Source organism: Ailuropoda melanoleuca, chromosome 12 (genome assembly GCF_002007445.2).
Source record: "Ailuropoda melanoleuca isolate Jingjing chromosome 12, ASM200744v2, whole genome shotgun sequence".
Lineage (NCBI taxonomy): Eukaryota > Metazoa > Chordata > Mammalia > Carnivora > Ursidae > Ailuropoda > Ailuropoda melanoleuca.
The window spans coordinates 67,708,094-67,852,272 of record NC_048229.1 but is presented as its reverse complement, the minus strand read 5'-3'; the positions used below and the strand labels follow the sequence as shown (position 1 = coordinate 67,852,272).

General features: G+C 41.0%; 3 protein-coding genes across 7 annotated transcripts; 1 reads left to right on the top strand and 2 right to left on the bottom strand.

The window, feature by feature from the left end:
• Positions 1-14,217: 14,217 nt before the first annotated feature.
• Positions 14,218-56,176, bottom strand: TAT (tyrosine aminotransferase). 3 transcript variants are annotated; one of them, XM_019801514.2, is made up of 17 exons: positions 56,025-56,176; positions 55,623-55,765; positions 43,026-43,131; positions 35,969-36,043; positions 26,694-26,771; positions 25,898-26,035; positions 25,064-25,310; positions 24,817-24,921; positions 22,320-22,387; positions 21,090-21,248; positions 20,751-20,889; positions 20,282-20,334; positions 19,151-19,303; positions 17,938-18,066; positions 17,530-17,613; positions 16,279-16,377; positions 14,218-15,387 (listed from the first exon to the last, which is right to left on the bottom strand). In XM_019801514.2, the coding sequence occupies exons 7-17, from the start codon at positions 25,296-25,298 to the stop codon at positions 15,247-15,249; spliced, it is 1,365 nt and encodes a 454-aa protein (XP_019657073.1). In that variant the 5' UTR covers positions 25,299-25,310; positions 25,898-26,035; positions 26,694-26,771; positions 35,969-36,043; positions 43,026-43,131; positions 55,623-55,765; positions 56,025-56,176; the 3' UTR covers positions 14,218-15,246. The 3 variants fall into 3 exon arrangements, with proteins under 3 accessions (XP_019657073.1, XP_019657074.1, XP_002920994.1); XM_019801515.2 differs by having other exon boundaries at positions 25,064-25,277; positions 25,917-26,035; positions 56,025-56,175; XM_002920948.4 differs by having other exon boundaries at positions 25,917-26,035; positions 56,025-56,173.
• Positions 56,177-59,614: 3,438 nt separating this feature from the next.
• MARVELD3 (MARVEL domain containing 3) lies at positions 59,615-72,375 on the top strand. 2 transcript variants are annotated; one of them, XM_002920949.3, is made up of 3 exons: positions 59,615-60,416; positions 63,103-63,230; positions 71,738-72,375. In XM_002920949.3, the coding sequence occupies exons 1-3, from the start codon at positions 60,031-60,033 to the stop codon at positions 72,373-72,375; spliced, it is 1,152 nt and encodes a 383-aa protein (XP_002920995.1). In that variant the 5' UTR covers positions 59,615-60,030. The 2 variants fall into 2 exon arrangements, with proteins under 2 accessions (XP_002920995.1, XP_002920996.1); XM_002920950.4 differs by lacking the exon at positions 71,738-72,375 and adding an exon at positions 67,017-67,627.
• Positions 72,376-75,459: 3,084 nt separating this feature from the next.
• On the bottom strand, positions 75,460-141,111 carry PHLPP2 (PH domain and leucine rich repeat protein phosphatase 2). Of its 2 annotated transcripts, none has more exons than XM_034672858.1 (18): positions 140,815-141,111; positions 128,534-128,613; positions 113,050-113,240; positions 108,375-108,500; positions 106,612-106,766; positions 104,247-104,393; positions 103,640-103,870; positions 102,162-102,364; positions 98,789-98,849; positions 95,648-95,743; positions 93,423-93,578; positions 90,946-91,146; positions 87,570-87,732; positions 87,220-87,350; positions 86,487-86,597; positions 85,491-85,685; positions 83,402-83,633; positions 75,460-80,568 (listed from the first exon to the last, which is right to left on the bottom strand). In XM_034672858.1, the coding sequence occupies exons 1-18, from the start codon at positions 141,075-141,077 to the stop codon at positions 79,414-79,416; spliced, it is 3,897 nt and encodes a 1,298-aa protein (XP_034528749.1). In that variant the 5' UTR covers positions 141,078-141,111; the 3' UTR covers positions 75,460-79,413. The 2 variants fall into 2 exon arrangements, with proteins under 2 accessions (XP_034528749.1, XP_002920997.1); XM_002920951.4 differs by having other exon boundaries at positions 75,461-80,568; positions 128,534-128,667.
• Positions 141,112-144,179: the final 3,068 nt, after the last annotated feature.

Sequence of the window (144,179 nt, the reverse complement as noted above, 5' to 3'; positions counted from 1 at the left end):
GCTAAAGCAGGATTGCAGTTTTTATATATAGGGCACAGAGGGGCCTGGGGGAAGAGAGGGCTGGTGGTTAGGATATTGTCCCAGTTGCAATTTTCTTTATCTGTAACTGCTGCAAAGCTTTGCAGCTGGACTGGATGGGTTATGTTGGGGTTTTCATGCCTCTTTCTCCTAATTGTTGGCGCAAACAGCTACTTTGGTAGCTGTTGAAACAGTTCTTTTGAGAGCTATCTTTGTAAGCCCTGTAAGTCATGCTGGTTAAGAACCAAGGGAAGGGGAGGTAGAAAGGGGAAAACAGGGGTGCCTGGGTGGCACAGGGGTTAAGCATCTGCCTTCAGCTCAGGGCGTGATCCCAGCGTTATGGGATCGAGCCCCACATCAGGCTCCTCCGCTATGGCTATGAGCCTGCTTCTTCCTCTCCCACTCCCCCTGCTTGTGTTCCCTCTCTCGCTGGCTGTCTTATCTCTGTCGAATAAATGAATAAAATCTTTAAAAAAAAAAAAAAAAGAAAGGGGAAAACAGGGGGAAGGAGAGGAGAGAGAGGGAAAGAAGAAGGAAAGGAGGTAAAGATTAAAACAAGGTAAACCAGGGTTTGTTTTAATTCTTTCATAATTCTTTATAATGCTTCTCAGCACATAAAGTCGTCTTAGTTACTTGCATGTTTATTTTCCATCGTCCACCCTCTGACAGGATGTTTCCACCTTGTTTGTCCACATAGCAGATGCTCAATACATATCTGATGGCTGACTGGACAAATTCCACATCAACATGATAAATCCAGGATGAAAGCACGAGCAAACTGCTTGAGACTTTCTAACCATGCCTCTCATTTCTCAGTACTATAACTTCTAAGGCAGCTATGGGCTGAGTCTCCATCACCTGAGTGCTTATCAAAGTTATGAATTTTGGGGCTGCACCGCCACAGACTGGTTCATCTGTGCTTTTAACGACACATCTGTCTTGCCTAGAGTAACAAATGTATGTTAAAAAGGTAAGATCAAAGTCTGTAACAGTCTGTGCAGTGCTTCTACTTGGGGACCTCTGTGTTAAGAAAAAGAGAGGCTCAAAAAATAAAACTCAAAAGTAATTCTAAAGCTCTGAATACAGTTTCATTTTTAGATAACATTAAGAGATTATTTTTAATTTTGTTAGATGTTACAACGTTATCGTGGTTGTGTCGTATGTATAAATATATGTATGTATAAATATAAATACATGCATACATACAGAGTCTCTGTTAAGAATGTACCATACTAAAGCATTTATGGATGAATTTATGTATCTTGGATTTGCATTAAAATGCACCTGAAAAGAAAAGGGGTAAACAAACTGGCAAAATGGTGACAATTCAGGGAACTGGTTGGTGGATATGAGATTCATTATACTACCCTCTCCACTTTTCTGTATGTTTGAAAGTTTCATAATAAAATATTCTTTTAAAAATAGTCTCAAATTAGTGATAACTACCAGTCCCCCTCAAAGGCACTTGTGATGAGAAAGTATAGTCAGGAATGTTGAGTATTTGCCCCAAAGTGAAAGTTGAAAGGGAATGGGCAAGAAGTAAGGTTTGTGGGCCAGACCCTTTGGGTACATTCTTTCATTTTAATCCCCCATCACAACTCTGTTAGATTAATGCCACCTTAACTGTGTGACTGAATTTAGCACCACTAATCACGGGACAAACTGGTATCGCATGCCTCCTGCTGGAGTGTATGGGGAAGTACAAATCATCATTGAAGTGGCCCTCTTTGCCAAAAAATGTTTACCCTGAATCTAATCATGAGGCAGAAGTCAAGTGATATTCTTACCAGACAATGGGCCCAGACACTTCAAAACTGTCAATATCACAAAAGACAAACATTTTTTTAAAGACAAGTGTATTAATTTAAATTAAAGAAGACTAAAGACACAAGACATCAAAATGCAATGGGTGAACTTTGATTGGATCTTAGATTCAACAAAGAAAGGCTGACAAAAGACATTATGGGGATAATAAAAAAAACTTTCAAAACGGGCAAAGTATTAGATAATATTTTTGAAAAAATGTTAAACATAGTGAGTGTGACCAGAAAAAAAATAACCTTTTGAAGTAGGTGGTAACCCTCTTTTAGAGACTGGGAAAATATGGTTCAGAGAAATAAAGGGGCTTGTCTAAGAATCCACAGCTGGCAAATGGCAGCACCCAAAGAGGCCCAGATCTCCCTGCTACAGAGCATACGCTTTTGGCTGGTGGATACTTTCTCCTCTGCAGCACCCCCAGGAAGTAAGAGATAGGACTGTGATCTACATTATCTCCCAGGGTACGGTAGTAGCTAAAGGTGGTAAAGAGACCCCTCACTCTTGTCATGGCACTGGCAGTAATTCATTTATTCAGAATTTAATTGCTGTGTAACAATGATAAGCGAAAACAGGCCAGTCCCTAGACTCAGGATGCTTACAGCCTAAGGAAGGAGACAAATGTTAATCAAATGCTGGAACCACTCAAGGAAATATAAAATAACAAAAGAAGGTAAGAACAATGAAGAAAAGAAAGCCGACCAAAACTGGGACTTTACGGAACACTTCTACGAGTTGTGCTTTGAAAAATGAATCAAAGTTAATGATACAGACAGAGGGAAGAATGAGCAAAAAATGATGGCAAGGACTTTGTAGTAGGAAAGCCCCAAAGCAGGTGCCTGGCACAAGGCAAAAATGGAGGAAAGCAGGCAGAGCCAGACAACGCAGGACCCCAAAAGACATACTAGGGACTCTGTTTGATTTTAAAAGCAGTGGAAAGTTATTATTTAAGTAGGTGACAAAATCAGATTTCAAGTTAAAAAACACCACTTCAGCTGCAATGTCGAGAGGATGGCAGAGCAGAATAGATGTTATTAGACCAGTTAAGAGATTGTAGTAGCCAGGGGTAATCTGGATTAGAGTAAACCGTCCATAGAGATGGAAGTGGCCAGATCTAAGGGATATTTGGGAGCATACAGGGAAATGCAAGTGAAGGAGGTGTTGAAGATGACTCTTAGGTTTCTAGCTTGTGCAGTTGGATGGAGATGCCATTTTTTGAGAGGGAACAGTGGAGGAAGGCCAGATTTGGGAAGACCTGAGTGGAAATGAGGAATTGGTGGTACTTTTTAGATGGGAGAAGGCAGTTGGATGTGCAAGTCTGAAGTTCAGAAGTCTAGACTAGAAATGTACATTTGGGAGTCACCAACTTATGGTCACTGAAATATGGATAAGATGGCCTCAGAAAGGGAGGAGTTAGTTGATGGGAACCCCCTGGGATTGGGTGGTTCTTAAAGAGAAGGCAGCTGAGGCAGAAATATTGGAAGGGAGCTGTGGAAGGGGGGAGGACTGAGTGAAGAGCCTGAGGGAGATGTGGTGGGCTGGGGAAGAGACTTAGTGTCATTCTCACAACTTCTAGAAGTGCTGCATTCTGCCAGCAATGGCATTATTTTCACTAGTGCTAGAGGATGGATGACGTTCTTCTCCACCTGGTGGGCTCTTCCATTCACCCTCCAGACAAGCCTCTGCTGGCAGCCTCCACATCTGCTGATGTTGCTTCATGGGGAAAGTTGCTCTATCCCTGGGCTCCTCTCCTGGTGTCCTCCAAATAAGCAATTAAATTATTTATTAACTAATCCTTTAGCAATGGGCAAAACTGATGGGCAACAATTATGTTATAACCATACTATGGAATACTATGTAGCAGGAGAGAGAGAGAGAGAAATTTCTCTGTGTGCATATATGGAAAGCTCCCCAATTCATATATACATATATGCACACATAATTATATATATTATACATACACACACATATACACACACACATACTCATATCTGTATATTTAAAGAAAAAAGACAAATTATAAGACCCTGATTCATGCTATCTTTTATATTAAGGGGAGAATATATAAATCTGTATTCAAATTTATTTATATATACCTATATTCCATAGAAGGATACAGGAGACACCAAAAACAATGACCCCATAGGGAATAAGGCAGGTTGGACTGGAGATGAGGAATAAGGATGAAAAGAGGACTTTTACTACATGACTCTTTACACTTAAATTTTTCTGAGCCTTATGACTATATCACCTATTCAAAAATTAAATTTAAAAGCCTGGAAAAAGGCCATTTCCCAATATAAGTTTCAGGAGTCCCATATTCCCTATTTTTTAATGAAATTGATTTTGGCTGGTGTGATATTTTTACAATTAATTTTTTTTAAAGATTTTATTTATTTATTTGACAGAGATAGAAACAGCCAGCGAGAGAGGGAACACAAGCAGGGGGAGTGGGAGAGGAAGAAGCAGGCTCATAGCGGAGGAGCCTGATGCGGGGCTTGATCCCATAACGCCGGGATCACGCCCTGAGCCGAAGGCAAACGCTTAACCGCTGTGCCACCCAGGAGCCCCTACAATTAATTTTTTAAGATAATTGTAGATTCACAGGCAGTTCGAGAAATAATACAGAAAGACCCAGTATACTTTTCACCTAGTGTCCCCCTACAATGGTAACATCTTGCAAAGCTGTAATATAATATCATAACCAGGATATTAACATTAATATAGTCAAGACACAATTTCCGCCCGTATAAAAATACTGAAGGTGCATGATTCATTAAATGAAATAACATATTTTACAAATCAATGTATCTAGTATAATTCCACAGTTTAAAAAAAGTCTAGAAGGAAATCCAGCACAGCCAAATAGGAATAGTGATCATCTCGAGGCATGAGGACTATAGGTGGTTTAACTTTTTATTTTTTCCTTTATAGTTTTATAGTTGTTTTCTTTTCTTTTCTTTCTCTCTTTTTTTTTTAGAGGTGAAATTCACATAGCATAAAACTAACCATTTAAAACTGTACGATTCACTGGCATTTTTTGTATTTACAATGTTGTGCAACCACCTCTCCTTAGTTTCAAACTGTTTCGTTGCCCCAGAAGAATACCCCATACCCATTAAGTAATCATTCCCTATCCCCCCCCAACCTCCAACAATCTCTAATCTGCCTTTTGTCTCTAGGGATTTGCCTATTCTGGATATTCCACACAGAAGGAATCATACAATATGTGACCTTTTGTGTCTGGCTTCTTTTATTTAGCATATTTTCAAGGCTCATCCAAGTTGTATCATGTATCAGTACTTCATTCCTTTTTATACCAAATAATATTCCATTATATGTATATACTACAATTTGTTTCTCTATTCATCTGTTGATGGACATTTTAGTTGTGTCAATCTTTTGGCTATTGTAAATAGTGCTGCCAAGAATACTTATGAACAAGGTTTTATTTACATTCCTTTTTGCAATTATTTTGGATATGTACAAACCTTGAAGTAGAATTGCTAGTTGTTGTATGTTTATCTTTTCAAGGAATTAACAAACTTTTCCACAGCAACTATACCATTTTACATTCCCACCAACATACAAGAGTTCCTATTTCTCCGTGGCCTTGCCAACACTTACTTTACTGTTTGTTCTGTTAGAGGTACCTCAGTGGATGAGAAGTGATACTACACAGTGGTTTTGATTTGTATTTCCTTAATGACCAATGATGATGTCAAACATCTTTTTATAAGCTTGTTATTCACCGCATTTTTTTTTGAGAAATGTCTATTCAAGGGTGTATGATTTTTTTTCAAGATTTTATTTTTAAGTAATCCCTACACCCAAAGTGGGGCTCAAACTCACAACCCTAAGATCAAGAGTCACATGCCAGAAGCCCCAAGGGTGTATGATTTTTAATTGTATCATTAATGATGTATTTTAAAACAAAGGGATTAAATTTTGTATTACTGTTTATGAATAGAATTTTCTCTTATTACTAATGAAAATTAAAATATCAAAATGGAGGGCACCTGGGTGACTCAGCTGGTTAAGCGTCAGACTCTTGATTTCAGCTCAGGTTGTGACCTTGGGGTAGGGAGATTGAGCCCCGTGTCAGGCTCCACATTGAGCATGGGGCCTGCTTGAGAGTCTCTCTCCCTCTGCCCTTCCCCCTACTCATGTGCTCGCTTGCTCTCTCTCAAGTAAATAAATAAAATCTTTAATAAAAAATTTCAAAATGGTATCTTATTTCACTAATTAAGGTTAACAGTAGCTGCTATAACAAATGAATCCCCAAATGTTTGATGGCTCAAACACATTTGAAGTTTCATAAAGTCCAAAATGTTCAGTAAATGGCTTTCTCAAGCAGCAAAGGAGACACTCAAGCTCCTTTTACATGTGCTCTGCCATCTTCAACTCAAGGCTTCTAAGGAGTCACTGGTCCAGTATTTGTAAAAGGGTTGCTGATGCAGTGCTGAGGGCCCAGTGAGGCCGGAGACCATGCACCAATGGCTCCAATTTACCTTATTTTTATTTTGAGTATAGAGATGGAGAAGGCTCACAGATTAATCCCAGGTACAGACTTTGCGTGGTAAGCACTATAGAAAGATAAGGAAGCGGAGAAGCTGAAGTGGCTGGCAAGAACGTGGGTGACCGCTGCACCACAAGTATGCAGGGAAAGAAACAGAAGAGTGACAGTGCAAGAGAGTGAAGGGACCAGGGGGAAGGTATGGAGAGAGTAGAGGGCTGAACAAAGTCAAGGTGTAAACTTGTGAGAGAGTTGGAGGGCAAGCAGGTTGAGAGGAGTATACAATGCATTAAGGTTTAAGATTCCTAAAATGGTCTAGTTCAGCATGATGAAAAGACAAAGGTGCGGCTATGGGAGTGGGTGGCCAAAAGTGAGTAGGATTTATAGCAGCTCGGTTTAAGACAGGCAGGAAGCCTTGGGGTTAGAGTGCTGGTTAGTTAGGTCATCCACAGAAATGTTGAAATGTCCCACATGTCAAGGTCCTAAGTAAACAAAGGAGAGTGCACAGAAAGGGTATAAACTAATGTAGCCTATAATTTAAAGAAGGATGGTGATCACAGGACTCTCTCAGAGAGAGAGTTCAAACTGGCTCTAGGCATGGCAGTGTCTCTGGGGGGGACCAGCCAAGTTACAGTTAAGGCAAAGAGGTAAAGGAACATTCTAAAGAATTTGGGAATGACAGGTAATTTTATCTGCATTGGAACAAGGATTCCTGGGGGAAAGAATGGAAGGAGGAAGCATCAGATTGGAGGGAGCTACAAGCATGGGAATTTCTATCGCCATATCAGAAATTAGATAACGTGAAAATGTTTGGCCTTCAAAACACCTAGATATGCTGGATCAAATCTAACAAACATTTTCAGATCAGAGTTAAACTTGCAAGACAATAAGGGAAACTTCCAAGGAATACAAGTAAAGAGGGACTGATAACTAGGACAATAAGAGTATGCTTATGCTCGTACTGGCTCAGCAATCCATGGCTTTGGATTTTAACACTAGGAGGGGAGGCCTTAGGCCCATGTAAGGCAGGGAGTTAAAATTCAGACTCTGCACAAAGTCAGGACCCTCCAAATGCTAAAAAGATGGATTAAAAGAAAAATCTTGCTTGGTCTGGCTTCTGGAAGGAAAAAAAAAAAACTAACTTTCTGCCTAATAATCTGTAACCATGGGTGTTCTTTCACATGGGTTTGGTGTTCAAATGTATTCTATCTGAATAGTCTGAGACCCCAAGTTAAGAAATTGACATGAAAAGGGGTTCCTGTCCAGGCACTTAATAGTGGAAAAGAGGGGGAGAATGGGTGTTAGAATACCTAGCAGTCTGCCACTTCAGTCTATATTTTTGTTGAAGGGGGGCACCTGGGTGGCACAGCGGTTAAGCGTCTACCTTCGGCTCAGGGCGTGATCCTGGCGTTATGGGATCGAGCCCCACATCAGGCTCCTCCGCTATGAGCCTGCTTCTTCCTCTCCCACTCCCCCTGCTTGTTGTTCCCTCTCTCGCTGGCTGTCTCTATCTCTGTCGAATAAATAAATACAAAATCTTAAAAAAAAAAAAAAAGAATTATAAAAACCTGAGATTCCTTTAAATGCCAAATACATATTTGAATTGATCTTCCTGAAATCTGACTCCTTTGCACCTTTAAAAAAGAAAAACAGCATACTGAAATATAATTCACGTACTATAAAATTCACCCACTTACATGTAAAATGTAATGGTTTTTAGTATATTCAAAGTTGTGCAACCATCAACACAATTAATTTGAAAATATTTTCATCACCTCCCCCAAAAAACCCTGTACCTGTAAGCAGTCCCCCTCACCTTCCACCCCCCAAATACACCCTCACCCTCAAAACCAGGCAATCATTAATTTATTTTCTGTCTCTATGAATTTGGCTATTCTGGACATTTGACATATATGGAATCACACAAAATATGTAGTCTTTTTGACTGGATTCTTTCACTTAGCACAATTATTTTCAAAGTTCATTGTAGCATGCATCAGTATTTCATTCATTTTTACTGCCAAATAATATTCCACAGTACGGATATATCACACTTTATTTGCCCATTCATCAGCTGATGGATATTTGTGTTATTGCTATCTTTTAGCTATTATGAATAATGCTGCTATGGACATTGCTATAAAAGTTTTATGTGGACATAATTTTCATTTCTCTTGTGTTCTTTGTTCTAGGAGTGGAAGTGATGGGTCATATGGTAACTACATGTTTAGCCTTTTGAGAAACTACCAAACTGCTTTCCAAAGTGGCTGAACATTTTATATTCCTACCAGCAGTGGATAAACATTCTGATTTCTCCACATCCTTACCAACACTTGTCTGTTTTCTTAATTATAGCCATCATCAGGGGCGCCCGGCTGGCTCAACTGGTTGAGCAAGCAACTCTTAATCCCACGGTCATGAGTTCAGCCCCACCTTGGGCATAGAAATTACTTAAAAGGAAAAAAAAGTTAAAAAAAAAAAAGTAAATAGCCATCATAGTGAGTGTGAAGAGATATCCCATGGTGATTTGGATTTGCATTTTCCTAATGGCTAATGATATTGAGCAACTTTTCAAGTGCTTATTGGCCATTTCCTTGCACCTCTTTGAAAGTAAACTTTCCACATATCTTTGTCTCTGGGTCTTCCTTTTACACTAGTAATATCCTCAGTTAAATTTAATATCTCCTTGCTGTAGCTCACTTAACAAGAAGATAAAAAGTAACGGCAATATATTAGTCTTCATATTTTCCCATTCATTCATTCATCCAATATCGTTTGAGAACCTACAACGTTTCAGAGGCTGTTCTGGACACTGAGCATATACAAGAAAATAAAACAGACAAAAGAGTCCTTGCCTTCGTGAAGCTTACATTTTTGTGGCTTTCAATTTTTTCCAGTTTTATTGAGATATAATTGACATATATCACTATATAAGTTTAAGGAGTACATCATAACGACTAACCTATATTGTGAAATGATCTGTACAATAAGTTAACATCCATCATCTTATATAGACACACCAAAAAAGAAAAAAAATTTTTTTCCTTGTGATGAGAACTCTTAAGATTTACTTTTTTTTTGTTATAAAGGACACATGGCATAAAATTTACCATCTTAACCATTTCTAAGTGTAAGTGTACAATTCGGTAATGTTCAGTATATTCACATTGTTGTAAAACAAATCTCCAGAACTTTTTCACTATGCAAATAGGAAACTCTATACCCACTAAACAAGAAATCTTTTCCCTCTCCCCCAACGCTTGGTAACCACTATTCTACTCTATTTCTATGAAATTGACTACTTTAGATACCTCATAGAAGTGGAATCATACATTATTTGTCATTTTGTGACCAGCTTATTTCATTTAACACAGTATTCTCAAGAATTATCCATGTTATAGCACTTCCTTCCTTTTTAAGGCTAAATAGTATTCTGCTGTATGTATATACCACATTTTGTTGATCCATTCAGTCATCAGTGAACATCTGGATGGCTTCCACCCCTCGACTCTTGTGAATAATGCTGCTATGAACATAGATTTATAAATATTTCTTTGACACCCTGCTTTCAATTCTTTTGGATATATCCCCACAAGTAGTATTGCTGGATCATATGGTAATACAATTTTTAATTTTTTGAGAAACTGCCATGTTTTTCATCGTGGATGCACCATTTTACGTTGTCAACAACAGTGAACAATGGTTCCAATTTCTTCACATCCTTTCCATCACTTCTTTTTTCTCCTTTTCCTTTCTTTCTCCTTTCCTTCCTTCCTTTCCATCCTCCCTCCCTTTCTCTTTTCTTTGTAATCATCCTAATGGGCATGACGTGGTATCTCATTGTGGTTTTGTTTTGCATTTCTCTGATTAGTAATCACCTTTCATCCTCTTGGTTAGGTTTATTCCCAGCTATTTTATTCTTTTTGATGCTATTGTAAATGAGTTTCTTAATGTCCTTTTCAGATTGTTATTAGTGTATAGAAACACAACTGATTTTTGTGCATTGATTTTATATCCTGCAACTTTGCTGAATTCAGTTGTTAGTTCTAACAGGTATTCTTTGATTTTTGCTTTTTTTAATTTTAATTTTTTATTGAAGTATAGTTGATATGTTCTAATAGTTTTCTTTTTTTTCTAGTAGTTTTCTTATGGAATATTTAGGTTTTCTACCTATAGATCATGTCATCTAATAATAGGGGTAGTATTACTGCTTCCTTTCTAATTTGGATGCCGTTCTTTCTTTTTCTTGCCTATTTGCTCTGGCTAGGACTTCCAACATAATGTTGAGTAGAACTGTAGAACTGGCAAGAGCAGTCATCCTTGGAAAAGCTTTTAGCCTTTCACTATTACGACGTTAGCTACGGGATTTCCATGGATGGTCTTTATTATGCTGATGTTATTTCCTTCTATTTCTGGCTTGAGTGTTTTTATCATGGCAGAGTGTAGAATCTTGTCAAATGCTTTGTCTGCAACGATAGAGATGACCATGTTTCACCCTTCATGATGTTGTGGTTGTGTATTACATTGATTGGTTTTCATATGTTGAATCATTCTTGGATTCCTGGAATAAAGCCCACCTGGATATGGGGTATAATCCTTTTAATGTGCTGTTCAATTTGGACTACTAGTACCATGCTCATCTTTTCTGTATTGTTCCAATTTTAGTATATGTGCTGCCAAAGTACGAACTCCCGGGGCTTTATTTTTTTTTTATTTTTAAAGATTTTATTTATTTATTCGACAGAGATAGAGACAGCCAGCGAGAGAGGGAACACAAGCAGGGAGTGGGAGAGAAAGAAGCAGGCTCATAGCGGAGGAGCCTGATGTGGGGCTCGAACCCATAACGCCGGGATCACGCCCTGAACCGAAGGCAGATGCTTAACCGCTGTGCCACCCAGGCGCCCCGGGGCTTTATTTTTTAAACGGGGCATAATGTACTTTGAATTCCATAATGCACTTTGCATTTCAATTACCAAATGAGTAAATGTCTTAAAGAGCAAGAATTCTTTTCCATGCTTGAAACACTGACAAAAATGAAAACACACTTGCTAGTTCATCTCATTGTTTCCTTGAAGAAATGGAATCGCCTGGGGCGCCTGGGTGGCACAGCGGTTAAGCGTCTGCCTTCGGTTCAGGGCGTGATCCCGGCGTTATGGGATCGAGACCCACATCAGGCTCCTCCGCTGTGAGCCTGCTTCTTCCTCTCCCACTCCCCCTGCTTGTGTTCCCTCTCTCTCTGGTTGTCTCTATCTCTGTCGAATAAATAAATAAAATCTTAAAAAAAAAAAAAAGAAGAAGAAATGGCATCGCCTCCTACATAATAATACCCCAATTGTAATGTCGCAAAGTGACTGCTTCTTTGGAAGGTGCTCTGTAACAACTTGACCCACAGAAATCATCCGGATTTACAGGTTCTAGGAAACCCGTATTAAACTTGCTTGTAAATATACTCAAACTGTTTAAAATAAATAATAGTATGAATAAGATGTACCGGGAATTCAGTTCTATGGATTCAGTAATTCAACCCCTAGGGTACTTAAAACACAGCCCCTCCTGGTAGTAAAGTGGAGCACAGCAGTGGATTCATTTTTTTTTTTTTTTCTTCTTGAGTAGAGATCCGAACATAAACGCTAGGTACTCGGGACCATGAAGGACACAATTCTTTGGAGAAAAGTCCCAGGGACCACACAATTGTTGTCAGCTAACAACAGCTACGGGGAATTTCTGCTTCTGTTTCACAACTCCTCGGACTGGCCCGGGGTGAGGAAAAGAAAAATGTACAGTTCACTTAAGTAACAGGTGTTTACAATACCTAGGGATGTGTCAACTTCCGGAAGCCTCCTGTCGGATGTGGCCCAGACAGGAGGCAAACGAGGTAGAGAATCTCTCCACAGGGCATGGGTCCGAAAGAGAAGCTGGAGGAGGAAACAAAATCGAAGCCCTCAACTGTGAAAAAGCCAGCAACGCCCGAGGCGACGGACCCTCCCCGGCTTCTCAGGTTCTGCGCCTGCGCCCCTAGCGGCGCTTCGGCGCCCGTGACGGCGCATGCTCCCTGAGCTGCACGGCGCCCCGCGCTCGCATCAGCGTCTGCGCAGTCGTGGTTTCTCCTCACCGACTCCACTCCCCAGTGTCAGGGCGTTGTTGGTTCTTAGGGACTCGGGTGGGATGTGTTGTGGCATTTAGCTGTGTGGTCCTTGCTAGTTATCCAATAGGCGGTGCTCTGGCCTAGAAAGAAAGGTGAATTCACAGATATTTTTAACGCATTGTTTTTTTCTGAGTCGCTCAGACACCACCCTCTCTCCTGCCTCCGCGGTCTGCGAAGCATCTGGAAGCTATCCCTGGGGGAATTTTAATCTTGTTTGGAAGCAGCCCCGCCCAGGGGTTCTTTTTATCTAGTAACACCCAGGAGGTGATGGACACCTCAGAAATATCCCTTATTTGTCTTCCGTAGGAAGCTGAATTATAAAGTTCAGTAATAGTTACTTTGAAGAAAAGAAAGGACAAAGGAAAAAGAACACACACACACACGTATACATATGCACAGAATAATCTCGAAGAATGGACCTGCAACTGCTAACTGATTACCTCAAGGGATAAGAGACTTGAGGGGCCTGAAGGATGGGCATGAGGAATGGTTTTGGTTTTTGTTCGTTTGCATCCCTTGAAATTTGCCCAGCGTGCATGTATTATTTTTTTAATGTTTATTTCTTTGACTCCTTTATCAAAATGTAGACACGAAATTCTGAAGTTTAAGAAGTCTGAGTAGAGGGGTGCCTGGGTGGCACAGGGGTTGGGCGTCTGCCTTCGGCTCAGGGCGTGATCCCAGCGTTATGGGATCGAGCCCCCCACATCAGGCTCCTCTGCTATGAGCCTGCTTCTTCCTCTCCCACTTCCCCTGCTTGTGTTCCCTCTCTCGAGGGCTGTCTCTATCTCTGTCGAATAAATAAATAAAATCTTAAAAAAAAAAAAAGTCGGAGTAGAATTCAGTAAGCTGGACAGAATTATATGCACATGTTAAGATAAAACGTCTTGTGTAAACCACGAAGTCTTCCTGTATAGTTCTGGACAGAGATCTTTTGGGGGTTGGGGCCAGGGGGGTACAGGAAAAGAGGCACCAGGCACTTTCGGAAAATTATTGGCATTGGTGGCATACAGGAAACAAATCTTTATCATTTCAATTGTTGTATGTTCCCTTTGGATTTGCCAAAGAAAATTAAAAGGTAAATTTTAGTGGGAACTCACTAAACATGGACATTTGATGTTTATTTTTGTAAAGGAAATTAACTGGGTGTGACTGGCAGGGTTGAGACCTGAAGTTCCTCTCCTAGAAAAGGAAAATTTCTCTTAGTGAGTACTCTCCAGACTGATGATAGTATACTCCTGCCCCCAACCTTACAAGATAACTTCATGCTTTCTCCTCTAAGGGGAAGTCTTTAGGGAAAACACTAGTCAACTGGGCCTAAGAGGATTTGCAGGCAAAAGGCCCATAACGAAAGATGTCTGATGCCTCTCATTCCATGGGTCAACTGGACCCCTTCGGTTTAATTCACCAGTGAGTGGTTAGTGGATCTAGAGCATAGGAATTTGGGACCAGAGATTGGGAGTCCCAAAAAGTGGAAAGGTGAAGTCAAAGACCAAAGGTTTATAATGTTGCTTCTTTCTTCGCCCTGTTTGTAAGTAGGAAGCCAGAAGTTGAACTCCCTAAAAGATGTTTTAGGAATAGTGTTTCTTAAGTAACTCCAAACGTCAATACATGGACAAAGAAATAAATGAAGCCTAGTGGCTTCAGTCAATCAGACTGAACAATGAACAGCACCTGGAAACAGGAATTCCCCACAGGGGAGAAAAACCACATCACAAAAGAGAGTATTTAGTAAAATTTATTTTTTTTAAAAAAGAAGAAAAACAATAATTTATGCCCTTGGCAAAATAAAGGAACTTGTCAATATAAATGTTTCTTAGAAAACATATGAAAAGATAATATAATATATATATCAATAAATCAATATCAACCTTACAGCAAAAGCAATGATTCCATAAAAATGATAAGTGAGGTCTGGCCCTTACACCACAGTATTTCTGGAAGGTCCTATGATTCCTCCTTTTTTTTTTTTTTAAAGTATAGATGTGCCCTCATTTTAAGAAACCCTGATGTACATATATCTAAATTTAAAAAGTCCATTGATTACCTTTACAATCAATAATTCTATTTATGCATGAATGTACGTAATCTCTGCACCCAATGTGGGGCTCAAACTCATGACCCCAAGATCAAGAGTCACGTGCTCTACCGACTGAACCAGGCAGTAGCCCCATACAATCAATAATTCTTTTTTAAAAAAATCAACAAGAAGGTTTCTGTAAGGGATCCTTCAAATTAGCAAATTTTCCTAATGTGTTTAAAATATAATTAACCAAATACATGTGTCCCCAACTTCTTTCGTTATAGTTCTATTGCATAAAGCGAGGTATACCTGAAGTGAAGCAGTAACAGACTTGGGCGTCTCACCTGACTGGAGAGAGTGTGCTCCTACTTATAGTATGAGGAAATGTTTGGGGGCACAAATTCTCTCAATCTTTTGTTTCTCTCATCATGAGCTTTTATTTTTCTTGTTTCTACCACTTTCTGGTAAGTTTCACTCACTCTCAGGAAAAAAAGAGGAAGTCATATCGGAGGGGGCAGTTTCATGAATTAGTGAGTCACTCCAGCAGAGCAGAGTGAGAGGAGAATCTGGGATTCAGATTGTGTATGTGGACATAGTTGGGGAAAAGTAGGAGCAATTCTGAACCCTTGACATGTTTTTGAGGCCCCTCTCCCAGTAGGAGCACCTGATTCCTCTTGAGGAACAGCAAGTCCTGTCCAGCGCTCACCGGACACATACTCAAGAGACTTGGGCCTATTTGTCACACTCTTCCTGGCTCCCTTCAGCACAATGGTAGTGCAGCTCACAGAACTCCTGGATCCGGCTACAAGCCTCCAGCATCATCACTTTGGGGACCGTGATTACCACCCGGAAGAAATTCGGGTACTCGAAGCACTGCAAAAAATAAAAGCCTGTTATTCTTGTAGCAATTGAATCTGGTACTAAACCACCCCTAAAATGACCAGGGTCCTGATCAGCAAGCAGCAGTGATGTCATTTACTCAGAGCTATCAGTTCGCTCAGTTCCACTGTGGAAGGTGAAATGAAATGGGGTCACTTATGTCAGGGGGTTTTAAAATGGACCCAGAAGGTCATTGAGGAGATGGACCTTATGCACCTCTTCACTGGTGCATCCATGAACTTTTGAACTGGGCCAAACCACAAATCTTACAAGGACTCAGCCAGAGTCCTTAGTTACACTTTACTGCAACTTGCTATAGTAAGAGTCTGCTCAGTGATAGCCTTAGTAACCAATTATATTCAGCCAAGATTAGTTTTCTGCCACCAATCAAAATTCTATAAAAAATATATACAAGCATCTCCTTTGGTCTTTAAAAACCCTTGACTTCTGTTCCAGGGGGATGGGAAGGGTGGGGAGTGGGAGGACACTATTTGGGCTGCAGCCTAAATCTGTGTTCTCCAAATTGCAATTCTGAGACACCAAATAAATGTTTTTGTTTTATTTTAGCTCTGCTTCTTTTCTTAGCCATCACTGGGGTGCTAAGTCTAGTAACAGTTAATTCATCTTAAAGGGGACTTGTGGGACAAGCTAATTTCCCTAAGCCTAAAATGTACGGCCACAACTTTTCTTCCCAGTACAGATGGGATAATGATGGGGGAGAAACAAATTTTAAATGAAGGCCATGAAACACATCAGTTTAAATTTTATCAAATGAGAACACACTTTGTTGGGGGAGGAAAAAATCAGGTTAAAGACCAGCTCAGGGAGAGCTCCTGAGGCTCTAGAAACAGTTGAGAATGTCCTGAGAGAGACGTAAGCACTCACCGTTGCTGGGAGGCAGTGGACTGACTGCTCAGCAACTAAGCGCTCCGTGAACTCCACGTCATTCTCAAATTCTGGGAAATGTTCCATCTCAATTCCAACCTATACCAATAACAGGGAGAAGCAAAATTATCAGAGGGAGGGAAAACAGGCCAACTCCCTATGCTAGAAATGAAGGTAGGAACTGCTCTACAAAATATCTTGGAACTCTACTACTGATAACTAAGAGACTAAGAGTTCTTTTTTTTTTTTTTAAGATTTTTTTTTATTTATTTGACAAAGAGAGACAGCCAGCGAGAGAGGGAACACAAGCAGGGGGAGTGGGAGAGGAAGAAGCAGGCTCCCAGCAGAGGAGCCTGGTGTGGGGCTCGATCCCAGAACGCTGGGATCACGCCCTGAGCCGAAGGCAGATGCTTAACAACTGTGCCACCCAGGCGCCCCTGATAAATAAGAATTCTAACACTTTGGGGCTCATGAAATTTTTCATAGGGAAGAGAGGATGTATTTATATTACTAATTTAGTTTTTTGGAGCATTCCTTCCTGGACAATGATAAATGAGAGCTGCAAACAGAATGCCAATGTGTCTCTAAAAAGGCGATATAAGCTTTATGGGCCTGGCAATTCTTGATTGCATGGAACAATCCCACCCACTGCAAGATATTTAGTATTTCCAGTCCATGAAATGCCAAGAGCACTCCCCCAACACCTGCCCGAAGTCATTCAGCAAACAAACAAAATTCCCATATATTCCCAAACGCCCCTAGGGAACCAGTATCATTCCTAGTTGAGAAGTACTATGGTATGGAAAGCCTCTTATTTGTGTCTTATATCTTCCCTGTTATGTACACATAAAACCATTTTCTGTATTGAGGAATTAATCATTTTAAAATATTTTTTTTAAAGATTTTATTTATTTGACAGAGATAGAGACAGCCAGCGAGAGAGGGAACACAAGCAGGGGGAGTGGGAGAGGAAGAAGCAGGCTCATAGTAGAGGAGCCCTGATGTGGGGCTCGATCCCATAACGCCGGGATCACGCCCTGAGCCGAAGGCAGACGCCTAACCGCGGTGCCACCCAGGCGCCCCTAAAAGATTTTTTTTTTTAACACTAAGGTTAAATCATATTAGTGGGGCAATTCAGAACAAGGAGATTCCTAAACTGACTGTCCCAGAAGCTTAGTTGGTTGTCTTTGTGGGTGCTGCAGACTGGCTTCTGCTTGCCCTACAGCAAATGCCTGCCACCCACATACTTACCATGAGGTACATGGCCCCGGAAGGACGGACTGGCTGGAGTCCAGGGATGGCAGCCAATGCCCCATAGCAAAGATCAGCATTGGACTATAAGAGGAGGCAGAAAGATGTCAAGGATCAAAATTTAAGCGAAAGAAAAGCAAGTCATTAAAAGTAGAGCCCACACCGAAGGCAGGGAACCTGCGTTTGCCCTGTAGGCATAAGGAATCAACAGGAAAAGGTCCTACCACTGGAAGCTTTTGGCCAGGAGCCGAGTGAATTGCCAGAAATGAGAGAAATGTTACACTGATGCCACCTCCTGATTTGGAAGCCCATAATGGAACATTGCTCCAGAAATGAGGACCCATTATTCCTAATTCCACTGGTGGCTTTCCCAGACTGCCAGCGTGGACAGCCACGGGCTGCCTGTACCTTCAGGAAGCTCAGAGTGTTGTGGTAGAACTCCTGAGGGGTGCGATGCAGGATGCTTTTCAGAGCTCCCTGGACGATGGTGCAGGGTCCCAGGATCCGCTGACTCAGCTTCACCAGCCCATCTCGGATCTAAAGTGCCCAGCAAACATATTATTTGGCCTTCCTTAAGCATTCCAGCTTTGGGGATTCTTATTCTTTTTTTTTTTTTTTAAAGATTTTATTTTTTATTTATTTGACAGAGAGATAGACAGCCAGCGAGAGAGGAAACACAAGCAGGCGTAGTGGGAGAGGAAGAAGCAGGCTCCCAGGGGGGGAACCGGATATGGGGCTTGATCCCATAACGCCGGGATCACACCCTGAGCCGAAGGCAGACGCTTAACCACTGAGCCACCCAGGAGCCCCTGGGGATTCTTATTCTGATCATTCTTTTCATCAGGCTTTTAAACTCTGCGGAAGTGACGGTGCCTAGTGGCATTCTTGGATCAGACCGCCTGGGTTTTAGCCTAGCTCTGTCACACACCTCCTGCGTGACTCTGGGCAAATTATACAACAACATCTTAGTGCCTAATTTTCCCAACTGTGAAATGTAGATAATATTCTTCCTGGCCTTCATAGGGTTGTTGGGAGTATTAAATGAAAATAATGTATTTTGAATGTTGGCACATCGTAAGCCTGCAAACAATATCAGGTATCATTAGAGCTTTTGTTTCCTTTTTTTGTGGTCCCAGAATTAAAAGCAGGTGGGGGGCGCCTGAGTGGCACAGCGGTTAAGTGTCTGCCTTCAGCTCAGGGCGTGATCCCGGCGTTATGGGATCGAGCCCCACATCAGGCTCTTCCGCTATGAGCCTGCTTCTTCCTCTCCCACTCCCCCTGCTTGTGTTCCCTCTCTCGCTGGCTGTCTCTCTGTCAAATAAATAAATAAAATCTTTCAAAAAAATAAAAAATAAAAAAAAATAAAAGCAGATGGAACTTCTTCACAGAGCCAGGTACAAGAAAACTGAGTTTTGGAGAGGAATAACTAGTACCATCTTTCCAGGCATCTTTCCAGGCACCCAGAACTACAGGGCAAAGAAGAAGGAAAAAATAACAGTATAACAAAAAATCACCTCCTAACCACTGCGCATGCAAAGTAAATACACACACACACACACACACACACACACACACACACACACACTAAATTGGACATACCATTTCACCACATCGTTCTTACCTCATTGCCAAAAATGTCTCTTCGGTCATGGATGAGGATCCAGCCCAACCTCCAGCCAGGAACCAGCCAGCGCTTGGCCAGCCCTCCACAGGACAGGATGGGGACGTTGCTGCTGAGGGTGGCCAAAGGCTCAAATTTGGAATCCGAAAACACCTGAGTAGAGGAGATGCTTGTTAGAGTTGTTTTCTGGCTTACCTTTCTCCAAATCCCATGCCTCCCACCGTTTCTTTACCTTGTATAACTAGGGACGGGGCCATGGATTTCTGAACTCATCCTACCCTGAAGCATGATTGAGAGTCCAAGAGGCTTCAAAGGAGACTATCCCAAGACACTTAACCTGGTGTCTGGTCTGGATTAAAGGAAGCCTACAATGAGGACACTGACCCTAGCCTGGGAATATGTATAACCCAATGAAGCTCACTCTAGGGAAGAAATGCCTGTTGGAATTAGAGATCTAAAAATAAAATAGGGGCCCACAGCCCTTCATCTGAAATTCCTGGGCCTATATTTGTTGCAGAACCCAGAATTGTTTGGATTTTGGAGGTTATGCAGCACATGTATCATATATAATGTAACACCCCCAAGGCAGTCTGGGACAGTACTCCTAATCAAGCATATTAACATTTCTGTCCCTTTCCTTACGTTTTTGACAAATATATAGATCTGTGAGATACATAAAAAATCTACAAATATCTTTATATCAGGTCAAGTCAGGTTTTTTTCACCAAATGAATTTCAAAAATCTTCAGATGTTCATAGCTTTTTGGGCTTTGGAAAACTGGCTATGGTGTCGTAGATCTGTATGTATATTTTTTTAAGGCAGGGGGAGGAGGAGGATAGGAAGAGAGAGAATCTCAAGCAGGCTCCACACCCAATGCAGAGCCTGACACAGGACTCGATCTCACAACCCTGAGATCATGACCTGAGCTAAGATCAAGAGTTTGGCGCTTAACCAACTGAGCCGCCCAGGCACCCCAACCTATTGACACTTTTAAGAGTGCAGGGATGCTGATTTGCTGCACTGAAATGATTAGGAATTACTTCTGGTTATTCTAGATGCCACCTCTAAAGGTCCCATGAAATAATTTGGAATTGAGATTATTGTAGTGATATATCCTCCCCAAGACTTACCATGTCTCCATAGATCTCATCAGCTAAGATGGGGACACACTGCTTTGCAGCCACTGAAAATAAGAGAAATAGGCTGAAATCATTTTTTAATGTAAATTGACCTAGAAATTAATATTTACCTGGACTTACTTTATTTTGCATTTCACATGTGTGTGTTTTGTTTTCCTCTTTAAGAACTATATATTCTTCTTATACTCTTCCAGGGTACAGAGCCTAAATTTGCCATTTAACCAACTGGATATTTCAAACCCTCTCTTCCACATATGGGAATGGAACAGAGGCAAGCATTGCCTTTTTCTTCTTGCAGGCAAGTCCTACCGTTCCAGTGGCACACTATTCACTGGAGACCCCCAGGGAGCTCCCCCATTTCCATCCTCAGCTTGGAACTGACTCCTTACTTATTCCAGGCAACAGAAAAAGGATTCCATCCCCATATCTGCTCCTGTCAAATGAAGTCTGATGGACTTACCAGCCAGAATTTTCTGGAGATGACTTTTACTGAACACTGACCCACAGGGGTTTGATGGATTATTAACAATGAGACAAGCTGTCTTTTCATCAATCAAAGATTCCAGTTGTTTCAAGTCAATTTCCCAAGACTTCTCTGGCTGGGGAGGAAGTAAGGGTGAGACTAAGATGATTCTGAAAAATTTAGGGGAAACACTCATCTAACAGTGTCTTCTAAATAATAAAATGTGTTTGTGGCCTCTGCCACCCACTTCCAGATCTTTCTGTGCTAAGATAATGGTCATCTATTATTTCAACATAATAATTGAGCACTTGAGTCTAAAATTAAAAAGTTGTTTACCAATAAATTGTAGAGTTTGACCTCAATTCCCATCGATTCAGCCAAAGTCCTGTAGAGAGAGAAACCGGGTCTCGGAACTAGGATGTTTTGTCCTGGGTTGGCCAACACAGCTAAACAAAGTTCAATAGCCTGACTGCAGCCACTAGTCAGAATGACATCCTGTAAAGACATAAAAGGTTCACTTTGTGAGGGGTTCCAATTGCAATAAGAGAAAAGAGACTATCAGATGGGTGAGTGGGAAGCAATAATCCACTTACTCTTACAAGTTCTAAGCAAAGTAGGAAGGGCTGTACTAAGCCAATATTGAAATAAATTAATGTTTATGTATATCCATAGCTAAATGTTGAAAACGTTGACCACATAAATGACATAAATCACTTGGGGCGCTTGGGTGGCTTAGTTGGTTAAGCATCTAGCTCTTGATTTCGGCTCGGGCCATGATCTCAGGGTCATGGGATCAAGCCCAGAGTCAGGCTCCACACTCAGCCCGGAGTCTGCTTGTGATTATCTCTCTCCCTGTTCCTCTGCTCCTCCCTGCTCTCACCCTCTCTCTCAAATAAATTAATCAATCAAAAAAAAAAAGGAGTAAATCACTTTAAAAAGGACACGGCAGCTGTGACTCAGCAGACTTCCACAAGAGATCATTATGACCTTGGACTTTTTCACTTGGTTATTTATTTATTTTTGACTAGAAATTTGAAGCCTGACTCTTCCCTGAAATACAGACTGAGGGCACCTCTTACGTTAAGAAGTATCGACCACACAGAGTAGACAATAGAGGGAGCATGGCATTTAAACTTGGCACTGCCATCAATTCGATATGCCACAGTACCTCGATCTTCCCAACTGAGTGAACTTAGGTGATGAGGGGAGCTGCAAATTTAAGAAAAGATCCTATTGGTAAAATAAAAAGTGTTACTTATTTGGTGTTTATGAATTTTTTTAATGATCTTTTGCCAAGAATCAAATATAGGGGGACCTCTGAGTCCTTTGAGACTCCTTAAGACAGGACACCACGTAAGTTGTGGGCAACATCATCATCATACTGTAATGACATTAGATATAATCATGGATAAGCAGCCTCTCTATATAAGTCCTCAAATTGCTAAAGGGAAATTCTCCACACCTTTTGTTCACCGGGCAACCCGTATTCCTTATGTGAAAGTAACAAGGAAAAAGGCACAAATTGTCCAATACTGCTCCAGAGCTGATATGTTGTCTAAAGCTTACCTTAGCTTCCAGGGGAGCCTCAGGCCGGTGGTAGTAAGAAGCAATCTCCTCCCTACTGGATAAATAGCCTGAAAGAGTAGAAGGAAGAACCTGGAAGTTTGCATCTGGCACCTGACCACTATGCCCTAGAGTCAAGAGGGCTTCCCGCTACTTTCTGCTCCTGCTTGGAGTGCATACTATTCAGGTTAGCTCTCAGCCGCCACAGAGAAAGGAGACTGACTTTATGTTTTACATTTTTATAATAAGCTCAAGTATATGAATAATAACAAGGAGAACTCTCCTAACTATAAAATACTCTGCACCATCTTGGTTCCTGTGATTATGTTTTATTTTTCATAAAAAAAAAAACCAAAACAGGATTTAGATTATTCCTAAATCACTTCCAGGGACTATATTTTTTGAAAAGTTATAATCAATGCATTCAATACATTGGGTCCCTCTAAGATTTTTAGATCATATGATATACCTATTAGTGGTTTTGCACAATTTTTTCTTTTAAATTCTATTTTTGGACAATATTTCCAAATGTTGGCTTACAAACTTGAAGTGGAGTCAGCATCATACAAATAATTTTTTCCAAAATTGTTTCCAAAAAGATTCCATTCAATCATAAAGTCCAGATGCAATATTTCATAATGTTCCACTTAATAAAGATAAATGTCTCAAAGTTCTATAAATCAACACTTCCTTAATTATTCATAAGGAAGAGCATTTTCCTAGATATATATTATGATCTGTATTTCTTTTGGCATGAAATGTTCATATCCTTTGAATATTTGTCACATGGAGAATTGGTTCTGGTTTTTCAGGTTGAATCAGTTCTCTAATACTTTGGGTATAAAAGTTATAAACTTGTTTTATAACCTCATTTTTTATCTTACTTTGTTTTTATTTATGTTGTATGAAACTTTATAAAGTATAAACAATCAACTTAAAAGTTATGTCCTCAGACCTCTCTGAAGTGTTTCTAAAAGTGGGGCACCTGGATGGCTCAATCGATTAAGCCTCTGCCTTTGGCTCAGGTCATGATCCCAGGGTCCTGGGACTGAGCTCTGCTTCAGGCTCCCTGCTCAGTGGGGAGCCCGTGTCTCCCTCTCCCTCTGTCTGCCGCTCCCCTGCTTGTGCTCTCTCTCTGTCAAATTAATAAAAATAAAATCTTTTAAAAAATTCTATTTTAGCATGAAACTGGATTTGTATTCTACATTAGAAATATGTTATTATGTCTTGCCTTTGCAATGACATGGATTGACCTAGAGGGTATTATGTTAAGTGAAATAAGTCAGACTGAGAAAGACAGATTCACTTACATGCGAAATCTAAAAAACATGAACGAACAAACAAAAAAAATCTAAATCAGACCAATAAATACAGAGAACAAAATGATGGCTGCCAGAGGGAGCTGGGTAGGAGGATGGGCAAATGGGTGAATGGGACAAGGAGATACAGTTATGGAATGAGTAAGTTACAAGAATAAAAGGCACAGCATAGGGAATATAGTCAATGATAGTGAAATAGCTTCATATGGTAACAGATGGTAGCTACACTTTCGGTGAGCAGAGCATAACACATAGAGATGTTGAATCACTATGTTGAATGCTTGAAACTAAAGTAACATTGTGTGTCAACTATATTCAAATAAAAAATAAAAATAATTTTAAAAAAGAAGAATATGTTGCTAGGTGCACATTATAGACAGATGTGCAACACTGAAATAAAGTCAAAGGATCACTTATTTTATTAAAATGTTTAATGTGGAAATGTTTAATCGATGGAGACAGTTAAACCTAAACAAGAATAGGGATGGGCAAAATGGGTGAAGGGGTCAACTGTATGGTGATGGATGGTAACCAGACTTGGGGTGGTGATCACTTTGTAGTGTATACAGTTGTCATGTTATACAGTTGTACATCTGGAACTTATATTTTAAAAACACCTAAATAAGAATAATTTCTTTCTGTCAGAAACAACCTTCTAATCTTCAGTACGACAGCCCCTTCCTTATATTCTAGTTTGTTTTTATCTCTTTCATCTGCCACAGTTAGAACTGCATTTGAATGTGGTCAGAACCCTAATTAAAATAACCGTGGAATGTATGGAGAAGGGAAAATAAAGCCAAGAAGCTACTTACATAGTGTGATATGCAAATTAATTTAGGACCTAGTAGGCTCAGTACAGAAGCCACTGCAATCAAACTCAAGGCCTTCCTATTAGAACCAGCAACAATAGGATAGGAGTGCTATTTGAGAAAGAAGTATGTGAAGGGGGCTTAGAGAGGTCGGGTCAGCGTGCCAAAGGAAGCCAGGAAAGAAGCTAGACCTTGCTGGCTGTGCTTAAGCATTCCGAGACCTCCTTACCCAAATCCAAACGACCACTTTATTTTAGCCTCTCCTTAGGAACCATGCATCAAGGAAGCAAGGAGAATCACTAGAAATGTATTCCTAACAGAAGAGCACTAAAAATTTGGAAGGCACCGGATAGAGTCTCAGGAGACGCTTACCAATGGAGGGGGCATAGCCGTTATACTTCCCAGAGTCCAGGGCATCTTTCATGGCTTGGGTAACTTCAGGGTCTGTAGGCAGGTTTCCAAACACAGTAGGGTCCCCTTTGCACAGGAGAAAAAAAGAGCCACCATGATACCACTCTTCCATGCCCAGTGCTCAAACTCCCCATCTTCTCCAACCATCTGTGAGGACTGGGGGTGAGAGCAACAATGATTGCCCCTCACCTGAGTGTCCCCAACTCACCAATTGACAGAGCGATCATGGTTTTGTTTGGATTTGGCTTCACCTTCATGCTGTCCACAATGGCTCGGATGGGATTGAAAGTTTTGTTGGACATATCTGAAGGCTTCACGGACCATCTGGCCTTCCTGCCTTTCATTTTTCCCGGCAAAGAGCTTCGCCCACCAATGTTGACATGCACATCCAGAACGGAGGGGAGGTTGCTGTTGCTGTTCATCTGAATGACATACGGGTCCATCACTAGCGGAGCCTATGGGGGAAAGGAGGTCCCTGTGACTCTAAGAACAGAGCACCATCGTTGGGGGCCATATTTGGACCTACACATCAGGGTGATTTCACTAGGCGTCTCTTTCCAAACTGCCTTGTTTTGCTACATTTCTCATGCTTTCTTGTGAATGAGGGGAGTTTTAAAACCTATTGCTGAGACAGAAAATAAAGCAAGAACCCACTGTATAACATTAGCAAAGTCCATTCCATTGAATACTTATCTACTGTGAGATTTGCTGTGTGCAACCCTAATGCCTGTAAAAGTTTAACTGCTCTCAGTGCAACCGAAGGGAAATGACATGAAAATCGTGAAACCGTCAAAGACTATGTGTTGCCTCCTTTCCATGCAAAGCCTCCCCAAGAGTCTCCCTACTGCTTCAACAGACTGTGTCTTGCCCTCTGCAAAGAAGCACCAGGAAAAGCCATTCCACATGGTTAGAAATTTAGTGTTAATCTTGTCATCGGTAAAAACAAAGCCTTATCCCATAAGCACCTTACTGGCCTGTGGAAAAAGAAGTCAATATATTATAGAGAAAAAAGCATACATCCCAGTTACCACCCCCAGATTACCTGAGGCTTGAGATTTTACCTTCCAACCAAAGGAGAAACAGCCTCTCAGCAGATGAACCTGGAAGCTCTCTTAGTGTTCTTCCTTCACGGGTCACAGTGACAATGGCCTCAGATGCAATTCTTGACTCCTGAAATAGTCTGCACGAATGGGCGTTAGGCCTGGAACTTTTGTGCTATTGGTTAGGGTGAGTACTGGGTGGCCAGCCCTCCCTCTCCTCCCCTCCTCACTTTCTGCTGCTTCTCACCTCTAACCCTTCCCCCAACCCCACCACCAAATCAGGAGTTTGTCCTCACTTCAAACATCTGGAATTCTCTGTGTTAACTCTTTCTGGACACTTTGTGAGATGGCTGAGAGGGCTGTCAGAGGGGGTAGTTATGATTACAGTTGCAAATTTTTATTAAATCTCTTTCGATACAAAACAACCCAGTAACATGTTAACAGTACAGAAACGTGTAAAGTAAAAAGTGAGAGTCCTTCCTTGCCCCTTGCTCTCCATACACTCTATTCTCGCTCCCAGGGGTAGGCAGTGGTAACGATTTGGTCATTTCTATCCATTAACCAAGATGGATTAATAGGTAGGTAGGTAGATGACAAATACATAGATAGATACAGGATAGATATATAGATAGATAATTTCATAGATTTTCAAAACACTGAAAGGATCAGGCTTACAATTTGTTCTGCAACCTGTCTATTTACTTCCTATATCTGCCCTTGTTTCCTGGTCCATGAGGTTCCACTTCAGTCACAACAAACCAGGCAGTTGAAGCAAATTAAGTTCCATTCAACAAATACCTTAAACGACAGTAGGGTCTTCAAGGCAAGTAACACCTGGGCAATGGCATCCTGTCCTGTGAATTCTCCTTCATTTACCTGATATGGAGTTATTGGGAGAATAAAATGTCAGTTGAGGTCTAAACGAAACAACTCCCCTAAGCACGCACAGTGGAAATCTCAGCATTCCGGTGAGCCTACGAAAAATACTGTCCATTCAGGGGTTAAGAGAAGGCTCGGGGACTCCATGGCTCAGATCCTATCTGTTTATTTATTGGAAGACAAAGAGTTGTTACATAAGTTCTTTCTTCCCCATTCACTTTTGGGCGATTCGAGTCTCCAATGGGGTTGAATAACCTTTTATTTTTCTGGACCTTTCATCTCTTAGTGCTTTGAAGAACTTATCTAACACATTCCCTTCCCCACTCCAAAGAAGCAGGCATTCACCACCTCATCTGACCAGTGGAACAGCAGAAGCACGAGGCAAAGACAGGAAGCCAGCCAGGTCAAAGAGAATTGAAGTTCTAAAGCTGGAAGCCAGGGACCCTGAGCTAGATACCCAGGGCTGCTCTGTTTCAAAATGCAAGCACACAGAGAAGGAAACATCCAAAGACAAAGAGAAGGAAAGGGCTGTCAGTTCTGCTATTTGGCACCCTCCAGCCAAAGGCAAATGGCTTCTTTGTTTTACTAAATGGTGGTTAAACGCTGCACGGACACGTGTATACTTCACAGTCTGGACAAGGGTTAGACTTTGTGTACTTGCCAACACAATGAGAACAATGGTATTGTTTCCAAAGCACACAGATTTTGTCAAGGGAGAAGACCTTTCTCTCCTAAATGCTTTTATGCCACCACCACCCCATTTGAAATACATGTGTACCAGAGAAAATTAGAAAAAATTAAAAGCATTTATAATCCCATCACCACTCTTAACACACCAGTCTGATTCCTTCCCCTCAAAGTTGGGATCTTGTTCTGTATCTGTATTTTTGAAATTGAGATAAAATGCACGTAGTAAAATAGTCACTGGTTTCTTCAGAGTGTGAGATTCAGTGATTTCTGGTACACTCATGGAGTTGTACAACATTTTCCAAAATTTCCGAATTCCAAACCAGTTTCTTTTACTCTTACTTTTTCAGTAATTAAAATCCTCGTATAGTAAATTCAAATAGAGATGTTTATAAACTAAGCCCTGAACACCTTTCCCCAGAACCCCACTCCATAGAGAGGGCTGCTTTAGTCACTTCTTGTATATCTTTAGTGTTTTCTGGGTTTTGTTGTTTTTTTTTTTCAGGTTTTATTTATTTATTTGAGAGAGTGTGTGAGCAAGCAAGAGAGAGAGAGCACAAGTGGGGGGAATGGCAGAGGCAGAGGGAGAAGCAGACTCCCCACTGAGCAGGGAGCCCGATGCGGGGCTCGATCCCATGACCCAGGGATTATGACCTGAGCTGAAGGCAGGCGTGCAACCAACTGAGCCACCCAGGGACCCCGTGTTTTCTGTTTCTATACAATACTTATATAACTGGTTTTACAGTTGTTTGAAACTGTGTATACTACACATTTGCTCCGTAGCTGTGCTGTCCCTTATTGTAGCCACTAGTCAAAAGCAGCTGCTGAGTACTTGAAATGTGGTTTGTCTAAATTGAGAGGCGGTGTTGATATAAAACACACATCAGGTTTTGACAAGTTCTATAAAAATAATGATGTAAAATATTTCATTGATAATTTTATATTGATTACATGCTTAAATATTTTGGATATATTGGGTTAAATAAAGTACACTATTAAAATTAATATCACCTACTTCTTTTTACATTTTAAAATATTTCTACTAGAAAATTTGAAATTACTATGTGGCTTGCATTCTGTTCCTATTGAATAATGCTGTTTTTAAAAATAAATCATTAGAATTTTTAAATTTTTATTTATCTTTTTATCTAAATTCAACTAGCAAGGTACAGTACATCATTAGTTTTTGGTATATTGTTCAATGATTCATTAGTTGAATAATGTTATTCTATAGCTTGCCTTTTTAAAAAAATCTTCACATGTTGTCTTGATATCCTTTCCATTTTCATACATGGAAATCAATTTCATTCCTTTTAATGGCTATATAGTATTCATTTAACCGTTGGATTTTTATTGGACATGCGGCAGCCTTTTTTATCTTACAAATAAAGCATATAGAACACACTCATTAATAATGATCGAGAGTTTTTTTTTTTTTAAAGATTTTTTATTTATTTATTTGACGGAGATAGACACAGCCCGCGAGAGGGGGAACACAAGCAGGGGGAGTGGGAAAGGAAGAAGCAGGCTCATAGCAGAGGAGGCCTGATGTGGGGCTCGATCCCATAACGCCGGGATCACGCCCTGAGCCGAAGGCAGATGCTTAACCGCTATGCCACCCAGGCGCCCCTGATTGAGAGTTTTTATAAGTATCCTATAATTTGTGAGATAGCTTCCTACAGGTAACTAGGAAACTATCAAATACTGATAGACCTGCCAAATTGATCAACTGATGGACTATAGAAAGAAGAAATAATACAAATACATCTTATTTTAACAACCTGCCACTCAAGGTTTAGACTTTCAAGGATCTCAGCTACACAAGAGGCTCAGGTTCAACTCCCCCTCCCCCATATCTACACAGCCTATGGGCTTGGTGTCCTGCCCTCCCCTGGAGGTTAATACAGGAGCTTTGGATTACTCAGGCATTCCACTCTAGGGTAGTGGCAGTGTCAGCCCACCTATGTCTCTGGTTTTCAGTTCCTTTTCATTGTTTGGCCCCTGGGGCATTCCCTTTTGCATGTTTGGAGCTCAGTCATTTTGTTTTATTTTATCCAACATTTCTAGATATATATTTCTAAATTGAACTGTAGTTGACATATAATGTGACTTTAGTTTCAGGTATACAACATGGTGATTGGACAACTCTACATGTTATGCTGTGCTCCCCACAAGCGTAGCTACCATCTGTCACCATAGGACACTATTACAATATCATTGATGGTATGTATCCTAGGCTGTACCTTTCATTCCCGTGCCTTATTCATTCCATAACTGGAAGTCTATACCTCCCATTCCTCTTCACTCATTTTGCCCATCTTCCCACTCTCCTCTCTCTGGCAACCATCAGTTTATTCTCCAAATTTATAGGCATGAATCTGCTTTTTTTGTTTGTTCATTCGTTTTTTAGATTCCACATATAAGTGAAATCATATGGTATTTTTCTTTCTCAGTGTGACTTATTTCACTAGCATAATACCCTCTAGGTCTATGCATGTTGTCCCAAATGTTAAGATCTCCTTTTTTAGGGCTAAGTAATATTCCACTGTGAATGTGCATTGTGTATGAAACCTTCTTTACCCATTTATCTATCAATGGATATGGGCGGCTACCATAACTTGGCTACTGTAAATAATGATGAAATAAACATAGGGGTGCATATATCTTTTTGAATTAGTGTTTTCATTTTCTTTGGGTAAATACCCAGTACTGGAATTACTGGATCATATTTCTATTTTTAATTTTTTGAGAAAACTCCATGCTGTTTTCCACAGTGGCTGCACCAATTTACATTCCCACCAACAGCACATGAGGGTTCCTTTTTCTCCACATCCTCACCAACACTTGTCATTTCTTGCTTTTTTTTTTTTTATGCTAGCCATTCTGACAAGTGTAAGGTAATATCTCATTGTAGTTCTTTGATTTGCATTTCCCTGATTAAAGATGTTGAGCATCTTTTCATGTGTCTGTTGGCCATCTGCATTTCTCTTTGGAAAAATGTCTATTCAGGTCATCTGCCCATTTTTTAATCAGATGATTTGGGAGTTCCTTTGGTATTGAATTGTATAAGTTCTTCATATATTGTGTATCAACCCCATATAGATATATTATTTGCAAATATCTTCTCCCTTTCCATAGGTTGCCTTTTCATTTTGTTGATGGTTTCCTTCACTGTGCAAAAGCTTTTTATTTCAGTGTAGACCCAATAGTTTATTTTTGCTTTTTTTCCTTTGCCTGAGGAGACATATCTAGAAAAATGTTTCTATGGCTGATGTCAAAGAGATTATTGCCTATGTTTTCTCCCAGGAGTTTTATGGCTTCAGGTCTCACATTTAGGTCTTTAATCCATTTTTAGTTTATTTTTGTGTACAATGTAAGAAGGTGGTCCAGTTTCATTCTTTTACATATAGCTGTCCAGTTTTCCCAGCACCATTTATTAAAGAGGCTGTCTTACCCCATTGTATATTCTTGCCTCCTTTGTCATAGATTAACCATGTAAGTGTGAGTTTATTTCTGGGCTCTTTACTCTGTTCTATTGATCTATATGTCTATTTCTGTGCCAGTACCATACTGTTCTGATTATTATAGCTTTGTGGTGTATCTTGAAATCCAGGATTGTGATACCTCCGGTTTTATTCTTCTCTCTCAAGATTGCTTTGGCTATTCGGGGTCTTCTGCGGTTCCATACAAGTTTTAGAATAATTTCTTCTAGTTCTGTGAAAAATACTATTGATGTTTTGATAGGGATTGCAATGAATCTGTAGATTGCTTTGGATAGTATGGACGTTTTAACAACATGAATTCTTCTTAACCATAAGCATGGTATGTCTTTCTATTTGTTTGTATCATCTCATTTTCTTTCATCAACGTTTTATAGTTTCCAGAGTACAGGTCTCTTGCATCCTTGGTTAAGTTTATCCTAAGCACTTTACTCTTTTGGAATTATTTTCTTAATTTCTCTGTTATTTCATTACTAGTATATAGAAATGCAAAAGATTCCTAAATATTTTGTATCTTGCAACTTTAATGAACTTATTACTTCAAATAGCTGTGTGTGTGTGTGCGTTTATGTAATCTTAAAAAGTTTTCTATGTATAGTACCATGTCATCTGCAAATAGTGACAGTTTAACTTCTTTCTTACCCATTTGGATGCCTTTCATTTATTTTTCTTGTCTGATTGCTCTGGCTAGGACTTCTAGTACTAAGCTGAATAAAAGTAGTAAGAGTGGACATCCTTGTCTTGTTCCTGAGCTTAGAGCAAAAGCTGTTTTTCACCATTGAGTATGATGTTAGCTGTGGGTTTTTCATATATTGCCTTTATTATGTTGAGGTATGTTCCCTCTATACTCACTTAGTTGAAAGTTTTTATCATGAATGAATGTTGAATTTTGTGAAATGCTTTTTCTGCATCTATTGAGATGATCATGGGATTTTTATCCCTCATTTTGTTCATGTGGTGTATCACATTGATTTGTGGCTGCTGAGCCATCCTTTCATCTCCAGAATAAATCATGTTGAATGATCCTTTTTAATGTATTATTTAATGTGGTTTACTAATATTTTGTTGAGGATTTTTGCATCTATGTTCATCAGGGATATTGCCCTATAATTTTTTTGGTTTTGGGTTTGGTTTTTTTTCCCCCAGTGTCTGTCTGGTTTTGGTATCAGGGTAATACTGGCCTCATAGAATATATTTGGGAGATTTCCTTCCTCTTCTATTTTTTGGAATAGTTTGAGAATAGTTTAAACATTTGGTAGAATTCTTTAAACATCTGGTAGAATTCAACTGTAAATCCATCTGGTCCTGGACTTTTGTTTATTGGGAGTTTTTTGATCACCAACTCCATTTCATTACTAGTAATTGGTCTGTTCAGATATTCTTTCTTTCTGATTCAGTTTTGGAAGATTGTATATTTCTCAGTATTTTTGCATTTCTTCTATGTAATCTATAATCCAATCTGTTGGCATACAGTTTTTCATAGTAGTCTCTTACAATCTTTTGCATTTCTGTGGTGTCAGCTGTTCTCCTCTTTCATTTCTGATTTTATTTGAGTCCTCTCTTTTTTTTTTCTTTGATGTATCTGGCTAAAGGTTTATCAATTAGTTTATCTTTTCAAAGAACCAGCTCTTGGTTTCAATGATCTTTTATACTTCTCATTTATTTCTACTCTGATCTTTATTATTTCCTTCCTTCTACTAACTTTTTTCTTCTTTTTCTAATTTCTTTAGGGATAAGGTTATATTGTTCATTTGAAATTTTTCTTGATTCTTGAGGTAGGCCTGTATCACTATAAACTTCCCTCCTAGAACTGCTTTCACTGCATCCCAAAGATTTTGGACCACCATGTTTTCATTTTCATTTGTCTCCATCTATTTTTTCTTTTCCTCTTTGATTTCTTTGTTGATCCACTGGTTGTTTAGGAGCATGTCATCTATCTTCCAAATATTTGTTTTTTCCAGTTTTATTCTTATAATTGATTTCTAGTATCATACCATGATAGACACTTGCTATGGTTTCAATCTCCTTCAATTTATTGAGACTCATTTTGTGGTCTGACATGTGATCTATTCTGAAGAATGTTCCATGTGCCCTGGAAAAGAATGTATATTCTGTTGGTTTTAGATGGAATGTTTTGTATATGTATGTTCAGTCTATCTGAGATAATGTGTCATTCAAAGACATTCTTGATTGATTTTCTGCTGGGTGATGTATCCACTGATGTGAATAGGGTTCTAGATTTGTTTTTGTTTTTGTTTTTTAAATTTATTTATTTATTTATTTTAGAGAGTGGAGGGGAGGGGCAGAGGGAGAGGGAGAGTAGAAACCTAAGTAGACTCTGCACTCAGCATGGACCCCGACGCGGGGCTCGATCCTACCACCCCGAGATCAGACCTGAGCCAAAACCAAGAGTCCAGTGCTCAACTGAATGTGCTACCCAGGTGCCCCTAGATTTGTCCTTAAGTTGAAGTACAGCTGGCACACAATGTTAGATTAGTTTCAGGTATCTAACATAGTGATTCCACAAGTCTTAGATATTTTTTGTAACTGAAGATTCTCTAGGTCATTCTGACCTCAATATTGCCAGAAATGGAATTTTCTCTCCTTGTTAATTTGAAATTGTCACTTTCATTTTGTATTAAATTCCTGTACCTTTCTGAACCTTTTATTGAATGTTCTATTCTAGAACAAACATTTTTACAGTTCCTGAAGGGCACTGCCAGCTTGCTTTCAGAAGGGCCAACTACCTCTCTAACAGGAATTGTTTGCAGGGGTGCCTGGGTGGTGGAGTCATTAAGCCTCTGCCTTCGGCTCAGGGAGTGATCCCGGCGATCTGGGATCGAGCCCCACATCAGGCTCCTCTGCTGGGAGCCTGCTTCTTCCTCTCCCACTCCCCCTGTTGTGTTCCCTCTCTCGCTGGCTGTCTCTCTGTCAAATAAATAAATAAAATCTTAAAAAAAAAAAAAGAAAGGAATTGTTTTCTAAAGAAATCTTTGCCAAATTGACTACCAGGTGGAAAAGAAAAATGGTTTTAAGGTTTTGCTGTTATTTCTGTTTTTATTTTGATGAGGGTGGTCACTTTTCATATATTTTTTTAGTTCTTGGTGTTTTGTGAGTTACCTGCTCATGTCCACTACCTGTCTTAGAGGGAGACTCCTTTTTTCTTGGGTGAGACCCGGACCTAGGAAGTGACTGCCGGGCACTAGCACAGCTGCTCTGAGATCACCTGCCCAGCCACCTCTGTCTCAACCCAGCTGGCTCAGACTCAGGTTTACAGGTCAAAGAACAGCCAGCAGCACAGGATTTTGTGGGTGGGCCTGCAAATAATGCAGCTGACGCAGAATCTGCAGGATTAGGGGGTGTGAGGGGGGCAGGGGCTGCTGTATCGGGTCATCTGCACAGACACGCCCTCAGATTCAGTAGCTGACAACTGAACCTAGATCAGAAAGAAAAACAGCCAAAGCAAACAAGTTTTGGTAATACCCCTCTTCTGTAGCTCATGTTTTCTCTCAATAGAAACCTGAGGGGGAAAACAAACCAGAGGACCCACATCTACTTAGGAAGCCTTACCCTCCTAGGCAGTCAGAATCCAATAAACTGTAGAAAAATTCACAAAAAGCTACACCAATCAGGCGTAGTTATGACTTTCATTTAAAACTCAACAACTTTTATTCATTTTTTTCCTTAAGTATAAAACTATTGTGTTTGTGGGATGCCTGAGGGGCTCAGTGGGTTAAGCGTCTGACTTCCACTTGGGTCATGATCCCAGGGTCGTGGGATCGAATTCCCCATCAGGCTCCTTGCTCAGTGGGGAGCCACTACCCCTGCTTGTGCTTTCTCTCTCTCTGACAAATAAATAAATAAAATCTTTAAAAAAAGCTACTGTGGGGGGTGCCTGGGTGGCTCAGTCGTTAAGAGTCTGCTTTGGCTCAGGGCATGATCCCGGTGTTCTGGGATTGAGCCCCACATCAGGCTCCTCCGCTGGGAGCCTGCTTCTTCCTCTCCCACTCCCCCTGCTTGTGTTCCCTCTCTCGCTGGCTGTCTCTATCTCTGTCAAATAAATAAATAAAATCTTTAAAAAAAAAAAACAAAACTACTGTGTTTGCCATAGAAAAGTTTTTTTTTAATTGTGGTAAAAAAACATAATATTAAATTTACCATCTTAGTTATTTTCAAGTATACAGCTTCGTAGTATGAACTACATTCACACTACATGCAACAGATGTCTAGAACTTTTTCATCCTGCAAAACTGAAACTCCGTACTGTTAAACACTAATTCTCTCACCCCCTCTCCCCAGCCCTCCGCAGCTACCTTTCTACTGTTGACCTTTCCACTTTCTTACAGAAAAGTATTTTTAAAATAGTTCCACCACCCAGAGATAACTTGTTACCCATTTTGTCCACATTTAACATTTTGAAATATTCATATTTTTTTCTAGGTGTACACCCAATAGGCCTTATGTAACAGAGTTTTGCATTCTGTGAGTCTCATTTTACATCATACTGTGAACATTTTCCTAAGACGATAAAAAGTTTTGTAAACTTGCTTTACAACAATCGCCTAAAATCCTGGGTCCATCATTTTTATATCCCTGTTTCCCACACCCTTCCTTTCTCTACCCATGCAGACTGGCATCACAGTTCACGCTGACTGGGCACCTGACCCATACCAAGCACCGTCTGACACACTCTACCTCAATCAACCCATTATCCTCACATCAATACTAGGTGTAGGGCCTATTTTATGCCCACTTTGCAGATAAAAATGAGGTCACACAGTAGCAAGCAGGTGATATGGAATTCCAGTGTGGCCATGTGCTTCCACACCTGACCACACAGGTCTTCCTCTCTTCAAGGACAAAGTGAGTTGAGAACTACAGTCCTTTCTTCCCTAAGTAGAAAACAATAAAAATAGAGGAAAAAATAGAAAATGAACAGAGGCCCAGGTAGAGACAATTTTAGGAAAATAATGAATTAGCTATGTGGATTAAGCATTGACTACTCACCTGCCTTTTATTGCTTATTGCTTTATTCGTTCCTTTGTATCTTTCCACCCCGAACCATGATCCATGATCACTCATCTGCTGGGTACAGAAGAAGGCTTATGTTTTAATTCCCCTAGTGGACAGAAAGCTCCCTGAAGAAGTACAAGACAGGGAGCATTACTTCTGCTTTTCCACATCCTCCTTCAAGTCTGGCACGGCGCTTTCTATGAGCTATGCTCAATACTTGCCTGCCAGTTGGCAATAAAGAGTACATAAACCCAGAGTACCTGGTAAAAGGAGTAGTAAATGAGGAGAAACCAGTCTTTGTGTCATTATGGAAGGCGGAGTGAGGAATTTAGGAGGGATGAGGTAGCTATGTTGGACTTGGATCATTTATAATGCCATTTATACATTTATAGAGAGAGCTTTGGGGTTTGTTCCCACATTCATTATCTCATGCAGTATTTACTATTTTACAATTATTTCCCTCCCCAAACCTGTAAGGGAGACAGAAAGAAGGCTGTCAGAAGAGAGGTGAGCCTGGAGGGAGCTTTTGACATTTTAATTAAACTTTTTTTTTTAGAATAGTTTTAGAGGTACAGAAAAGTTGTGAAGATAGTACAGAGAGTTTGGCATACCCTTCACCCAGCTTCCCCTGTTTTTAACATCCTATGTTACTGTGATACATTCGTCGTCATGAATAAGAAATAAACACTGGTCCATTAATATTAACTAAACTCCGTATTTCATTTGGATTTCACAGGTTTTCCCGCTAATGTCCTTCTTCTGTTCCAGGATCCCATCCAGAATCCCATATTACATTGAGTGGTCATGTCTCCTGATTCTAATCTAATCTGTGACAGTTTCTCAGACTTTCCTTATTTTTCATGACCTTGGCACATAGAACGTTCCCCAATTTGGGTCTGTCTGATGTTTCTCCTAGGGTTAGAAGGGAAGACCAGTTGAACTATTATTAATGTTAAGGGCTCTAAAAGTTAACAGGAAATTAAACTGTCCTCTGTTTGCTGACTGAAATGCCTGCTGGCCATTTTTTTTCTTTAATGGAGTGTAGCAAAAAATGCCATCCCATTTTGTTTTGTTCTTTGCATAACCATTAAGCCATGCCCCACTAACTTGGTCATTTTTCTTTTATGAGAACTTGGTGTTCTTTCATTTGTGGATGGCTAGAACCTCAATCCAACTCCAATTCTTAGCATTCCTAGGAAGAGTGTCATTTGTACTTCGAGAGCACCACTAAGTAAAGAAGCACAGATTCTTGGGAAATAATGTGTGTTCTTCACATTCTGATGTTCAGAATAATCTAGAGTTTAAACCATGCTCCAATCCCTCAGCCTTTCTCTAGACCACAATTACTAATTTTTTTGTAATAATATATTACTTGTTTTCAAAAATTGAAACATAATTCATATATCACAAAAGTCATCCAAGTGTACAATTCACTGGTTTTTAGTACCTTCACTAGGTTGTACAATCATCACCACTATTTAATTCCAGAACATTGCCATCACTCCAGAAAGAAGCCCCATACCTATTAGCAGTCCCTGCCCGCTTCTCATCCCCTCCCCACAACTGCTACCCCTGCCTGGCAACCAGTAATCTACTTTTTTATCCCTATTTTGGATATTTCCTACAAATGGAATCATACACTATGTGGGGTTCAAGAACCCTTTTTGGAAGTCAGAAGCTGACCACAGGTTCTTTCTCTGCTCTAACAGTCCTAGTCTCCCCTGTGAAATGGTCCCTCTGAGTGAATGGCAGAGAAAAGTCACAAACGAAGGAAAAGGAAAAGCACTCTAATGCCCCTGCAAAATAATATTTAATGATTCGTTATACTAAATTTATTTATTTTTGTGATACTAGTGGCCCCTTCTTGAGACGACCATAAAGATAACACCTTTGTCTGATGCTCTCTTTTGAAATGAGTCCTCTGGATTAGAAAACAATTTTCTTATAAAATTACACATATGCATAACATACAACCCTAAGAAAAGACATCCTGTGACCAGGAAAAGAAATACGAACTTATGTTCACATAAAAACCTGAATGTGAATGTTTATAGTGACTTTATTCATAATTGTCAAAAACTGGGAACAGCCTAAACATCCTTCAGTTCGTGAATGAATAAACAAATTGTGGTATGTTCACATAGGGGAAAGCTACTCAGCAAAAAAATGGGAATTTACTACCAATACACACACATCAACATCGGTCAATCTCAAATGCATTAGGCTAAGTGAAGGAAGCCAGACTCAAAAGTCTATATACAGTGTGAATTCATTTATAGGATATTCTGGAAAAGATAGGATTATAGAGATAGAAAACAGATCAGGGATTTCCCAGAGGCTGGCAATGGGGGACAGGACGGCTGCACGTGGGAATTTTGGAGGATAAAGGAACCGTTCTATGTGTTGATTGTGGTCCTGGCTGTGTGACTCTCAGCATTTGACAAAGACTGCAGAACTCTACATCAAAGAGAGTGCAACTTATTGTTTCTATATTGTGCCTCAATCTTTTAAGAAGGAAGAATAATAGGTTGCCTATAAACTAACAAACGAACGAACCAAACCAAAAATACCTGTGCTGAGAAGGGTGCCACTAAATCTTGGTCCCATAGCTTGTCTTCAAAGTAATTTTGCAGAAACAGGTATCACCTGGAGAGTGGTTTGTAGCTTCTTTCAGAAAGTGGAAGTGTCTTTTGTGAACAAAACGTATTTTTTTCACATTGTGGCTGGAGTACTGGTGGTCGAATATACTATAATAGGGATCATCTCAACTTCCGTGTTTATTTATTACTAGACTTCGACCACAGTCTTCTTTTTCTCCTCCCACTTCTTTGCCTGCAGGATGTGCTGTACAGAGTCATGCACTTTGTATTAATATATTAGAAATCTACAAATCTATTGTGTGCTTGTTACACGGTTGGGTATTTATAATCGAAACCTTTACTAGGGTATTGAATGTATTTAGTCTTACTAGAAAATAAACAAAAACAAAACCCTATCCTGATAATATCAGAAGGACATGGGCTTGGAATGGTTTTACCACGGAGAGTCTCCTAATCGGAATACATGTGCAGGCAGCACGGAACAGACGTGAGTTGGAGGATACAAAACCCCTGTCCTCACTGCCATGGCACTGTAACTCGCAAACCTCCGTGGAATTGCTAGCCCCTAGAGCCTATTCTCCACGTTCCACAGCTAGAGAGATCTCAGACTTTACACGCCTCCTCCAAACCTTTGGATGGCTTCTCATTGTACTTGGAAGAAATTCCAAACTTTTCATAAGTCCCCACATGACCTGGCCCCTACCAATCGCCTGGACATCACATCCTACCACACATCCCTCATACTCCACACTTGACCACACTGGACTTTTGGGTCCTTGAATGAGCCAAACTCATCTCTACTTGAAGACCATTGACCCAGACAGATTTGGATCACAGTTCTACCCCTTCCTAACTAACTACTTAAACTGAGCAAATTACTTAGTCCTGTGCCTCAGTTTCCTCATTGGTAAATATGAGAAGAATAATAATACCAATGTCATAGGGCGGTGGTGATATCTGGGAAATTAACATACACGAAGCAATTTATTTTATTTATTTATTTTTTTTAAAGATTTTATTTATTCATTCAACAGAGAGAGAGAGACAGACAGCGAGAGAGAGAAAACAAGCAGAGGGAGCGGGAGAGGAAGAAGCAGGCTCCCAGCAGAAGAGCCTGACGTGGGGCTCGATCCCACAACACCGGGATCACGCCCTGAGCCGAAGCCAGACGCTTAACGACTGAGCCACCCAGGTGCCCCATACATGAAGCAATTTAAACAAAGTTGGACACGTATATGTTCAATAAATATTAGCTATTATTATTTCTGGTTCAGGCAGCTCTTGTTTTTTGCACCCTTTGTTCCTATAATCCAGAACTGTTTGCATGCGTGAGCATGGCTACTGGGCAAAATATCTTACAGAGAAACTGTGTCCAAACAAGTCAGTTATTTCTTGGTAAACAGAGTGGTTTCAAGTGCACTAATAACAGTGTTCTGGTTAAACTTTTTCCTTGGGGATAATATTACATATACAGAAAAGGTGTAAAGGTAGTACAGAGATTTTCTGTATACTTTTCACCCAGATTCTACTAATGTTAATATAACCACAGTATAAGTACAGAAATTAAGATATTAATATTGGTTCAGCACCTACCTAGACTACGGTTTTCATTCATACTTCACCACTTTCTCCACTAATGTCTTATTTCTGTTCAAAGAGCCCATCTAGGATACCACATCGTCTCTACCACTAATAATATTTTAAATGATTTTGTTAAATAATCTGGCCTTTGACTACTAAAATATGTGAATGTAAAGATACAGGGGTATATTTAAATTGCAAACTTATACCATATGTAAGTTGTAAACGTTCCCAAGTTCTCTGTCATCCTCCCTGCCTCATTTTTTTCCTTATCGCTGATTACATCTAACATGCTCTCACATTACATCAGATCTGAGATTCCATCGATGAAAACGCGTATCATCGTTTTACATACAAAAGAAAAAATGCCAGCAATTACAATCACAAAATGCCATCAGTTGTAAGATGTGCCTCAATTTCTGAGATATTAACACATGAAAAAGTGTGTGTCTTAAATCTATAAAACATGGTATGCATTTTACAGGTTCTATTTATTGTTTATTTGCTTCATTAGAATGATGATTCCATGACAGCAGGATTTTTGTCTGTTTCCCACTCAACATAACCCTGGTGTCTAGCATACAGTGCTCAAAGAATATCTGTTAAATGAACAAATGAATACTAATAGAATACCAGCTAATATTTACTGAGCACTTGTGTCAGGCACCATTCCAAGCTCTTTACTCGTGTTAACTCCACTGACTGCATTGGATATGTTATCAGAAAAGGAATTTATCATAAATAAGTGATAACCCAGACAATAATACTTTTCAATAGCTAGCCTATCTAGAACATAAAATTAAGCAACTGAAAGAAAAAAAGAGATTATTTAAATATCTTCTTTAACAATGAACTGAAAATTAAAAAATAAAAATTTTATGCATTAACAAATATTTATCAAGCATCTCTCTATTTTTGGCACTTTTGCAAGTTCTAAATACTTTACAAATGTTAACTCCTTGAATTCTCACAACAACAGGAGGCAGGTACTGTTACAAGGCACAGAACCCAGGCACAGAAAGGTTAAGGAACTCGCCAAAGGTCACACAGCAACTGAATGGCAGAGTCAAAACTTAGGCCAAGGCAGCCTTCTCTAGCATTAGCATTCTTACCCACCAGGCTATCCTGCCTCATAGCCAATAAAACATCCTACCCTGTGTTCATGGTACTTAAGTGACAGTTAAAAAAAATCAATAAGACAATAAAAATCATTAACTTTTGTGACCAAAGTGACCTCCTTAGCCCCTGGTTAATTAGGCCATTCAGTTTTCTGGCCAATTATCAAATGATGAAAGGAAGGCAGAGCCAATCTGTTCTGGTTGGCTTTTGTTCTACTGACATATGTTGAGTGCCCTTGATGTGACAAGCACTATGATAGGCACTGGGGACAGATAAATAGAGAGACTTGTAGACAGATGATCGCCACCATGGAAGCCTGTAGAAGATTCAGGATGCCCCCAAGAGGAGCACAGAAGGTTTTGTTGACCTTGTGTTGAAACTTGCAGGAGGAGTCAGTTTGCCAAGCAGCCGAGCAAAGGAAGGCTGGACTCACTGCCCTGCAAACCTCCTGCCCCCAGACCCGAGGCCAGGTGGATTCCTTCCCCATTCTTTACAAACTGATTTTCAGTCCCCCAGAACACGAGAGCAGCTCTGGTTCCCTGTCTCTGCCAGAGCAAATATTGAGAAATGTCTGGCTCAATGACTTCAGTGTTGCACCTTATTGCGTGTGCCACAGAACAGATCCATTCCCCCACACCCGGCCGTCCAAGTGAGTATCATATGGCTGAGGCAGAGAAAAGCCTCAGTATATCAGAGTGGGGAACAAAGTAGGGCTGCCGAGGAATGCAGCTAGAGAGAAAAGAACAGAAAGAGAGTGGCCAGAGATTGATCCTGCTAAGTGTCCTGCACACCAGGGCACAGGGAGTGCAGAGATGGTGATGTAATATTGCCTGACGTCAGATCAATAATCCGTAACTACAAGGCATATGAATGCTAACTGTTCTGGGGTCTCCCAGGAACCCATCTCCTTTCTTAAAAAAATAAGTAAAATAATAGCTACAAGCACACACACGAACATACATCAGCATTTTCTCAAGAGGTTTTATATATGACCAATCTATCAAAGCGACCGATAAATTTGCTTATAAAAGTTACAGATTTTTACCGCCCTACAGATTTTTTTAACTACGATTAAGTTCCCACTTAGATGTCAGTGAGCCCTAACATGAAAATTACTAACTGCAATGCCTATGTGTCTTGTGAATATACGATCAGTGTGTTCTTGGCTTGTGCTTTTGCCAAAGTGTAGACTCTGGGTAAGTGTATATATCTCTAGTTCTTTTTATGTTTGTGCATTTCTGAGGGCAGGGCCCTATTTGTTTAACTTGTTTTATACAGTTCTAGCTCCATGCACAGGGAACATTTCATTCAATTTAACCAAGAGGCGATGCTTATTTCCAAGGGGTTAAAAATAAGAGCACATTCATTCACACATCTTAATTTTTGAAAACTCATCAAACAAATATAATTTACAAGTGCCAAATAAATCAGACCACAGCATGCATCCTAACTACTAAAAATGACAGGGCCGCTGGGGGGCTCCGTCGGTGAAGTGTCTGCCTTTGCCTCATGTCATGATCCCAGGGTCCTGGGATCAAGCTCCATGTCTGGCTCCCCGCTCAGCAAGGAGCCTGCCTCTCCCTCTCAGCAAGGAGCCTGCCTCTCCCTCTCTACCCTGTTCGTGTTCTCTCACTATCTCTGTTGTGCTGTCTCTCTCTCAAATAAATATTTTTTAAAATAATAATAATAATAATGGCAATTTGGGCAAACTCCTGTATTTCGGCTTGTTAGCACTGAATGACAGTTCTCACCTGGGAACAATGACAGGTCAGAAGAAGACTGCAGCACACCAGTAGAGCTTCCAATTATCCCACTCCATGCATCTTCAAGTCATGTCTATCAATGATTGTTCCCTCTCTTTACAAAAAAAAAAAAAAAAAAAAAAGATTATTTTTTCATGGTTGTGCTTTCCCTCCTGTGCAAAATATGGGAGGATTCAGGTGCAGAGGTATACAAGAGAAACAAAACTAACACTTACATAGAACATTTTTTTAAAGATTTATTTATTTATTTTAGAGAGAGAGAGAGTGGGGGGAGGGACAGAGGGAGAGAGGGAATCCCAAGCACGTTCTGCCCCAACATGGGGCTCCATCATACAACCCTTAGATCACGACCTGAGCCAAAATCAAGAGTCGGATGCTCAACCGACTGAGCCACCAGGGTGCCCCTACGTAGAACTTATGTGTCGGTCTGAATTCTAGGTGATTCATATGTATTAACTCATTTAATTCTTAAAACTACCCTATGAGTTCAGTTCTGTTCTTAGGCTCACTTACAATGGAGAAAAACTTTTCATGTCAGTGAAGGAAACTTAGGTCCAGAAAGATTAAATATCTTGCTCAAGTTTACAAATCTATCAGGTGGTTGATCTGGGATTCAAATCCAGGAGATTATTTAAAAATAAAAATCTTAAAAAAAACCTTACTTTATCAGATGTGTTAATGTAGATGTCATGTGCATTTTGGTAACATGACAGTTAATGGAGCCTCCCTCCTGAAAGCTTGGGGACCTCTAATGATACTCAAGCTATTTCTCCAACTTTGTTTGGGGTCATACTGAATCTACAGATAAACTTGGGAAGAAATGATAATCCGACACTATTGACTCTTCCTATCCATGAACATGAAATCTCTCTCAATTTCTTTGATATTTTTCATCTAAGTTTTGTAGTTTCCCTTATATATATCTTGTACCTATTTTGTAGATTAATGCCTATTTCATTTTTTTGCAGTACTAATATAAATGGTATTATGTTTTTTAATTTCAAATTTTACTTGCTCATTGCTGGTATATATACGAAAGTGGTTGATAACCATCTCTTAACCCTGTATCTTGAAACCTTCCCATAATTGCTTATTTGTTCCAGGAGCTTTTTGGGTTGATTTTTTTTTTCTACGTAAATGATCATGTCATGTTAACAAAGACAGTTTTCTTTCTTTCTTCCAAATCTGTATACCTTTTATTTCCTTTCCTTGTCTTATTGCATTAGCTAGAATTCCAAATATGACATTGAAAAGCAGGGATGAGAGGAAACATCCTTGCCTTGTTCCTACTTGTGTGGGAAAGCTTGAGTTTCTCACCATTAAGTATGATATGAGCTATACATTATTTTACAGATACTCTTCATCAAGTTGAGAAAGCTCCCCTCTATTCCAGGTTTACCGAGAGTTTTTATCATGAATGGGTGCAGGAGTTTATCAAATTGTTTTTCTGCACCTATGGATATGATCATGTGGCTTTTCTTCATTAACCTGTTGATGTGATAAGATTACATAAATTAGGGGCGCCTGGGTGGCACAGCGGTTAAGCATCTGCCTTCGGCTCAGGGCGTGATCCCGGCGTTATGGGATCGCCCCACGTCAGGCTCCTCTGCTGTGAGCCTGCTTCTTCCTCTCCCACTCCCCCTGCTTGTGTTCCCTCTCTCGCTGGCTGTTTCTATCTCTGTCAAATAAATAAATAAAATCTTTAAAAAAAAAAAAAAAAAGATTACATAAATTAATTTTCAAATGTTGAATCAGCCTTGCATACCTGAGATAAATCCCATTTGGTCATGGTGTATAATTCTTTTATACATTGTTGGATTCAATTGGCTAATATTTTGTTGAGAATTTCTACATCTGGGTTCATGAGAAATATTGGTCTGTGGTTTGGCAGGTTTTGGTATTAAAGTAATGCTGGACTCACAGAATGGGTTAGCAAGTAGGCCCTCTGGCTCTATGTTCTGAGAGAGATTGTAGAGAACTGATGTACTTTACTTCCTTAAATATTTGGTAGAATTCACCAGTGAACCAATCTGGGCTTGGAACTTTCTGTTTCGGAAGGTTATATACTGTTGAGTCAACGTCTTTAGGAGATATAGGCCCATTAAGATCATCTATCTCTTATTGTGTGAGTGTTGGCAGATTGTGTCTTTCAAGGAATTGGTCCATTTCACCTAGGTTATCAAATTTGTGAACAGAGATTTGCTCATAGTAGTCCTTTATTACCTTTTTAACATCCATGGAATCTGCAATGATATCCCGTCTTGAATTCCTGATAGTAGTAATTTGTGTCATCTTTTTTCTTAATTATCTTGGCTAGAGTTAGATCAATCTTTTCAAAGAACCAGCTTTCAGTTTTGTGGATTTTCTCTATTGCTCTCTTGTTTTATATTTCATTGAATTCTTTTTAAAAAATATTTATTTATTTATTTGAGAGAGAGTAAGTGAAAGAGAGTGAGCGTGAGCAGGGAGAGGGCAGAGGAAGAGAGACAGAGAGAGAAGGAGGCTTCCCACTGAGTAGGGAGCACAACGTGGGGTTCGATCCTGGGGCTCCAGGACCATGACCTGAGCCAATGGCAGATGCTTAACCAACTGAGCCACCCAGGCGCCCCTATTTCATTGATTTCTGCTCTAATTTTTATTATTTCTTTTCTTCTGCTTACTTTAGATTTGCTGTTCCATTTCTAGTTTATTCTAGAGTAGAAATTTAGATAAACGGTTTTAGATCGATCTCTCTTGGTGAATGTTCCATGTGAGCATGAGAGGAACATGAACCCTGCACATTGGTTGGATGAAGTAGTTTATAGATGTCTATTATATTCCTAATCTTCTTCTTTGTACATAAGCATAAATACAATCTGTGTGTATATATCCATATGCATACAAACAATAAATACAATTTGCATAAGGTCCCTTGAATATACAGGTATAATTTGCAGAGATATAATCTGATGGCATACTCTATGCATCAAATTTATCACATATTTTCGTATTTTACCTTAACCTGCATATTCGTGACTTTAATAATCCTAACTATTGACATACGCTTGGAAAACTTTACCTCTGCCTGAGTACTACCACGTATGGAAGTGAGGAAAAAGGAAGCCAGAATCACCAAAGAGACTCTAAGCCCTATGGAGAGCATTAATTTCCCCAGATTCTGTGACTTCTCGAGGTCATACTAGGGGGAGCGAACTAGTTTACTAGGGCCGTGGTACAAAGTACCCAAAACTGGGTAGCTTAAACAACAGAAATGTATTGTCTCAGAGTTCCAGAGGCCAGAAGTCTGAAATCAAGGTATCCACAGGGTTGGTTCCCTCTGAGGGTGAGGCAGGAGAATCTGTTTCATGTGTCTCCCCAGCTCAGGGTGGTTTACTGGCAATCTTCGGCACCCCTTGACTTACAGTGCATCCTCTTGCTTTCTGCCTTCATCTTAACATGTGACTCTCCCTGTGCACCTGCCCATGTCCAAAATTTCCCTTTTAATAAGAATGTGAGTCATATTGGATCAGAGGCCCAATTGACTTCAGCAACTAATTACAGCTGCAACGACTCTATTTCCAAATAAAGTCACATTCTGTGGTACTGGGGAGTTAGGACTTCAACATATAAAATTTGAGGGAACATAATTCAACCCAGAACAAGGAGCAGATAGGAGTGCCGGTGTGACAAAATGGAAAGATAGAACAGAATTTGGGTTCCAGTCTTAGGCTGTCGACAATCTGTTGACCTTGAGCAAACTGGGCAAATAAGGGAGATCTTATAGATGATACCAAAGCTTCTCTTCTGGTCCTGTTGTTCTCAAAATAGCATTGCCGTGGGAAGACTTAAAACATAGTTTCAAATTAGACGTTGGATTTGAAACAAGCCATCACCTCAAAAGAGAGACCTTTTGAGAGGAATGAAGAGGCCCAGTACACAAGGGGCAGGGTCCCTGGGACTGGTTTGCAAGAAGAGTTGCCCTCAACACACATGGTGTCACAGGACCATTGCCTTCAGGTGGTGACAATTTCCAGCCTTTTTGGAGTTGCAACACCCAACATGTTACAGTTGTTTATTTGATTTTGTGACACTGCCCGTTACTCTCCACCTCCCTGCAGCTTCCCTCTCCCCCAGCCCCAGCCCAAAGGAACTGCCAAACATGGACTTACTTTTAAAAATTAATTAGGTCTTGCAGCTTTTATCATACCCTAAGATAATTCTATCCCCTTTGTCAAGGATATAAACAAAAGCAGATGGCCACTGGGCATAGAAATGGATGGAGGAGAGAATACTTAGGACCACCCAAAGGACCATTTTTGGGAGATTATCAATTATTATTTTTTAATACCACCTTACACTATTTTAAAGCGCTTTCACAATAGCAAGTATATACATTTGGATGTCAAAGTTACTGGAAAAAAAAATAAAACATTAATGCTATTTGGAATAAGGGGTTATAATTTGTGGTGATTTTTTTTTATGGGTGATTTTAATTTCTTCTCTGCATTTTTCTCTATTCCAAACATATCTAGTATAGCAAGTGATGCTAATAATCCAAAATAATCATATTGACTTTATTTATTTTTAAAGATTTTATTTCTTTATTTGACAGAGAGAGAGAGAGCCCAAGCAGGCAGAGCAGCAGAGGCAGAGGGAGAAGCAGGTTCCCCACTGAGCAGGAAGCCCAACGTGGGGCTCAATCCCAGGACCCCAGAATCATGACCTGAGCCGAAGGCAGATGCTTAATCGACTGAGCCACCCGGGTGCTCCAATAATATTGACTTCAAAAAATGAAGTTTATTCCTCTAGTCAACAAATGTTTATTGAGCACTTACTATATGCCAGGCACGGTCACAGCAGTGAAAAAACAACACTCCTGTGGGGCTTCCACTTTGGGGAGGGGTGAATGATATTATTAGGCACAGATCACTCGTTCCTCTGTGTAAAAGTTTACTGTGAGCAGATTTTTGGGGGAAGGTGATATAAGGGGAGGGGGGTAACATGTGCCCCCAAAGAAGGAAATGATGCTGAACGGAGAAGTCAAAAGGTGATGAGCAACACCCTTTGTCTGTGTCCAGATTTTACTGGAAACTGGCTCTTGAAGTCAGAGCTCCACCCTCCCTGGTCCCAGGCTGCCTCTTGTACTCAACTGCCCTCCCAGGGACATTGTGAAACCCGAGCTGGGAATCACCCACACCTGGGTGCTACTGGTCAAGGTGGCGCTAAGAACAGGACAGGGCACTCTGCTGACGTCAGTGTGCAGAAAGCCAAAGGGCCCACACTTATCAGCTAAGGCAGGTGCCGTTCCTGGGCAGGCCAGTGGGTTCTCTCTGAGTCACCTCTGAAGGCAACATGCTGGAATTTAGTGAGATGAAAAGATTGAAGGCACCTGTTTTTGGTCATTGCACATGTATTACTGATGTCCTAAGATTCTGAGAACTGCTAGTGTTTGCTAGCTCCCCACAGACTTTTTCACTGAACACTATAATGGGAACAAGGATGCTCAGAGGGCACAGGACACTACCAAGTGCACGAAGCCCTATAGCGGCCCAGAACAGAGACAGATAATTACCCAGGACTTTGGTTTGCTAGGGCCATGTTTCAGTCATGGACCACGAGAGTGGCCCTTCGAGAAAACAAAGTGGTAAGACACATCAAGATACAAAAATATCCATATTCCCTGACCCCAGAAATCCCACTCCCGAGAATTTATTCTAAAAAAGTAAATTATTTCTGCACTAGCTATAATATTGTAACACTGAAAACATCCTAAGTGCCATGATTGGGGAACAGCTAAATAAACTGAGATAACATCAGTCATTTATTTATTTATTTATTTATTTTTTTAAAGATTTTATTTATTTATTTGACAGAGATAGAGACAGCCAGCGAGAGAGGGAACACAAGCAGGGGGGGTGGGAGAGGAAGAGGCAGGCTCCCAGCAGAGAAGCCTGATGTGGGGCTCGATCCCATAATGCCGGGATCACGCCCTGAGCCGAAGGCAGACGCTTAAACGCTGTGCCACCCAGGCACCCCGACATCAGTCATTTAATGAATACACAGTATAATAACTAGTAAATCACTGTAAGGTATATATCTGTAAAGGTATATATCCCATCATAGAAAAGTGTCTGTATTAGTTTGCTAGTGATGCTATAACAAAGTGCCCCAAACTGGGTTGTTTAAACAACAGAAATGTATTGTCTCACATTTCTGGAAGCTAGAAGTCCAAGATCATGGTGTTAGTAGGATTGGCTCCTTCTAAGGGCTGTGAGGGAAGAGTCTGCTACAGGCTCTCTCCTGGGCTTGCCAATGGCTGTCCTCTCCCTGTCTCTTCATGCTGTCTTCCCTCTATACATGTCTATCTCTGTCTTCAAATGTCGCTTTTTTTATAAGGACACCAGTCATATTGGATTAGGGGCCCACTCTAATGACATCATTTAACTTGATTACCTCTGTAAAGACTCCATCTCCAAATAAGGTCACAGTCTGAGGTACCAGAGGTTAGGACTTCCATATATCTTTTTTATTCCTTCCTGGAAAGATCTAACAGTGTTTTAGGACATAATGCTAAGAAAATGGTAAAAACAGCAACTCTCACTTGGCATTTTCTATGTCTCAGGCTGTGTTATAAACTCATTCAATCCTTACAACACCTTTATGAGGTATTAGTACCCTCATGCTGCAAATAAGGAAACTGAGGCTTAGCGACGTTATTTTCTCAGGGTCACATAGCTAGTAAGTGGTGGAATCAGGCTTTGAACCCAGGCAATTTGGCTCCACAGACCAAACACTTAATCTCCTCATCATACTGTGAAATGGTATGTGTTATGTTTACAACAGTATTAAAATATGTAAATATATATATATATAACAAAGTTTTAATAGAATATGCAAAAATGAAAGTAGTTTGTAATTATGAGAGAGGTTGTTTTTTAAGATGTTACATTACTTTTACAATTAATACATACACAAGCATTTACAGACTTTTCCTAAAAACAAAGAATGCTTTGAAAATGTTTCTGCAATCTGAGAAAATTCTTAAGGATACCATACATCAAAATATTAGTGATGGGGCACCTGGGTGGCTTGGTCAGTTGAGCATCTGCCCTCGGCTCAGGTTGTGATCCCAGAGTCCTGGGATCAAGCCCTGCATCGGGCTCCCTGTTCGGTGGGGAACCTGTTTCTCCCTCTGCCTGCCACTCCCCCTACTTGTGCTCCCTCTCTCTCTCAAATAAATAAATAAAATCTTTTAAAAAAAAAGATTAGTGATAACAACCACCGGGGATAGTCAGCCTTCACAATGGCCCTAGTGATCCTTGTCTTCTGGTGGTCACGCCCTCTCATGGTCCTTCCACATGCAATAAGGGCTGATCTGCATGACTGATGATTCCACTGACGAGGTAATAGCATGTGACTTCCAAGACAGAGGTTAAAAAAAAAAAAAAAACATTGTAGCTTCCACTTTGGTCTCTTGGATCTCCTGCTCTGGGAAAAGCCAGCTGCCATGTCTTGATACCCAAGCAGTCCTATGGACAGCCCCACTGAAGAGGAACTGAGGACTCTCCCAACAGCGGCAGCAGCATTAACCTCTCCATGATGTGAGTGGATAACCTTTAGAGCAGACCCCCGGCACCATTAAAGCCTAGATAACTGTAGCCCGAACCAAACTCTTGGGTGTAACCTCAAGGGAAACTCACAAACCACCCAGCCAAAGCACTCCCGAATCTCTATCCCACAGTGCCCCCTCCAAGATGTCCACATCCTACTCCCTGGAAACTGTGACTATGTCGCCTCATGTAGCAAAAACAACTTTGCAGATAGGATTAAGAATCTTAAAATAGGGAAATTATCCTGGGTTATCTGGGTGGGCCTAGTCCCTGGAGCCTGAACTCTATCCTGCCTGGGCTCTAAACTTTTTTTTTTTTTTTGGCAAAGGGCGGGGAGGGTGGAGCTCTAAACCTTTCGCAACCTTTTGAAATGGTGGCTACTGTAGGACAGGTGATTCTTAATTATGCAGGTGGACGGCTTACACCTGCATCCCCCAGTCTCTGAGGACTCAGCCTGCCCTTGATAATTTCCTTTCCTCTAGAGAAATGGGTGCTTGTGGATGACGTATGGAAACTATTTTTTGTTCTATATTGTAGTGTATTAAAAAAAATTATTCAACACTTGGAAATGAGGCAAGAGATAACTGTGTGTCTTCAATGTTCTAAGAAGAATTGTGGGGCAGGCCCACTCCAAAAGTACTGATTCTCTAAGGGTAGTGTCCTTTTGTTTGACTTATCACTGGCTCTTGATCTGCGCTCAGGTTCTGTAAACCTGGATGCTCTTTCGGATTGGTCAATTGCAAATGCCCTCTGGAAACGAAAGATTGAAGGGATTTCTTGTCTAGGAGAAAGAATAACTTCAAAGTTTATAGCTTATGGTCCGGTAGGTTAGTTGACCAACTGTTCCCATTTGCCCAGGGACAGAGGGACTTCCCAGGACAAAGAACTTTTAGTGCTAAAACCAGGACTGTCCTGGGCAAACTGGGGCTATTGCTCATCTGACCTGCAAGACAGCCAGTTTGGGAGCTGACGTGACCATCTTCTTTTGGTGTGTTGTCTATCATTGGCTGGAAATACTTTGGTCTCTCCCATAGGCCTCTGAACCAGTTTTCTCATATTGCTATTCTGTCATTAGTAATAAACAATCCAAATAAACAAAGAAAGCTAAATAAATAAAAAGGGCTAAATAAATCTTTGACACACACTTCATAATTTGTGTAAGAGTCATGCTTGTTAGGGGCGCCTGGCTGGCTCCATCAATGGAGCCTGCAACTCTTGATCTCAGGGATACAGGTTCAAGCCCCACCCGGGGTGTGGAGATTACTTAAAAATAAAACTTAAGGGTGATCTCTCTTGCTCTCTCTCAAATAAATAAATAAATAAATAATCTTTAAAAAATTAAATAAATAAAAACTTAAAAAAGTTATTTTTTTTAAAGATTTTATTTATTTATTTGACAGAGAGAGAGACAGCCAGCGAGAGAGAACACAAGCAGGGGGAGTGGGAAAGGAAGAAGCAGGGTCCTAGGGAGGAGCCCGATGTGGGGCAGGATCCCAGGACCCTGAGATCACGCCCTGAGCCGAAGGCAGATGCTTAACGACTGAGCCACCCAGGCGCCCCGAAGTTATAGTTTTTTGTTTTTGTTTTTTTTTTAAAGATTTATTTATTTATTCGACAGAGATAGAGACAGCCAGCTAGAGAGGGAACACAAGCAGGGGTAGAGGGAGAGGAAGAAGCAGGCTCATAGCAGAGGAGCCCGATGTGGGGCTCGATCCCATAACGCCGGGATCACGCCCTGAGCCGAAGGCAGACGCTCAACCGCTGTGCCACCCAGGCGCCCCCCGAAGTTATAGTTTTTAACCATTTTAAACGAGCACTTCGAGAAGAGAAGAGGTTTCTTTGGTGAGGGGACATGGAGTGATACTGCCAGAGGAGCAGGCTCTGGGGAGGCTGCTGGAGAAGCTGTTTCTATTTTTCAACCCTTTATGAATCCCCTCTCTCTGGAGCCTACAGATAGGCTTAAGTCTCTTCCTTCTAGAAAAATAGTCTCCCCTTCCTCCCTGCAATGGTCCTGCCTCCTACTCTTCTCACCCAAGGGTATGGTCTGGCTCCTTCCTAGCAAGAAGGAATCATCATCCTCTCATGTATCTAGTTAAGGTCACATTTACAGTCCAGACAACTGATAGTTTCCAATCTTGGATTTACTTACTTCTCTGTAATAAAAAGTGTAATAAAAAAAAATTTATAGCACCAATATCTGATAGTCATTGGGTACCTGATGTTCTTTGAGTGTTTGTTTTTCATTGAGCATTCAACATTCCCCATGCTCTTGGCCACCTGGCCATTTACAGATCACCTGCTCCTTCTTGGTCAATGGAACTAAATACCTCCTTACTATCCCTCAAGTCCACGCCTTGCCATCCCCAGTGCCAAGGCCTCAACTTGAGCCAGGTCTCCTTCCAAAACATTCTGCAATGTTATTTCTATCGTTTCCAGGATTAAAAGCCGTCTCTGGTGGCTCTGCATGACCTGTAGTCATAAACCTAGCACGCACCCCAATATACAAATACGGCTGACCCTTGAACATGGGTCTGAACTGTGCAGGTCCACTTACATGTGGATTTTTTCAATAAATACAGTACCTTACTGTAAATGTATTTTCTCTTCCTTATGACTTCCTTAATAACAGTTTCTTTTCTCTAGCTTACTTTACTGTAAGAATACAGGATGCAATATGCATAACAAACAAAACATGAGTTGACCCTTATGTTACTGTTAAGGATTCCAGTCAACAGTAGGCTGTTAGTAGTTAAGTGCTGAGGGAGTCAAATGTTATACGCAGATTTTCAACTGGGCAGGGGCTTGGTATTCCGAACCCCCACATCATTCAAGGGCCAACTGTATTTATTTGTAAATTTATTTATTTACCTATAAATTTATTTATTTTTAAGTCTATTAATTTATATTTTTATAAATTTATGTATAAACATATTTATAAATTATATCTGTATACCACTGTACTAACATGTTACTTATATTATAAATCAGCTAGAGAAAGAAATGCCCAAAAAGATAACACGTACACATTTAAGCACGAATGTGTTTTCCTACCCTGCAGCAGAGGGTGTATGTCCTTGCTTGGAGCCCACAGACCCGCAGCAGGAAGTCCAAGTCCACATGGCTGACTTTCAAGGCTGGTCATGATCTGCTCCCTGCCCATCTCTGTCTCTCTTCCCTTTACTTCCTCCCTTGTTCTTAGTGCTGGTCCAAGTGGAAGGACTGGAATCTGAAGCTCCCCAAACCTGCCTGCTTTCTATTTGCTGCCCCCACTTTGTTTGGCATGCTGTCCCCTGCCTTTCCTCCCCGAGCCCCAAATCCTTTTGTCTTTTTTATTCCTAAAAGCACTCCTTCCTCTGGGAAGCTGTTTTTTGGTTGCTTCTGCCTCCCTTCATACCCCATGTACACCCATGCACAGCTTTTCCTTTGCAATAGCATACAGTATTTCCCTCTGCCTCTTAGAGCTGTGCGCCTTCAAAGACAGTCCCAGGGCACCTGGGTGGCTCTGTCGGTTAAAGGACCAACTCTTGATTTCAGCTCAGGTCATGATCTCAGGGTCGTGAGATCAAGCCCTGGGCAGGGCTCCATGCTCAGTGGGCAGGTCTGCTTGGAATTCTTTCCCTCTGCCCTTCTCCCTGCTCGAGAGTGCTCTCTCTCTCTCTCGCTCTCTCAAATAAAAAAATAAATCTTAAAAAAGAAAAGGTCTCCCTTAGGAGTCCACGGTGCCTGATAAACAGTAACAGTGACAGTAATAACAGCTAATACTTTTGTAGTATTAATATAGCCAACCACTGCTTCAAGTGTTTTACACATATTTACTTGATTTAATCCTAGGAGATGCATACAATCATCCCTATTCTGCAAACAAGGACATTTGGGCATAGAGAAGTCGAGAAACTTCCTAAAGTCACTTACATAGTATGCAAAGTTCAGGGAATATTAAAGTGAGCCGAACTGTGTGCTTCACACAGTGATGAGAGAAACAGTCACCCAGGCCCAGGTGAGGGGTGGGGGGGGGGAACCGGTCAGGCTGAGAAAAGAGGAGATGGCACAGATGCCCCAGCCTGAGCCTGTGCTGCCCCCTGCTGGCCAGCTCTGCCCTTGCGGCAGACTTAACCTGGTCACAAGTGCCCTCTACCACCTGAGCTTGAGCCTGGAGCCTGGCGACCAGCACAGGATGTTCTCAGGGAGAGAGGGAGCCAGGAGATCATGCAGGGAATATGCAGGTATTGCCCTTTGATCTACACACCTGGAGGACTGTCTCCCTGACAGGGATGGCTGGATGAAACCACTCAGAGTTAAGAACAGAACTGGGAAAGTAAACACTCTGCCCCCAAATGCCATAGAATGTACCCAAAACCAATAGAAATGTTTATTTTTTAAGAAAAAAAAATTAGGTGAGTATTTGGATTAGTCTCACATTAGGCTCTCCTTTGGGATGGAAAATTGAATGCTAATTTATATTAATAGATTAGTTCTCAAACAGGATGCCTCACAGAACTATTAGAAAATGCAGATGCACAGGCTTCACTGAGCCTGCTAAGTCAGAAGAGGCAGCGTACACTATTTCTCCTCAGGGCTTGCCTCTCGCTACGTTTTCCCAAACCCACAAATCTCTAAGATGGTTTGGCATCCCACTTTCCCAGTTTAAGTGACAGCAATGCCATTCCATTTGGGCTTCTGCAGAAAACTACATTATTTTACAACTCTAAATTATAATCGATGGCCATGCAAAAAAAAAAAAAGTTTTGCCTATAGACATGCAATTTCTATCTTGCCTGGTAAAGGTTCAACTGATTTTCCTCTCCCTCGTTGCAAGCAATCAGTTTTGTCTCCTTTGTATACTCATGTCATTATTCCTGACATGTCCTGGGTATGTTCTTCAGATTTTCTTTTGAACCAGCTATAACCATCTGCCTGATTCCCTCAGTGATTACTGAGTTCAATAAAATGTTTAGCACGTGTCCGTTTTATAGCTAAAAGAGAATGGTGAGCTTACCTTTTCGGAAAATTTCTCCTTAACACACCAATGGCATCTGCTACTGGTGTTCCTTGCTTTGGTTGAACATTCGGGGGTTTCCTCAGAAAAGGGCTCCTGCCTTGTAACCTTCTACCATATGTGTAATGTCTGTTCAAGGGTTCCTGGAAGAAGGTGGAATAACCAGATTTTACACTTCTAACCAAGGCAACAGAGAGGTCAGAGCATTGGTTCCTAATCTTTTCTACAAAAATGCCAACAACATACACTACACTAAAATTAGATAAATCCATCAAATTTTCACTGGGCTCTAACTCAGCTTACCTTATTTACTCCTCCCTTACTTGTGTAGTTGATTGATTTATCAAAAATTAAACATATTTGAAAACTTTTATTTTTAATGCATCTTATGCCATCTTGTACCTTATGCAAGATGTGATGGAAGATATAAGATCCCTGTCATCCTTCTCAGAACACAGATTCGTCTATAAAAACGAATGTTATTTATCCAACGGTTAGTTATCGAGCTCCTTCTATGTGCTATGCATGATGGCAAAAACATCAACCAGGGAGTTGACAGGCTAGAGAGAGAGACAATATAAATAAATGTAAATTTTACAAATATTGGGACCAACAGATAAATTGCATGTTTTGAACCAAAACTGCAATAAATTTTGCAATTCAAAAAATTTCCCTACTCAGAAAAAAGAGGGGCCGAGATGAGCTAGAGTCATGGAAGGTACAATAGTTATCTTTTGCTGAGTAACAAATCCAATCTCCACCTCCCACTCCCACCCCTGCCAATTTAGAGGCATAAGACAACCATTTACTATGCTCATGGATTCTGTGGGTCAGGAATTTGGAAAGGCCCAGTGGAGATGGCTTGTCTCTCCTTCACAAGAGTAGGAACTGAGCAGGAAATCCAAAGGCTGGAGGTGATTCAAAGGCTAGGGTTGGAATCACTGAGCGTTCATTCACCAACCTCTGGCAGCTGCCATGGGCTGTTAGCTGGGACCTCAACTGGGGCTAACAGCCAGAACACCCACACGTGGCTTTTTCATGTAGCCTGGGATTCCTCACATTACTGTAACTGGGGTCCAAGAGGGAGCATTCTCAGAGAGCCAGCGGGAAGCTTCATGGCCTTTTATGACAGGCCCTAGAAGCCATTTTGTAACCACATTCTATTCAGGGCTAGCTTCACCGGATATGACCTGTGCAGTCACCCAGGACCCCACGCTTAGAACAGCCCTATACTTGGTTTAACACTCTGCTGTCACCATCTTGAATTCCTAATATTTACACAAAGGACCCCACATTTTTATTTTGTACTGGGCCCCATAATTTAAAAAATTATGTAGCCAGCCCTGAATCTTTTTGTCCAGGCAATCCCAAAGGCCTGCCCAGGCTTCCAGCATAGGGACAGAGACTCTCCATCTTGATGGGGCAGTGGCAAGGTTCTAGAAGAGTATGTAGGACTGGAAATATTGTTGTGACCTTTTTTAGAAAAGCCAATCTGCCATAAACCGTTTGTGGAGAAGTTAAGGCATTACCTGGACTTTGGAAAGACTTTCCTCCACAGCCTCCCACAAAAATATATCCAGGTCCCCCTTGTTCCAAAAAGCATCCTAAAGAGACTAAAAAAGCAATACGTATCTGTCCATCTTTCCGTTCAGCAAATCCTGACTGAGTGCAGAATGGGAAGCATTTACAGATGACTCTCAGAGACCCTGCCTTCCGTGGACTTGGTGTTCAGAGTGAAGGGGTCTGTGAAGGGAGAAGAGAAAGCAAAGGGTGAAGCACTGTTAAAAGAGAGAAAACAATGGGGCGCCTGGTTGGCTCAGTCAGTTAAGTGTCTGCCCTCTGCTCAGGTCATGATCCCAGGGTCCTGGGATCAAGACCTGTGTCGGGCTCCCTGCTCAGTGGGGAGCCTGCTTCTCCCTCTCCCTCTGCTTGTGTGCACACACTCTCTCTCTGTCAAATAAATAAATAAAATCTTAAATTAAAAAAAAATAAAATCTTAAATTAAAAAAAAAAAAAAAGAGTCGTTTGTCCCCCCTCCCCCCAACAGCAAACCAATAAGTAGCGGATCATGGTAAAGATACAAAACAAAACAAAATCAAGGGAAACAAAAAGGTGAGGTGGTAAGGGCGTTGGTCTATTCAAAAAGAGGGTTGCAGGGGCCCAGAGGGAAGGCCTGTGAGAGGCAGCACTTTGGCACCTCACTAGCCATCCTGTGTCTACTTGTTCGCCAGGCCTCCTGGATGGTCACAACTGTCCCAGGCTCAGAACAGGGTACTGCTCACATAAATATTTGTGGGAAGCCCTAGGATTTGGCCCACAGTGCTTCTGCAGGATGACGTCTTGCAGGCAGACCTGGTGTCATCACCCTCCTGGGTTTCCTCCTACCTCACTCACCACTTCTTAATCCTTTCAGAGTTAGCTCTAAAGGTTAGCTTTCTCTGGGGCTCTGCCCAAGGTCTTCCTCGGCATTCTAACTTCTTTCCTCCTTAGGTGAGCAGCACCTTTATTCCCACAGAGCGACATCGTGCCCCGCCCCGACTCATTCATCTATCCCTTTGCAACTGGATGTCTACACTTGGATGAATCATAGCCACCTCAAATTTAGCATGTCCAAAATGAAACTCTCCACTTTTCCCCACACCCCGTTTCCTCCAGTCTTCCCACTTCAGTAAGTGGTTGCCTCCACCACCCTCACTCCCCCACACCCAATCCATCCATTAAGTTCTTCCTCCAACCACAACCCGGATCCACCCACTTATCACCAACAACTGAGCCACTATCTCCCCTTATTCGGGTTGCTTTGGCAACTTCCTAATTTATCTCTTGCCTCTACCCTTGGCTCCTTGTCATTCACCCTCTACACAAAAGCCAGAGTGGTTTTTTCAAACCATAAATCAGGGGTGCCTGGGTGGCTCAGTCAGTTAACTGTCGACTCTTGATTTTGGCTCAGGTCATGATCTCAGGATCATGAGATCAAGCCCTTCCGGGCTTCATGCTGGGTGTGAAGCCTGCTTAAGATTCTCTCCCTCTCCCTCTGCACCTCCCCTGCCCCCCCAAATAAATAAATAATAAAACCGTAAATCAGAGCAACTCGCTCTCTTGCTCAAAACCCTTCAGTGGTTTCCCACTACTTTCAGAATGAAAACAACTCTTCACTGTGGAGACCCTACACCACCTGCCTGCTCCACCTCTCAGCCTCATCCCATCCCCACTCATTCCCCTGAAACTTTTTGTTTCAGCTTTCTGCATTACCTAGCTTCTCTTTCGGAAACATTCTCTCAGCTATCCCCAAAGCTGTCTTCCAGGACTCAACTCAAAGGTCTCTTCTCAGATCTGCAGAAAGAAACCTGCCTTCCTTGTATGACCCATGAGAGACTATGTACTCTGGGAAACAAACTGAGGGCTTCAGAGGGGATGGGGGTGGGGGAATGGGATAGGCTGGTGATGGGTATTAAGGAGGGCACGCATTGCATGCTGCACTGGGTGTTATACGCAAGTAATGAATCATAGAACTTTACATCAAAAACTAGGGATGTACTGTATGGGGACTAACATAATGTAATAAAAAATATTATTAAAAAAAAGAAAAGAAACCTGCCTTCCTGGTTAAATTTTAGACATTGTCTCTTTTCTTCGTTTAGTGCCATTTCTCTTTCCCCACACACACTAGAAGGGAAGCGCCACGCAATGAGAGTTCGCCACTGTATCTCCAGGGCCTGCTAGGGTAGGTGCTCACGTATATTTCTCTAAAGGATTAATTAACAGACGGCAGTTTTATATGTTTTTAAATATCCTTACTTGGCAAAAGGAAAAGCTGCCTATTCTGTGTGATTAGTCATTAAAAAAAACTTTTATAAGCCGAGGACCGTTGCAGATGAACTGGCCTCAGGCCCCCTGAACAACACAGTTGTAAGGATAGCGGGAGATGGAGGAAGAAAGAACGGGCCAGCGGAGGTGGAGACGGCTGGGTGCTGGTGGGCCAGGAAAAATGGGTGAGCGACTGGACGGGCACGCGACGGGAATGCACACCCAAGGGGCTGGTTAAGTCCAGGGCTCGCTTCCCTATGCCACCCACCTTCTGGGGTCACTGAGAGGACGCTCCAGGGAAGATGAGGCGCGGCGGGCGCACGGCTGTCAGCTCCGCCGGGTACAGAGCAGCGAACCACCCGCTTCCGCAGCCCCCAGCCCCACACACTCTACCCGCGCGCCTGCACGCAGACCACGCACAGCCGCGCCCCCTGCCGGCGCGTGCGCTCAGGTGAGCGCTCTCCGAGCCCGTCGCGCTGCTAGTGCGCGCGCGCGCAGGTGAGCGTCCCGCCCCCGCCTCCGGGCTTGGCCACCTGCCCTGGAAACTTGGGGTGGATTGTTGCCCTCGGGTCGCTCCCGGGCTGGGACACGGAAACCGGCCATGGAAGGTACGTCGGGGCCTCGCGAGCCCCGGGCCCGGCCGAGAGAGCGGGACCCAGACCGGCACCCCCACCCGGACCGAGACCGCCACACAGAGCGACAGCGGGAGCGAGCCGGGGACCGGCGCAGGGAGAGAAACAGGGGCGAGCGGAGGGACGGGGACAGGGACAGGGGGAGGGACCGAGACCCTCGCCAGGACAGACACCGGATCGGGGACCTTCGCGCTGGTGAACAAAGAGTTTGGGAGAAGTCCGGCCAAAGCCGGACGCGGGAAGGACCCCGGAGGCCGACCTGGGACGCAGCCCCGCCCCCCTGGCCCGCGCCTTGGGAAACCCCGCAGCCGCCGCCCCAGAAGAAGGAGCGCTTCGGGCCCCGTGGACAGGCAAGGTGAGGTGGGGTTGCGGGGCGCCCTGAGACCTGGGCACCCGGAAAGCCTGGGTCTGAGGCCCCCCTGCGCTGCTCCGGCGCTCCCAGGCTCCGTGGTCTAGGAAGCCGGCTTCAAGGAAGAAAGTGCCATTCCCCCCCCACCCACTTTTGCGTTCTTAGAGGTGATCCGGGAGGGAAGGAAAACCTTACGGTGCCCCCACTTCTTGATCCGAACCCGAGTAACAAAGCAGAAACCACCTCTGTTACAGTGGCGGGGCGGGGGACCAGGTAAGGAGGAAGAGAGAACGGCAGGAAAGGGAAGGCCTGGGAAGGAGTTTAGGTGGGTGGGGTTAACCTGAGGCTCCTCCCTGACCTCCTCCCACCCCACCCCGACGTGGCCACAGAACGGCCCTATGGGGCTTCAGACCCTTGTCCTGTGTTCCAAAACCAGCCTTCCAAAGTCCCGTCAGGGCCTCAGGTTAGCCCAATGACGGGTTAATAGTTTAATCTGTAACCTGTCCTAGGAGTATATGCATTTCAAAACAGACATCTGGGAGAAGCTACACTTTTAACCAAAGAACCAGATCTGCCTAAAACTCCCCACCAAAGGGCAGAGATTGCCCACCGTTGTCAGTGAAGTCTTTCAGGACAGCCTCATTCAAACCTCCCTGAATGAACAAAGTGTGCTGTCCCTGCCTTTTTTCCATCTAACATTCCATCCAGCTCCACAAATATTACTGAATGCCCGGTGTATGTGCCAGGCCAACAAGGACACAGGTACTGGAGTGATGACTGCCTTCAGCTTTTTGAAACCTACCCTCTTCTCTCTCTCTTTTTTTAAAATATTTTATTTGTTTGTTTGTTTATTTATTTATTTGAGAGAGAGAGCGCGAGCGCGCCCACAATCAGGGGGAGGGGCAGAGGAAGAGGGGAGAAGCAGGCTCCCCGCTGGGCGGGGAGCCCATCGTGGGGCTCGTTCCCAGGACCTGGCGATCATGAACGAAGCTGAGGGCAGCCACTTAACTGACTGAGCCACCCAGGAGCCCCTGCCCTCTTCTCTAAAGGAGAGTCAGGCTCCTCTCTGCTGTAGGATTTAGAGGCTTAAGCTCAGTCTCCCTCCCTGTTGTGTCCACACAGCGGAAAAGCTGTTATCCTGAACTTATGTTACATTATCTAAAACCAACTAGCTAAACCATGACAAAGGTGGTGCCCAGACACATTCACAGGCATGAGCTATTGTTCATCCCTAACCAAGGCCACATTGCCTTAGCAGCTCCAGAGCTACATTTTAGGTTTCCTTATAAACCAGTGTCCTGGTCCCCCCTCCCCTTCCCCAAGGTGAGCAAAGGGAATACTTTTCCTTTTTTGGCTCATAGCCAGTTGGTGGTTTGAAACCAAAGGACAATTTATTTCCACATTTCCTCCACACAATAAGCTTTTATTTAATGGGCAGGATGGAGGGACAAGTGCTCCATTACTTAATGGGTGAGATCTACTGACAGTGTCCACAGTCTGGTAGGAGACTGACATGCCACTGAAGGGGAAGCAGATTTGGAGAACAGATCCCCTCTTTGAGATCTGGAAGATTTCCTGAAGGACAGTGACCTCAAAGCTGAGTTCTGGAAAAGGAGCAAGAATGAGGGCACCTGGGTGGCTCAGGCGGTTAAGGTTAAGCGTCTGCCTCTGCTCAGGTCATGATCCCAGGGTCCTGGGATAGAGCCCTGCCTGAAGGCTTCCTGCTCATCAGGGACCCTGCTTCTCCCTCTCCCTCTGCCACTCCTCAACTAGTGCTCTCTCTCAAATAAATAAAATCTAAAAAAAGAAAAAAAGAAAAGGAGCAAGAATGGGAAGACTGGGAGAGGAAATGAAAGGGGTTCAAAGCAAATAAATAGCTTCCACAGTGACCTAGAGCATGGGAGTGCAGGTCATCTTTTGGGGGGGGGCAGGGGGAGAGGAGTGGGTCACTATGACTGGGTCCCTGAGTGTGAGGTTGTGAGTGAAAAGAGATGAGCAAGGGCCTCCTGTGCTGTGCTGAGTTTGGACTTTATCCAAGGCCACAAGAGTTTAAGGATTTCAAACCCAGGAGCTCTGTAACGAGAATAGCAGAAGGATCCCTGGTGCCCAGCAGGTAGAATGCAGCCCCCACCGCTGCATCCCGGACAAAGCTCAGGATATGCTGGATAAAGGGGGGGAGGGAAGGAAAGTGCCAGAACTATCAGAGGAAGAGGGAGAGATAGGAAAACGTCCAAAGTTGTCTCTATTACTCTCATGCCTAGAGAATTATTATGGATTCAGCCCTTTCCAAAGTGACAAGAGAAGGAAGAGAATGCCAGCCTGGGCATCAGAGTCTTGTGAACGTAAACTAGCTTTAAAGAAGCCTTGTCCATGCTGCACTGAAAAGTTAGGCTCACAAAGTTGACTCCTGGCTACATGGTTGGATAGTTCCCACAGGCGGGCAAACCAGCATCCAATCAGTGCTCAGATTTATAGGGTATGTGGCATGGTGGCTTAGCAGTGTTGGGCCAAGTATTTGGATACCCTGTAGGGCCACCAAACCAGAGAATTCTCTGGAATATGAAATGCTGCAGCAAAATTTGTTTCTGTTCTGCACGTCTCTTTAACACCAGCATGAGATGTTCAGGTTTCTTATACTGAACAAGCTACTGAGTTTGAAGCCCTTAATGGCCATGTCTGTTTTCGGTTATAGTGAACCCACTTCAGGGAGATACCTGCCCTCAAACCCCGGGTCTGGACTGGAGGAAGTGGAATATTACCAGTCAGAAGCTGAAGGACTCCTGGAATGCCATAAATGCAAATACTTGTGCACTGGGAGAGGTGAGCCTTTTGGGAAGCATTTGACCATTTATGTTTACTGATGGTTCTGGAACGGGTCTGAGCTAATGAAGCAAAAATTCAAAGAGACTTTCCTTTTGGGTTCCTAGCATTTTCATTTCTAAAACTGCATGAGGTTCTCATCCCCCTCCCCCCCGCAAAATGTAGGCACATCTGAAAGGTACAGCTCGATTTCCGGTGCTTGTCTTCAAATATCTGGCGAGGCAAGCAGCGATGCTTGCGGCCTTCAGCTTCCAGGTGGGACTGCAGGGAGAACCAGCTATGAGTGGCCGACTGTGGGAGGGCTGAGTTGGAGATAGAAAGCCACCTGGAGGGGGCAGCCTGGTAGCAGTTCATACCACAGGATGTCTTTTAAAATTTGTTGACTGAGATCCATAGTAAGAAACCTATCTTACATGAAGACCGAAGTTCATACACATACACACACGTTGTAAAACGGTACTTACCTTATTAGATACCAACTACGTGGGTAATTTCTATTCTACCCTGTTTCGCTGAGAACAAACAAACAAAAAAAACAGTTATTAGAACGTGCATGGTTTGCGGAACACATAAATAATATCATGTGTCAGCTCCAAACATGGTGCCCAGAGTTCCCATCCAAGCATTAGTCCTGGCCTTGCCAGCAATGAAGAAAATCTGGTTTGCCAGGGTGAGCCCTTGTGGCTCACGTGATTTGGTGAGAGATTTTTCTAGGCTGCATATGACTAAGGGGGAAAACTTCTCAGCCTAAGGGAGAGAAATCAAGGAACTTGTACCTGAAAATGTATCATAGGATGATTCCAGTAATGCACATGATTATGGGATTCTCTGGATCTTCTGTTAAAGAGCTCTAGGCAATCCAGGTACAGGAATCTGCACTCTCATTTACATTTATTGGCACAACCTCATTGCTTCTAATTCACTCGATAATTCCTAAAGCTCAGAGAGGTACAGTAAGATACCCAAAGCCACACAGTTGTTATGTGAAAGAGCTGGAATGGAAACTCAGAGCCTAATTCTAAGACCTGAAATGGTTTACTTACTTGACCTTTCTTTTTTTTTTTTTTCTTGATGATAAAAATAATAGGAATAAGCCAGAAGCTGGGTTAACAGGTTTCTCAGAAGTATGTTTTCCTCTCTGATTATTTTACCAAGAAGAGAGGGCCTGACCGAAACACACCTTGATTTAGCTTTGACTGCTTCTGGCTATTTGGCTTTGGACCTAGAGATCGTTTCTGAGTCAAGATAGTGAAAGGCTGGTTTACCAGTCAGAAGCTAACCTTGGAGGGCTTATAAAGAACTCTGGATGTGCCAAGACCCACATCAGTACACAACATGGTGTTGTGTTGAGAGAAACAGCCATTGAACACCAGGAACTTGTCGCCAGCAGGAAATGCAGGCCTGGATAAAGGTCACGCAAGGATTTTCAGCCCTATCTTAAGAGTAGATCTTTTGTGACTTTTTTTCCTTATCGGTGAAATCATGTCCTCTTCCAGCAAACTGATGGAAGTGGGAGGCAGCTGTGGCCCTCTCTGACTTCCTCAGGAGACCCCAAAGTTTGGCGGTGAGTCATGCTTTGGAAGTTCAGTGGAACAGTCAGGACACTGACGGGAAGGAATGGGTCCCACATTTACTTCCGTGCAAGTCCCCTCAGATACTAAAGTCTTGAGGGGCTGAAGCTAAAGATCAGATAAAAAGCAAGGACAGTTGTCCCCATGTGCATATCAGATCACCGGGGGATCCTGCATGTGTACAGGTTGTGCTCATTTATTATTTGGAGGGACGGGTGAGGAGTTGCAGGTTCCCTGGGAAGAAGGTGCATTTCCTGCTCCCCTCCTTGGCTCCCTGATTTGTTTGGAACAGTTTATTTTTTGCCTTTGTTCTTTTTTCTCCCCTTCGACTGGCAATGCTCACATCATGATGTTTGCATTCATCTTGTAGCCTGAATTATCTCCCCAGCCCTGATTGTTCTTTCTTGGTTCTATTAAAGCTACAACAGGAACAAGGGGTTGTAGGTGCTCTACCCTTCCCACACTGTATTAAGAAATATATATATACACATATACATATTAAGAAATTCATACACACACACACATATATATATATATATAGTTGTCCCCATACAGTAAGACATTGGGAAAACCCTAAATGTCCTTTACCCTGGAAATCGTTTAAATTTCTTGTGGTATTCTGTAGATCCTCTAAAAATATGAAGTATATTTATATTTGCTGAGATAGAAAAAAATGTTCATACTATATTCTTAAGTGAAAAAATAGGTTATATAATAGTAGGTAGAGTAGGACCCTGTTCTTCACCTTAAAGCAAATAACAGCAAAAATTATGCATATGTGACAAAAGTCCAGAAGAAAAAATAATGGTCACAGTGGTTATATTTTTAAATAGTTGGATTTTAGGTAATTATTACATGATGTTTTTGTCCAAATTTTATTTTTTTTACCATCAGTATATACTACTTTCCTGATTAAAGAAAACAATAATGCTCTCTGTGTTTTGGGGGAAAACTGAAGAGCGTAAAGGCAATACTTGTGGGTATATCATTCCCATTGGAGGGGTGTAGATGTAACACAGCTCAAAATCTGGACCCAAGCACAAAATCTGGTTCTCTCAACACCAGGGAGCTGCTGACCGTCTACTCCGAGTCAGAAGACCTACCAGAACAATGCCAGCATATACAATTTCTAGCTTAGAAACACCCAGCTTTACAGAATCCTGAGAAAAAGAAGCCACACACAAAAGAGTACATAACTATGTGATTCCATTTACATGAAATTCTAGAAAGGCCAACCTAATTCCTAATGGCAGAAAGCAGATCAGTGATTGAGGAGGAGGGTGAGGGATCAACCACAAACGGTCTCTTGGGGAACTTTCTGGGCAGATGGAGATGTTCTGTATCTTGACTCCGATGGCATGGCATATATGTTTGTCAAAACTCAACAAGGGGTACGCTTGACACAGGTCATTCTGTTTCCTATCTCGATGAAGTTGATGTTAAGGAAAGCAGCCAGATTTGGTGGAAAAGCTGGAGCTCTTTCCTTGTCCAAGACAAAGAAGCCAAGGGTCCCCTAGAGAACCTAGCCCTGCGAAAATATCACAGCCCAGATTTGCTCTTTAGGAAAACTAAAGAAAACAAAGTTAAATTGTAAAACAGACTTACTGAGTTGAAATCTAAGAACAATGAAGCCAATTATGTTCCTTTAATTCAGTAAGCCTTGTGGGTTTAATTAATTTAATCTTTCCTTTTTCCAATATATGTGAGCCACAGTTAACATTTTGATGTAAAACTTCCATGCTCTTTTTCCGACTTCATTGTGTTTTTTAAGCTCTATGTTATTTCCTTCAAACTTGGAGAAGTTTCCTCTTTCAAACTGAAGCAAGCCACAAAACATATCTAAAGAGGAGATTACTCTTAGTCTCTTCGGCAGGGAAGGGCTGGGGCAGAGAATGTTCTTGCCTTCCGTTAGGATGCCTCTTTCTGGTTGGGAGCTGGCCTGATTTCTCCCACCATCTTCCTGCACCCCAGCAGGGGCAGGCTGTCTTGAGAGTTATTCTTTTTGGCTCCGAATACCTCCAACAGCATTTCCAGAGCCCACAGTGTCCTGCTCCCATCTCATGCCCCTCACACAGCTGGGGCAGCTCGGGACTCCCAGGGCAGAATGCGGAGCCAGCAGTGGTGTGCGCTACCACAGGGAAGAGGAGCACCGAGGCGGAAGTCTCCAAGTACGAAATAGCACCTCCCAGAATGGTAACACACCCTTCTTTTGCAGCCTGCTGCCAGATGCTGGAGGTGTTCCTGAACTTGTTGATCCTGGCCTGCAGCTCTGTGTCTTACAGTTCCACAGGGGGCTACACGGGCATCACCAGCCTGGGGGGCATTTACTACTACCAGTTCGGAGGCGCTTACAGTGGTTTTGAGGGTGCTGACGGGGAGAAAGCGCAGCAGCTGGACGTCCAGTTCTACCAGCTGAAGCTGCCCACAGTCACTGCGGCGATGGCCTACGGCGGAGCCCTCATGGCCTTCTGCTGCCTCCTCATCATCCTGGGCGTCCTGCGGGTACCGTGGCACTGCCCCCTGTGGCTGCTGATTGAAGGCTTGTTGGACGTGCTCATCGCAGGGGCCTACATCCCCGCTCTGTACTTCTATTTCCACCACCTCTCGGCTGCCTACGCGTCTCCGGTGTGCAGAGAGAGGGAGGCACTGTACCAGAGCAAAGGGTACAGTGGCTTCAGCTGCAGTTTCCACGGGGGAGATATAGGAGCTGCAATCTTTGCTGCCCTGAGCATTGGGCTCTTTGCTCTGGGGGCTGTGCTGGCCATCCGGGGTTACCGGAAGGTCAGGAAGCTGAAAGAGAAGCCTGCAGAGATGTTGGACTTTTAGGCTTTTTAAGCCGTCCTGCCAAATGTCAGCAGTGGAAGTTACTCTGAACCACTGTCTTTCGTGGAATCCTTGGCCAGGACTTGCCGGCACTTGGAGTGATCCTGGGGGAAGCTCTGGGTTACACGGAGCGTTGTTCTCTGAGGTACTAAGTTCTAAAGTCCTCTGTTGGTGAGCAAGGAACCAAAAGTGTTGAAACAAAACGAAACTGGAGGTCAGGACCCATGAGGAAAAGGCACGGGCTGCAGCAAAATGCACTTTTGATTAATCAGCTCAAGGGAGATAACCACGTGAATCTGAAGAACCTTATCTTCAGGGTTCCCGGAAAGCCATGTACACCGGAGACAAGATTTCGGCTTGAATTTTTCTAAATATAACTGTCTTAAGCAGATGAACCCCAAAGTTTTTCCACACTGAGGTCTCAGATCCTTCACTCCCTTAATGCTGTGGATGCAGGGTGTAGGGACGCCGGGAGACTCTGCCTGTGGGCCGGGAGACTCTGCCTGTGGGTCGGAGGTAGGCGTGGGCCGAGCAAAGAGCAATCATATTCATTCACTGGGTTGCAAAGAAGCTATTCTAACAAGCCCCTTACAAAGTGGCCTTGAAAACTCAATAAGTGTTTTGTACCTCTTGTAAATGTACCATTGTATGAAGAATTAAAGCCAACATCTGGAATTCAGGATCCATCCAGAATAAAAGAATGTAAAATCTTTCCCAATGGAAGAATACTACTTTTGGCCAGACAACTTCATGGGTTCTTACTGCATGTTAAATTACAACTTCTGGAACATTACAATATATTCTTGGTACAAGTGAATATGTTCTTTGCTTTACATGAATCCAATAAAAGTCCAAAGAAAAATTTTAATTTGGAGGTGATGCTTCTCTTTACAACACATTTATAACAGTATTCCTAAGCTTAAATACAGGGAACTTGTCACATTTAAAAGGTGAGTTCCATTTGGGTTTACAAAATGAAATAATTTCTTATCTATCATCAGTTTCTTAAAAAATACATAAGAAAGCATGAAGAGTATTTGCTTCTGGAGAGAAGGAGATTTTATTTTCCATTTTAGCATAGCTTGACTGCACATTTCAGTTTTATTTTAGATAAATTAAAAAACTGATTTGCTTCCCTCTTTTTTCACATTTACATGCAAAGGTAGATGTATAATTAAGCAGTGTATTACGTGATCGGCCACAAAACGAGCCTCACCTGGAAAGATCCTGTTTATAACAAAAATCTCATGTCTGTTTCGGGCTCCACTTCTGTCTCCAGAGCGCTCTGCTCTCTTTCCACAGACTTGTCCCATCTCACCATTGAGACAGACTGCTGGCTCTGGCAGTCACTCTTGTTCTCTTCTGAGAGCTACGAATCTTTCTGTACTAACAGGAAAGGTGGGAATACGTGAGCCTGGGGGCACCTGGGTGGCTCCGTCAGTAAAGCGTCTGCCTTCAGCTCAGGTCATGATCCTGGGGTCCTGGTATTGAGCCCCTGCTCAGTGGGGAGTCTGCTTCTGCCTCTCCCCCTGCTTGTGCACTTGCTCTCTCTAATAAATAAATAAAATCTTTTTAAAGAGGAAAAAAGGAAACATATGAGCCTGTTTGATATTAATAGCCAAGCCAGGCCTGGTACTGTGATGCTACTCAGTGGCCATATTCCTTCAGCAGACCCAGTAGCACTGGACCCAGCGACAGACCATTATTTCTCTCAACTGTCGTAGCCAATGGGGTAAGTGACAAGATCTAGCTTTATTTCATTTCAGCCCAGCACATACACACATGGATCACGACTCCACTGTTTTGGCAGAATCTGTCCCAGAAGGAAGCGTGCAGCTCTCCCCATCTTGTAGCAGGACAGTATTCCTATCTCCCTTTGGGAGGGTGAGACGTTAACATGCTTGCAGAAGAAAAACCAAGACAGAGAAGGGTATTGGATGTACGGCAAAACTGCTTCCCCTGAATTAGAGTGATGTTTGGGCCAATTCATTTGCTCTGCTATGGGGAGCAAGTGGCCAGTCCCTTACTGCGCCTGGGTGGTGAGTGGGCAGTTCTGATCTGATGGCTGTTTTCAGATTTAAATTAGAGGAACGTAGCTCCTCAACTATCAGCCTTTGGCTGCTGTGTCCCCCGGACCTCCTAGGAATTCGTGTAGGCCCAGCAGGAGATAGGATCAGCAAGCCCAGGAGCTCATGCCTCAGTTTGTTAGAGAGACTGGTATTTCGCTGCCCCATTTTTAAATGTTGTGGTACTCCTTAGTGTATTAGCGAGGCTTCCCGATTTCTGGGAAACCACACTTCTCATGATTTGTCCCATTTCTTAAATCTCTCACTAAGCCCCTTCCATTGTATAAACATTACTGAGTAGCATCACCATCCACTGGCATTAACATTTCATGATGTTCCAAACATTTACATTTATTGGGGCCTCACCCCGGCCCCGTGGGATAAGACAGGCAGGCACATCCTTCCTTTGTCAGATGAAGTGTGTGAGGCCTCGAGTCAGTGACTGGGGCAAAATCACTGGCAGCGAAGTATGGGGACGTGAGCCTGGCATTCCCACTCTAGGTTCATATAATTTTCTCTTAGTTCTCATCTCTGAACCCTGGAGTATGACAGCAGACATTCTTCTAGAAGTATGCCTGAGCAGAGGCCGGGGCCTCTGTCAGTGATGAATAAAAGCTGACCTTGGACAAGATTATTCAGTCTCCATTCACCTGTTGGTTCCTTAAATTCATAAGAAACCCCCAGTGAACAGCCTACGTGTCCCATTAGCTGAATAGACTGGTCCATTCACATAGTGGCATTGGAACCCACGTAACAAAGTCTGTGGACACCATGGGAATGGATCTGAAAACATCTCCAAGAATAGTAAATGAACGAGACTCAGAGCAGTGTGTGTGGTATGCTTCCTGGTGAAAAAAAGCAGGGAAGGGGGGGTGAAATGCAGATTTGAGCCTGCTTTTATTTGCATAAAGGAACACTGGAAAGTTATATTAGGAAATAATGAAAGTGGGTGGGGGCTGAGAACAGGACGGACAGGGACAGGAGTGATTTCTCAGTGTATTCCATTTTATGTCATTTTTTAGTTTTAAAAAAACTTTAAAATTTGAAATAATTATAGATTCACGAAATGTTAACAAAACCAGGACAGAGATCTTGCACGTCCTCTACCCGTTTTCCCCAGTGCTTCCATCTTACGTAACCAGAGTGCGGCACCGTCAGCAGGACACCAACGACGCGGAGCTGTGGATTCCACCAGCTTTACTGCGGTCTTGTCTGGGTGTGTGCACGCTTCCATGCAGTTCGGTCGTGTGTACATTGATGTCACCACCACCACGATCAACTGCAGAACTGTTCCATCCTCAGGCGTCGCTAGGGCTCCCCCAAATCCCCCCATCTGCCGACAACCATGGGTCTGTGCTTGCTCTCCATAATTGTGTCATTTTGAGACTGTTACATAAATGGAATCATAGAGTGTATAACCCTTGAGACTGGCTTTTTCCTGCTCATCAAAAATTCTCTTGAGAGCCATCCACACGGTTGCGTGTCTCCGCAGCTCCTTCCCTTTGACCACTGAGTCGAGTTTTCCGTGGTATGGATGTACCTGACAGCTAGCCCCTCACCTGCAGGACATCTGGGTTTCTGATATGAGGCTATGGCAGATAGAGCTACTGTGAGCTTTCATGTACATGGTTTTGTGTAGACTTTTAGTTTTCGTTTCTTTAGGATAAATGCTCCAGGAGTCCAGTCGCAGGGTCACATGGTAAGTGTATGTTTCATTTTTTTAAGAAACTGACAAAATTTTTTCCAGAGTGGCATTGTGTTTTTTGAACATATATTAAAAAAAACAAAAACTGGGGTGCCTGTCTGCCTCAGTTGGTAGAACACGTGACTCTTGATCTCAGCGTCATGAGTTCGAGCCCCACATGGGGCATGGAGCCTAGTTAAAAATACATACATACATAAATTTAAAAAACAAGCACCAAGGATGTTAATGTTGAATCGGACTGTATCCTTAAAATCAGGGCACCGGTGGTGCTTCTCGAGTCGGACGTAGAGTTTTCCCAGGTGAGTGATGTCAGTGTTAAATCCCAAATCTCTCTCCTCCTAGGTGTGGTACAGATAGTGGAGGTGATACTGAACGGGATGGTTCTCATGTGTGTCGTGGCATCCTACTTTGTCCTTGCTGGATTCACTGCCAGCTTTACCAGTGGTGGCGGCTTTGGGAACAACTACTACTCACCATTTGAGGGCACCGAGCTGGAGCAGGTTCGGCAGCTGGACCAGAAGTACACAGTCCTCCGGGCACCCCTGATCTATGGGGGCGTGGCTGTGTCTCTGGGGCTGGGTGTCCTCACTATGAGTGTTTTACTCCAAGGAGCCAAAAGTCTCACCGAACTGTCAGGGAAGTGGCTCCTCCTGGAGGCCGCCTTCAGCCTCCTCGCGGCACTGAGCTACGGCGTCGGCATTGGCATTTACCTCCACGTGGCCTTGCAGATCAATTCCACAGATACTTGCAGAGCTCGAGCGAGTCTCTATGCCCGCAAGGGTCTCACCTGGATGAACTGCCAGCTGGCAGGCACGGACGGGGCAGCAGCCACCTTCGCCTGTCTCTTGGTGGTGATGTACAGTGCCAGCGTGGTGCTGGCCCTGCGGAGCTACCGGGAACAGAAGCACTACAAAGAGAGCCACGCACAGCACAGCAGTTACAGCGACGCACCCCAATACCTGTGGTCGGGAACACTCTGAGACCTTCTCGAACCTAAGTGGCAACCCACCTCCCTCGTTTGTCTCAAAAAGAGGGGTCTTTTCAAATGACCCATTAGACAACTGTGGTTTTCACATACTTGAGTTTACAAATGGTCCCGATGGTACCAGCGTAGAGCTCGATGATCATCTCAGTTTTCTATCAAAAAGTCTTTGTTGGCTGAGAACTTAAAAAAAATCTCCACCCTTTACCACAAAGAGCAACATCAGCAGTCTGGGGACACCCCTGCGGTGTGGCTCTCTTAGGGATGGTAAGATCATGATGCGTAACTAAGGAGCCAGAGAAATTCGGAGAGAGAGAGGAGACCTACACCTCAGGGGTAGCAGGCCCAGCGCTACAGTGGAAATACCCTGTGTTTCGTAACTACTTAAAGTCACCAAAAGAAACATGCCGTTGCTCCCCGTATTTGGTCCCAGGGGAATGATTTTAAAGCAGTTGTATGATTGAATTCTAAATGAGTAATTATATTCCGACTGTCCTAGAAGGAAGCCACCATGATTGTCTGGGTCCCAGGGAGCCTTCCTCCCTTTAAGATGGAGGCAGGACTCCCAATACATGAAGGGAGATGCTGGTAGCATGCGTGTTGCTCCTCAGGATTCCTGCAGTCAGGCTAGGAGAAAATGGGTTTTGCCAACATTCCAAGTTCCTTTTTTTTGTTGCAAGTCATTCATTTGGATTTATTTTCCTAAGAAATGTTATAATTTTCTTAAATATGAGGCTTTCCAGAGAAATAAAATTCATGAACTTCTTAAATGCATTATTCAAGTGATTTCAAAAATAGAACAGTTAATTTTACTAGACTACAAGGGCTTATTGGAGGCTTCCCCTTTCTGCCTTTCCTGACAGTGCCCTCCAGAGTAGGCCTGCAAAGGCAGCTTGTGATCTCTCGTGACCCTGGATTGTTTTCATAATGTAATAGATCATTAACACTGAATATTAAAAATAAAGTTCTTTCATTTATTTTAACTCAAGTTTTATGGCTGTTCTTATGCTTTACGACCAGTCTCAGATTTTCAGTTCATGTCGAACGCACCTCAGAATACACGCGCTCTTATCATTAAGTTTTTCCCTAATTGCCCTCTTGCTTTTCAAGAGCTGGTCCTTTTTTTTTCTGTAATATCACAGTTTTATTATAAATGAGGATAAACTATTAATAAATTAAATTTTTAGTACATTTCTAAAAACAATCTATTTCCACAATGCAATTCTGACGTCAATTTGAGATTCTCTAATTTCTAGTTAGTAAGAAACCAGCAAACATAAGCCTCTTTCTTTCAACATGTACCAAAATGGCTGTTGAAAGAAAATTAAGTCAGTGTCATTTTCCCCCTCTGCACCCTCCAACTGCTCTCCTCCCTGGATCATACTACCTCTCCTCTCCTCTCCAATCCTTCCAACAGCTGTTTCTTACAGAACCTATCCAACCCGAAAGGTCAAAACTAAACCTCATACAGAAATGGGAAAATATCTAATTCTACTTCTATAAAAAGTAAAGCCTGGAGGAAGACAATCAACTGAGAATCTACATTATTGGATTAACATACCAACACTTTGCCACAGAAAGTTGCTTCCACTGTTCCCCTCAGCCTTGAGGCAGTGGCCAGAGTCCCCCAGTTTTCACTGAGTGGTAGGCAGGATGTTTAACGGCAGCAAAAATAAAACAACCCATTCATTCCTCACCCCCAGAAAAGAATATCCTCCCCACCCCCAACTATTCTCACCTAGTGTTCTTCCCTGAGACATCCCTGTGAGAGCTTTACCTATGTCTGGGTCTTACGCTTGGTAAAATGGGGACTCTGGCCCATTTAGACCCCAACGCTGTGCCCAGGGCAGCTACACTACTGCTCTGGAGATTCCCCTCCAACTGAGGGATCGGAGTCCACCCGTCACTGTAATCATAACCTTCTACCTGTGGAGTTTCGTCATGTCCAAAGGCTTGAGCAAACCTCGTCTTATTTACTACCGCTTGTCTGAGAGGCAAGTCAGGATTTATTGCTCACTTGTTACAGATGAGTAGATGAAGTTTCGAGAGGGTTAAGTGGCTTCCCTAACAGCTGACATTTTGTTGACTGCTCACCATATGCCAGGCCCAGTACTGGGCTAAGGCAGCATTTGCACCATCTCATTCAAGCTCACAACTAACTCCTGGGAGGGTTAGTATTATTTCCATTTAGCAGTTGAGGAAAACAGAGTCTTAGGTTATTTAACTTGCCTAAAGTCAAATCTTTTTTTTTTTTTTTTTTTGTAAGAGTGGGAGGGAGAGGGAGAGAGAATCTTAAGCAGGTTCCATGCCCAGCGTGGAGCCTGATGTGGGGCTTGATCTCACGACCCTGAGATCATGACCTGAACCGAAATCAAGAGTTGGATGTTTAACCGACTGAGCCACCCAGGCGGCCCTAGTCAAATCTTTTAAGTAGTAGAGACTTACCCAATATGTTCAGAACATGTTCTGAGAGACTAACGCACTCTTGTGGCTTTTGGTGTAGCAGGGACTATCACACGAAGCAGAGAACACATTCTGCTGCCCTGGAAGAGGGAGGGGAGTGTCAGAGAACTGAGCCGCTAAAGCATATATATGGTGGCTCTGAGCACAGCACATTGAAAGTGCTCAGTGAACAGCTGCTGCCCCACGGTTTTAAAATGTTCATGCTGCTCGATGAGGAGGAGACCTGCAAATGATTTCAACTTGGCTTTTAGTTAGAGAAACTTAATCTTACTTCGGAGTCCAGAGATTATGCGAGACAACCAGTGGTGAGGAAATTAAAATTTAGAGGCTTAATTGGATTTTAAGTATTTTGTGAGTCAAAGCGCACTCTTACATCTGAAGTTCTGACACCAAACCCTTGACATTAGGACAAACACCACAGCTAGATTATCCAATTGGCTCTTCTGTGTCATCTCCGGCGCTATGATTTAGGAGCTATCAATTACTTAACAATTGAGTTTCCTCTGGTCGGCTAACAGCCTGCATGCAGGTAAGGACTGTTTCCTGTCTTTGGGATTTATTTAAACATAGAAGTCAAGTCAGAATATGTTTCTTAACATGAAAATCTTTATTGCTATTTCAGCTTAAGAGGTGATCGAAAATATTTATTCTTGCCTTAACTCATAGCTTCGTAGTGTCATGGAATGTGGTTTCATTTATCTTTCTCTAAAACAAAAGAAAAAAAGAAAAAAAAGGGCAAAAAAAAAATCCTAAATGTGCTTTTGGTTAAGAAACTAATTCTATATACAAGTTAGAGAAAATTATAGTTTCATGCCAAAATAAAGTATTTATAAAATAACAGGTATTCCATTTTAAAACAAAGCCATGAAAAAGATATTCCATTTTATTTTATTTATTATTATTGTTATTGTTTTTTACAAACAATAGATTTGCTGCAACATGCTCTGGCTCATATTATTGAATTAAAAAATTTAACACATTTCAAAAATATCAAAAATACACTATAATGAGTCTTAGGACTACAATACAACAATGATTGCACAAAACCATAAGATATGAACTCACTGTCTGGATGACATCCACTGGCAACAGTGAGAGAAAACCCTATAGCATCTGGGAGAAGTGCATGAAATTTAGAATACAAGGAGCTTATGTGTGATTGAATGATCACCAAATGGAGGAAACAGCAGGATTTACTGTAGCTGCTTTTCTCAATCTAGGAAGTGCTTACCCAACCATGGGGCAAAAGTCACTAACTGGAGAGAAAGATGAACTTGCCTCCACGACTGGGGGAGTCTGAAAAGGCCCCATCCAGAGGGAAGTAAAAAGTGATGCGACACAGTTCTCGAGTGATGCTGCAGGCATCACTGAATGGCTTGGAGACTAATTATTTAATAATTGGTACATTTATCGATAACAGCCAAATGCTCCCTTGTGGAGGTCTCTTCATTAATAATTATTGAGTAGAGAGAGAAGGTGAGCCTGTGGCTTCCAAGTACCTGCTTTTACTGAAGGTCTACATGGGAAGAAGAGCAATGTTTGATATTCAGTAGATAAACCAAACCTCACTGGCTCCATCTCCCGGAAAATAGCACTCGCTACAAACAACTATAATAGCACCCAGTGATTACCAAGCTGCTTGTGTTGGCTCTTCCATAACACCAAGAAGATGAATTCATCAACTTATTGCACACATACATTCTACAGTAGTATAATAATAACGCCCTCACCTGTATGAGGAGTGCCAATTCAATGACTCTACGGTAGACTCATGATGACATAGTGGCATTCAAATTTTCAAACGTATTTCCAATCCATATGGATAAAAATAAGAATACCATGGCTGCCAAGACTCATGTATTTTTCTTTCTTCCATGGGACTCCTGAACTGCTCCCAGAAGCAGGAGTAATATTCTTTCACAAATTCTCTTAAAGTACTCTATTAAATGGGAGGTACACACAGAGACCTGAGAATCACGCAGAGGCCAGAATCTCTGGGCTAGAGATCAACAGTACTCTGCCCACCTGGGGAACACATCCTCTGGGTAAAGTCCTGGGAAGTAGATTACATTCACCTGCAGACAGATTCCTGGATTTTACCACCTGACAACCTAATCAGCTCACACGACTGTAAATGACCTCATAGGTCAAGAGTTCTTAAGCTATTTTTGGTAATGGACTATGGCCTTCTAACCCTCTATTTTAATACAGAGCAATTATAGAGGGAAATGAATGAAAGGAAGTTACAGGAAAGCGTAGTTTGGTACTAACTATATGAAAGCCTATATGAAAGGTTTTCAATGCAACCTAGTGTTTCCTGAAAATAAATCTACCATGTAAAAGAACACATGGAATTTTAGAGTTCTTCTGATGAAAAAGTAAATACATTTACTTTTGGTAAAGTCATTTCAGAACTGGGTTTCATGGTGGTTCCAATAAGTAGGGTGGGAAACAAAGACAAGAAAAGGGTTCACAGAGATAAAGGACTATTTTTAAGAAACTATACTATGAAAGTGGTATATTCCTAAAGTTACTTTCTTCTGCAGACAGCACCAGTGTTCTGTAACTCAAAGATTCTGCTTTCCGAGTAGCAAGACGTTTCACGTCACCCATCACTATTACTTTGGGCTTTTTCTTCATTTTCATTTCTCCTTCATTTTTTCCCCCATTTCCCCATATAAAAATAGGGTAGCAACAAATGATTTGTTCCCCTTTTTCTAACAGCATCTAAATTTTGTATGAACCATTATATTCCCCACTTCAAATCAAGACCTGAGTTCTGAAACTTTTTAGTAGCTGACCAGTAGTTTGATACAGAGAAGTCAAGTTTTCCTGACAATATGGGGACTCCAACTCAGATTCTTGAGGGGATGGACTTTAGACAGCCACTGGAGTGGTACAGAATCCCCCAAGAGTGAACCCCACTCACACACACACACAAACCACCCCCCCACACACACAGATGTGAGGCCTCTAAGAAGATAAGGATACATAACCATTTGTGGACAGGTCATCTGGTTTTCTACTATTGCTTTAACAAAAACTTCAAAAACCCCCTCAAAGATATAAATAGACAAATCTATATATATCTCAACCCTATCTTTAACATTTTGTTTCTCATAAAGCAAATTCACAGTTCCACACTATTTTCTTTTTTGTGAAAGTATTCTAAAAATTCAAAGCACATTCCCCATTGGGTAAAATCAAGCAATGTCAAAATTTTATAGGAATAAGTAGGAATTAGTTTCCTAAGTAAATCTTCTAATGGAAAAGGCAACAGAACAGAAATATGGAAGGAACTGCATTTTGCTAGGGTTATGTGGAATGTGCAAAAATACAGTAAGCCAGGTTTTCTGTAAGCTTAGGATTTTCTCAATTCTTTCTTCTATTAGTAATTAAGCCCAGTACTCCGAAACCATGTGAGGCGGATAAGCAGTTTTCATAAGAGTATGCTGTTCAACATTAAAGACGTGAACTCATTTCCGACACTTTAGAAAACCATCCCTCTGCTCTAGAGTAAGAGAAGGAACATGTCTAACCCATGATCTCCATCCATTCAGCCTCAGTCATGCAGAGTCACCTGCTACACTCAAGGTTACTTGGATGCGAGCAGCATCAGCCTTGGCCCTACACGAGGAGGCTGGCTGCCAACTCCATCACGTGTCGTGGGAAGAGGCCAGTCCCCAAATACTTCTCTTGTGATCTGCTGGGCAATTCCTCACAGGTATCACATTTGTCAAGGAGTTATTCTCTTTTTCTGATCGGGGCGGGGGGAAGCAGTCTTAGTCCTCTCTCCTTCACCATTCTTCATCCCCGAAGATCCTACTCCCCCGAGTTTCTCAGAGCTTTTCCAGTCTGCCCTCCAACAGTTCAGAGATTTCCCAGGGCCCTTCCTAGTACCCTCACAGAGTGCTCCAACACCTGATGATCATTCTGTCCACAGAAAAAGGGGCCGGGCTGCCTCTAAGAAGATTGGCTCGAGTGCAGATTCAAAAATAAAAAGTTCACAGTCAATGAAAAGTGCTCTCATTACATTACATACATAAATTATCTGTTTGATTGGTTCTACATTTCCAATAAACATCATTTCGAAAGGCTGTATTCTCGTAGAGAAGAAGGAAAAGCCATGTGACTGGTCACATCACATCCCATCAGTTAGGCTGAGATATAAGGTGATTTCTCTGTCACAGAGATCCATCAGCAGCAATTAGTAAAGAGAATCAATCTTCAGTTATTTCCTCCAGAGAGAGAGTCCCTTTCCTGCCCAGGTAGGCAAATTTTCAAATTATCCTAGGAGAGAAAGGGTTAATGGCAGGTGGTAGGACTGATACAGAACAGCATCTGCTTTCTTCCCAGTAACTCTGGGAATTCCACTGCAGGTTAAATGTGAAACTAACACTGATGGTGTTTACTAGCTTATCCGGAGCAAGACCCTGATAGCTCTCACCATGTCTGGCTCCAAGTTCTACCCCCACTCAGCTATGGTTTAGAAATGTAGAGGCAAAATGCCTCTGGAAGGGTCCCCACCCCCACACCACACAGCTTTCCCTCAGCTCCGGCTCCTGGGGGAGGGCTACAGTGCCGTGTCAAACTCCTCCGGGAGCTCGGTCCGATCCTCTTCCCTGGGCTCAGGCTCAGGCCTGCTTTCTTGGTGTTGCTTCATTTGCTCTTTCACTTCTTCTTCCAGGTCACGAGGTACAACAAACTGATCCTCTGGCTCCAGCTGAGTCGGGGCAGCGAAGTAGCCAGTCTTCTTCTTGGGTGCTTCTGTGGCCACTTCAATGAGGTTTAGGCTGTCTTCTAGGGGCACGATAGAGCCGTTCGAGAGTTTCTTTCCATAGAGACAGGAAGTGGAGGGGGACTTCTGTAACTCCATCCTGTCCTTGCTCACTGGCAGAAGTATGCCACTATTCACACTGTTCTGTCTTCGGATCCCAAAAAACGATCCTCTAGCACGCTCCTCAGGACATCGGGTAGGAGAATTCTCTATAAGAGTGGGCGAGTGCTCGAGACCCCTTCCCCTACAGCAGTGGATATCTACTTCTACTTCTACTTTGCTGCCATTTGTTATGACACCTTCGACAGGCTGGTCGTCATCACTGTCCAGGCCATTGTCAGACTGGTTACTTGAAAAAGTCGCACAAGAAGGCTGGCGCTGAAACACCCCAGAGGTGGGTGTTGGATGGAGGCTGCAACGCCTCTCTGGCCTCGGAAGCAAGCCAGCGTCCAGCCCGACAGTGTTGTGGTCATCAGAAGCAGTGGACCCCACCTCACTGCTCACCTCTGAAGTTGACATCTCGCTGCCAAACTCCGAGGCGATGCCACTACTGGAGGAAGGAGTGGTTGGCTTTGGGGGGTCCTTGATGATGGAGGTTGAAGCAAATCCCACAGGACCCGGGAGGGTGAGCCCATTCATGTCACACGTGCACCCTTCCTCACCAATGTTCAAATAGACCACCATCGCCCCCACATTGTCCTGACAACCATAGCTCTGGGCTACTGTGCACAGCTTCTTGGCAGCCGCTAATGGGTCTTGCACGTGGCGCACTGCGTTGACAGCTTCTGTATATGACAAGTGTTCCCACAATGCTTTGTTTCCCAGAATCAGCAACTCATCTTGAAGGGTAAGTGGAGTGGCAGATATGTGGGGCTTAGGGAGGATCCAAGGGTAGAGGTACGTACAGCCCAGCATCCGGGTACAGCAGGTTACCCCATTCACCTTGTTGTCCTAGGAGAAAAGCAGAATGCAAATTCAGAGAAGCAAGCAACAATGACATAAAAATTTTTTATCCTTCTAGATCACAATGCCTAGGGCTCTACGGTAAAAGAGAACAGACGTGTTGTATGGTCTTTCCTTGATCTCTATAATTTAAGTGGACTTACAAAAATGAATGTACAGAATTCTTAAAGGACAGGGGCGCCTGGGTGGCACAGCGGTCGGGCGTCTGCCTTCGGCTCAGGGCGTGATCCCGGCGTTATGGGATCGAGCCCCACATCAGGCTCCTCCGCTATGAGCCTGCTTCTTCCTCTCCCACTCCCCCTGCCTTGTGTTCCCTCTCTCGCTGGCTGTCTCTATCTCTGTCGAATAAATAAATAAAAAATCTTAAAAAAAAAAAAAAAGAGAATTCTTAAAGGACAAAATATCATGTGGTTATTATACCAAATAGTTCACAGGACGGAGGTTAAAACCAATTAAAATTAAGTGGCTAAAAGTTTAGCACCTCCATTTCAAAAGATATTTGCCCTCACATGAAATACAGGCCTCAGCATGTCCTTAAATAGAGAAACATCTGTTAGAAAAACAACGGGCAGAACTGTCATTAATTCTCCATCATAGTATTCTCACAGAGGCCAGAACTCAGGTGGGCCACTAAAAATGATTTCTCATTAAAGTCACACTTGGGACAGAAAAGATTCAGGGAGATATTAAATGGCTAAGAGGATCTTTGTAGCTAAAGCATTAAATGATCTATTTAGCCTAGAAAAGTAAAGTCTGAAATCCATAGCATAATTTACCCAATCTGTAAGGATTGTACCAGGAGTGAATAGCAGATCAAGTCACAACTAATATAATTCTAAACTTAGAGGAAAAGGAATAATCCTAGTTGCAGGTTGGGAATGGTCATGTGCCAAATACTTTGTACTGATTTCTTTTCACGATAAAAATTAAAGAACACCTCTAAAGCCATCAAAATATTTCAGAGTTGTGGTCACTCTCTGGGTGAAAATCTTGGCGATCTCATTTACCAGACTTTGTCACAAATGCTAAATTTTATTTTCCTCATCTGTAAAATGGAAATAAAAGCACTTCTTTCATGGGGATTATTGTGAAAATTAAATAAAATAATAGGAGTCAAGTGCTTAACAAGCAATAAATGCCTGAGGTTAAACTGACATTTTAAAAGTAATTCCTGCTTGCCTATGGCACCCCAAGAAAAAACAAAACAACATTATCTAAATTCTGGAAAAAGATTAATCATACACAAAGTTATCTTTTATCTTTCATTTGTTTTGACCGAAAGACCTCCCTGAGACTAATGCCTCGGTATTCCAGAATCTTCTCATTATCAACCCACATTGTAAGGGTCCTTTTTTTGGTTTTGTGTTCCTTGGGTGGAATCTAATCTGGGTCATCCTTACACAGAATTCTGACAGAACAGACAGCCCAGAAATGGACCCACACAAATATGGTCCACTGATCTTTGCCAAAGGAGCAATGGCAGTTCAATGGAGAAAGGACGGTCTGGCCAATGAATGCTGCTACAGCTGGACATCCATATGCAAAAAGAAAAAAGGACTCTAGACACTGAGCTTCTATCTGTCACAGAAATTAATTAAAAACAGATTAAAACAGACCTAAATTAAAACATGAAAACTTACAGAAGATAACACAGAAGAAAATCTAGGTGACCTTGGGTTTGGCAATGAGTTTGTAAACACTAAAAGCATGAACCCATGAAAGAAAAATGGTAAGTGGGACTTCGTTCAAACTAAAAACTTCTCGGGGTGCCTAGCTGGCTCAGTCGGCAGAGCACCCAACTCTTGATCTCAGGGTCGTGAGTCCAAGCTCCCCATTGGTGTGGAGCCTACTTAAGGAAAAAATTTTAAAAAATTTTAAATTCATACTAAAACTTCTGCTTTGCAAGCAACACCATTAAAAGAGCAAAAAGACAGACACAGGGGGAGAAGGTATGTGTCTGGTAAGGGCTGGTATCCAAAATAAACAAAGAACTCTTAAAACTCAACAAAGAAACAATTACAAATGGGAAACCATCTGAGCAGAATTCTGCTTTGCAGTAAACAATGTTCACATGCAATTGCTAAAGTCTCTTTGAAAGCAAAAATGTGATGTTAATTACTAAAAAAGGAGACAAGCTACAAAACAGTAGAGATACTGATGCTTTGTATTTAAAACAAAACAAAACGGGGGGGCACCTGGGTGGCACAGCAGTTAAGCGTCTGCCTTTGGCTTAGGGCGTGATCCCGGCGTTATGGGATCGAGCCCCACATCGGGCTCCTCTGCTGTGAGCCTGCTTCTTCCTCTCCCACTCCCCCTGCTTGTGTTCCCTCTCTCGCTGGCTGTCTCTATCTCTGTCAAATAAATAAATAAAATCTTTAAAAAAATAAAAAAATTAAAACAAAACAAAACAAAACAAAACAAACCACCAAAGCATACTAAGCCATACACAATATAAACAGTAAAAATATTTTAAAACTTCGCATTTCAGAACAGGGATGTCAAACTGTAGAATTTTTTCTTCTTCTGTTTCGAATAACCAACCAGAGGAGTTGGAAATTAACCAAGGGAGACATTTACATTCCTTTTACATGCTAGCTATACATATCTGAAGGATCACAAATCAGGATTTTTCATTTCTAATTTGCCTTTTCTTTTTGTTAGTCATTAGCTATTCACTAGATTTTCTTCTAGTACTATTATCTGTATTGGATATAATTTACAAGGCTTGATGGGAAGAAAATGGACCTTCACTGCCTGTATGCAGAACAGCATTCACACTAGATTTGGGAAGTACAAGTAACTTGTAGAGAGCGAGATTCACCTCTGTTATGATGGCTTTCTGGTCCTTCACCCTTTGAGCCTCCTCTGGGTCCTGCTCCAGGCTGAAGACTTTCGAGAGGGGCACTGCTTTCCCACTGCGGCACAGGACTGCTTGGCACGTGCCAACATTGGCAACAGTCAGGCTAAAACTACTTGTTGGGTCGGCAGTGTCAGGGCGGATGTAACAGAGGAGAGCGGAAGAGCCCAGCTTCTGGCCAGCCATTCCCAATTTCCTGTTTAGAAAAAAAAAAGAAAACAAAGTTTTCGAAGTGGCAGTCCTTCATGTCCATGGTTTCCTCGTTTCTCTGCGACGACTGTGAGCCAGCAGCACCGTGTTCACCTGAAGGCAGTCTCTTATACAGGACAGGACGGTGAAGAGTTCGCCTTCCACGCTTAGCTGACAGAGAAAAGAGATTTTATGAACAGGTTGACGGTAGGGGAGACAGTGAGGCGACATCTCTCTCTATGGCTTCTGCTTGTGTCTGATCATAGACAGCAGGGGCCTCATTCAGTCATTTTCAACTCCAGCACATCAGAGTCACTTGGAGGGCGCATTAAAACAGATGGCTGGGCTCCCTCCCCAGAGTTTCTGATGCAGTGGGTAAGGGGCTGGCCCAGGAATCTGCACTTCTAACAAGTTCCTAGTGATGCTGAGGGTGCTGCTTCTAGAACACTACTCTGAGAACCACTCACTTAGGCTGTAAGTTCCTTGAAAGAAGGACCACACTCTTCCTTCTCTATCTCCCATACACATGGCATCCATCCCTAGCACAGGGCATGCAATGCTAAGCACAGAGCAGATACTATGAGAAAGACCTGGTGGCAAATTCCAGATCTGCCATTTGCTCACTGCAGATCCACAGCAAGATATTTCTCTGAGAAATTTTTCTGATAAAATACCCACTTCTTTGGGGGCGCCTGGGCGGCACAGCGGTTAAGCGTCTGCCTTCGGCTCAGGGCGTGATCCCGGCGTTATGGGACCGAGCCCCACATCAGGCTCCTCCTATGAGCCTGCTTCTTCCTCTCCCACTCCCCCTGCTTGTGTTTCCTCTCTCGCTGGCTGTCTCTATCTCTGTCGAATAAATAAATAAAATCTTAAAAAAAAAAAACCCACTTCTTTGGCTCATTTGGAAAATTAAAGACATGATATGAAAAAGACAGACTGGTCTTCTGCCTGGCTCTTAGGGGTGCTTCCTGAACCGAGTTCTCTTCCCAAGCTCTTCCCAACTGCCAAGTTCCTAGCTCAATTCTATTACCGAAAAATAGACTCCTTTCCCAACATCTTTGCTTTGTGTTGTAATGAAAGATAATACCAGCTTGGGCTCCAGGCTATTCCATCTCAACCTGGATGATACAAGGTTACAACCTTTCAGTTGTGCGTGGCCTCCATGCAGCCCACCTGATGTTCGTGATGCTGTACTAGCTACTGAGAGACTTTCAGTAGTTTGGTTATATAGAGTTTTTGCCCTTAAGTGGCTGAGAAGTATTAATTGGTAAATCCCCAATAATAACTATTCTAAACACATGAATCCGATCCGTGCTTAACCTTTTGTAGGTCACTGACTCTGCGAAGAATCTTACAAAAGCTTATGCCATCTTCCTTCCCCTAAATGTACAAATGCACTTACATACACACAACCTTCTACACATGATTTCTGGGGTTCCAGATCCTCAGCGGCCTCTGGGTTCAACAGGGAAAGCAGATGGCTCCAAAGGCTCCTTAAAGGACGAATGTCCCAGGGCCCCTGGGTCGCTCAGTTGGTAAAGCGCCTGCCTTCAGCTCCGGTTGTGATCTCAGGGTCCTGGGATTGAGCCCCGCATTGTGTGGGGCTCCGCACTCAGTGGGGAGTCTGCTTTTCCATCTCCTTCTGCCCCTCCCCCTGCTCATGCTTGCTCTTTCTCTCAAATAAAAATCTTAAAATAAAGGACCAAAGTCCCCACGTTCCTCCGTGCTGATACAGAGAATAGCCATAGCAGAAGGTCTCACCTTGATCCTGTACCTATAAATTTAGACCCTGACCTTCTGGCTTAGTGAGATTTACTTTCCAAAAGAAGAACTGAGTTGGGGATTATTCAACCCACCTGCTTACCTGTGAGATACCAAGAAGGTGTTAGCCATGAAAACCGTGTCATTTGTTGACTGCTGTACTTCTTCCAGAAGCACATCGGCCATGGTACACTGGAGCAGGCGCGGGAGCTCCTCGTTTCGGTCCCCATCAAACATGCCATACACAGCGCCCACCCCCTCTGCAAAGTTATCCACAGCTAGGGCAGAGACACACAGCCTGTAACACAAACAGGAGAAAAACAAACATCCAAGCAAGTTATGGTGAAAGGATTATCCTCCAGGGAGCCTTCTTTGAAAAGTATTAATTGAGGGTAGAAAAAACAGTAGTAAATTCTAATCCACACATGAAAAATTATTACGTAATTAAGTAGCGCCTGAAAGAGCTGATGTTTTAAGAAACAGGGGAATTCAGCCACACTCATGGGCAGTACATACTCGCTTTGCAGTGCTGCCAAAGGCTGGAAAGAGTCAATGTTTTCCCTTTGTAGTGATAAGGATTGTACGGTTGACATCCTTCAGCCAAAGAGCCCCAGGAGCACAACTACAGTGGAAGAAGTTGGGCATATTACCCCTTGTGGCAAGGGACAAGGTGCACCATGGCACTCTGGGGTGAACGGGTAAGAGCATGCTGGAAAGAACCTACTACAGGATTTGGGCTTTGGGTGGGTCATTTGGGGGAAGGTCTAATGATGTGGACCAAGATTAGGTGCTGTCAGAAAGTGGGGTCATTCTATGGCTGGGTATCTCAGTAAATCTTATCTACAGAGAAAGAAAAGTAGCATGAGGAGAAAGTAGCCATCACCATTTTAGCCCTAAGAGCGGGTGTTTGGTATTTTGTGGACTGTGCATTCATCTTGCTTTTATCTCACGGGGCCGTGGTACCAGAGGGAACTTCTCTGATGCTGAGACTCCATAATGTGTTTATGTCCCACAGGAGAACAACACGGCCTGACTTTCAGCATCAGATCAGATGTCAGGGGCTGCCTTTTTCATTTCTCTCCATGGCCAAGATACTCACTTATTTCTCTGCCCTGCCATCTCTGCCAGTCCATGGCTCCAGAAGGTTGATGTAACTGTAGCATCGGTGGTTGGCAAAGGTTTCTGATCAATTTTCAAGGTGGAGATATGGCTGTGGGAAGTGCAGAAGGGAAGGTGAGACCACACAGACTTCTGTGTTTCACAAAAACTATCCCAAAAGAACATGTGTTTTTATAAAATCACCTGATGACAGACCAAGATTTATTTTCAGAGAGAATGAAAGAAAGTAGTGTGCAGACCCACTGGCCAAGAAGGAGAAGGAAAAGGGTAGTAGGAAGAAATAGGGGCTAAATATTATGGCAATTAGTACTGATCATTTCAATGAAAAACAGAGTCCATCCAAAGATTTCAAAGTCTTTGCCAACTGTCTACTTAATATTCTGATACAGTGAAGGCTCGGTACAATGAGTGAGGCTGCATCATCTCTTAGATGATGTAATGCAATGTGATCTGTACCACCTAAAATGTCTATGTAAAAATACTCAGTGTGTGGCTGAGCAGTGCCCACGATGCTGAGTTCTGATATAAATGGGCTGTCTAGTGGATAGAATATCTATCCATAACTGAATTAAGTAAAAGGCCGAAGGGGCTCTATGGCCTAATTCATTCTATTCCTTTAATTAATCAAGATCCCTACTACAGACCTTAGGAGATCCACACATGGCTGATGGAACTAAGAGCACATGTGGATTCAATGTCAAAATTTTTCCTACCTAAACGTGTCCAGCGTCTTGTGTTCCAGAACCAGATTCGTATTTCCCGTCAGGTCAAGGTCTTGTAAAGAGGCAGGCAGAGCCTCTGGAATCAGGATTTCTGTCAAGTCATTGCAACTTAGGTCTACAAACTGAGAGGAAAATGGGGAAATCAAAAGAAAATACATCACAGACAGTGAGTTCTTAACTCCCTAACACTCAGTCCCCTACTGTATTCTCAAAGGAAACAATTTCTTCCCAGGAATCGATTAAATCTGTTGTGATCCCAAACTGCCACTTTCTTCTTCTCTACGAGAAGAGAATGACCTGCCATTTCCCCAGCAGGACACCATCCCATCACAGAAAAGTACCTGGATCTGAGGCAACTGCAGTATTTCTGGGAAAATGCTGATGTTGTTGGAGTGAGCCACAAGGGTATGAAGCCTTTTGCAGTTGGCTATGGTCGTGGGAATGGTTTTAAGCTTGTTGCCACTTAGGTTCAGTTCCTCCAGTTGCTCCAATTTATTTAATTTGCTGAAAAAGAAACCACCATATAGCACACTGTACTCCCAATGGGCAGCCGTCAAGCCCGGGTGACAGCATCCACACAGAGTACAGCAGCGGCCGGGTCCGCTGCCAGAGGGCTGGTGAGAACAAAACAGCCAGATGCCAGCAAAGGGAACGGCTCCCCAAGGTGACTGCTCCCTCTGAGTCTCAGCCTAATCTGCCTCTCATTGAGTTTCAAGGGCAGAAGCTTCCCTTGCTTCTCTTACAGCTGCTGGACCTTGTGGGTATGCACATCTTCTTGTTATCTGACTTATGGGAAGAGGCAGAATCAGTGCTGGCCTACGGTTAGATTACTACAGTACTTGCTTGGCCACTAACTAGCTGCAAAATACAGCATAATTTAATGTCAGTGGGCATCAACGTCCTCAGCTGTAAAATAAACAAGTTATACTAAATCATCACTAAGATTCCTTTCAGTGTTAAATTTCTATAGCTACCTATTCAATATAATCCATCTTCAGTAAACATTCAGGGAGTGCTTGCTACGCAGGCAGACAAGTGCCAAGGACTATGATACAAGCGAGTCACACTGTTCTGTGGGACTAAGCAAAGCTTTCTACACAGCAAGCAAAATATCTTCAGACAGCCTGACATCTTTATCTAGATTACTACAAACTGCCCTGATTTATTTATAATTTATTAATTTAAAAATTATAAAAATAATAAACTCCTATAACATGGAGAAAAAGTTTGGAAAATAAAGAAATAAAACAATACCACCGATCTGAAATTACTATTATTTTGTCTGCTAAATGAGATGCATATTCAGAATTTCCATAGGCATATTTGTTTTACATAAAATTCATATCCTGCCCTTTCCATGTATCATAATTTCTATTGCTAGAAAATCATTAATACTTTTAAATAACTAAGCTCAGTAAATTAAAATTGTTTTCTTTCCTACTACAAAAGTAATGCATACTCATTGGAAAAAAAATGAAAAATAGAGATAAACAGAAAAAAATTTTTTTAATCCTACTACCAAAGATAACTCTCATAACAGTCTGATAGAGGGTATTCTTGTCCTTTTTAATGCAATAAACTATATTTTTCAAATTAAAAAATGTTATATATATTGTTTAATAACTTACTTTTTTTTTAACTTAACAATACATTTTAAAAGTGTCCTCGTGTCCAAATCTCATGCTTTTCTCCTATACTACTCCCTCCTTAGATCTAATTTGTAAACACAAATGCAGGATACCTATCTTAGCCAGTCTCTTCCTGAGCACCCAAAACTACGCTATATTTTGAAAGTAGTACAAAAGAAACAGAAGAATTGGACTGTGCCTGTATAATTAAACATTGTTCAGGAGATGACTTGACAGTGTGTTTATGATTCAGTATAGAACAAACATTTTAATATACTGTTCCTAAATTCCATTTAGTTTTATTATCTGTATTTCAGAGTACTCTAATTTTGTGTGATCTCCTATTACTTTTTATCTTTACTTCTAACGTATTTTCATAATCTTTGATGTATTTTCAGTTTTGTGTCTGCTTTTAATGCTTCCAATAAGAATTTCATCAGATTAGGAGGAATTCATCAGCTTCAGAGCATTCCATCTGCTATCTCCCAAAAGCTTCATAAACCAGTAGGACTTGTCAATGGTCTGTTGTTTCCACTTTACAGAAACGTATCTGAGGCCAGTGGAATTAGTCTGATAGGATTTCAAGAGATCCATCAGATGCTGAAATTAAGATTCTGCCTTCACTTTATTTTTTTTTAAAGATTTTATTTATTTATTTGAGAGAGAGAGAGAAAAGCAGGCTATCCCCTGAGCAGGGAGTGTGACGTGGGGCTCGATCCTAGGACCCCAGGATCATGATCCAAGCTGAAGGCAGATGCTTAACTGACTGAGCCACCCAACGCCCCAAGATTCTGCCTTCACTTTGAAAGCCATTGTTCAAATTCTTTGAAAGAAGCAATCAAGTTTATCCTGCTTGTCTTCTATAAGCTCCAAAAGCTCATTTCATAAACATTCACAAAAATTATAATCTCTGTGAATTTTTCTAAGTTTATCACATTTCTAAGAAAATCTATAAAATAAAATTAGAATAAAAATAGTTTTGTTTTCAAATTATATCAAACATATAATTTCAAATTACAGCAAACATAATTTTATACGATATATATAATTTCATTCAAATTATATCAAATGTCATTTATTTCCCTATAGTCTTCATTTCTGAAAACATGATTTTTAATGACTACTTTCATGGTATAGATGGATTTTTCTGGCATCAAATTTCCCAAAATCTTTTTTATCAAATATATTTTGGAAGATACTTATTTCTCCACTGACACTGTTTAAAACCTTGACAGCATTAAACATCTCTCTTATGTTTTCTCGTGGGTATAGCCTGGCTAACTATTATTCATCTCTTCCTCCAGGAAGTCAACCCCACCCCCAGGCACCGTGGAGTGCAGAGCTACCTGTGTGTATCCTTAACACCTTGCATTTGTTACACTGTACTGCAACTGCCTATTACTTGTCTATTTCCCCAATTTGACTGTAAGTTACTTGAGGACAGAGACTGTTACCTAACCATCACTGTTTCCCCAGTATTTATGCAGTACTTGACATATAGTAGGCATTCAATATATAAATATATATAATGAATAAATTAATGGACTCAACAGTATATTATAAAACAGAGCTGACAAGAGAAAAGAAAAAAATGTTTTCAGAATGTATTTCTTTTTTTTTAAAGATTTTATTTATTTATTTGACAGAGAGACAGCCAGTGAGAGAGGGAACATAAGCAGGGGGAGTGGGAGAGAAAGAAGCAGGCTCCCAGTGGAGCAGGGAGCCCGATGCAGGGCTCGATCCCAGCACCCTGGGATCACGCCCTGAGCCGAAGGCAGATGCTTAACGACTGAGCCACCCAGGCGCCCCATCAGAATGTATTTCTTAAGCTTACACTTTTATAGGTTGAAAATTCTCAGACCATTATTAAGTAATTAGAACAAAGAATCAAATGCATTTTAGCTAAGATTTCTCTGGTTACTGATACTTAACAACTGGGTACAGATTTTCTCATTCAATCAGTAGAATCACAGCACCAGCAAGTTGCTCAACATAAAGCAAGAGGGCCCAGTAAGGTAATTGTAATGTAGACTGCAAATGCAGGTTTCACCCTATGTGTCTGAAATGATGAATGTTTGCATTTGCTTACCTTGCAGGAAAGGTCTGTAGCTGGTTATTCGCAAGATGCAAGATCCGCAGGTGCGGGTGGCCCACCAGAACAGGCACACACTGGTCTGTCAGGAGGTTGTTGGTCAGATAGAGCAGCTGCAGAGCACTCAGACTCTCCTCTCCAGCCCCAGCAGATGGCAAAGATTCCAGACTGTTTGCAGATGCATTCAAGTATCTGAGACTGACAGAACACACACAAATCACCACTTCCTGTATGGTTATTTGTTACCATCCTACCCTCTCAGTATGGAACACTGCCATTTCATGCTCCTGAACTTGTGACACAAGTAATTTCTTCCAGGGTTGTTTTTTTTTTTTTCTAATCAATTCTATCCACCCAACCAAAGTTCCTTTTATTCAACTCGTGCAAGCCAAGTAGAGAGGAAAGAACTTAGGCTTGCTTGTGTTCCCAGGCTTCTGTAGTGGCCTGTTTCTAACCTAGTTTCATCTTTTATGGTCTGTTGTCCACGGAAAAGGTGTCATTGAATGTCATGTTCACAAATATCTCAATTGTGAAGACACCCTTCAGAAAAGTTTTTGTCTGATTTGAACAGGATCATATTTATTTAGCCAATCCTCTGAGAGTCTGCTAATAATGGCCATAGAGGCTGTTGGCAACTACTTGCTGTTATAGACAAGTTTTACCTTCCATGAGAATGATATAAGAAAACCAGTTTGCTCAATCCTGTGTCAACACCGAGTATCATAATTCATTTTAATCTTGGCCAATCTAACAGGTAAAGTACGGTATGATCTTAAAAATTTACCTAGCACGGTGTTTGGTATATATAGAACATGCTCAATAAAAGACAGCTATTATTATTAACCTTGTTGCGTGTTAAGTCTCCTTCATAGTATGTGATCCACATCCCTAGTTAGCTTTTTAGCTGTTGAGGATACTGTTTATATGTGTGTATGTCTTTGTATGTCCCAAAACGGCTCTGTGCAGAGTTAGTATTAGATTAGTGTCATCAACAGTTTGCTATAGCTACTAAGTAGCTTCCTTACTACAAATTCTAAGTTTGTAAACCTAAGTTGTAAACCTTTAAAAAAAAAAAAAAAAGAAAAAAGAACTAAATGCAGTGAGGCGCCCAGCTGGCTCAGTCTGTGGTGTGTGCAACTCTTGATTCTGGGGCTGTGGGTTCAAGACCCATGTTAGATACAGAGATTGCTTAAAAATAAAAACTTAAAAAAAAAAAAAAAAGAACCAACAACCAAGAGGGCAGCTGGTGGCTCAGTCACTTAAGCATCCAACTCTTGACATCGGAGTTGTGGGTTCAATCCCCACACTGGGTGTAGAGATTCCTTAAAAATAAAATCTTTAATTAAAAAAAAGAGAGAGAGATTAAGAGGTTGGGTCAGTTGGTTAAGCATCCAACTCCTGATTTTGACTCAGGTCATGACTTCAGGGTTGTGAGATCAAGCCCTGTGATGGGCTTCATGCCCATGAAGGCTGCTTAAGATTCTCTCTCCCTCTACCCCTCCCACTCTCTCTCCTAAAAAAAAGAAAATAAGAGCTAAATGCAGTGTTACGCATTACTAACAAATACTTGCTAATTAACAAGTTAAATGCTACTGCATTAAAATTCCATATAAACTTTCCAAAAAGAAAATATCCCTCAAATATTTTCTAGAATTTCCAAAGATTTTAATTTTAGGAAAATCCAACCAAGTATATTATACATTAAGAGATATATAAGCTGCCAAAGAACAAGCCAGACACTTATGAGCTAAATGCTTTTTGTATGTATCCTGTAGCCTTATGTTAAATTTCTACTGCTTATCTCTTGTTTTCTCCATTTCTAAACTGAAGACAATATTGCAGAAGACTATAATTAAAACTAGTTTTCACTTAATGGTGACATATGCATGAGATAAACCTGATTACAGGAAGTACAGGAAGACACACTATTTATTAATTTACAGTGAAAACACAAATAACAACTTTTGGAACAAAGTTACCTTTAAATGCACAGTTTTCCAAGCAGGTAGTAAAAAAGCACTGCACATTAAGAATGTAACTTGATGATAGCTTGGTAAAGCAAGAACAGAAAACTAAATTAACTTTAGTGATATGTCCTTTTCTCCCAAACACAAAAGGTGAAAATTGCCAAGAAGACTTTATGAGAAAGCTGTAATTTTTCTTTAAGAGGTCATAAATGTATTCATTTTCGGAGATGAAAGCCTGTTTGAAATTTCCCAAGCTGCTTCAAATTGTTTACAACACTAAAACTTCTTCAGTATTTGATGGTTATTTCAACTTTTGAGTTAAAGACTACTGTCTCATACAACAGTGTCATATTTGTTTTCATATAAATTACTCATAAAAGTAAGTCTCCACCCATAGTTGGACTGTTGGGCAAACACTGTAGAGTTCCAAAGGTCACTCCAATGACAAGTTAATACAGTTTGTTTCGTCGATGATTCGCTCTTCTAAATAACCTCTGTGGCACTTACTTTAAGGCCTTGGAGAAGAGCGTATCTGGCAGCCTGGTGAGCAGGTTATGCTGAATATCCAGTGCCTCCAGGGGGATGTGCTCCACCAGCACCGGCAGGCTCTGCACCTGGTTGTGCCCCACCGTCAGCTTTCTGAGACTCAAGCTACTAAGGATTCTAAGGGCAACAGTACAAAGAAACAAATGAAAAACTTCATTAAATCATTCTTTCTGAGTCTGCCCTTGGCCATCTCCCTGAAATCAGTAAACTAAGAGAAACCTGTTAGACAGTCTCATCACCGGCAAGCGCCCAAGCCAACAGAGCGGCCACGACCATATGCTTACCCACCACCCACTAGGAAGTCATTATGAAGTCACTTCGGGAAAAGGTGACTTAATGAAAGCAAATAAAACAGAACAGATCTAAACAAAAAAAGCAATTTCTAGAATAAACTGATTTATATTTTAAGTCTAGACAGCACCAAAAATTAGGTCAATTTATTAATACAGTTTATCCTTGAACAACATGGATTTGAACTGCGAGGGTCCACTTACATGTGGATTTTTTTTATAAAGGCAGTATAGTACTGTAAATGTATCCTCTACCTTATGATTTTCTTAACGAGATTTTCTTTTCTCTAGCTTACTTCAAGAATAGAGTATAAAATACATATAACATACAAAACACGACTATTTATGTGATCAGTAAGGCTTCCAGTCAACAGTAGGCTCTTAGTAGTTAAGTTTTGGGGGAGGTCAAAAGTTACACGTGGATTTTCAACTGTGCAGGGGTCGGGACCCGTAACCCCACATTGTTCAAGGATTAACTGTAACTGATTGTAATAAATATATTTACAAAATTTATTATAACAAAACTACTACTTACTTAGTGCTCAAAATGTGCTAGGCCATTGTAACTATTCAGTTCAGAAGGGTCAAGGGACTTTGATTTGCAAAAGATCTCACACTGAATGTGGGAAATAGTATGGTCAGGACTTGAACTAAGGTCCGATTCCAGCTGCATTCACACCTACTGTGCTGCAAGCCTCTAGTTTATTTTAAAGACTCCACTAGGTGACAACTACACATCTTACACCTCAGTGCTTTTGAATATCCCATTCCCTCCCCCCTAGTACCTCTGTCTCTCCACCTCTACGTACAGAAATCTCACCATCTTATAAAAAGGTCAACTCAAATATGTAGATCTCTCCTAAAGCACTCCATAATTGTTCAAAATTGTGAATTTCTAAAACATTTGACTCATAATGTAGTGTAATGACGAAGAGTGAAGGCTTCAGAATAAGAACAACCGCTCTCAAACGTCAGCTCCCATCATTTCCTAGTCCAGTGTGACTCTGGACAAGTTACCCAACCACTGCAGGCCCTCATTCCCTCACTTGTAAGATGAGAACAAGAGCATCTATCTAATAAGGTGGTTAAAGGATTAATAAGGTAATAAAAATGAGGTTCTTTTTTTTTTTTAAAGATTTTATTTATTTATTTGACAGACAGAGAGACAGCCAGCGAGAGAGGGAACACAAGCAGGGGGAGTGGGAGAGGAAGAAGCAGGCTCCCAGAGGAGCAGGGAGCCTGATGTGGGGCTCGATCCCAGGTCCCCGGGATCATGCCCTGAGCCAAAGGCAGATGCTTAACGACTGAGCCACCCAGGCATCCTAAAAGTGAGGTTCTTAAAACATTACTCAGTTCATAATAACTTATCCAATACAAATTATCTATTATCACAATCAGATCACTGATCTATGCCAATGACTCCTGTTACATTTTATCACAGTTATCTGTGCATGAGTCATCCCAACTATCCACTTACCAGTTCCATGCGGGAAAAGACTATATATTAGCCATAACTGTACTCCTTACAGCACTTCACACTGCCCTGCACTTAGCAAGTACCCAATATTTATCAAACAAATGAATGAAAATACCTTTGAAAGGCAACCCAAGGGGCGCCTGGGTGTCTCAGTCGGTTAAGTGTCTGACTTTGGCTCAGGTCGTGATCCCAGGGTCCTGGGATGGAGCCCCGCATTGGGCTCCCTGCTCTGCGGGAAGTCTGCTTCTCCCTCTGCCTCTGCCCCTCCCCCTGCTTGTGCTCTCTCTGTCTCTCAAATAAATAAATAAAATCTTTAAAAAAAAAAAAAAAGGCAACCCAAATCTAGGAAAATAATCACACATACATACAAACACATATTAATACATACATACATAATACATACATTAACACACACATACCTCATGGGAACCTCTGTCAGAAGATTATAGCTCACATCTAATATTTCCATCTTCTTTGCTTCACAGGCCCAGTCAGGGACACACTCTAGCAGGTTTCTACAGAAAATAATTAAAAGGTATCACTGAAGATGATGAGTGGAACTCATTTCACTAGTCTGTAAGGTATCTGTTAACTGGCCTGTGAGCTCCTTGAGGGCAGGAGCACTCTCCCCAAGGCATCCCTAGCACACCACCTGGAATATAGAAGGTGCTCAATGAATGTTTGTTGACAGGCAGAGAGAGACAAACACACGATCACGTATTATATTGGATCAATTATGCCACCTGCTCAAAGAAGACACTGAGGCTCTGAGCACTAAGGAAAGCACAGAGTAAAGAGATGGGCTGAGGAAAGACAATGAAAGCAGTGGCGTTCTAAACAGACTTTCAAAGACGAGTAGGATTTGCACAGGTAATGAATGACTAGAGGAGAAGAAAAGGAAATTGTGGAGAAAATGAACCAAGTCAATACAAGTGAGGAAGAAGGGACAAAAGGTAAGTGGTGACAGAAGCTGCAAGTCATTTACAACGTGAGCCCAGGCCACCGGGCAGATGGTGAGCACAAGGAATTCTATGTTCAGATGCTACTTAGCTTCACTAAGGCTCCAAGGGTCTATTGACTGACAGATCACATAATGAGGCAGAAAGAAGCAGGTGCTGTAGGAGATGCGCAGATACTGTTACAACAGCCTAGTGAAGGGAGCACTTTGCCTAACGTGGAGGATCAGGGCAAGCTCCCCAAGATACACGATATCTCGGTTAGAATCTGAAGAATGTTGTACACTGACCCAAGATGACAAAGACATACTAAGAGGTGACAACACGAGCTAGAACAGCAACAAGAAACGGGATGATGGATGTGAGGAATAATCAGCAGTCTGGTGATGCCAGAGCAGCAAATATGGAGCCAACGGGTAAGACACAACCTGGAGAGACCTAAATCGTGTCTAGAAGGCTGTGATTTTATCCCACGGGTATGGGGATCACTGAAGGGTCTGCACGCAGTACAGAGACAAGGTCAGTGTTGCACCTTCACTAGCTCACTCTGGATACTCAGAGGTCTGGCTGAGGTGTTTTTTTAGTGAAAGGAAGCTGTTACAGAATTGCAGACAAGAAATGATATGGGCCTAAATGGGTGGCAATACACACAGAAAAGAGGGGAGGGATTGTCCATCTGATAGGACTATCTTACGATAATGCCAAAAGCTGAAACAGACACAAGACAACAAGCTAAGCAATGCTCGGAGGAGTGGATAAGGAGTTTCATTTGGCACGTATCTGAGGTACTTGTACTTGGAGACGGGCAGGTCAAAAATGCCTCATGTGAAACTGGACACCTGGGTCTAAGGCTGGAAGAAGAGGTCTGGGCTGGCGATCCAGGTGATGCTGATGCTGAAGTACAGCTGAAATCACTGGAGTAAAGGAGACTTTGTCACATGAGAATGTAGCACACAAGGACAGGCCCGGAATAAGTGACCTGTAAAAGGCTGGCTGAGGACGAAGAGTATGCAGGAGACAGGAGTGGTCGAAGCAACATGAAAAAAAAAATCAGACCATATTAGCCAGCTGAGGAAAAAGCATGCTTGAAGAAAAGAGAGCAGGATTTACAGTGTCAGTACAGAAAAGTTCCATATGAGAGGCTGAAAGCAAGCTGTGATGGGGATAAACAAATGGGAACTGAGGGAACTGAGCCAACAAATGAAAATACTTACTGAGAAATTTGGACAAAAGGGAATGAGAAGAATTAGATGGTACCTAGAAGGGCTGCAAGAGAAAGCAGACTTTGTTAAGAGAGAAGAGGTGTGAGTGTGCCTAGATGGAGAAAAAGGAAGACCCCGGCCACACACGAGAGGGGAGGAAGTGGTGACTCACAGAGCAAGGTCTGGAGCAGGGGAGCGGATGCCATCTCGGGCACAGAGGCTAGATTGGACTTGACAGAGGAAAGAAGAGGAGAATGGATACGAATCTACATGCATTTAAGCAAGGTGGTAGGAAACTGAGGGAGATCACCTAAGATGATCTCTATTTTCCCAATCAAGTGAGAAGCTAAGTTTTGGAGTGAAGGAGATGGGGGGCGGTGCTGCTGAAGGAAGCTGAGCAGAGTGGAGCGGATGCCCAGGATACGGGAAGGAGCTGACAACAGAAAAGACTGATAAGTTCCAGATGAGTTTGGAAACTGTGACTTCACAATAGTGTTAATATGATTTTCTTTAGCAATGATCAAGCCCAGAGAAGGTAAACCTTAGTACTGACCCATGCTGGGGTTTTGCTGAGAAGATAAGACCGAAAGAAATGGATGGAAGGGAATCTAGAACAAGAGCTTAATAATAATGGTAACAAAGTAACAATAACAAAAAGAAACTCGAGTATAACAGTTACTATTTCCTGAAAAGACTATTTTATGCCAGGCACCATACTAATATGTTGCTTTTAGTATCTCATTTAATCTTTGATGCTGACCATATAGGACCCTGTCCACTTTCTACCTGCTCTACCACTCTATAATCACAGGATTTAAGAAGCTACCTTGTAGCTGTGCGTTTGGTTGTCAAACTCTCCACTAGTCCATAAAACTCAACCACTGAATCCTGAATGCCCAACAGTGTTAAAAATGAAGGAAAGAAAGCAAACCTCAGTTGTATTTGTTCTTGACCAACAATGTAAGTAATAAAATCCTGAATATAATCAGTATCTCTCTGACCATCAGACTAACGTGGGTGATAAGAATACCAAAAAAATAAGAGAATAAAAATTTAAAAATAAGTCACTAAAAACCAAGAATTATCTGATTTCAATCAGCAAAAAAGGAAATCACTGCCATGAAGGAGAAAAAAGGTCGTCTTTGTTTGCATCTCATTCTAAATCCCCAGACTTTAAGAATGAGTAATTCACAGGCACCTTTCTGTTTCAAGAGGACCGTCCCTTGAAATAAATGGTATGGCAATTAAAAGTATTTCTCCACTCATCCTTTCTCCCTTTTCCAGGCTAGCCAAATATTTCAATGTATTTAGATGTCTTATACTTCAAAACTACCAAAGTATCCATATCCATCTCTTAAACATTAAGAATCAAACAAGCACCACTCTCATGAGACACACTCACCGTGAAAGCTCTAGAGAAGTGAGTTGACTGGGTACTGGATAGACATTCACCGCTGTCAGCCCTAATCAAAAAAACAAACAGGTGTTAGTGACACTCTCCAAAGAAGAAAGTAACTGAAAGTAAACAAGGGCAAAGTGGCTCAGTGTGATCACCAGGGAGAAAACTGATGTCATCTGCTGAGATGAACTGAAGACAAAAAGTTGGGTAACTCGCAATGACTAACTTTGACTACCCGATCCTGACCTGAAAACCAAATAAAACAACTAACTGAAGGATCCTGTGTTCTGGTCTAGACTCACACTAAGTTCAGGCAGCTGTTAAATCGCAGCAGTGACTACTTAGCTTTTAAACTTAAAAAAAAAAAAATTCGATTAGATTTTTACTGTCAATATTTTAACTTTTAATTAAAGCAAAACATAAATACAGAAAAATGCAACAATCTTAAGTGTACAAATCAACAAATTTTTACAAACAGAACCCAATGGGGTAACCAGTACCCATATCAAGAAACGGCGCATTACCTGCTGCCCCTGAATCCCCCTTTGTTTCCCCTTTTAGTCACTTCCCAACAGGGCAACCCCACCCTAACTCCCAATACCACAGATCATTTTTGCCTATCCATATAAATACACACATACGGTCTGCATACTTCTCTGTCTGGCTTTATTTCCTCCACACTGTGATTGTGAGATTTGGCCCTATTACTGCATATGGCTATAGTTCATGCATCTCGTGGCCATATTAAATTTTTTATGTCAATATACCACAATTTATTCAACCATTTTAGAGCTGGTGGGCAATGAAGTCTTTTCCAGTTTGGGGTTACTATGAATTCTGCTTCCATGAACATTTTTGTCCATGTCTTTTGTGGACTAACGTAAGCAGCATTTATGTTGGGTGTAAGACAGGAAAGAGACAGAGAGAGCAGATAAGTGCACGGTTTTCCAAAGTGGCTGTACCAATTTAGACTCACAACAGCGGACACTGGTATTTTCAATCTTTTCCATTCCAGTCACTCTGGTAGGTGTGCATTGGTGTCATGCTGGGGTTACAATGTGCATATCCCTGATGACCAGTAAGGCTGAATGCCTTTTCCTACATTAACTGACCACCTGGATAACCTCTTTTGCGAAGCTGAGTTCTTTATTTTTGAGGCATCAGAATTACAAGTGCTGGGGTGAATTCTTCCAGGCTGTAGAACATTAAGGATTTTTTCTGTCAGTACAGCAGCTAACTTCAAGCAAGCCCCGTTTAGTAGGGCACTGTGAGCATCTCAGTCCCCAAAGACAGCGTGTATGTCAATGAGGCCTTTTCTAACGGGCCACTCATTCAGATTCTCTAGATACATTTAGAATAGAGAATGGGCCTGACAGCAAATATCTACATGACAAAAGACCGACTACCATCTCGCAATATCTATGAACAGCACAAGTGGACACTCATCAGCTTTGACGCCGTTTTGACCTAAGCAATTAATCTAAGCTACAATTTGAAACTTCTCTAGCAAGATAAAAGGCAATGAAAAGTGAAGTCCTTATCTTTTACCCTAATGTATTTTAGAGATACAGAAAAGAGAATAAAATAATGAACACTCGGGGCGCCTGGGTGGCACAGCGGTTGAGCATCTGCCTTCAGCTCAGGGCGTGATCCCGGCGTTATGGGATCGAGCCTCACATCAGGCTCTTCCGCTGTGAGCCTGCTTCTTCCTCTCCCACTCCCCCTGCTTGTGTTCCCTCTCTCGCTGGCTGTCTCTCTCTCTGTCAAATAAATAAATAAAATCTTTAAAAAAAATAAAATAAAATAATGAACACTCGTCCACCCATCATTCAGCTTGTAACAAATCTTCACATTCTGCCTTATATGCTCCAGACTTTTTTAAGAATGAAAACACTGCACAGACCAAGAGGTAAACATCATTGTGAACATGATTTTTATCCTTCCCATGGATTCTTTATCCTGTTATGGCATCATATAGCTAAGGAAACAACATTTCTGTGTGTTTGAAAATCTGATACAACTATCTTGGTGTACATATAATTATGCTTTTTTTTTCCCTCAAAAAATGTTTCTAAGATTTACCCAGATTAATACACGGAGCTTTAGGGCATTCATTTCCATTGCTTTGTAATATTCTAGCGTATAAATATGTTACTGTTTACACATCTTCCTATCAGTAGTCATATTTTTTTTTTCAACGTAAGGAACAACACTGTGATAAACATTCCTGTACACATCACCTTACGCACATGTGAGTGTCTCAGGGAGATATCCCAAACGGAGGAACTGGCAGAATATGGGCTACACGCATCTCTGACTTTTTTTAACACTGTAATTGCTCTCCAAGGTGGCTTTACCAACTGACCCTCTCGGTGACAATGTATGAGAGCTGATTCTCCACATCTTCAATAGCACTTAGCAGTATTTTTTTAAATTTGATTGAGTATACAATGGCATTATCAAAATTTGCATTTCTCCAACACTTAGTGATACTGAACATCTTTCTCCATCCCTTCCTTAAGCACAGAAAAATTATACATATAATATTCTATATATTATACAATATATTATATATACTAATATATAATATATTATAATTTTCTTGGTAAAGAACGCTCCATAAAAAGAATGGCACCAACAAATATGGGGCCTTTCACATTGAAAAATATTCCTGGAGCAAATCACTATTGAAATTGAGTGGCTTCTTGGTCTAGAGCTGAGGCAGCACAAAGTTTTAGACTAGAAATGGGCAAAGCTTTTTCTGTAAAGGGCTAAGCCTGTGGGAAATATTTTAGGCTTTGCAGCACCCCCCCACCGGTCTCTCTTATAGCTACTCCGTTCTGCCACTGTCTCATGAGACCAATAACCTGTAAACAAATGACCGTGGGCATGTTCCAATCAAACTCTATTCACTGATCCCTGAATTTCATAGAACTTCCCCAAGTCAAAATTATTCTTCTTCTGATTTTTTTAAACCCTGCCATTAAAAAAATGTAAAAACCCATTCCTCGAGGGCCATATAGAAACAGGTGGTGGGCCAGATCTAGCCCCTGGGCTGCAGTTTGTCAACCCTTGTTTCAGGCTATTATTGATACACTTTTTTGAACATGCTTGCCCATCCTCCTACCCCTTCTTATTCTGCAAAATGCCTTTTATTAATAAATACTCAGTGAATCTCCAAGTATCCTGCAATGCCTTTTTATGCATATCTCAACCACTTACATATTGACAGCAAACTTAAAAGACAAAGCTGCTCTCAATGAACCTCAAACTAGACTTTGCAGAGTGGCTGAGCAACACCACAGATACCACTGTTCTTCGAAAGCTCTGACAAGAGCTACAAGAGAAAAACCAGGAGGCTGGACAGAGAACTCACTGTTGGAACTGGCATAGAGAGTTCGAAGGGAGAAGCCACTGAGTGTCAGCTCTCTCAGCTGGTTCCGTTCACAGTGCAGCTGTTCCAAGCTACATAAGGAGCTAAGATCTAAGTCAGCCAGTTGATTGTCCCGCAAATCCATGTGGGTGATGTATTTATTTCCCTCCAGATTTTCAGTAACCACGGTTTTCAAATGATTCATCCTTAAATATTCAGAAATAAGGAAATCATTAGAAATAAATTCTACTAAATATGCTTACCAAAAGAAAAATAAGAGAGGTATGATTCCTTTCTCTTTCCTAAACAACTCAAAAAGTTCACTACTTGCTTCATTTTGCAAGGTATTAAGTAAATAATAACAGCTTTCCTTGTGTTCTCTGTTTATAAGCTTAAGACAATCCAGACTTGCAAATACATATACAAACTAAGTAAAGAGAAAGGGAAAAAGGACCATGCCTACATACAGTTAGTTAAAAACTTACATCCAGATACTTAATAAAGTTAGGCAGGGATGAAGAAGCAGGCCAAAGGAACAAGAAGATGAATATAACACCTTTCAAGTTAGTGAGTAGCAAAGCAGTTGTGGTGGACCACGCAGAGAACAAGAGGAATCAGCCATACTTTCTTCTGGGGCTCTGCCTCCTCTTTCTTGTGCTCAGGTTCACATTACATTAATTAACAGAGAGGAAAATAATCTGTATCTATATGGAATAGTTCAAGGGCAAATTATAGAAAATGGGTTCCCTTCTATACTTGCAGAGAACACATAGGCGTGTCGTCACTCCCCTGGATCTCAATAAATTTTTACGTTACTATTTCTTTACAAGGAACATCAATGGCTTAGTGTAAATAGAAGATTTACTCTATGCATATATGCCTTTTATGTGTATGTGTCTTTTACCAGCTTCCTTAAAGAAAAGACTATAACTAGAAAATAAAACCTACAAAAAATTCATAAGAAAATCTCTAACATTTTTTTAAACATTTTAAATTAACATTTAATTGTAATACAAGGGATATCAAGAAGAAACCTACTGATTCAATAGAAAAATGGTCAAGTGTAAGGAAAAATACAAACTACCAATTAGCATATTAAAAAGATGCTCAACCTCGCTCATAAATAAATGCTGATTAAAACAATGAAGTATTATTTTCTCCTACAACACTGACAATAAGGAAAAAGACTGCTAAAATCCAACACTGATAAGGACGTGAAGAAATGGGAATTCCATAGAATGCTGCTGGGAGAGTAAATCAAAACAACCTTTGTCAAAGGTAACGTGAAAGTCTCTATCATGCGGTACACTTACCTCACTCATAATCGCTCTGCTACTGAGTGAAAAATGAAGTGTTACTAGAGTTTGGAAAATATACACTGTTCTAAAATCCCAATGTTTTAGAGAAGTCTATATAAAGAGAAACCACAAAAGACCATCAGAGGTCCATGAAATGGAAGACACGGTGAAGAACGGCCTCACCTTAAATCCACATGTTTGATATGGCTCATCCTGTTCAGCACCCCAAGGTTGAGGACTTCCAGGCGATTTCCTGCCATAACCACTTTATCTATCATAGTGAGTTTCTCATAAACCTCAGGAATTTGACTAAAATTGTTAAAGGAAATTCCCAGGGAAGAAAGCTGTTGCAGATCTCCCAATTCTTCTGGTAAAGTCATCAGAAAGTTGCCATCAAGACAGAGGGTTTGAAGACTGTAGTAAGAAAATAAAACAAGACTTTATGAAAGGTTTTAATTGGAATGGATAGAACTAGAGGGATAGATTCTGACTTATATCACTAACTTATTATGAATCCAATAATGACAAAACATCCTATCTATAGAGACTCAATGACACACATAATGCCATAGATGGTCCCTCCGATATCAAAAATTGTCAGAACTTCTGCTGTTGAACCTGAGGGGCTAACTAGTCGCCCCCACAAACAAGTAACAGCTGCTGACTAGAATCCTCATAATTACATGATTTACTTCACTGCCAGAGCTCATGTGACTACCTTCATTCCAAATGCCAGAGAAGCCCCTTATGCTGCAAGTAAAAAATGAGTCTAGCAAAATCAGATACTTACTTTAGTAGACTGCCAATCTGACTTGGCACGTCATGAAATCCGTTACAGGAGAGGTTGAGCTCAGTCAGGGTAGAAATCTCACATAACATTACAGGAAACAACCCAAGTTTATTATGGGACAAGTTCAGGCCCTTCAACTGAGAAAATCTAAAATGTAAACATACAAATTATAGTACTGAATAAAAAAGCCATCTGTTTTAAATGTCCACTGTAGAATTTGTTTCACAAATATCTACTAAGCACTCACTACATGCCAAACATCACTCACAGCACAGAGCACTGATGCCTAACCCCGGCTCCACACCAAAAAGGAGACCAGGTCTAGGGCAATGGGAGTTCTTCTCTCTTCTCCTTCAAAAGGCACAAAATCTTGGAAAGCTCATGCTGGTATAATTATTTAATATCAAGTCATACTGATATGCTTGAAATCTCTCTATCAAATTTCTATATGCAATATAAAAAAACTTGTAACAATTCACCAACTCATGGGCACAGGAATAGCTAACAAAAACGCACATCAAATCCCATTATAAGCAACTTCTTTTTACATATTGAAATTATATTGGCTCAAATGTTACTTGAAATGATGGGCACTTAGAACTTACAAATATGTATGTGATATAAGGAATTTTACTGCAATACGGTCTCATAGAGAACACAGGGAAATAGTCATTTTTAGTGCTTCTGTTTTGTTCCTAGAAGTATCTTTACTGTCTTACCCAGAGACAGTATTATCATACACTGGGTACACAGGAATCACTCTGCTAATTCTACTTCGGAGTATTATACTAATGATTATACTAGTGCAAGAGGGTAAGGCTGAGGTGGTGCTCTCCACAGTGATGATCTGTATCTCCTGCTTCTAGCCTGGAGTCATTGGTACCTCACTCTAATACTCTGCTTTGAAATTTTCAACTTTTGATTTCCAGTTGTCCTGACCTTGAGTACTGATTGTTCCTTTGACTTGGTGCCTTGACTTCAGAATTCCTAATCCAGCCCTCAAACTACATTAACCTTATTTTCACAGTGACTGAGAAGAAAATGCTAGAAATCCACTTCCTTAAAACTATGGCTTCTGTTGTTTTTACATACTAATATAATTAAAATTATTATCTCATTACTTGATAGAGGCTTGCTTATACCTAAAAAGCTTTGTAAAACACATCATATGGGATAAAAATCACAGTACTTTCTCAAAATTATTCTAGAAATATTAGTTATTACGTAAAATATGTAATTTCAATGTATATTATCCTTTTTTTAAAAGATTTTATTCATTTATTTGAGAGAGAGAGCAAGTGAGAGCACGAGTGGGGGAGGGGCAGAGGGAGAGGGAAAGGAACAAGCAGATGCCCCAGTGAGCGCGGAGCTCGACACAGGGCTCAATCCCAGGACACTGAGATCGTGACCTGAGCTGAAGTCAGACACTTAACCAACTGAGCCACCCAGGCACCCCACAATGTGTATTATCTTTTTAATTACCACCTAATTTGAATGCTTTAATTTCCAATTTCTCCCTTGCTCACAAGAAGCTCACACAATTACTTATACTAAATATTTATTCACTTCTATCCACTTTTAAAGGGTGGAGGGTGGGAAGGAGGAATATATTCTAACAAAGGAACTCGAAAATATATGGGCCACAGTCCCTTAGGAGTGAAATGGTCCATTTATCAGAAGAGAGAGGTTTCGGGGCGCCTGGGTGGCACAGCGGTTAAAGCGTCTGCCTTCGGCTCAGGGCGTGATCCTGGCGTTATGGGATCGAGCCCCACATCAGGCTCCTCCACTATGAGCCTGCTTCTTCCTCTCCCACTCCCCCTGCTTGTGTTCCCTCTCTCTCTGGCTGTCTCTATCTCTGTCGAATAAATAAATAAAATCTTTAAAAAANAAAAAAAAAAAAAAAAAAGAAGAGAGAGGTTTCATAGCTGTCAAAAGGCTTAGAAGCAAATACACAGGAAAGATAAAAGCCCCAACCTGGGAGTGGAATTCTTGAAAATGGGCCTATTTCCTTTAAGTTATTTGACATCTATGATTCAAAAACTTGCCATATATTCAATCTCCCAATTTACCCTGGCTTCAGATCATGCATCACTGTCACTGACTTATGTAACAAGATTATCCAGATCAATGGCAGCTCAACACTGCCTCTATAACAGAACATTTGCATCTATCTTTTGTTTCATGGAGGTGGAAAGGAGGGTAAGAAAACTGTACGAATAAAAAATTTTACTTCCTCTTCAAAATGAGGGGAAATTTTCAAATATATACACGATGGTAAGCATGCTCACTTCCAGGTACAAATAATTAAGACAGTGATCACAATTTGAGTTGAATAAGTTAGTCTGGAAACCCATTCCCCACATACCTGTAGAGAGTGTCAAGGCCCCCTGGTCTTTCCAGCTGCATGAAGTTGTGTCGCAAATTGAGGTAGGTGATATCTTGACTGTAGAAGAGATGCTCAGGGACCTCCTCAAGGCTGTAACATGAGAGGTCAACAGTGCTGATTCGCTGGGACACCACCTGAATAGGGTCAAGGAGAAGAGCCATCTGAGTTAGCACCAAATGCCTCTCACCCAGCACAGGAAGGAAGGACAGTTACACAAAAAAAGCGCTAATTTTAAAAATGGGAAAGAGAAAAAGGTAACAAGATCCAATTATTCATTTATAAAAACCAGTTTGTTTTTGTTTTTTCCTAAAACCGTAAGCTGCTTGAAACACACAACGGTGTAAGTTTTAAAGTGTCTACAAGTAAAAAGCAAAAAAATACAAATCATAAAGATGAAAAGTTAACATTTCATGCAAGAAGTTGAGATGATTCAAAGTAACTATACAAAACTCTAGCAGGCAGTGTGATATTGAAAGCCATGGCCTTTTGTATCCACATGGGCTCTGCTACTTACCAGTGCAGTTTCTTCATCTGTTAGGAGGATAAAATTAAATAACCCAGCAAACAGCACGCTGCTTAGTACACAAAAGGTGCTCAAAAAATATTAACTTCTCTTTTTAAGGTCAAAAGAATGGAATGGCTACTTAAAATTGAAACTAGTTTTATTCAGAAGAGATTTTATTGCCACTATGATGTATGTACAGAAAATTCAATAAAACCAAAACAAGTTTATATTTCTATAATAGCATGCTAATAAAAGATGGGTTGTGAAAATTGTCCTAAAAACCAAACAAAAGGCCACTGGAAAAGTCATTCATGTTTTATGGCATCTCATTATACCAAAACAATCCTTTATGCAACTATTTAGCTCCACAAAGAAAAGTGTGCTAAAATTCTGCAGATAGCTAGAAGAACAAGAGAATTTGGAACCTGCAACACAATTTCAGAGAACTTCATCTTTAAAGACTAAAAAAGCAGAAATTATGCTGAAAAGCTAATTATCCTCAGCATATAGGAACAATACTCTGTGACAGGAGCACAGGTCACATCCCATAATAAGTTCAAATTTAAAGTGGTTCATCAGGGGCGCCTGGGTGACTCAGTCGTTACGCGTCTGCCTTTGGCTCAGGGCATGGTCCCGGCGTTCTGGGATCGAGCCCCACATCAGGCTCCTCTGCCGGAAGCCTGCTTCTTCCTCTCCCACTCCCCCTGCTTGTGTTCCCTCTCTCACCGGCTGTCTCTCTCTCTCTCTCAAACGAATAAATAAAATCTTTAAAAATAAATAAATAAATAAATAAAGTGGTTCATCAAAAAATTTTAAAAAATTAAAAAAATAATAAAGTGGTTCATCACAGCTGTGTTAAATATATACAGACCAAGAAGCACTAGGCTAGCAATTAGGGAACGCTCCATCTCTCACTGACCACAGTGGTTGAGGGAAAGTCATTTGAATCTCATTGTGTCTCAATTCCTTCAAGGCCATATTCTTCTCACATAGATGGTGTAAAGGTAAATGCACCTGAAAACATTTTTGAAAGCTTTTTGTACTACACAAATATAAATAGTAAGTTAAGGACCTGATGGAATTCCATTATTTCATTCATTATATACTTAGAGGGACCTAAAGTAAGATACATAAAAATTATAATTCACTTTGTTGGGAGCGAGTTCAGTTTCAAAATACATCTGTAGTGGGCTTTTACAGTCTTATCCCCACACCAGGACGTTCGATAGTTTATCACCTTGGATGCTTGTCGCTGCCATCTCTGGCACTCGGCCAACGTCTCAAAGCTGACATGATAGGTCTGAGCTTGGGCTCCAGCTGAGCTGAACGCAAGGGAATGCTGCCGTCGCTTCACTTCTTCCACCTGAAGAGAAGGAGGGGAGAAAACCAAAACCAAGAAGAAAAATCCTAGTCAGAGAGCAAAGGACAATAACAAGACAACTCAATTTTCTAAAACAGGCAAAAGAGCTGAACAGACATCTTTCCAAGGAAGACTGAAAAATGGCCAGTCATGACATGACATGAAATGATGTTCAAATGCAAATCAAAACTGAAAGATACCATGTGACATCTGTTAGGATGGCTAAAATTAAAAACAGAAAATAAGTGTTGGATAACAGCTATTAGCAAGTTATGTGGGGAAACTGGATCCCTCATACACTGCAGTGGGAATGTAAAATGGTGCAGCACTTTGGAAAACAGTCTGGCAATTCCTCAAAGGTTAAACGTAGAGTCACCATGTGATCTGGCAATTCTACTCCTGGATAGATATATACTCAAGAGAACTGAAAACATACATCCACACAAAAACTTGTACATGAATTAGAGCAGCATTATTCCTAATAGCCTCAAAGGGTAACAACCCAAATGTCCATCCATCATCAGGTAAATATATAAACAAATATCTCACTTTGATATGTCCTAACTATTGAATCTTGGTGAGTCAGCTGGAAACTTCCAAATTATACTCATAAATCATTAGGTTTCTGGTGCCAAGACTGAATCAAATGGCAAAAACACAAAATACTTCAAGCAAAAAAGAATCATATTAAAAAGATCCCAATAAGGGGCACCTGGGCGGCTCTGTCAGTAAGCGTCTGCCTTTGGCTCAGGTCATGAGCTCAGGGTCCTGGGATCAAGCCCTGAATTGGGCTTTGCGCTCAGTGTGGAGTCTGCTTGTCCCTCTCCCTCTCTCTCTGCCTCTTCCCCTGCTCATGCATGCGCATGCTCCCTCTCTCAAATAAATAAAATCTTTAAAAAAAATCCCAATAAAATTAATAACATTCATAACATTCAATTGTGACCTCACAACAGGATTTTTTATTAATAATAAATCACACGAATGAGTCAAAATAAAAGATCTTATTGAAATGAAGAACAGATATTAATGATTGTTTTAGAATAATCTATTTTTCTAAGATTTTATTTATGTGAGAGAAAGAGAGAGCGCACAAGCGGGGGGAGAGGCAGAGAGAGAGGGAGAAGCAGACTCCCTGCTGAACAGGGATCATCCCAGGATCCTGGGATCGTGACCTGAACCAAAGGCAGATGCTTAACCGAATGAGCCACCCTGGCACCCATGTTTTAGAATAAACTTTCAGATATTTTACTATGGGGTATTTGACACAGAAAAACATACTCATATAATGTCAAATACTGAGAAAGGTTTGTAAATCTGAGATTCTCTTTCCGCCTCTCCCTCTGCCTCCCCCGCCCCATGATTGCTTGTGCACTTGCTTGCTCTTTCTACAATAAATAAATAAATCTTAAAAAAAAAAAAAAAGAAAAGAATGTTTTTGAGTTCATCCTTATTTTGGTGTATATCAGCAATTCATTCCTTTTTATTGTTCAGTAGTATTCCATTGTGTGGAATGTGCCACATTTGTTCATCAATTCACCGGTAGTCAATGAACATTTGGGCTGTTTCTAGTTTTTGACGATTATGAATAAAGCTGCTATGAACATTCACATAAAGTCTCTGTAAAGACAGATGTTCATTTCCCAATATCTAGAAGAAATGCTGGGTCATCTGATATGCATATGTTTCAGTTTATAAGAAATGAAAAACTATTTTCCAAAGTGACTGTACTCCCACCAATGATGAGAGAGCATTCCAGTTGCTCCTCATCTTTACTAAATTTGGTACTCATCAGTCTTTTGATTTTAGTCATCCCAGTGGTATGCAGAAACTCTCTGATATTGATTTGCATTTCCCTAATGACTCATGACGGTGAGAATCTTCCTATGTACTTATTTGCCCATCTGTAGATCTTCACTGGGAAAGGATCTGCTCAACTCTTCTGCCTAGTTTTTACTAGGTTATCTGTCTTTCTCTGTGTTGTAAAAGTTCTTCATATATTCTGGAGACAAGTCCTTTGTTGCACATAAACTTCCATAAAAATGTTTTGTATGATATTAATATAACCACAATGATACTCTTTTGATTGATATTTGACTAGCACGATTTTCCCACCATTTCACATTCAACCTTCTAAGTGTTGAGTACGTCTCTTATAAACAGCAAGTACTGGTGGCACCTAGGTGGCTCAGTCCGTTAAGTGTCTGCTTTTAGGTCAGGTCATGATCCCAGGGTCCTGGTATTGAGACCCCCAACTTGAGCTCCCTGCTCAGCAGGGAGCCTGCTTGTCCCTCTCTCTCTGCCCCTCCCCGTTCGTGTGCTCTCTCTCTCTAAAAAATAAATAAAATGTTAAAAAATAAAACAGCAAGTACTGGGATTTTAAATGACAACTTGTATCACAGTTATTATGATTACTGATACATTTCTATATGTTTCTGTCACTATAATTTGTGATAATTTACCATGCTAACCATTTTGTTCCTTTCTCTCCATTCTTTTCCTGCCTTCTTTTAGCATTAAAGAATGTTTTACATTTTCTTCTCCCACTCTACTTTTAGTGGCTATCCTTAAAATTTTTACTTAAGGTTTTTCCTAGTAAAGTGAAAAGTTATTTGATATTTCTATTCTCTTATTCCAAGACTGTATCACACATTACTTATCAAACATATCGCTACATCTTAAATATCATTCAGGGTAGTTTGAGCTTTAAGAGTTTATATTTATATTTAAAATATAAAAAAATTTTAAACTTTTTATAATCGATATTAACTTGACTGTCACATTTTATCAACGTCTGCACTCATCGTTTCTTATTTCTTACAACTTCCCTTTGAATTTCCTTTCCTTTGTTGTTTTCTTTTCTTTTTCTTTTTTTTTGGGGGGGTTGTCATTTTCTTTTATCCTATTTTCTTCATTCTGTCCTTTAGCTCCCAAGACCAAAAAGAAGTCTCACATCAGTAAGTGGTAGGTTCCTGCCCCCTGGCTGATACTGGAGTATGCATATTCATTCAGTGGGGACTTGTTCACTTCCTGGTCACAGGCCACATAACCGGTTCCCTCAACCTCTCTAGGACCACAGCTAGAACAAGACTTGGTTCCGGTCAGTGGTTAACAGGTGTTTGGGGCTGGTTGTTGTTGTTATTTTTCTTTCCAGCTTTCCTTCAGGAGCAGAGTACTACTCAATTCCTGCTTCAGTGAATACGTCTGGGCCAAGCTCTTCTCACGAGCAGAGAAATACTTACAGGAGCTGAACTCCTGGGCTGCCATGACCTTTCAGGCCCAGAACCCAGCGGGCCCTCAGGTTCAGACCTGCTCACCACATACATTTCTATTCTACATTCCACAGCCCAGCTATGTCTTTTTATGTATTTACCTTTCAAATCTATCTGTTTTATCAATACTGCTGTACATCTGGACCAGACTGGACATCTCAAAGCATGAATTCACTAAGTCAATTTTATCTGGGAGTTCTCTAAAATTCATACTGTTTTATGATATTCAAGATGGAAAATAAAAGAAACAAAATGATGTATAGCTTCATATAAATATTAACATATCTGTTGCCAGTCATCTGTCAGTCTGTTTGACAGACTTGCAAGTGAACTCCCTGCCTAGAATGGGGAATTCTCCAGCACAGACCAGAAATGGTATGCTCCCCACCTTGCTGCTGGAGAGGCACTTGTGACCACCCCCAACTCTGAATTTTAGTCAAATGGGGAAAAAGAAGAAGCTAGAAAGAATCTGTTTTAAGAATGGATGTGGCAGGAGGCTGTCTACTTGGGTGTTATGGATGCCTAGCAGTGGAGGCAGAGGTACCATCAACAAATAGATTCTGCAGGAGAATTTGGGGTATGGACAGGCTTTGGACCTCCTAAAGAATCTGTGATGTAAATAAACCTGTTTTATGCTTAAATTAGCGTGAGTAAGGTGGGGGTGCCTGGGGGGCTTGGTCAGTTATGCGTCCGACTCGGTCTCAGCTCAGGTCATGATCTCCTGAGTTATGAGGTTGTGAGATCATGAGATCGTGAAACAGAGCCCAGCACTGGGTTCCGCGCTCAGCAGGGAGTCTGCTTCTCTTCTCCCTCTCCCTCTAACCCTCCCCCTCGCTTGCTCACTCTCTCTCTCTCTCTCTCTAATAAATGAATCTTTAAACAAAAAATTTAGCCTGAGTAGGTTTCTTCTGGTTAAACCTAAGAACTCTAAAACACGAACTGTGTAATGTAATCTTTAATAATGATCATATTGGCTTTTTTTTTTTTTTAAAGATTTTATTTATTTATTTGACAGAGAGAGACAGCCAGCGAGAGAGGGAACACAAGCAGGGGGAGTGGAGAGGAAGAAGCAGGCTCCTAGCGGAGGAGCCTGATGTGGGGCTCGATCCCATAACCGCTGGGATCACGCCCTGAGCCAAAGACAGACGCTTAACGACTGCGCCACCCAGGCGCCCCTCATATTGGCTTCTTTAAAAAGATGTGGAGAAAGCACCGAAAAGTAAATGTGATTTTAATTAAGAAGATCAAACAAATGAAGAATAATTCATTTCTATGAGTCTTACCTTTCCCCCAACCAGAGGCAAAATGTGCATCTTTCCAGTATGACAATCCTTCACTGAGGAAACAATGAGGCAGGTGCCACAGAGAACAACTAGGCGTTCAGCCCACTTATGCAGCTGGGTCTTTCCCTTGCGTACATTATAGATGCCAGACAGGAGGATTCGATCCAGATGATCCATCTGGCATGGTTTTTCTAAAAGAAAACAGAAGTCACCATCCAGAAGTCACCATTCAAGTAGTATAAGACTTGTAAGGGAAAAGAAAGCATTGTCTGTCAACATTTAGCAACGTTGTTTACAGATATAGGTTACCAACCAATATAAGTATTACCAAGTAAGATCTCAGTCCTAAAATGTTATCCATCACTGAAGTTATACAATGGGAGTACTGTGGATTTTGGGCAAGGGAGCAAGATTTTATTTTGGATGCCACTGTTAATTCTTCTTCCAACACAGTCCTCTCTCCCATGTACACAGAGAAAGGCAATCTGGCAAGTCAATGAGATCACAGACTAGGGGGCCAGACATGCAAACCTGAGTTTGAATCCTGGTTCTGCCACTTACTTTGTTTCTCTGAACTACTTAATATCACTGAGGTTGACTTTCCTCATTTATATAGTTTGGATCTTAATACTACTTATCTTTAGGGTTTTCTTATAAAAAAAATTACGATAATTAATGTAAAGTACTGAGCATAGTTTCAGGTAACAAAAGAAGTACTGAATAAATGACAGCCACTATTGTGATTACTCTATTCTAGAAAGAAGAAATTAAGTATGGGAGCGCTCTAGCTCTGTACACATTACTCCATTTTCCTGTTCCTTGTGAGGAAAAGCTTATGGCTGACACTTCAATGAACTAGCCCAATCATGGTGGCAGAAGCTCATACGTGCATACCAGAGTTTCTTTTTCTACCCTCCCTCCCCATTAGAAACATTTGTAAGGCTGAGATATAGTGAACAAAACAGCACATTATGACAGAAGACAGGTTCTTGATTAAAGCATGACTAAAACCAGACTAATTCTACACAGAAATGAACAGGAGCAGCACTAGTATGAGGTGATGCAAACAGCAACATACTGGGAAGAGAGAGAACTGCATCATACCTGATATTATTACAGGATTGACTATGGAACCTGGGCATCACGTTTCCCTTTTAACTATGTGTTTCCCATATATGATCTGAGTCTTTAAGACATCACTTCAAAGCTTTAAAACTTTGCATGTGAATACTAGCTCTATGGGAGAGCCATCTCTCCTCCTATATGAGGCCAACCTGCTCGCTCATCCATATTCCAAACTCCACCTTTCTCAGGGAGTCTGGTTCTTCTCTCTTCTCACTCTTCAACTCCACCCTCCTTATTGTTCCTTTCGAAGTTACAAAAGTATTCGCGTTTTCTCCCATGTCCTCTCAGTCTCAACTGTGGAATTCCTTTAGTTCAGTGACTCTCCGATTTCTGTGTGCTCAAGACTTACTATGTGAGAACAGTTTAAAATGTAGGATGCTCACACCCATCCACAGAGAGTCTAATCCACAGGGCCTGGGATGGAACACAGGGAAATGTATTTTTAACAACTATTTCAGGTAGTTTAAATGCAGATGGTCTGCAAATCATATTTTGAAAACCTGTAAGTTTACCCTTTCGAGGCTCCTGTGTTCTCATTTCTGCCTCTATATTAGCTATCTCTCTGTTACCTCACCTCCAATTTACTCAATTTTCTTCAATCTGGCTTCCAGCCTCCAAACTGCCCTATTCATATGATGATAATGGCCCTCAGATTTCTATCTCCTGCCCCAATCTTCCCTTGGTTCTCATCTCATATATCTAATTGTCTGCTGGACATGTCCAACAGATGTCCCTATTTACCTCAAATTTCTAGTATCAGACTGGAAGAAAGAAAACTATCTTTATTCGTAAATGATAGGATCTTGTGTATAGAAAATCCTAAGTGAGCCACAAAAAAGGTAATTATAACCAACAAATGAGTTCAGCAAAGTTGCAGGTTACAAAAGGTTTTTACTATATTTAAGATTTATTTATTTTGGGGGCACCTGGGTGGCTTAGTCAGTTAAGTGTCTGCCTTCATTTCAGGTCATGGTCCCAGGGTCCTGGGATCAAGCCCCAAATTAGGCCCCTGCTTGGTGGAGGTTCTGCTTCTTCCTCTCCCTCTGCCTCCTCTCCCCTGTTCATGCTCTATCTCTCTGTTTCAAATAAATAAATAAAATCTTAAAAAAAAAAAAAGATTTATTTATTTTTATTTTAGTGAGAGACAGAGCTCACAAGAATGCGAGCAGGGAGAGGGGCAGAGGGAGAGAAATCCTCAAGCAGACTCCCTGCTGAGCACAGAGCCCAGTGCAGGGCTTGATCCCAGGACCCTGAGATCATGACCTGAGCAGAAATCAAGAGTCAGATGCTTAACCAACTGAGCCACCCAGGCACCCCATATACAAAAATTTTTTTAAATCAATTATATTTCTCTGCATAGGGAATAAACAATTCAAAATAAACTTACTGCATCTAAGATAGCATCAAAAAGAATAAAATGAAAATAGTACAGTGAAAACTACAAAACATAGTTGAAAGAAATTATACACCGAAATAAATGGACAACATCCAGGGTTCGTGGTTAGAAGATTTAATACTGTTAAGATGACAAAACTCCCCAAATTGATTTACAGCAATGTAATCCCTATCAAAATTCCAGCTACCTTCATGGCAGAAACTGACAAAGTGATCCTAAAATTCATATAGAAGTACAGTAGACTCAGAATAGACAAAACAATCTTGAAAAAGAACAAAATTGGAGGACCCACATTCCCCAATTTCAAAACTTAACTATAAAGTATGGGGCTGACATATAAAGTACAGTACTTGGGGCATCTGGCTGGCTCAGTTGGCACAGCATCTGATTCTTGATACGGGGGTCATGAGTTTGAGCCCCACACTGGGTGTAGACATTACTTAAAAAAAAATACAGTACTGACATGAGAATAGACATAGAGCAATGGAATAGAATTCACAGATAAACCCCTATATTTACGGACAACTGATTTTTGAGCAGGGTGCCAAAATAATTCAGTGGGGAAAGAAGGCTTGTCAACTAATGGTGCTGAACAATTGGATAGCCACAGGCAAAAGAATAAAGTCAGATCCCTAAGCTCACACTATATATAAAAATAAGTTCAAAATGGAATACAGACCTAATGTAAGAACTAAAACTATAAAACTCATAGAAGAAAACACTGGAATAAATCTTGTGGTCTTAAGTTAGGCAAAGGTTTCTTAGGTATCAACACAAAAAGTAAAAGTGACATGGGGTGCCTGGGTGGCTCAGTCGATAAAGCGTCTGCCTTTGGCTCAGGTCATGATCCCAGGGTCCTGGGATCGAGCCCCTAGTTGGGTTCCCTGCTCAGTGAGGAGTCTGCTTCTCTCTCTGCCCACACCCCCACTCCCTGTGTTCTCTCTCTCACACTCTCACTCTCTCAAATAAATAAAATCTTTAAAAAATAAATAAAAGTGACAAAAAAGAAAATATAGAAAAATGGACTTCATCAAAAATAACAAAACTGCTGTGCTTCAACAGACACCATCAAGAAAGTAAAACGATGACTCACAAAATAGAGAATATTTGCAAATCACATTCATAATAAGAGACTTGTATTCAGAATAAAGAACATTACAACTCAGCAAGAAAGACAACACAAAAACTGGGCAAAGAATGTGAACAGATATTACTTCAGAGAAGATATATAAAAGGCCAACAAGTACATGAAAAGATGCTTAATCTCATTAGTTACTAGAAAGATGCAAATAAAAAACCACAAATGAGACATCAGTTCACACCCACTAGGACGACTATAATCGAAAAAGACAAACACTAATAAGCTTTGGCAAAGATGTAAACAAACGCTACTGGTGTGATTATAAAATGGGGCAGCCACTTTGGAAAACAGTCTAGTAGCTCCTCAAAAGTTTAAACACAGACCCACTGTATGATCCAGCAATTCCACTCCTACATCTATATCCAAGAGAACTGAAAACACATGTCCACACAAAAACTTACACACGAATGTTTGTTCATAGCAGCATTATTCGTAACAGCCAAAAAGTAGAAACAATCAAAATGCCTGTCAACCGATGAATGCATCAACAAAATGGGGCATTATCTATACAATGGAACATTGTTTGGCCATAAAAAGAAATGAAGTACTGATACCTACTACAACATGGATGAGCCCTGAAAACATTATGCTAAGTACAAGAAGCCAGCCACAAAAAACCGAGTATATATGACTCCACTTGTAGGAATTGTTCAGAATAGGCAAATCCATAAAGACTGAAAGCAGATTTGTGATTGCCAGGTGCTGTGGGAGTAGGGAATGGAGAATGATGTTAATGGATATGGGGTCTTGTTTTATGGTGATGAAAACATTCTAAAATTAGACTGTGGTGATGGTTGCATAACTCTCTGAATATACTAAAAAGCACTGAATTGTACACTTTTAAAGAGTGAATGTTACAGGATGTGAACTATATCTCAATAAAACTGCTATTTTTAAAAAATCTCATTTTTCTCCCCAAACATGCCAATGGTTTCTATATTCCCCACCATGGTTAACAGCAACACCTTCTACAAAGTTGGCTAAATTACGTAAAAATGGGACTTCATAATAGTTACCATGTTTTCAAACTGCCTAACAGTCTTTTTAAAAGTTTACACGAGGGGGCGCCTGGCTGGCACAGCGGTTAAGTGTCTGCCTTCAGCTCAGGGCGTGATCCCGGCGTTATGGAATCGAGCCCCACATCAGGCTCCTCTGCTATGAGCCTGCTTCTTCCTCTCCCACTCCCCCTGCTTGTGTTCCCTCTCTCGCTGGCTGTCTCTATCTCTGTCGAATAAATAAATAAAATCTTAAAAAAAAATAAAAATAAAATAAAAGTTTACACGAAATAGATGGTATATCAGTTGATATATAATTCTCTGAGTCTCCTTTCTTGGTCTTATTTCTTTATATTTTATTACAGAGAAAACTCTTAAATCTATCTATCACCACACTCAGAAGGGAACATTCAATTGTGTTTTGGATAAGTTATTTATATATGAAATAACATGCTGTTTTATTAATTTTGGAGTGTTTGCTACACATCCAGTCTCTGGCCTTCTGAAAGTGACACACACACACACACACACACACACACACAAATGAGGGGTGCCTGGGTGGCTCAGTTGGTTAAGTGTCCAACTCTTGATCTCAGCTCAAGTGCTGATCTCAGGGTCATGAGTTCAAGCCCCACACTGGGCTCCATGCTGGGCACGGAGACTACTTAAAAAACAAAAACCAAAAAAACAAGAATAAGAAAGTTCTAATAAGTATTCAGAATGTGTAACAGTTCTAATCAAAAAATAGTTTTACAATCTCAAAAGCCAAGGTTCTAAGTGGAAAATTAGGGATAATTTTAGCTTCCTTATATTTATACATCCAAATGTTCTAGAAAAAAATGGAATTTTTTCATAATTTTAAAAAGTTGCTAAAAAAACAATCAAGGTCAACCCTGTAGCAATGAGTTCCTCTACTGCCCAGAACATAATCTCTAAATACCATTTTTCATTAAAATGAACCAGGAGTCCTTAGAAAAAGAGTCTATTCCTGTCAGTCAGACAATGAAAAGATGAGCTTAGAACATCTTGTTGTGCCAGAACTTAATGGGAAATCCAGAATGCTATCAAAACTCCTGGGGTCATGCTGGAAAGACAGAAGCCAATGTAAAGAGCTCCCAAGAGCTGAGACTGGACAAACTGAGCAATAAAAAGAGTAACGGCTGTAATGAGTCAAAGCAAATATATACAAGCCCATAAGCTCAAAACGATAGACAAAAAGAATCATACAGACTGTGAATATAAATTGAAAGACAAAACAAGAGAGCTTCTAGAAAATAATAAAGGTAAATTTAGCCTGTTCAATTGGACTATATTAAAATGAAGTAACCAAAAGACCCCATTAAGGTTCTGGTTCTAAGTAAGATGGAGAAAGCGCACTCCACCATGTCTCTTCCACTAAATGCACCTATAAGACCTGGACAGAATGCATGGAGCAGCTATACAAGGACCACAAAAAGTAAACAGGAGCAGGCAGATTAGGGAAGAACAACACAATCTGAAATACCACCAAAGTAGTGGCAAGCTTCTCATTGCTTCCTCTTCTGACATCTCTTAGCCCAGGACTCAAGAAAACCCAAGATCCAGAGGTAGGCGCTGGTGTGGACAGAAAGCTCTAGAAGCCCTCAAGTTCTGTCTTGAGAAACAGAAAAGGGGTCTCCTAACACTCAGAGAGAGTGGGAGAAATTCCTCATTCATCCCCCTCTTTTCTTCATTTTCTTAAGTTCCAGCCCCCAGGAGTGGGGACACAGGCACCTAAAACTCTGAAGGGTGTTACTTCCTTCTCTGATTGGAAGATCTGCAATCCAGAGAGAGTGGGGTGAAAACCTGTTGAATTTTTGGTCTTCCCCTCCCACTGGGAGAGCTGCAGTGTGGATGCCCTCGCAGGAAGTGCCAGACAGGGCAGGTTAAGTAAAGCCCCAGGAAATCACAAAGAGGAAGGAGCTCTGGAAAATGACCCCCCTAAAGTTGTCTATGAACTTCTGGGCTCACCCTTGAGGTATACAAATGTGGATGTGACCCCAAGCAGCAGGCCAAAAACCCTGAAAATTGAACTAAGGGACAGAGCCAAAGGGAGAGAAGAAACAGCACAATGCTGAAAATGATCTGAAGAAACGGGAAAACTCCTCAAGTGAAGGATATAAACTTAAGGATTCAAGAAGTTCAGCGAACCCCAAGCAGGATAAACCCAACGAAATTCTAGCCCAGATACTATATATTCAAAGTACTGAAAATTAAAGACAAAGTCTTGAGAGACGCCAGAAAAAATGGAAGCACTATTTATACCGGAAAAACAATTCAAATGACGGCACGAAGAGTGTGCCGAAGCTCTCTGTACTACCCTTCCAACTGCTCTGAAAATCTAAAGTTAGTTCCAAATAAAAGGTTAAACCAGTAAATATTGGCTGATACGTAAGAAGGTGAAAATGAAATATTTACTTACATTTAAAGAACAAAACAGGAAACCTCACGACAAATTTTAAACTTGCAACAGGCTCTCATACAACACAAAAAACTTCTATTTGAAGTATTTCACTAGAAAATGTGGCAAAGCAGAGGTGGCTAAAGTAATTCCACCATCTGGTTTCATGATCCCAAACAAATCTTCTTACCTCTTCAGGCCTTAGTTTCCTGAGTTTAAGACCAAGGAGTTGGATTAGATATTCTCATTTTATGGATTCTTCATACTCCTCTAAACTCTCTCTCCAACAACTAAATGGTGGAGTATCTTAGAAGTTAAAAGGATGAGATTTAGAAGCAGACAGATTTATCTGCTTCCTGGCTCTGCTATTTGACTGGGGTACATTACAGCCTCTCGGGGATAATAACATCTACCTAGAGGGTTGTAAGGATTACATGTGACAAGGTAGACAGAGTGCTCTGCACTCGAGAAAGCGCTCAGCATACGGTAAGGGTATAAAACAAAAGCTAGTTGTTATAATGAAAATTCTGCCTGCCTTAAGCCTCCTCTCCCTACATACAAGAATTCTTTTCGAGGTATCGTAACAACTTCCACAGCTTTAACATCCCCATGTACCCTACTTCCAGATCTGTATGTCCTAAGTTCTAGTTCCACGCCCAACTACCTGACATCTCACCACCACTTAAAATGAAACATTCCCAAAACCAAGTCATCACCATCCCCACGAACCAGCTCCTTCTCACAACTCAAGTCCTGACATTCTCCTGAAGTAACCCTGGCTTAAAACCTCAGTGTCAGCTTCAACTCTTTGGTTCTCTTCCTCAACTCCCCTTTTCAATCAGCCATCAACTCTTACAGACTATCCCTTCAAAAAGTCCCTCATGTGAACAATTCCTTCACATTCTCCACTCCAGACCCCTATTAATTCATATCTGAATTATTATCCACACTGGTGCCAGATTCACCTTCTTGGGCTCACTTGGATCTTCTCACTTTCTGCTATCATCTGCCAAATGAAGACTAAACTGACGCTGCACTGAATGCCCAGAACAATCTGGACTCAAATTATCTGTGATTCACAGGACATACACTGAAGTGTCTAATAGCCCATCCCATGTCCTCCTTTTCCAGAATAATGAAATTCTGTCAATTTTTAGAGAACCAACTCAAATACTACTTCTTCACAAAGGCATCTCTGATTCCAGAGATCTCCCTGATTTTTCAGAGAAGAGTGATAAGGTACTTCCCTACCAGCTATCAAAATACATCATACAAGTATATTAATTTTAAAAATTTTGGTATTAGCACAAGACAAATCGGTCAATGTAACAGGACAGAGGCCAAAAACAAAACGCTGCCTGTATAAGAACTTAAGAATAATAAAGATGGTATTGCAAATCAGTAGGAAAAGGATGATCTATTCCATAAATGTTGTTGGGACAAAAGGCTATCTACCTATAAAGAAAAAGTAAAGTTAGATCTTTATCTTTTTTTTTTAATTTTAAGATTTTACTTATTTATTTGACAGAGCTAGACAGCGAGAGAGGGAACACAAGCAAGGGGAGTGTGAGAGGGAGAAGAAGGCTTCCCGCCTAGGAGGGAGACCAATGCAGGGCTCGATCCCAGGACCCTGGGATCATGACCTGAGCCGAAGGCAGACGCTTACCAGCTGAGCCACCCAGGCGCCCAGGTCAGATCCCAATCTTATGTATATTTTAAAAATATAGAAGTACTGAAAACACAGAATATCTTTATGACCTAGGATAAGGAATGTAAATGCATTAAAGGAAAAGACTCACCAAATCTGACTAAATAAAACTTCTGCACAATAAAAAACAAAAATTTAAGGACAAGTTACAGGCTGAGAAAAAATTTTGTTACAAACACAATATACAAAGGATGTATACTTAGAATATATACAGAAGTCCTTTAGATCAATATGAAAAAAAGACAAAAATTTGCTCAGAAATATCAACGGGCTTTTCAAAGAAGAAGAAATCTAAAGATCCAATGAAAATATGAAGCAATACTCAACCAGTATTCAGGGAAACAAAAATTAAAACAAGGAGACCATCATTTTATCTATTGGATTAGTAAAAATTTCAAATGCTAATAATATTAAAAGGTGAAATTGTGAGCAAAGGGGTACTTTGATATACTGATGGGATGTACATTTGTTCTGCAGTAGTATTACTATTTTAAATGCAAATATTCTACAACCCATTAATTTCATATTTAGAGATCTACTCCAAGGAAACACAGGGGCACAAAGAGACAATTTTACTATAATGCTGTTTGCAATAGTCAAAAGTGGAAATACTGTAAATGCCTATCACTAGTGCAATGGTTACATAAATTATAATACACACATGATATTCAATACTATAGAACTTAGAGGAATGCATACAGAAGACAGCTAAGGAAAAGATCTCCAAAACATATGGTTGAGTGAAAAATATTGAAGACCATAGCAAATAATGGCATTTATGCAAACAAAATACATTTCTACAAATACGTATTAGATATGAATATAAGTTAGAAAATTCTGAACAAGTATACACCAAGTTGATAATAGTGGTTCTCCAGTAAGCAGTGAGTGATCACCCAGGAAGTGATTTTAAGAAACTGATACACTATTGATAATGAGACTGTATCCACATCTTACTTGTGTAATTAAAACTAAATTTTTTACAAAGGAAAAACATATGGACACAATGATTACAAATGTGAAACATGCATATAAAATATGACTAAGAAATGAACAATCGTAAATGTAATTGTATAAAGGTGGTGGAACAGTTTTGTTATTTTTTTTTTTAAAGATTTGAGAGAGAAAGAGAGTGTGTGCAAGTGGGAGGAGGCAGAGGGAGAGAATCCCAAGCAGGCTCACTGCTGAGTATGGAGCCTGACTTGGGGTTTGATCTCAGGACCCACGAGCCCATGACCTGAGCCGAAACCAAGAGTCAGACACTTAACCAACTGAGCAACCCAGGCACCCCAGAATGTTTTTTAATATATTACTCCTATAGTTTAACAATAAAGTTTATAATATGCAAATTAACATGAGATATTATTTTTTGAAAATTGGGACAAAGATTAACTTTTTTTGTTTTTTAAGATTTTATTTATTTATTTGACACGCAAAGAGAGCACAAACACAGGTGCAGCAGGCAGCCGGAGAGGGAGAGGCCGGCTCCCTGCTGAGCAGAGAACCTGACGTGGGGCTCTATCCCAGGACCCCGGGATCATGACCTGAGCCAAAGGCAGACACTTAACCAACTGAGCCATCCAGGTACCCTGGGACAAAGACTGACTTTAACAATAATACCTGATGTTGGCAAAGGAAGAAGGAAATGAGCATTCTCAAATGCTACTGATGAAATTATACATCGGTATCACCTGCGCAATTTAGGAATATTTTGTCAAAATTTAAAATATATATATATATGTATTGACTCAAAAATCATACTTGTAGGAATCATGTCCTTGTCCCTCCACCCTAGAGATCAGCCACTCTCCTGACTTTTATAATGATCATTTCCTTGTTTTCTTTATATTTTTGCCACTTACGTATGCATCCTAGGTCAGTTATAGCAGGTAAAACTACTGCAACAAAAAGACCATAATGGCTCAAATACGACAGAAATTTAATTCTGTGTTAGGGTAGACATTGCGGGTTTCCAGAGGTCAACACTATCAAGAAACTCAGGCTGATGGTAGCTCTGCCATTTTCAACACATGGCTTCCAATACTGCTCTGATGACTGCCAATCCTAGCCCACAGAAGAAGACAAGATGACGCACTGAGAAGCATGAATGGAGGGTTTTAGGAACCAGGTGCAGAGGGACACCTGGGTGGCTCAGTCAGTTAAGTGTCTGCCTTCGGCTCAGGTCATGATCCCAGGGTCCTGAGACTGAGTCCCACATCGGGCTCCCTGCTCAGCGGGGAGTCTGCTTCTCCCTCTGCCTGCTCCTGCTCTCTCTGACAAATAAATTAATAAAATCTTTAAAAAATAAATAAATAAAAGGAACAGAAGCAGCACGACAATTCCATTCCATACCAGCGAAGAAAATTGTGTCATATGCATGCAAACCTAACTGCAAAAAAGGCTGGGAAACGACATGTGGCTGGGCAGTCATGTGCCAACTATAACTCTATAATTATGGGAGGAAAGGAGAGATTTTGATGGACGGATAGTAATACTGCCACACATCTCTAAACAACATGGCTGAATTTTGCCTGTTTTTGAACTTTAAATGAATGGAAACATATTATGTGATTCTTTTGTATCTGGCTTTGTTTGTGCTTAAGCTCTTTGGAAAAAACTGTCTTAAACAATGTGTGCACAAAATATGATAGAGGGGCACCTGGGTGGCTCAGTCGGTTGAGCATTCGGCTCTTGATTTCGGTTCAGGTCATGATCTCAGGGTCCTGGGACAGAGCCCAGCATTGTGCTCCGTGCCCAGTGGGGAGTTTGCTTGAGGACCCTCTGTCTCCCTCCGCCCTTCCCCTGGCTCATGCTTTCTTTCTCTCTCTCAAATAAATAAATAAATAAATCTTAAAAAAAAAAAAATATACGGTACAGAAAGAAATGCTCAGGCTGGGACTTAACGCTACCTGATCCATGGAGCCCCAGAACCACAACTTCACTAGTAAATCACACCTTCTAAACTCCTTTTCCTCATACACAAATAAAAAATTCATTAATGTGCTCTGTTAATCTCTGTGATTAATAATGCTATCTACTCATCTTTAGTCAATTATGTTATTTCCATAGCTTTTATCATGAATTTGCACTGAGCCAGTCATTCCACTAACTCACCTTTTCCCCAGAACTCCCTTTCCAGCAACACTGGTAATGAATATTTGCATAATGGCTGCTTGGCGTACGGGGTACCTTTTAGATCCAGCAAGCAAAGCAACATTAACTGGTTTGAACTTAGGCCCTTATGACCCTGGCCTCATTAACACTATATTCTAATTAAGCTAACTCACCAAAGACGCTACATATAAAATATTTAAAGTTAATTACTAAGCTATTTGCTTCTAAGAGACTATTTCACAGATATTTCTCCTTCAGATAACAGTGGTTGTCTCTGGATTCAGGAACTGAGGGGATGGAGGAGCAAGGTGAGAGGGAAGCATACTTTTTGTGATGGTTTTAAGATATGTCCACAAATTCTTCGATAGTTCTCTCTCCAAAAGGTGGGGCCTAATTTCCTTCTCTATAGGGTAGGCTGTGTATGGTGGATCACTTCTACTAAACAGAAAGTGGTGAAAATATCAGTGACTTACGAGCCTAGGTCATAAAAAACACTGAGTCCTCCGTGTGTGTGTGTGTGTGTGTGTGTGTGTGTGTGTGTGTGTGTGTGTGATCGCTGACAGGAGCTAATTGCCACATAACGAAGACACTCAGGCAGCCTTAAAAAGAGGGCTACAAAGTGAAGAACTAAGAACCCCTGTCAAAAGCTGGTGAGGAACTGAGACCTACCGACAGCCATTTGAGTGAGCCATGCTAGAAATGATTCTTTCAGCCCCAGTCAAGCCTTTGGATGACTACACCTTCAACCAACAGAGTGATACTATCTCATGCAACCCAAACCAGAACCATCCAACAAAATTACTCCTAGATTTCTGACCCACACAAACCATATAATAAATTTTTATTACCAATTTAAGTCACAAAGTTTTTTTTTTAAGTTTATTTATGTTTTTTAGTAATCTCTACACCCAACGTGAACTGCGTGTTCTACCAACTGAGACAGCCAGGCGTCCCATAAGTTACTAAGTTGTTCTTTAAGATTTTATTTATTTATTTTAGAGACAGAAAGAGTGCATGAGTGGGGGGAGCGGGGCAGAGGGAGAGCAAGAGAATCTCAAGCAGACTCCATACTCAGCACATAACCCGATGCAGAGTTCAATCTCACGACCCTGAGATCATGACCTGTGCCAAAACCAAGAGTCTGACGCTTAACCAACTGACCCACCAGGCATTCCCATAAGTTACTAAGTTTTGAGGTAATTCATTACATAGACAACAGATAATTAATACACTTATTGATATATGTGTGTGTGTGTGTGTGTGTGTGTGTATTACTTTTGTTTTTGGTGCCATATATACACATTGTCTAGTTTCAAAAATAATTAGCTTTTGGGGCACCTGGGTGGCTCAGTCTTTAAGCGTCTGCCTTCACCTCAGGGCGTGATCCCAGAGATTCCTGCTTCTTCCTCTCCCACTCCCCCTGCCTGTGTTCCCTCTCTCACTGGCTGTCTCTCTCTCTGTCAAATAAATAAATAAAATCTTAAAAAATAATAATAATAATTAGCTTTAAAAACCTCTTTCCCAAACACAATTTACTCACTCAAATTATACTAGCTTCTCTAAATTAATAGAGCACACTTTTGGAAATGGTCTCTGTTAAAGACTCCCTCCCCTCAAAAACAGACTAAGAACTACAAACTGGTACTCTTTTAGACTCTACTAGAAATATCCTCTTAAGGGTATATGAAGATCCTGGGCATGCTATCATGTTTATCAAGTGTCGCAAAAGATTAATGCAATCGGGGCCGATAGCTGTGCAATATACAACTGAGTGCAAATGCAATCTCAATGGTTCAAAAGGAGCTCGCCAGCATTTTAAGGTTCAACTTTCACCTTAGAATAAAACATACAATGAAGAACCCACTTTCAACCACAAGCACAAAACCAAGCTGCTTTTTTTAACCCAAATTTTATAGGTTTAAGTGGACTGTGCTCCTCAAATTAATCTTAAAGGATGTTCCTATTTAATTTTTTTTAAGCAGGGGTGGTGGGCAGAGGGAAAGGGAGAGAGAGGATCCTAAGCAGGCTCCATGCCTGGCACAGAGCTCAACATGGGGCTTCAATCTCATAACCCTGAGATCATGGCCTGAGCTGAAATCAAGAGTCCGACCTAGGTGCCCCATGGATTTTCCTATTTAATTTCAATCTAGCAACTATTTTCCTTCCGTGAACTAGCGATGAAGAGAAATTAATGGAAATAAAACAAAATCAATTTTCAAGGAACAGAATGTCACAAAATAGTGTTATGATGAAAAATTAAACATAAAATCTTTTGTGAAGGGCATTAAATAAAGCTGGCTTGTGACATAATGTCACAAGAGTTGTATCAAGAAGTATACAGAGGGGCGCCTGGCTGGCTCAGTCAGCAGCACAGGTGGTGAGTTCAAGCCCAACACTGGGTGTAGGGATTACTTAAAAACAGGGGCGCCTGGGTGGCACAGCGGGTAAGCGTCTGCCTTCGGCTCAGGGCGTGATCCCGGCGTTCTGGGATCGAGTCCCACATCGGGCTCCTCTGCTATGAGCCTGCTTCTTCCTCTCCCACTCCCCCTGCTTGTGTTCCCTCTCTCGCTGGCTGTCTCTATCTCTATCGAATAAATAAATAAAATTAAAAAAAAAAAAAAAACAACAACAATAACGAAAAACAACAACAACAAAAAAAGAAGTATACAGAAATTTAATCACTAGTTTGAAGACTGAGAGCAGGGAATTTCAGTAAATGACTTTGCCTGCATACACTAATCATTTAGTTATTAGTTCAACTGTTCAATAACTGGGTCATATTTATTCAAAATTGTTAGGTGTTAGTAGGTGGCTCTGTCACCTACTAGCTGTACGACCTTGAACAAGTTGTTTAAATTCTCTGTCTCAGTCTTCTCATCTGTTAAATAAGATAAGAGTTCCTATGGCATAAGGTGGTTGTAATAAACTGGTTAATTCACACACATAAAAGCACAGAATAAACAATCAGTAGTACTCAATAGTAGCAGTATTAGTAGACTATGCATATTTGGAAAGCAATATTCAGAAAGTATTTAGTTGTAATAAGTCTAATTTTATTATTGAAGTGATCAGGGAAAAACAGTTGATGAGGGGGAAAATGCACCAAAAGACAAGAGAAAGTAAAAAATCCTAGATTTCAAGCCCACTAAATTTAACAATATGTAGATTTGACAAATGTATTCATCAAATGTCAAGTCATATATGATAATGACCAGCTAGCTCTCAACATTCTTGAGCTATCCAGAACTCCATGGTTTTTATAAGGAACCTAAAAGTAAAACTGATACTGAAAAGCATGATTTGATCAAGATTCTGACAGAGGGGCAAAATGATTCTAGTAAGTCAGCAAAAACACTAAAACAAGAAGAACAAAAATAAAGAAGGGAACGTATTTTGGCTAATCATTCTAAGACTTATCTTAATGACACCCCACCTTCTTGTTTTGTTGTTTTTTTAACCACATTAGTAAACTGGCTTAAAAACACCTTTCGCTAAAATACTTTTAAAAAGCTGAAGACAGAGAGACACACAAATGATCAACTTAACGGTAGTTAAACACATTCACAGAGCCACTGATAACTCTTACCACCGTAAAATCGAAGCATGCAGCCGAGGTCAGGATCTGCTGCCTCCTCCTGTATACGCACAGGGTCATCAAATCCCAGCCTGGATAAGTAATCATAAACAATCTGAAGAGGTCGTTCAGTAGGTTCCAGTCTCCTGCTTACACAATTCAAAAGAGAAGTATTTAGTAAGAAATAGAAATGCTTCATTTAATTTTTAAAATCTTTTAATATGTTCTAGCTTTTTACTTCTCTGTTGAGATTTTCTTTACTATCATGATACAACTCATCTAAATAGGAAGTGCTCAGAGGTTTTGGTCTCAGGACCTCTCTTTAGTCTTTGAGGACCCCCAAAGAGCTTTTGTTTACATGCAGTATATCTATTGATATTTACTGAATGAGAAGCTCAAATTAATAATTTCCAAGTAATGGGGATGCCTGGGTGGCTCAGTCGTTAAGCGTCTGCCTTCGGCTCAGATCATGATCCCAGGGTCCTAGGATCCAGCCCCGCATGGGCTCCATGCTCAGCAAGGAGTCTGCTTCTCTCTCTCCTTCTGCCCCTCCCTCCCGCTCATGCTCTCTCTCATGCTCCCTCTCTCTCTCTCTCAAATAAATAAAATCTAAAAAAAAGAAAAGAATTTCCAAATATTTATTCATTTTTTTAAAAACAATAAACCCATTATATAATAATGTAAATAATAGTTTTTGAAAAATATATTTTCCAAAATCACATGAATTTAGTGAGGAGAATGGCAATTTTAACGGAGGATGGCTAGATTCTCACATCAGCTTCAACATTCAATCTGTTGTGATAACATGGTATGTAGCCTCTAGAAAACCCCATTGTAACTCATGAGAGACTGAGAGTGAAAAAGAAAATTAGTATCTTATTATTATCATGAAATAGTTGTGACCTCATGTACTTCTTCAAAGATTCTCAGGGACCCCCACAGAGTGCTTTGAGAACCTCTGGCCCAAACTTTGAGGCAGTGAAATTATGAGCTATAAAAGATAACACTTGGCCATAGTGATGTCATAGAAGCTGTCCACCTAACCAGAAATGCAGCCTTTGAACTGCCTACTATGTCTCAGGTACTATGTACTTCCACTGGCTTCAGAGATGATTCTTGCATAAAAATTAGGAGGGAATAACTCCCCAGAAATCATTCTACCATGCAGTCGCAAATGAAAGCTAAATTAAAGTCAGAATGTCTAGGAATTATCTGTGGCCTCTGGTGACACTGCACATTTTAAATCATATAGACCTAAAACACTTACAATATTTAAATACTAAAAATATTTAAAAAGCAAAAATCTTCCATGCATATTTTGACAGAAGGGGCTACATCAGTAATAACACAAGACAGCCCTTTTACAATTGCTTTATCAGAAAGCAAACAGTTATAAATACAGTCACTAAGAACACAGGCTCTTATTCAACATGTCTTAAATTCCTCATCAGTATAATGGGAATAACAATAGTACCTAACTCACAGAGTTGTTATTAAATTTATTTACTTACAAGATATCATACAGTAAGTAAAGTGTTTAGCAAAACATCTCATATGTAGTAGTATTCAGTAACATACTGACGACTGTTATTCAAAAAAATTCTTAGGATGGGAGTCAAATTTTAATTAGAATAAAAATAGAATATCTCCCCCATCTGAAACAACAACCAAGAAACAAGTATAGGAAAGCATGTGTGTGCTCAAAAGGTCTTGAAGAGGGGCGCCTGGGTGGCTCAGTCGGTTAAGCATCTACCTTTGGCTCAAGTCATGATCTCAAGGTCCTAGGAGTCAGGCTCCCTGCTCAGGGGGTGTCTGCTTCTTCCTCTCCCTCTGCTCCTCCCCTCACTCATGCTCATGCTATCTTTCTCCCTCTCTCTCATAAATAAATAAAATCTTTTAAAGGACCATTCATCTTTATGTCTTAAAAGGATTCTGTTTAGAAAACTTAAGGAGCATCTGGCTGTGGTAGACTGTGACTCTTGATCTCAGGGTCATGAGTTCAAGTGCCACACTGGGTGTAGAGATTACTTAAAAATAAAATCTTAGGGGGGCGCCTGGGTGGCACAGCGGTTAAGCATCTGCCTTCGGCTCAGGGCGTGATCCTAGAGTCCTGGGATCGAGCCCCACATCAGGCTCCTCCACTGGGAGCCTGCTTCCTCCTCTCCCACTCCCCCTGCTTGTGTTCCCTCTCTCGCTGGCTGTCTCTATCTCTGTCGAATAAATAAAATCTTTAAAAAAAAATAAATAAATAAATAAATAAAATCTTAGGGGCGCCTGGGTGACACAGCGGTTAAGCATCTGCCTTCGGCTCAGGGCGTGATCCCGGCGTTATGGGATCGAGCCCCACGTCAGGCTCTTCTGCTATGAGCCTGCTTCTTCCTCTCCCACTCCCCCTGCTTGTGTTCCCTCTCTCGCTGGCTGTATCTATCTGTGTTGAATAAATAAATAAAATCTTTAAAAAAAAAATCTTAAAAAAAAAAAGGGGGGGGGCGCCTGGGTGGCTCAGTTGGTTAAGCGTCTGCCTTCAGCTCAGGTCATGATCCCAGAGTCCTGGGATTGAGTCCTGCATCAGGTTCCCTGCTCAGCAGGGAGTCTGCTTCTCCCTCTCCCTCTGCCACTCCCCCTCCTTGTGTTCTGCTTCAAATAAATAAATAAAATCTTTAAATAAAAATTGGGGCGCCTGGGTGGCGCAGTCGTTAAGCGTCTGCCTTCGGCTCAGGGCGTGATCCCAGTGTTCTGGGATCGAGCCCCACATCAGGCTCCTCCGCTGGGAGCCTGCTTCTTTCCTCTCCCACTCCCCCTGCTTGTGTTCCCTCTCTCACTGGCTGTCTCTCTCTGTCAAATAAATAAATAAAATCTTTGAAAAAAAATAAAAATAAAAATAAATAAAAATAAAAATAAACCTTAAGAACTGTATTATTTAGAAGAAACATGATACACCTCCCATCACTGCAAAAAGAAGATATGAAGGACATCTGTGTTTTATGGTGAAAGGAGAAAATACAGTTGGCAGTAAGATTTAAGTAAAAATAATATGAAATAGGGGCGCCTGGCTGTATCTCTCTCTGTTAAATAAATAAATAAAATCTTTAAAAAAATAATAATATGAAATAGTAATACTACAAAGCTGAATGTAAACAACTCCCAAAATTGTAGAGGCTGCTTTAAGGCAACAGACCTGAGCAATGGAAACTCGAGCAAGGCAAAAGGGCCCACAGCAACTACCAAGTTGACAATAACAGTCTCATTAAGCCACGGCCCCTAACTGACGAATAGGTCACTTACAACCAGTCACAGTTCTTAAGATTCCCAAAAAAGGTAAAATTCCATACATCCCATATTCCCTCATTCCAACCTATAACTATAACCTCTCACCACCTCCTTGTGGCAGACAATCTCTCCTTTGCTGTCCTGCCCACTACTCCCTTGCAGCGTACTCAGTAAACTCCTACCTCTTTTGCTCTGCCTTGGGTGAATTCTTTCACGGGATGCACTACCAGCCCCCATCCAATCAGAACCCACCATAAAAAATGATAATTTAGGAATGTAAATCACACTGATGACCACAAAAACGCAAAAATAAAACAACCACTTGGCCTCTGCTGACTGCTCAGTGCAGACCTTTATCCATAAACTCAGAACTACTACATGAGGAATGACCAAAGAACTAAAACCCTACAAAGACAAATAAAGACTGAATTTAAAAGAAACAGAAAAAAAACTTCCCAGAATAAAAACATCATCAGTTACAACTAATCTCTAGTCAAATAAAATAAAAATTCGCAAAGGATTATAGCAATATTAGGCACTTTGCCAGTCAGTGATAGAATTTTTCTAAGGAGGATATATTTTAAGAGGGACTTCTAATAAACTGTATTGGAGGGGTCAAAAAGCCATGTAATCTGAACACTGAAGGATTAACTTGAAGACAAGGGCATAAAGAGCTATCTCTATCTTCCAGTGTCAAGAAGGATTAAACTTACTTTGGAACTTTCCAAAGAATGCGACTAGGAACAACGAAAAGTTGCACAAGTAAACCTGGATCAAAATGAGGAAGAACTTTAATAATTAGTGATGCCCAATAATGAAACAGACTGCCTCTCAAAATAGCTCATGGAAAGCTAGAGAGCCATCTGTCACAGAAATTTTAGATAAGAGTCTCCTGAGAGAATCAGGTTGAGGGGAGTTTGGGTGGTTCAGTCACTTATGCACGGGACTCTTGATCTCAGCAGGAGTCTTGATCTCAGAGTCATGAGTTCAGGCTCCGCACTGGGCTCCAAACTGTGTGTGGAGACTACTTAAAAAAATTAAAAAATAAAAATAAAAGAATCAGGTTGGGCCAGATGATCTTTAGGGTCTTTTAGAACTCAAGGGTCTATGAGGTATCCAAGACACCTTCCTAATATAATGTAAATTCTACCTGAATCCTGCTATTATTTTTGGATACAGAGTTCAATGTACTTAAATATCATAATTCCATATAATGATCACACAGCCAGGACCAAGAAATAATACTTCCAGGCTAAATCTCACGAGCTCAATTTTTCAATTTCTGTCTAGAAAACCAAAAGAAATGGAAACATCCTAATTCTGACATATTTTACATGATCAAATTTCCTTCCTAAAGAGGCTCTGTATATTTTGAAACCCTTTATACATTTCCACCTAAGGAAGTATTTTTCTTGGTAGGAGGGGAAAAAAAATCAGGAGAATCTCAGCATCTGCTCTTATTAATTTAGCATAAATGAGTAAACAAGAAATATTTCACAAACTGCAAAAACAAGTAAAATGAGGGACTAATTCCATTTACTCATTAAACTCACCTGCTTAAGAGAGTAGAGAGTATGGGGGGAGGGAAATGGTGTAATATGCTTACAGATCAATCTTGTGTTTCAAAGTCCCCAAACTTTAACAGGCTGGTACTAAGTTATTTGTTAAATCTCTCACAGATCAAATGAAAATTATATACTGCAAAAGGAGGTGTAAGAGAGAGTCACGTTGACAGTGAAAGGTTCCGTTCAGCATTTGAAATACTTCTGCTACTGCTTTAAGGAAAAACAAAAGACTGTGATAGTTCTAGTTTACATCTAAGGCTTCTAGGAGCTAGTATGGTCCTTGTAAATCTTATAAATATATATGGTTATTTCTCTCCAAACCGGCCAACCAGTACCTTAATCCTATCAACAGCCACTTAGAGCTCTTAGCCAGGAGTAGCAATCAACAGTTACTCTAAATGGTGCCCACAGGTAAGACACAAGTAAGAGAAAAGGACATGTCATTCCATGTATCATTTCACAAGAATTCTAGTTAACAGTGGGAGGCAAAAGTACACATTATTAAAATATAATACAAATAAAACATTGTTATCAAAGACCCTAACAAAGCACAGCAGCAGTCTCTACACCAAATTCAGATTAAAACTCAATCTCTTGGGGCACATGGGTGGCTCAGTTGGTTAAGCATCTGCCTTCGGCTCTGGTCATGATCCCAGGGTCTTGGGACTGAGCCCCGAGACGGGCTCCCTGCTTGGCAGGGAGCCTGCTTCTCCCTCTCCCACTCCCCGTGCTTGTGCTCTCTCTCATTCTGTCAAATAAATAAATAAAATCTTAAAAAAAAGAAAAAGAAAAAGAAACAACTCAATCTCTGGCTACCTAATAAAGGTAAAATCTGCAAATGTTAAGATCAACAATGCAGATAATACGAAAAGCAATAATAAGGATACTTCAATGAATGTCTACTCCATGTCTGACACTATACTGAAAAGTGCTTAACATTTTATAAAGCTATGCCTATTTTGCAAATAAGGAAAATGTTATTCAGAGTCACACAATTAGTACATAGTGACATCAAGATTTGTTGGTTTCATTACAAATCCTAGTTTGTTTTAGGTAAACCACATTACTTTATATAGTTAAAATATACAGAAGAGAGCTCAAAACACTTCACATGTTAACTTACACCAAAGAACCTAAAAAGTTATGTTTTAAAATTATTGTATTCCAGCTAATACACCATCATTTGAGATAACACTATTTTGTGTGCATCATTGTATAATACAGAATCTTACACTAGTCTTTATCCCTGATTCTTGAGGGGATATTCTAAAGCCTTGGAATTTCCTGAATAATATGAGTGTCTTAGTCATTCATGAGCCCCCCGCATCACCCCTAACAGATGAGATGACTCAAGATGGGGGCTGGTCACCATAAAGACCAACCAAGAAGAAAAGGTCGGGGTTTGGAGCCAGCCTGACTAAAAGGAAGGACGACAGGGCTGGAGATTGAAGGCCAAGCATGTGGTCAATGAATCAATCAAGCCTACCCAATGAAATGTTAATAAAAACTGTACTGAAGTTCCATGGAACTTCCTGGTGAGTGAACAACAGGAGATGTGCTGAGAGGATGACAAGGGAGAGGGCATGGAAGTTCTACGTTCATGATCCTCCCAGACCTCACCCTATGTGTCTCTTCATTTGGCTAGTTCTGATTTGTACCCTTTACTATCCTTTACTAAAACTGTAATCATAAGTACAACACTTTCTTGAGTCTAAATCATTCTAGTGAATTATTAAACCTACAAGGGTCATGGGAACTCCCAAATTTATTTATTTATCCAGTTGGTCAGAAGTGTGGCTAGAATCTGAAGAGCAGTCTTGTTGGGGACCATGGCCTTTAACTTGTGAGGTGTGTGAAAAGTCTGGGTGGTTACTATTAGAACCGTACTGCAGTAAACCAAATGGTATTGCAATAACCATTAAGAAAGAAAAAAACACCGCCAATTACACCATGACCCATCAACAACTATAGAATACAAGCTGATTTCAGCAGTATTAAGATGTAAAAACAAAAAAAATTAACAAAAACCAATTAATGTATAACAGATACTTTTAAGTTGTAAAATAGCATAGAAAAATGAAGCAAAAAACAAAATTAATCTCCTTTTCCTTCATCCTTTTCCTTAATCAGTTCAGTATGTATCCTGAAACAGGATTATTCCCTCTACTTTTACAACACCAAAATATGGTAAACAAGATTTTAGTGACCTGCACAAGGTCACCCAGCAAGTCAATGACAGAAAAGTAATTAGAATGCAGGATCCCAAACCTCAAGGGTATTTTCTGTTATAAACATCTTACTGTCTCCTAGCTTATCTTAAAAGATAGTCTATCAAACACAGAAATCTTACTCATTTTGATGGCTAAGAATAAAAGTAAATATACGACTGGGGCGCCTGGGTGGCAAGGGGTTAAGCGTCTGCCTTCGGCTCAGGATGTGATCCCGGCGTTATGGGATCGAGCCCCACATCAGGCTCTTCCGCTATGAGCCTGCTTCTTCCTCCCACTCCCCCTGCTTGTGTTCCCTCTCTCGCTGGCTGTCTCTATCTCTGTCAAATAAATAAATAAAATCTTTAAAAAAAAAAAAAAAGACAAAACAAATATCATGTAAGAGCAATGGACTAGGACAGTAGCGCATCAGGCAGCAGCGGGAACGTGCTATCCACCCGCCCTCTCCGGGCCTCTGTTCCACATGAAACAGAGGGAAATGGTCTCAGTTATTCCCACTGCCAAGTTACTGGCCTTAATTCTTTGTTGTACAAGTCCATCCCACACATGGAGGACATTAAGTCTTTCTGGCCCTTGCCCCCTAAATGCTGGTGATTCTCTCTAGTAGTTGTGACAACCAGCAAACCCTGCCCCACACATTTTCAAACGGAAAGGGCAGGGGGTGGGGGTGGGTCGTTAAGTTGGGTAGACTTTGTTTCCCAAGTAAAGGATCTCTTTCAGGTTCCTTCAAGTGCTACAATTCTATAAATTAGTAACCCTTCAGTTTTACTGAAGTGACAAATCCGTGACTGAAAGAGAGTATGGAAAGAAGGAAGTCATAAGTGATTCAGAAAAAACACTCAGGGGGCACCTGGGTGGCACAGCAGTTAAGCGTCTGCCTTCGGCTCAGGGCGTGATCCCGGAGTCCTGGGATCCTGCCCCACATCAGGCTCCTCCACTGGGAGCCTGCTTCTTCCTCTCCCACTCCCCCTGCTTGTGTTCCCTCTCTTGCTGGCTGTCTCTCTCTCTGTCATATAAATAAATAAAATCTTTTTTAAAAAAAGAAAGAAAAGAAAAAACGCAGTAATTTTTGTCCCAGTAATCCCATTTCTAGCACGGAGCCTCGGGAGATCAACAATATAAAGATTCATGAGCTAAGGTTTAGTCATCACAACACCACTTCTAAGAATTGAATGATTTGAAAAAACCCAAATAGGTAACACTCACGGAGGACTTACTGGGTGCCAGACATGAGAGTAAGCACTTTACTTCCCTGCCACTCAAAGTGAAGCACATCACTTAGGAGCTTCATACAGAATCTCAGGCCCCATCCCAGACCTTCTGAATGAGAATCTGTATCTTAACAAGCTCCCAGGTGAAAATCAGAGTTTAAGAAGCCCTACTTTACAAGTATTAATTCACTGATCTTCATAAGGTGTAATTAATTTTCATCACAACAGCTCTATAATGTAAATACAATCATCCTCCATTTTACACATCAGTAAACTAAGGCAAAGAGCATCATACAACTTGCATAGTGACTGTCAGAGCCAGGATCTGAATCCATAGTCTCGTTCCAGAATCCAAGCTCTAAATCATCACTGCCTATTATTTCTCAATTTTTAAACAAGTTAGAGTATTCCCGTAAAATGGAATTTCCTGTAGCGATTAAAACTGATGTCTAAGGAATTTTTAGTGACACAGGAAATTAACTGCAGCATGTGGTAAATAAAACTGAATATATGGTATGAGCCCCAATATGTAATTTTTTTAAAAAACTACATACAAATTCACTTTGAAAAAGATCTGGAAAAGAAAATGTAAGTATGGGGAGTCAATACATGGGATCTGGTGTCACAACACCGGAGTTCAAATTCCAGCTCTGCTGCTCATTAGCTCAGTGATGTAGAGGCAGCGTTGACGTAACAAGCTTGAGCACTGGAAGCCTGAGTAAGGAAAAGGGGCCCAAGGGACCACCAAGCTGAATGGAAACAGGCAATGCATACAAACTCATTAAGTGACCCACCTTGAAATAACCATAGGCCCTAAATGAACAATTACAACCAGGCACAGTTCCTAAGATCACCAAAAAAGGGAAAATTCCATTTGTCCCCATACTCATCCCGCCCTATACCTGTGGCCCCTCACCACCGCCTTGGGGCAGACAGTCTCTCCTTTGCTATTCCGCCCACTGCTTCCTTGTGGTGTGTTCAATAAACTTTCATCTCTTTTATTCTGCCTGGGGTGAATTCTTTCACTACCGGCATTGCCGGCCTCTACCCGATCAGAGAGCCCCACATTTTGGTGGCCGTCTTATCTGATCGGGGCACCCCACACGTGATCTTAGGTGAGAGGCTGAACCTTTTTAAGCCTCATTTTCTTGATCGATGAAATGAAAATAATATTTATCTCACAAGATGGTTGTGAGGATTAAATGAGGTAATCTACAAAAAGCACAAGCATTGAAGATTATTATTTCTCTTTATACTTTTTCATTAGCCAAAATTTTTACAATGACTATATGTCACACTTCGGTAAATATAAAAAAAAAAAATAGTGCCTGAGATTATCAACTATCTCACAGACTATTACAAAGAAAGTACCTATTCTTCTGATTAGATAACGCAAGACTGAACTCAAGCAGTAACAGCTGAGTCAGAGATCTAAAAAAGATCTTTAAGTATGATTAAATAGCGAAACTGAGTAAGGGACACAGCACCGGTTCCTCTCCAGGAGGGCCTTTCCTCGAACAAAGTCCACCATTTACTTTCAACGATTTAGACATTCCAACTGCCTGGCAGTACCTGCCTGACCTTGAACAGGTTACTGGACCTCTTGCAAAGCTTCACTTTTCCTCATCTGAAAGAAAGGATGCTACCACCCTTGGACTTACTGTGAGGATTTAACGACAGTACAGTACGTACGTAAAGAACTAAGCACAGCGGACTGGCAAAACACAGCACTTGAAGGCAGCTCAAATCGATCCTCATCACCCGCAGCATCATTCTTTGACTGAGTGACAGACACCTCTTGAGCTGCCCCACCAGCAATGAAAACATACTCATTCCTTCCAAATGGCAGTTCAATAGTGTTTTCATTATTTTCTAATCAGTTAGATCTACGAACAGCTATTTCATTACAAAATTATCAAGGCCGGGGCTACCTGGGTTGCACAGAGGTTAAGCGTCTGCCTTCGGCTCAGGGCGTGATCCCGGCGTTCTGGGATCGAGCCCCACGTTAGGCTCCTCCGCCATGAGCCTGCTTCTTCCTCTCCCACTCCCCCTGCTTGTGTTCCCTCTCTCGCTGGCTGTCTCTATCTCTGTCAAATAAATAAATAAAATCTTAAAAAAAAAAAAAAAGCTAAAATTTCTAAAAAAAAAAAAAAATCGAGGCCACTCTCTAAGTAAGATTCACTAAATTATTTCACATTTGGATTCTTAATTACACAACTAGTAGTAGCGAGCCAATTCAGGTGGGGGTTTATCCACATTTCTAGTATCTCTGTATACAAATACATTGGTATACAACTGGGTAAGTCTTAGGTTTAAATACACGAACTCCATCAATCACTACCAGCTATAATGTAGGTCAAGACTTTCCACCTGATAAAATTAGATCGGAATCAGTGTTAAGATTTAGAAAAGCCTAAGGATCACTCAGTCTGATCCTTTCGTTTTGCAAATGGCAATGTAGTTAACTAGTGAACAAGGAAAACATTCAAATGCTAATCTACTTTTTCAGGAATTAGTCCAAATCCTAAAAGGAACACATAGTAAACCTCAGTTTAGACTTTTAAAAATGACATCAATTTTTAGCTCAGCTAAAGGTGTTACTACTATTACCACATTTTGAGGTGTAAGTGGGAGCTTCCTTTCTCACTTTCAAGAGTACTGAATCTATAGCTCTGAATTGTTTCAAGATATTATAGGAAGAAAGGTCAGTCACCTTAAACTCTTATTTGACATTTAATTCAAAGAACTAACAGTCATTTTCTTTTTAATTGAAGCAGAGATTTCATAAGCACAGTAAAAGATACTATGAGAATTCTCTCCTTCACATTCACATAAAAGATTTTAAAGAAACACAAATGGCATGTGAACCTATGAAAATATGTTCTACTTCACTAAGATAAAAGAAAATTAAGATGACAAAAATAACAAAATTCCTATCAGATTTGCAAAATTAGATCTAAGTCATTATGCTTGAAAAAAGATTTGTCCTGGGAATGCTAACTTTATAATTCCCTAATTTAAATCCGTTCACAATCATTTCTACTCACAAGCAAGTATGTGCTCATGCATGGGTATGTGTCTATATTTACATATAAATTTAATGCTAACATGTTCTGGAGAAACTAAGGGGAAAATAGGCATACTTTTATATTATTTGTTGAAGTTTAACTTCTATGAAGAGAAATCTGACAATATGTATTAAAATTATAAATGCCTATATCCTCTGACCAGCAAGTCCACTTCTAGGAGTTTATCCCACAGACTACTTCCACATAGGAGAAATATCACAGGTAAAAGAATATTCACTGCAACGCCGATTGTCGAAGTAAAAATTGGTAACAATCTGAATGTCCCCTAATAGGAGATCAGCTAAAATGATGGTAGACTCATAAAACAGAATATTATGCAGCCATTAAATAAATGAAAATTATATAAATATTAATATGGAAAGCTCTCTAAGAGATTTCAAGTCAATAATGTGCTGCATATAGCACCATTAATTTTAAAATTTACACACAAATAGAAACATACTTATGCATGAGCATATATACTTCTAATTCTATTTCTTTCTATACATTTCAATTCCATTCTATTTACCTGTATTCTTTTTTTAAATAATTTTTTTTTTTTAAGTAGGCTCCACACCTAGCATGGGGGCCTTGAACTCATGACCCTGAGATCAAGACCTGAGCTAAAACCAAGAGTGAGACGCTTAACCAACTGAGCCACCCAGGCACCCCTATTTTTTTTTAAATAACTTTAAAATATTTATTTTAAATTTAGATATCTGACCTGTGGTATAATCCAAATGAAGTTAACTATAAATTTTCCTTCACTGATAGCTTTTAAATTCAAGAATCATAATTTCATCATTCCAAAGACAAATCTTATTTCAAGCCTAGTGATCCCATAATCAGTATCAGTTCTAAGCACAATTAAAATCCTAAAGCCCACTTCCAAGCAGAAACGCAGATGACTTACACTGTGACAGAGTCAGAGGGGTAGAACTCCGACCTTACCTGACCAGGTCCCCATGAAGCTGTAAATACAGACTTTCCCTTCCCTCTCCAGCACAGATTTCTGACGCTGGCGTCTCCACAGTGCACAGGACAAGATGTAAGTCAGAGGAGGCGGAGGCAGAGGCGGTTGTGGCGGCAGTGGTCGTGTCTGCTCCATACAGGTAAACACAACCTCTCCTGACATCTTCTCTCAGCCAGTCTCTCTCTCGAGAACCAAACCTACTTCGCCGATTCAAACAATTCCTGCTCCCATTGCGTTTCATATTTCTCTAAAGAACATCAAGAGAAAGAAATCATTAGCTAGAATGTCTGGCTGAGTTAGACATGTTCAGTCCTCATCCCACCTTTCCACTCTCTATTCACCAACAACACCTCCAGTCTTGGGGCCTTCACACCTGCCATGCCCATTAGTAAGCTGGAAAACAGTTTCTTTCCTGCCAGCTGTTCGTGGCTCTGTCCATCACTTTGACCCTTTCTTACATATATGTACATATTTATAAACTAAATACAATTGTTTTCCATGATTTAGAACTTTAAATCCTAACATACTTATGTTTCATACTGCCATCTTTTATTTGGTTCAACACTGGTCATGCTAATATACCCAGCTCATTCATTTGAATAATATCTCATTATATGAATACACTCCAATTTACTCATTCTCCTGCTGATGGCATTTAGTTTGTTTCTAATCTTTTCACTGTTAGAAACAATGCTGCATTAAACATTCTTGTACATGTCTCTACAATGAAAACTGAAAGTTTCTCTAGGGTCCTGACCCTCTGCCTCATATCCCAAATAAGCAAGTACAGAATACTGCAAAATGTTGCACAAATATTCTTTCCATTCTAGTCACGTTTCCAAAAAAATTGGTGTTACATTTGATAATTCAGGGATGTGAAATTCAGACACATCGTGGTCCCTCAAAGCAAAAACTGCTACAGCAATACGATAAGTCTCTAAATATCAATATTGACCTACTCTATTTTTATTTTTTTAAGATTTTATTTATTTATTTGACAGAGAGAGACAGCCAGCGAGAGAGGGAACATGAACAGGGGGAGTGGGAGAGGAAGAAGCAGGCTCCCAAGGGAGAAGCCTGATGCGGGGCTCGATCCCATAACGCTGTGATCACGCCCCTAGCCAAAGGAAGACGCTTAACGACTGAGCCACCCAGGCGCCCCTGACCTCTATTTTTATGATGGGCCATTTCTGTTCCCCTTTTTTAAGATTTTATTTATGTATTTATTTGAGAGAGAAGAGAGAGAAGGAAAGGGTGAGGGTATAGAAGGGAGGAGGGAGGAAAAAGGACAAACAGACTCACCGCTGAGCATGAAGCCCTACACCTGCAGCCCAATCTCACATCCCTAAGATCATGACCTGAGCTGAAACCAAGAGTCCCACGCTTAATCGACTGAGCAACCCAGGTGCCCGTGTTCCCTCTAATATAAAGGCATTTCCGGTAACACACTGCCATACCTCTCTAGTATCATTCTCTGTTACCCGTCATTGTCTCAGTCATACCCAGCTACTTTTAACTCCCCAAACACACCACGATCCACAATTCTGTGACTTGTCTGAAATGTCCTTCTCTGTCCTGTTCATCTGACCAGATAGCCTTCAAAACTCTCCTCATGTCACCCTCTCTTGTGTTCCCTATAGAGGCTTCCATGTCTCCCATCCCCATTTTCTCTGCAGAGCTAGAATTAGTGACTCTACTCTCTCCACAGCAGAACTTCTTCACCTTGAACATATGTCTACTACTATGGGGGTCACAATGGGTTTTTATCATGTATTAGATATTTCTTTCTCTCTTCTACATTGAGAATCTATTATAGTGCCTTAATACCCTGAGTGGCATACTGATGCATAGAGAACTCACAGAAATCACATCACATCACAGAATGTATTCCCAGTCTGCACTGTAGCCCAATTTGCTCTAGCAAGAAGTTGAAAAAACTTGAGGGGAAAAATCTCCTTTTTTACAGAGAACCTTAAAATCCTTTTACCAACTACAAGGTAAATAAAAGACTTTTCTACTATTCCTCACTGAAAGTCAGAAATACCTATGAATAAACCAAGTATTACTTTTGTAGTTACTGAGATTAAGGGTTTGAGGATAACCATGGCACCTAAAATTCAATTTCTAAGATGATAAAGAAAAGTGAAGGAAAAGTGAGAAGGTATTTCCATATGGGAAGAAAGAAAAATATGACTGAGAATGGCTTCATTGTTTAAATTAAGGATAGCAGGTAAATCCATCATTTTACAGATATTAAGGATTTGAATATAGCTATTCAAAACTATAAGGATTATTACTGATTCTAACTGTAGATAAGTAGGATAAACCCCTGCTACAAGTAGGAACTAGGTCTCTCTCTTGTCCACAAGATCATTTTCTCAAAGCTGAACATCTCAGCATTAACAAAGGGCTTTCAAGTACTTATTTTATAAAGACAAAGGCCATCATATTTTATCAGTAATTTTAGCCACTGAATACAATCAACCACTGATTAATTTTAAGTATTCCTTATTTTTTCGTCTTTGGGCAAGATCAACTGGCCCATCTAAAAACAGTATTCTATAAGGTACAAAAGACACTCTGCACTGAGTAGAGAGAAATTTTGCTCCCTGCTACTAAGAGAGAGCAAGTAAATACTATTCCACACAACTACCAAAAAGTTTCTTTAAAAAAACTTTTTAAGGTCAAATAATGGCCCAATCATCTTCTCAATTTTAGAAAAGTCAAGAAAAATCCCAGGAAGTTATTATATTAGTTCATCCATGATTTTTCTTCTGGGAGAATTTTTAAAACTCATTTTTAGGGGACACCTGAGTGGCTCAGTTAAGCGTCTCACTTCAGCTCAGGTTATGATCCCAGGGTTCTGGGATCCCTGCGAAGAGCCTGCTTCTCCCTCTTCCTCTGCCATTCCCCTTGCTTGCGCTGTTTCTCTCTAATGAATAAATAAATAAATAAATAAAATCTTTGGGGGGAAAAACAATTTTTTTAAAGTCATTTTTAATTGTGTTCATAGGGGTACCTGGGTGGCTCAGTTGGTTAAGCATCTGACTTCGGCTGGGGTCATAGTCTTGGGGTCCTGGGATCAAGCCTCATGTCAGGCTCCCCAATCTGCAGGGAGTCTGCTTGTCCCTCTTCCTCTGCCCCCCCCCGCTCATGCTCACTTGCGCTCTCTCTCTAATAAATAAATAAATAAAGTCTTTAAAAAAATGTTTATGTATTTCCCTTAAGACTATAAAGCCCTGGCAGCTTTCTGCCCATGTGCTCTTTCTGTCCCTGTGCTTTAATAAAACACTTTCTGCACTAAAAAAAAAAGACTATAAATTCCTTAAGAACTTTATTGAAA

Bases quoted from the DNA above. Each gene is read 5' to 3' on its own strand.
- TAT (XM_019801514.2), bottom strand. From the start codon at position 25,298: ATGGACCCGTATGTCATTCAGATGAACAGCAACAGCAACCTCCCCTCC. The intron at 17,614-17,937 runs GTACAGGCAGCC...CTCCTCTTATAG, and splicing joins ACACTCTGAGCTTCCTGAAG to TCCAATGCTGATCTTTGCTA. The intron at 16,378-17,529 runs GTAAGTATGTGG...TTATTGGTATAG, and splicing joins CCGGGGCCATGTACCTCATG to GTTGGAATTGAGATGGAACA.
- MARVELD3 (XM_002920949.3), top strand. From the start codon at position 60,031: ATGGAAGGTACGTCGGGGCCTCGCGAGCCCCGGGCCCGGCCGAGAGAG. The intron at 60,417-63,102 runs GTGAGGTGGGGT...TTTCGGTTATAG, and splicing joins GGGCCCCGTGGACAGGCAAG to TGAACCCACTTCAGGGAGAT. The intron at 63,231-71,737 runs GTGAGCCTTTTG...CTCTCCTCCTAG, and splicing joins ATACTTGTGCACTGGGAGAG to GTGTGGTACAGATAGTGGAG.
- PHLPP2 (XM_002920951.4), bottom strand. From the start codon at position 141,077: ATGAAACGCAATGGGAGCAGGAATTGTTTGAATCGGCGAAGTAGGTTT. The intron at 108,501-113,049 runs GTAAGACTCATA...CCTTCTCTTCAG, and splicing joins TGCCTCTGGTTGGGGGAAAG to GTGGAAGAAGTGAAGCGACG. The intron at 86,598-87,219 runs GTAGGAAAAATT...CACTTCCCACAG, and splicing joins AAGACGCTGGACACGTTTAG to CCATATCTCCACCTTGAAAA.